This window comes from Syzygium oleosum, unplaced genomic scaffold, assembly GCF_021117445.2.
Source record: "Syzygium oleosum isolate NSW1041296 unplaced genomic scaffold, Sole_v2.1 Sole_v2.27, whole genome shotgun sequence".
NCBI classification, from domain to species: domain Eukaryota; kingdom Viridiplantae; phylum Streptophyta; class Magnoliopsida; order Myrtales; family Myrtaceae; genus Syzygium; species Syzygium oleosum.
In genome coordinates this window covers 866,659-1,010,837 of record NW_026607511.1, presented here as the reverse complement: position 1 = coordinate 1,010,837, position 144,179 = coordinate 866,659, and the positions used below count along the sequence as shown (strand labels likewise).

The 144,179-nt window shown below is 41.8% G+C and overlaps 7 protein-coding genes, 1 long non-coding RNA gene and 2 pseudogenes across 9 annotated transcripts; 4 read left to right on the top strand and 6 right to left on the bottom strand.

Annotated features, from left to right (window-relative positions):
* The first annotated feature begins 9,643 nt into the window (after positions 1-9,643).
* On the top strand, positions 9,644-12,541 carry LOC115665431 (MADS-box transcription factor 27-like). The gene is made up of 6 exons (XM_056303286.1): positions 9,644-9,721; positions 10,627-10,688; positions 11,857-11,956; positions 12,081-12,122; positions 12,204-12,287; positions 12,383-12,541. The coding sequence occupies exons 1-6, from the start codon at positions 9,644-9,646 to the stop codon at positions 12,539-12,541; spliced, it is 525 nt and encodes a 174-aa protein (XP_056159261.1).
* Positions 12,542-15,628: 3,087 nt separating this feature from the next.
* Positions 15,629-19,126, top strand: LOC115665429 (uncharacterized). Of its 2 annotated transcripts, XM_030587315.2 has the most exons (5): positions 15,629-15,806; positions 16,923-17,035; positions 17,551-17,627; positions 18,146-18,299; positions 18,978-19,126. In XM_030587315.2, the coding sequence occupies exons 2-4, from the start codon at positions 16,935-16,937 to the stop codon at positions 18,295-18,297; spliced, it is 330 nt and encodes a 109-aa protein (XP_030443175.1). In that variant the 5' UTR covers positions 15,629-15,806; positions 16,923-16,934; the 3' UTR covers positions 18,298-18,299; positions 18,978-19,126. The 2 variants fall into 2 exon arrangements, with proteins under 2 accessions (XP_030443175.1, XP_056159475.1); XM_056303500.1 differs by lacking the exon at positions 18,978-19,126 and having other exon boundaries at positions 15,630-15,806; positions 18,146-18,526.
* On the bottom strand, positions 19,002-40,289 carry LOC115665430 (magnesium transporter MRS2-3-like; annotated as a pseudogene).
* Positions 40,290-72,012: 31,723 nt separating this feature from the next.
* On the bottom strand, positions 72,013-72,750 carry LOC115684321 (uncharacterized). The gene has a single exon (XM_030609058.1). The coding sequence runs from the start codon at positions 72,748-72,750 to the stop codon at positions 72,013-72,015; it is 738 nt and encodes a 245-aa protein (XP_030464918.1).
* Positions 72,751-93,042: 20,292 nt separating this feature from the next.
* Positions 93,043-93,730, top strand: LOC115684344 (uncharacterized). The gene is made up of 2 exons (XR_004006132.2): positions 93,043-93,113; positions 93,636-93,730. It is a non-coding gene; the product is annotated as an uncharacterized LOC115684344 (long non-coding RNA).
* Positions 93,731-94,466: 736 nt separating this feature from the next.
* Positions 94,467-100,294, bottom strand: LOC115684342 (magnesium transporter MRS2-3-like). Its single transcript, XM_056303285.1, has 6 exons — positions 99,905-100,294; positions 97,600-97,785; positions 97,382-97,510; positions 95,195-95,348; positions 94,919-95,124; positions 94,467-94,774 (listed from the first exon to the last, which is right to left on the bottom strand). Exons 1-6 carry the CDS (start codon positions 100,292-100,294, stop codon positions 94,487-94,489), a joined length of 1,353 nt encoding a protein of 450 aa, XP_056159260.1. The 3' UTR covers positions 94,467-94,486.
* Positions 100,295-103,590: 3,296 nt separating this feature from the next.
* On the bottom strand, positions 103,591-126,383 carry LOC115684343 (magnesium transporter MRS2-3-like). Its single transcript, XM_056303284.1, has 6 exons — positions 125,994-126,383; positions 125,313-125,498; positions 125,095-125,223; positions 107,404-107,554; positions 107,128-107,333; positions 103,591-103,875 (listed from the first exon to the last, which is right to left on the bottom strand). Exons 1-6 carry the CDS (start codon positions 126,381-126,383, stop codon positions 103,591-103,593), a joined length of 1,347 nt encoding a protein of 448 aa, XP_056159259.1.
* On the top strand, positions 103,893-107,152 carry LOC115684322 (uncharacterized). The gene is made up of 5 exons (XM_056303456.1): positions 103,893-103,904; positions 104,183-104,292; positions 104,805-104,881; positions 105,404-105,557; positions 106,673-107,152. Exons 1-4 carry the CDS (start codon positions 103,893-103,895, stop codon positions 105,553-105,555), a joined length of 351 nt encoding a protein of 116 aa, XP_056159431.1. The 3' UTR covers positions 105,556-105,557; positions 106,673-107,152.
* Positions 126,384-129,093: 2,710 nt separating the features above from the next.
* LOC115684341 (magnesium transporter MRS2-3-like) lies at positions 129,094-135,942 on the bottom strand (annotated as a pseudogene).
* A 2,667-nt stretch (positions 135,943-138,609) lies between these two features.
* On the bottom strand, positions 138,610-142,569 carry LOC115684340 (magnesium transporter MRS2-3-like). Its single transcript, XM_030609078.1, has 6 exons — positions 142,174-142,569; positions 140,553-140,741; positions 140,334-140,462; positions 139,326-139,486; positions 138,995-139,226; positions 138,610-138,894 (listed from the first exon to the last, which is right to left on the bottom strand). Exons 1-6 carry the CDS (start codon positions 142,567-142,569, stop codon positions 138,610-138,612), a joined length of 1,392 nt encoding a protein of 463 aa, XP_030464938.1.
* Between the last annotated feature and the right edge of the window lie 1,610 nt (positions 142,570-144,179).

The window sequence follows — 144,179 nt, the reverse complement described above, 5'->3', positions numbered from 1 at the left end:
TCCAGCAACCACATATTCATACAACACCAAATATACAAACATCATATTACAGACATAAATATAGACTAACATCCTCAGTCACCGTTTAAACAAAAGTTCAGGGGTTTGGTTATCTTAACTTCACTATCGGATAACCCAAGTTATACAACCCCTAAAACACCCTAGGGAAAAACCTAAGGGTCGCCCTCCTCCAGTCTGCTTCTGAATCTCTGGCTTGAATCTCTGGAACTCACCTACAGCTCCACTGGGCACCAACAGTAGCTCCCCGGACTTCCAAAAGAAAAGGCGCACTTCCTGGGTTTAGGGCCGGGGGTCTGAAAGTGGCGGTTATACAACCGTGAGACGAATCTCAATAAGTGTACAACCCCAAACCCCACGTAGGCACTCACGTACCGCCAGACGAAAACACACATAACACACAACGATTGGCCAAACTAACAATCACATGCAACCCTACCTAGAATCCATCACGCACGTTCCTGCACGTTAGTCAACCACACAGCCAGTATGCCACAAAAATACATCACAGCCGCGCGCGTGCCCCGATTATAGAGCAAAACCCACTTGGGCACGTCCTATATCATGCCTAGCAGTTTTTACCCCATAATCGAGCATCACATCACGCGATACAAACACATTCGCACGCTACTCACACCATGCGTCACTTTCCACAATCCTCTCGCTTGTCTTTCCAAATCCCACTCATTCTCAACCTTTCCACCACTACCGCGCCCGCGTAAAATGCATCAGGCCAACGGTCTTCTGACCTCGTCAGGCATCGTCACCCCGTCGGGCCGGGCATCGTCACCTCGTCAGGGACGGCATCGTCCCGCGTAAACGTACACGCCTCAGGACGGAATTCTACACACACTTTCCTTCTACCGCGCCCGCGTAAAACGCATCAGGCCAACGGTCTTCTGACCACGTCAGGCATCGACACCCCGTCGGGCCGGGCATCGTCACCTCGTCAGGGACGGCATCGTCCCGCGTAAACGTACACGCCTCAGGACGGACCTTTCCAACCAAACCACATTTTCATATCCTCGTTCCACTCAAACCACACTTACGCACGACCAGTACTCGCACGGCCAAACACAATTCCACATTGCATGCACATTTCACAATTCACATACACTTTGCAAATATACATTCTCACCACGCCAGCACACCACACTTTCATACACATATAACACGCGATCCCGAAGCACTATCACACATTCTTGGCACGCGAACATATTGTGCAATCGTACTGCCACACCATCACACCTCACGGCCACACACACGGCATAGCACCACATCACATTCGGCCCAAGCACAAACTAGAACAAGCCAATGACAACAAACTACACAATTAATCCGATAAACCCAATCAAGCCAATACATTTCCAATTAATCACACCATTCAACCCCGATCGATCCTCAACATCACAGTCCTAACCGAGCCTCCTAAACCTCGAATTTCCCTTGCCAATCAGTCCACAATCATCTAAACAACCAGCCATTAAACACAATTCACACAACCACGCACAAATTTCAATTCAAGGCACAATCCCATCAATTAATCGCACAATTCAGCCGCGACCATTTCGCATCACCTCGGCTCCATCCAAGCCTACCAAACCATGCATTTTCAATCTCCCAAATCAGTCCATAACCTCCGAACAGCCAGCCCCGTTCTTAGCCTAAAACAGCCAAAATTTCGCCTAAATCAAGTCCTAAACGAGCCTAGAAATACCCGAGGTCCTAAATGACATTTGGGGAAAACACTTACCCAAAAAGGCGAGACAGAACGGGGCTGGAACGGGCCGGACACGGCGGCTCAATGAGGCGGCGTCGCCGGCGATGTACGGACGGCGTGAACAGTGATTCCGTACGGCGCGGTGAACGAGTGCACTTTTCGTACGGGACGAAGTGGGGCGGTGGCGGAGAGTGCCGGTGGCGGCCGCAGGCGTCCGACGGTCCGGCATGAACAGTGATCCGTACGGACGGTGAACAACACCCGTGACGGACACTGTATGGACTTGATCTTGGGCGACGCGACGTCTGGCGAGGCCGGTACCGGGTGTCGACGGAGCAGCGATCGGAGCTCCGGCGAAGCTCCGGCGGATCTTGTTTGCGGACGGGAAAGAGAAAAAGAGAGAAACAAGGCTGTTTTGGACAAGAACCGGGCCGTGGTGGCTACACGAAGGTGGAAACGGTTCTTGGTGATGTTGGCTCACGGCGGGCAAGACTCGGCAGTCTTGTTCCGGCGTGAACGATCTCGAAAATGGCGAAACGGGACCGGAACCGAAACGTGAAGAAGAAGAGGAAAAAAAAATGGGAAAATGGCCGAATGGGTCTGCACGAGAGAGAGAGAGAGAAGACTATCTAGTCAAATGGGTCAAAGATAGCTTAGTGGAGTCCAAGTGTCTCAATCTAGTGCCTTAGGACAATTTTGCCCCTAATCCAAGGGCCCAAATTTGATCCAATCCAATAATTTAGGGGTAGAATGGTCCTTTGCTCTTAACCATGGTTGACCAGACCTGGTTTAGCCTTAACTCACCTTGGTTAATCCCCAAATTAAATCCAATTTTCGGAATTAATAAAAAATGGCCTAGGGGCATTTTCGTAATTTTCCGATCCAGAACCGAAATTTCAATTTTCGCACATACGTGTTCCATATGTGCGTGGCCAACATAATATGGCGTCGGAATCGCGAAATTCATCGCGCAAGCCCTCGAAAATCCACGTCAAAGTCTCGGGAATAAAATAATATTATTTTTTCAATTTTTGTCGAAATTCCAATTTTTGGCCAAAACCACTCTGAATGTGCGTGGCCACCCCAAATTGACCTTGGCCGCGAAAAATAACCTCAAACGGCCTCAAAATCCAACATCGGTGTCCACAAGGGCAAAATCGTAATTTTCCCGGCCCCGGATCGAAATCCATTTTTTTGCAGAAATGGATGGCCCCAAGGTTGGCCAAGCCAAAAACGTCATCGGCCGTCCAAAATTGTCACTTTCAAAATTCTCGATTCCCGGGCCCGAATTCCAAGAAATGACTAAAATTGAACAATCGCGACTTTAGCTTATCTCTAGCTAACGGGCGGCTCTCTGGAATTACGCGCTCTCGACCCGTGACTGACACTAAGTCAAATCACGTTTAAGTTTACTCTACCCAGGACAACTTCGGTTGTCATATAATTGCGAGGGTCTGTCGCTAGTTCCCTTTGGACACGATCAATCAAATAGACCGGTCTCGGTTGGCTCAAAACATTCCCTCGTCAATTCATATGGTCGAAGATCGAACCCAGGTCGAGTTCTTTGGTCGTGCGAACTCAATCCCGTAACGGCCCTACCCCTAAGGTTAGCATCCCGAGAATGCGCATTTCCGGGTGAGACCTCACTATAGTGCATTGATCAAATTCATTTCTTAAATCCCGGGAAAAGGATCGAAAATTCAGACTGTTACAAAAGGCGAGACAGAACGGGGCTGGAACGGGCCGGGACAGCAGCAGCAACGGGAGCGGCGTCGCGGCGATGTACGGACGGGCGTGAACAGTGTACCATACGGACGCGGTGAACAGTACTTTCGTACGGACACCCGTACGGACAGGTTGGGACGGTGGCCGGGCGAGGTGCCGGTGATAGCCGCGGCGTCCCGTACGGTCCGGTGTGAACAGTGATTCGTACGGACGGTGAACAGTAACCATACGGACGCTGTACGGATTGCTGCTGGACGGCGACGTACTGGCGAGGCCGGATAGGTGTCGACGGAACGCGATCGGAGCTCCGCGAAGCTCCGGCGTCTGTTTGCAGAGCCGGAAAGAGAAAAAGAGAAAACAAGGCTGTTTTGGACAAAAACCGGGCCGTGATGGCTGCACAGGTGGAAATGGTTGATGGTGGTGCTGGCTTGGTGGGGGCAGCTCTGGTACATGTTCCGGCGTGAACGATCAAATGGCGAAACGGATCGCAGAACCGAAACGTGAAGAAGAAGAGGAAAATTCTGGGGAAAAAATGGCTGAATGCTTCTGTACGTGAGAGAGAGAGAGAGAGAGAGAGAGAGAGAGAGAGAGAGAGAGAGAGAGAGAGAGAGAGAGAAGACTATCTGGTCAAATGGGTCAAAGATAGCTTAGTGGGATCCATGTGTCAAAAATCCAAGGGTTTGGACAACTTTGCCCTTGATCCAAGGGCCACTAATTGATCTTATCTAATAATTTAAGGGCCCATTGGTCATTTGTCCCTAACCCAAGGCTGACCAGACTTGGTTTAGCCTAATTGACCTTGGTTAGTCCCCAAATTTTGGTCAAAATTCGGAATAAAGGAAAATAGGCCTAGGGGCATTTTCGTAATTTTCCGATCCCGAACCGAAATTCCAATTTTCGCACATACGCGTTCCATATGTGCGTGGCCAACATAATATGGCGTCGGAATCGCGAAATTCATCGCGCAAGCCCTCGAAAATCTACGTCAAAATTTCGGGAATAAAATAATATTATTTTTCCAATTTTTGTCGAAATTCCAATTTTTGGCCAAAACCACTCTGAATGTGTGTGGCCACCCCAAAATGACCTTGGCCGCGAAAAATAACCTCAAACGGCCTCCGAATCCAACCTCGGTGCCTACAGGGGCAAAACCGTAATTTTTCCAGCCCCGGACCGAAATCCATTTTTTTGCAGAAATGGGTGGCCCCAAGGTTGGCCAAGCCAAAAACGTCATCGGCTGCTCAAAATTGTCACTTTCAAAATTCTCGATTCCCGGGCCCGAATTCCAAGAAATGACTAAAATTGGACAATTGCAACTTTAGCTTATCTCTGGCTAACGGGTGGCTCATTGGGATTATGCGCTCTCGACCCATGACCGACACTAAGTCAAATCACTTTTAAGTTTACTCCACCTGGGACGACCTCGGTTGTCATATAATTGCGAGGGTCTGTCACTAGTTCCCTTCGGACACGATCAATCAAGTAGACCGGTCTCGGTTGGCTCAAAACATTCCCTCGTCAATCCATATGATCGAAGATCGAACCCAGGTCGAGTTCTTTGGTCGTGCGAACTCAATCCCGTAATAGCCTTACCCCTAAGGTTAGCATCCCGAGAATGCGCGGGTCCTGAGTGAGATCTCACTATAAGTGCATTGATCAAATTCATTTCCTAAATCCTGGGAAAAGGATCGAAAATTCAGACTGTTACAATTCTTCCCTCCTAATAAAATTTCGTCCTCGAAATTTACAACTATACCTGCTATCCAAACAGGCGGGGGAGATGACGTCTTATTATCCTTACTCCCATAATATTCCCACACAACTTCGATCAACGGGACCGTTTTAATCCTTAAAACTGGTTCCTTCCCATTTGCCCCTAAAATCCAATATACATGCCCCCAACATATCCTCTACAGTCCGTATAGTCCTTCCAAACTGGTCATCCAATAAGATCTCTTACTTAAATCCTGTCAACAGCGCAACTATCGAGGTTCCTTCTCGACTCATTACAATCTCAAATCTAAGGTGTCCGGCCAGACTAAACTGAATCACCCTATTGCTGCAATCCATTACAGCATTCTGTTTAACTAACCAATCCAAGCTCGCGATCAAACCGAAATCACACATAACCAACAAAGCCAAATCTATTCCGCTTTCTACACCACCAAACATCATTTCACAGCCTGAACATCCCAACAGCGTGCACATCTTATTCATCAATGGCATAATCACACACGCTGATACTTCTGAAAACCATTCAATCTAGCCCGATAACAAATCAAACAAACGCAACCAAGTGCAACGCCCCCGAATCTATAAAACAAATGCCACATGATTATACAGAGAAACCATACCTGGGGTTACGCCTGGCGCATCCTCAACTCCTTCTCGCGTCAAGGCGTACACACGTCCTTGTGCCGGCGGTCTGCTCGAATTAGCCGGCGGGGCTGCACTAGTCGGATTCCCAATCCGAGGTGCCTGCACTGACGGGGGTGGTCGAACTTGAAGATTCGGGCAATTCCTTATGTGGTGTCCCATTCCACCGCACCCAAAACATGCCCCAGTCACACTTGGGCAGGGACCATTCCCATGGTATTTCCCACACCGTCTATAGGCTGAACTAGATGAATATACCGACTTTCCAATATTCCTTCTTGCCGGAGGGACAAAACGTCGGTTTTCCATCATCGGCCTTTTCCCCAGCTGACGATCGTCCCCGGCTGAGATATGTGGTAATCCAGACGCGACGGTTCTTTCCATCATATCCTGCTCAATAATTTGAGCCTGCCTATACATTTCTCCATAATCCTTAATGTCATGCGATAATATCAGACTCCGAAGATCCGGCTTCAGTCCATCCCGGAATCTTCGCGCTCTATCTCTCGGGTTCTCCACCATGGTCGGTGCAAACTTAGCCAATCTCGCGAACTCGGCCTCATACTGATCCACAGTCATTTGTCCCTGGCGCAAGCGCATAAATTCCATCAACTTCTTCTCTTGCGCATTTTCCGAGAAATATTTTTCATAAAAATTCTCTACAAACATAGCCCAAGTCGGGGCCATTCCTACAGGAAACACTCTACCTTCCACAGCATTCCACCAATCATTTGCACCCTCTTGTAACTGATAAACCGCCAATGTCACTTTCTCCTCCTCGGTGCACCCCAAAACCTTAAAAGTTTTCTCCAGTTCTTCTACCCACCTTGGCGCAGCCTCGGGGTCACCACGACCATGAAATTTAGGCGGCTTCAATTTCATAAATTGCTCTACTAACTGGGGCATTTGCCTAACCCCGGTTGGTTGAACCTGCCCTTGCTGGGCTTGATTCCCTCCAATACTAGCATTTTCATTAACTGCAGCAGCTGCAGCCTCAGCAGCTTGGGAGGTCGCATTATCTCGCTCTTGGGCTTGCCGATCCAACATATTCCCAATCCTTTCTAATACCCTGAGAACTCCTTCTATTCGTGGATCTTCCGCAAGCCTAGCATAAGCTCTGGGGTCTCTTGCAGCTCTAACACCCACTCCAGGATTTCCTACTACCCTAGCATCCATACCCAGATCCTCTACGGCTTTAGCTCTAGCACGACCTCGACCCCGTACTCCTCTTCCTGCACCTCTTCTTGTACCTCTTTCTACTCTTCTTCCTTCGCTGCTCATTATATCAGCTTCCTACTACTCTCTTACCTGCTATAAGTCCACACGGGTATCAGAGGTCTAGGCCAACTACACTAGTCTAAACCCTAGGCACAACACTCGACAACTAGCATTCAACAACCAACAAACCACCATCAAACCGATCACCCAACATCAAACCAACACCACTAAGCACTCAACAGAGTTCTCGTACTCACCTCAAGTCCTGCCGCACCTTCGTCTCAACCATCATTATAACCACAACAAACCACTCAGCAATCACAGGCGCGTACTCACATAACACGCACAATCAACATAAACACACACTTAACGAAGGCTCCCTTACTGACTACCCTCAAGTCGTCGCTCCTTATCACTCCAGGTCTCGACCTTACTGATATCGAGCTAACCTTGCTCTGATACCAATTCAAACGGGGATGTCACGCCCCGAACCCCAACGAGCTCGCGACATCCCCTGCTCCGGTCGAAATGATGCGACGTCCCAGGAACGTCGTCGACCCAACCCAAACATCGAGCCACATGCGGAAGCGAATAACAAAACCCCTGGACAAATAATGACGACAACGGGGTAGAACAACAATAATCCAAGCAACCACATATTCATACAACACCAAATATACATACATCATATTACAGGCATAATTAACAAACTAGCATCCGAAATCACCGTCAACAAAATATCAGGGTCTGGTTAACTTAACTTCCCTATGGGTCAACCCGATTTACACAACCCCCAAAAATCTTAAGGAAAAACCTAAGGATCGCCCTCCTCCAGTCTGCTTCTGAATCTCTGGCTCGAATTTCTGGAACTCACCTGCAGCTCCACTGGGCACCAACAGTAGCTCCCCGGACTTCCAAAAAGAAAAGGCGCACTTCCCGGGTTTAGGGCCGGGGGTCTGAAAAGTGGCGGTTATACAACCGTGAGACGAATCTCAATAAGTGTACAACCCCAAACCCCACGTAGGCACTCACGTACCGCCAGACGAAAACACACATAACACACAACGATTGGCCAAACTAACAATCACATGCGACCCTACCTGGAATCCATCATGCACGTTCCTGCACGTTAGATAATAACACAGCCAACACATCACAGCAAGGAATCACAGACGCGCGCGTGCCTCAATTATAAGACAGAACCCACTTGGGCACGTCCCATACCGTGCCTAGCAGTTTCTACCCCATAATTAAGCATCACATCGCGCGATACAAACACACTCGCACGCTACTCACACCATGCGTCACTTTCTACAATCCTCTCGCTTGTCTTGCCAAATCTCACTCATTTTCAACCTTTCCACCACTACCGCGCCCGCGTAAAACGCATCAGGCCAACGGTCTTCTGACCTCGTCAGGCATCGTCACCCCGTCGGGCCGGGCATCGTCACCTCGTCAGGGACGGCATCGTCCCGCGTAAACGTACACGCCTCAGGACGGATCCTTTCCAACCAATCTCACATTTCCATATCCTCGTTCCACTCAAACCACACTTACACACAACCAGCACACGCACGGCCAAACATACACGCCTCACACATACATAGCCACGCACCAAATTCACATCTCACGTACACTTCACAAACACGCATTCTCATCACACGAACACCACATGATCACCCACACTCGGCACACGAACTCAATGCACATTCACATGTCCACGCCACCACACCTCACGGCCACACACACGGCATAGCACCACATCACATTCGGCCCAAGCACAAACTAGAACAAGCCAATGACAGCAAACTACACAATTAATCCGATAAACCCAATCAAGCCAATACATTTCCAATTAATCGCCCATTTAATTCCCGATCGATCCTTGACATCACAGCCCTAACTCAGCATTCCTAAACCTCGAATTTCGTCGCCCAATCAGCCCACAACCTCCAAACATTCAACCCCTAACTTAGTCCCGAAGACAGCCACAAACAGTCCCTAAAATCACTTAAACCGAACTTCAAACGAGTCTAGAAATACCCGAGGTCCTAAATGACATTTGGGGAAAACACTTACCCAAAAAGGCGAGCCAGAACGGGGCTGGAACGGGCCGGGACAGCAGCAGCAACGGGAGCGGCGTCGCGACGACGTACGGACGGCGTGAACAGTGTACTGTACGGACGCGGTGAACAGTACTTTCGTACGGACACCCGTACGGACAGGTTGGGACGGTGGCCGGGCGAGGTGCCGATGGCAGCCGCGGCGTCCCGTACGGTCCGGTGTGAACAGTGGTTCGTACGGACGGTGAACAGTGCACCGCACGGGGACACTGCATTACGGACTCGGGCGGGACGGCGACGTGCGGCGGTGGGCCGGGATACTGGGTGTCGACGGACAGCGATCGGAGCTCCGGCGAAGCTCCGTGATCTTGTTTGCGGGCCAGGGAAGAAAAAGAGAAAAACAAGGCTGTTTTGGACAAAAACCGGGGCTGTGATGGCTGCATAGAGGTGGAAATGGTTGATGGTGGTGCTGGCTTGGTGGGGGCAGCTCCGACCGGTACTGTTCCGCGTGAACGATGCGGAAATGGCGAAACGGGACTGGCAGAACCGAAACGTGAAGAAGAAGAGGAAAATTCTGGGGAAAAAATGGCTGAATGCTTCTGTACGTGAGAGAGAGAGAGAGAGAGAGAGAGAGAGAGAGAGAGAGAGAGAGAGAGAGAGAGAGAGAGAAGACTATCTGGTCAAATGGGTCAAAGATAGCTTAGTGGGATCCATGTGTCAAAAATCCAAGGGTTTGGACAACTTTGCCCTTGATCCAAGGGCCACTAATTGATCTTATCTAATAATTTAAGGGCCCATTGGTCATTTGTCCCTAACCCAAGGCTGACCAGACCTGGTTTAGCCTAATTGACCTTGGTTAGTCCCCAAATTTTGGTCAAAATTCGGAATAAAGGAAAATAGGCCTAGGGGCATTTTTGTAATTTTCCGATCCCGAACCGAAATTCCAATTTTCGCACATACGCGTTCCATATGTGCGTGGCCAACATAATATGGCGTCGGAATCGCGAAATTCATCGCGCAAGCCCTCGAAAATCTACGTCAAAATTTCGGGAATAAAATAATATTATTTTTCCAATTTTTGTCGAAATTCCAATTTTTGGCCAAAACCACTCTGAATGTGCGTGGCCACCCCAAAATGACCTTGGCCGCGAAAAATAACCTTAAACGGCCTCCGAATCCAACCTCGGTGCCTACAGGGGCAAAACCGTAATTTTTCCGGCCCCGGACCGAAATCCATTTTTTTGCAGAAATGGGTGGCCCCAAGGTTGGCCAAGCCAAAAACGTCATCGGCCGCTCAAAATTGTCACTTTCAAAATTCTCGATTCCCGGGCCCGAATTCCAAGAAATGACTAAAATTGGACAATTGCAACTTTAGCTTATCTCTGGCTAACGGGTGGCTCATTGGGATTATGCGCTCTCGACCCGTGATCGACACTAAGTCAAATCACGTTTAAGTTTACTCCACCTGGGACGACCTCGGTCATGCTACTTCTATGATGTTCCCAGCATTGCCAAAGAGAGGTCGCAAGCTTAAGCCAACAGCTACAGCATCTGCAAGAGTGCCACAGGTACAGTAATTTTCCACTTGGTCATGAGTTTTTGGAGAAATGTACATAAATGTTGTAGAAGTGGACTTCCAAAAGGATTGAGGACTCTTCCAATTGTCTCATTGAATGATATTTAGCATGCTTACCTGAATTAAAATTTCTGTTCCAACTGTTGTGTCTATTAAAATTATCATCTTATAGATTGAGGAATATCAAGAATCAGCCATGGTGTCTAAGAATTCGTATAATTAGCTCCACTTAGTGCGAAAAAAATGTATCTTGTTTGTAATTTATCAGCCAATTAGCCCCACGTGATGTCTAGTCTAGGAAATACATCCAAAACTTATCCATGTCCGAGGAGAGAACAAAATATATATGTCATCTTCTCAATCGTGTACATTGAGACTACTTGCGTAAAGCAGATGAAACCTACGGTAGATAGTGCAACACAGTAATTGTTTCATAACCAAAGAAGGCAACAACTTCTCTTATAATCATTAAGCATAATCACTCAGCCAAGCATATTCTATCTACTTGATATGTCAATATTTCAAAATTGATGTGTCAATATTTCAAGAGAGCTACTAATGTCCAGGCAGAGGTAGCACAAAGTATTATTTTTGCGATTTAATGGATCTCTTAGTCTGTGAAGAACGTGTTTGTGGATTAGGCCCAACAAGTTTTTATTGGGAGAGGGGACAATAAATTCAGGGATTAATTTTGAAACCATCGCATTAGGGGTATACTTCTTCAATTTATTTTGGATGAGCTGCTAGGACAAAGAAATCCAGAAACTATCACATTTTGGGTACACTTTCTCAAATATTTTGGCTGAGCTGCCAGCAAAAAGAAATCCAGAAGGCTTCCTCGAGTTTTAACAATCTTGGGAAGCTAGACAGGGTCAAAAACTTTTAAAATGGCAAATTTCATTTATATAATCAGTAAAGTCGTTCAGAATTGCTAAAGCAACTCGTCATGATAGCTTCTAGATTTGAAAATGTGGCAAATTTTACATTAGAAAAATGTCTATTCACTTAACTAAAGGATTGGAAAGGGTGTTGGATGCCTCGTGATATGACAGCAGAATGTCAAGTATCTAGAGACATAAGAAGGTCTTCAAAATGTGGCAGGAAATTGATAAGTTTTCGAGTCTAGGCATGATATTTTCTCTTCAATCTGATGCATGCAGGCAAGTGATGGGAGAACAACTCACTGGCCTCAGTGCCAAAAATCTGCAAAATCTAGAAAACCAACTGGAGAAGAGCCTAAAGAGTGTTCGGGCCAAAAAGGTATTAGCTGAATATCTTCCTCAAACTGTCGAACTTTGTTTCTGTATTATTACCAGATCCAGCAAAAGACACACCGCTACCTCAATATATGCAAGGAATAATTCTGGTAATTCTTTCTCTGCAGAAGCAAATTTTCTCTGACGAGATAAAAGAGCTGAACTCAAAGGTTTTCACAAAACTGGCGACTTCATTCCAATTGTATGGTTATTAACTATCAAGTGACTCACATAAGCTTAATTCATTCCAGGGAAACGCGATACATCAGGAAAACATAGGGCTGCAAAAGAAGATAAGTCTCCTCCATCAGGAAAATAATGCATTGAGAAAGAAGGTAATCGTTCAGATGACAAGTGCATCTATTACATCTACTTAAACCATAATCAATCACTCATTTGTTATTTTACTGACAAATTTCCTAATCCATAGGTTTATAAAGCAAGGGATGTGAATGAAGCTTACCAATATTCCTATGAACCATCAAATAGGACCATAGTACATGACTTGTTTGCACCTTCAAACCTCCAGCCAAGCCAGCCACAACCTCAAAGTAAAGAAGCCTGTCTAGAAGCAACCAATCTCGGGTAAATATCCAACTCAATTATTTTGAAGAACATATTTTATATCAAGGTCATAATTGTCACACAACAGATCTGAATAAGCACAGTGAACCAGATTGCAACTGCATTAGCACAAGTTGGACAGTGGATGATTATCAACCGTATTGTGTTGAAAGCTTGCAGACAGTTAAAAAAGCTCAAGCTTCTACAAGTGTTGAGTTCTCTTCAGACAACAAATTTGTATATCCAGCGGAAAGACCTCAAGATATGGTATCTCATGTCTAAAACTCAAAACCGTTGTGCAATGGGACACTTTATCTTTGTAAATGAAAACATGTCAATAAATAACAAAAGCAAGACAACATGCCAAAAGGTATTCACCATCATCGGCTAAGTTGTCCTCTTCGTTCTACCAACATCTGTTAAAAGGTTTGCACTGCCAATTCTACTCTAATCATAGTCTTGATCGCTGCTTTTCTTCCAAAAGTGTGACCTCTACAGTTTCTGAACAATTTAAAATTTTGCAAACTATTGCAGATTATAGTTCGAAATCCACGCATTATGTGTATGAGAAAGGGTCTATAAAGATGGACCTCTTTATTGCTATGTGTCATATAAACACGAAGAATGAAGAGATACGAAAAGAAGATCATGCATCGGAGAGATCGTTCAGCTTCCTTTTGTGACAAAGCACACACTATATTCATAGATAAATTTGCAACCATATGTACACAACCGGACAACCTCGCACAGTCGATAAGCATATAGGAAAAGCTGCTTAAAATTGAAAATCCAAGCCAGCACGCTGATTTTGAGTATCCCTTGTGTTGTAATGCAATGGATAGGATGATACATTGTGTAGACATAGAAGATAGACCAATAAACATTGTATCTAATAATGCATGAAGTGACAGGTAGATGGGTCAATCAATTAAGCTTCCTCTAAATCTGGCTAAAGTCGAGCAACATAATTGCATGTCAATAACAAATACATCCAGCTCTTTCAAAGCCATATTAGATACAGAGCAAGCATGTGACCATCCGCATGACCTTCACTTTTTATGTACTGATTGGATTGATATCATAATTCCTTACCCTTTTAGGAGTCTTCATCTAAATTACCTTCCTTTGACATGCACAACAACACTACAGACAGATCATCAATTGGGATGATTACGAATTCATTTTTCATGCAGTTTCATTTCCTAATACGAAGTCATAGCTGGCCTAGCCCGTGAATTATTCCTCTCCTTCAGTTATCCCACCATGTTAACACAGCTCCATCTCCGGGGTATCTGATCGACCTCTTTGCGAACTAAGATGGCAAGACCCAATACATTTTTTTTCCACTATTTTCGGCCACATTAATGCAAGGAATTCTTTTGCGAGAAAAAGAGGGTGATGGGTTATCAGAAAGAGAGCTAACCATCATAGCACTCAGCAACTCGATCAGTCTCTGTGCACAATCTACACTGCAGAGCAATGAAGCAACCCGCTGCGAACTGCACGACAGCAGTCTCGGGAAAGCGATGTTCTACCGACGATGAGAGAAAGCCAGTCGACATAACGAGAGACGAAACTGTTGGACTTACGCTTGAGCGACCCCTTGGGAGCTCGCACAGAACAGTGACCCGACTAGTCTTCGTCTTCCATGAAAATCAACTCGCCCTTGTCCCTCCACGAATCAGTTCTAAGATCATGTACGTGGCTCAACCACTTTTTCTGTTGGCGCTGAATAGGGGGTCATTGGTTCTCGAGTTGGACCAGTTTAGAAGCGGTAATGGATCGGTCCGGTTTAGGATTTTGATAATTTTCTTTTCTTTACTCTTTAAAAGAAAAGAAAATTAAAAAAATATCGGTTCGAGTGGTTCAGTTCTGCACCTAGATTCAGGAACCGGATCAACTATTCCTAATTTCAAAATTTTGAAATTAGATATCGCCACGAACCGGCCGGTTCGGTCTAGTTGCCGTGCACACCCCCTAGAGCAGAGTGAGCTCTCCACACTCAACTGGTTGTGGCACGTGATAAAGATTAATTAGGGCTCAATCCAACCATTTCATAAAAAGAGTGAGATCTTATGACAACATCCAAACGACCGCTAGTGCTGATCTGCCTCCCCACACTTTATTGGGATTTGCGATGGAATGGACTCAAACTCAATGGAAAGTCTATATAGATTTCAAGTAGCACGACGAGTTTGCAGTCGACCGTTAAAAATCCTATAAAATTTATGATGGCTTTGGAAAACTTGATGCTCGAATCCAATATATTTTAACGACTAAAATCATCTTATACCCTTTACATTCTTTAGGTCATTTAGCTTATGAGCATAATTATTACAATCCTACTGGAGCATGGGACTCTTTTAGATTTACAATCCTACTTAAATATGGTTATTTTATTTCTGTAGGTTTTCCTAATTGGAGATTCACAATATGCGGATTTTGGATAAATTGCTCTGCTTGCAAATTTGACATATTTTACTACGTGTTTAGCAAGAGATATATAATTACGAGAAAATTAACATTTTGTGAGTCATGGATACCTAGTGGGAAAGCGACAACTTCATTGAGGCGAGTCCGGGATCTTATATCAAAATCTATAACTCGGCCGTTCCAAATTCATCTCACTTCCATCCCTAAAAATCAATGCATATGAAAATATTTTCCTATTTATTAATGATCATTGTTTACTTTTTATTTTTTTTAGAGAATTTACGGCACATGCATCTTGACATTTTTTGGCGTAAAAAATGCTCGAAATATTACTTGTAAAATTGGCACATAGCTTTCATGGTATTTTTCTTAAATTTAGATAACAATTTGAAATTGAATGGAAGAAAAGCTATTTTTAATTTAAAATAAGACAAAAATAAACGCACTTAAGGCGTTGCTGCACCGGATCATACACCGCTATTAACTTACTACATATATTTTTCATCAGTCAATTAACGATAGAATATTTAGATTACTATTCATATTACTATTTATATATATAAGTATAATACTTTTTTAATTTCTGATTACGTAACGAGAAATATTAACAGAAAAATATAAATAAAAGAATTAAAAAAAACGACATACATCATAAAACCTTTTCCCATATCCGTAACCCGCTCGCCCTCTCCCACTCCTTGTTCGCCTTCGCGCAGCCGCCGCCGCCGCCGCCTTCACGGTCTCGCCTGCTCGCCGCCGTCCACCGCCCCAACCGTGCCGCGCTCGCCGTCGTCCCTTCAAGGCTCCGCCGGCCCGACGGGCAGCTCCGTCGCCGCCGATTACTCGTCGCTTTTCAGGTCGCTTCCCGTCTCGTCCTTGTCTCTCTCTCTCTCTCTCTCTCTCTCGCTAAGGTTGCCTTTCGCGCTGTTTAGCTCCTCAGCCCTCTCAAGCATTGCCGTTTATAGCTCCTCGGGATGGTCTGTCTATTTGTCGGGCGCATCGCCGTTCGTTTGCCGGGAAATCTTGTTGTTTCTTTGTTCGTGCAGCTGGGTTACTCGAATCTTGGTCGGTTGAATTAGGAGTACAGTGAGTAGGTATGAAATTTGTGTGCATCGACTGTGCTGACTTGCTTTGTGAAGGTGACCCTTTCATGGAGTTTTGTTCTTCCTTCTGTTTGTGAGATCGCAAATCTGAATTAGGAATGAATTCGATGATACGTTTTTTTTTTTTCCAATTTTTTCTTGTCTTTTTATTGAAGATTTCATTTTGATTTGGCAAAAAAATTCCGACCCACTTCGTGTTTAATGATAAAACACCACTCAAACTCATGACATTATCTCTCTAAAGCTAGCTCTCTCTGTTTCTCCATATTGATTTCTTAGTGTCCTGATTTTTCGTTGAAGAAGTAGGCCATTTGTGGATGGAAAAAGCGGCCACATATCTTAAGCACTAGGGAAAAATGTAGCTAGAGTGAGGCGGGCGGTTGTCATGGAGATTGAGATCAAAAGATTGGAAGAGGGGACTGCCATTTTGCAGGTTGTGAAAGTGAGAGTTAAGTGTAAGGCTGAGCGGGACGAGTGTGCTTTGCAGCAGGTGAGATGTGTGGAAGGGAGATAAGTGAGTGCTTTGATTGCTGAGTGGGTCAAAAGCGGTGAGTTGTGTCTCTCTGATTGGTTGAGTGTGGTCTTGCGAGTTAAGTTTTTATGGAAGAGTGGGTGAAACAAATCGAATGTTGTATTTGAGTCCATTGTCGAATTCTTATGTTTATTGACTTTTGAAGGATATTAACTTTGGTAAAAAATATCCCTTCGAAGAATTGCTGTCTTGAGGAAAGTAGTATTTTTCTTCTGAATTGTAGAGATGAATCTTTATATGAAGCTAATCTCCTAACCATTAATTATAAAATAACTCTCTCTCCCTCTGTGCTTAGTTAGTGATATTTTCTCAACATTTTGGAATATCTTGCTGTACAGTAATTGTTGCTGATGGAACACGCATCCTTTGGAGATCAACGGAATGCCACATTTTCTCTTACTGAGGAGGATCATACGCTTGCAAATGCCCTCAGATTTACCTTGAATCAAGAGTGAGTACTACATTACTGTACTTGGTGCTATTTGTCAGATCTTTGCATTGTCGGATCATCTATTCATTAATCATTTTGGTCAGTATCAGCATGTAAGTGTTAAACATCAGGAGCAGGGATGCTATTAAGCAGTAAACTTACTGACAGGAAGAATTTTAATTGGATAATTATTACATATTAGTTTTTACCCATCATTATCACATACTAATGTTCTTTTTTCCCTCAAAATGAAGGTTACTTCTTACTTTTGCTTTTCATTGGGTGAAACCAGCGAATGAAGCCTGAGTTATTTGTCTTGTTGGAGAGCAATGAATCTAGAAAAATGTTATGATGAACTACTAACTGGAACATTTTCTGTTATACCTTTCCTTTTCTCCTTGGTATAGAAGTTAGCAGGATCTTCTAGTATACTTCAATCTTTTCCATATTTTCTGTTCTAGCTATTGCACAGTTTGTCTTTATTTGGTAAGTTTAGATCCCATGTAGTTTTAATGCATGTTGTGTCTATTCTGCAGTCCGCGGGTAATATTTTGTGGTTATAGCATTCCTCATCCTTCGGAAGCGCGGGTTAATGTTAGAGTTCAAACGACAGGTATTTTGTGCTCTCATCATTCTCAAGCCTAAGAGATGTGATGTACTTTGGATGCTTTGCTTTGCTTCTATAATCACGTTATAGTGTGAAATTGTAGTTGGTTATGTATTTTTTTTTTTATAGATGGGTAGACCAGGAAATAAGGAGAAAGTGCTGCTGGATTTTGTCAAAAAATGGTTGACGAGCTCATGGAATCCTCACAGCACATCATAAAATCTTAAATACATTTTGCCATACCCAGCACTGTTAAGTCATTCGAAATTGTACCAACTCTCTGTTTTAACTTTGCACTGTAACACCATGAAACTTCTTCCACAGAACAGTGTAGAGGATTGCCCTGGTTAGTAGAGGCCTCCCTTTCCCAGGCATTCGGCCTAGCTTTTGTGTCTCGCATTCATCTTCCCCCACCTTGTGTAAACAATGGAGCTGTTGGTCATCTGGCATTCTTCTCGGGTGATCTCCAGAGTGGCTTTCCATGTATTCTACTCTGTTTGAATCTTTTACGTGGTGTTTCTCAGATGATCCAGCAAGAGAGGTATTGAAAGACGCATGCCAAGATCTGATGCTGATGTGTCAACACATAAGGGGCACATTCGATAAAGCTGTCAACGATTTTAGAACGAAAAATCCTCCTGATAATCATCCTTCTGAGGACATGGACTCGGATTGAAGGTGAAATTATTGTAGCAGATTTCAATATATTAGGCCTCCTCAATCTACGGTCACGCGACCTTTTTGAAGAATGGCCTCTATCAAGTTCTTGTCTGCAGAAGAATGTTGCACTGATATTTTTAAGTAAACTGTTTGTGAGTATTTGGGAAGCCATTGAGCATCATTATATTGATCAGCTATGAAGATCTACTCAGTGTCAATGGCAGAATTAAAGATGAGGTTATCGATGTCGGGGTCATACTTCTTATCTATATGGTGTTTTGGAAGACAAATCATTCTTTTCTACATAACCGTTCCTTTTTCTTTTTTTTTGGCTTCTGCTCATTCTTTTACGACATTTCCATCAACTTGTTTGTCGAGAATACCCATGTAGGGCATGCCAGTGGGGCTCATACTAGCTTCCATGGAACCGGTTCTTTGTCAACATGGATTGGTTCAACCCATTTCCTCATTCTCTGGCCGAAGTCTCTCTCATTTTCCAAACTTGATAATTAATACAGTAGTATTTCTTGATATCCTCTTTTCTTTCATTTTACTGGAATCATCTCTCCTTGTGTCAATATGCTTCAAGATTACATGAGCCACAAGTTCAGAATTACAGTTTTGCAGTAGTCACAGCAAACTATCCATGGAGGGTGTCTACCCAAACCAATCCTAAACATTTCGCTTATTTTGCAGGTGAACTTAAATTTCTATATGCCTTTAATATAGCAATCCTTTGTATTTGTACCATGCAACTATGCCGACATACAATAAGATGGTCATGATGGTGCAAGCGCCGTTGGTCCATAGGAAGTCTTCCTGGGACTGATTTGGGGGATGCCAAAGTGTGATGGTGATGTTCATGCCCATCACGCCGGCGACGACTATGTACAAGCTGATCACCAGAATAGCGGTTGTCATCAGCGCTCCAATCTGCAGTAGATTGTTTTGTTTGTCGTCCAACATTATGTTCATGTAGTCCTCCGTGTCGTCGACGTACTCCCTCAGCTTTAAGATCAGAAAAAACAAGAAGAGGACTAACGAGTTGAGCTATTAATTTTCAGCGAAAAGGTAGTTCAGTGTCTCTTTTTGGGTATGTGCTTTCATAAGGAAATTTAATTTGTCATCATAGAGTAAGTATGAGATTCATACTGTAGAGAGCTTGTTAAGTGTGCCATCAACTTGCACGAAGTATGCCTCTAGGAGCATCTCTAATTCTGCCACGTGGACATGCCTGGCTGGGGCGGCGCTGCGAGAATCGCTGCTCTTGGCCGTTTCTATTTCATTGTTCAGCGAGCCACGCGGAGCAGTCAAACCGTCATCGGGTGAGATATCGGGATCTCCACTGTCATGCCTGTATATATTTGGCGATAAGACAATAGTAACAAAATTGAAGTTAAACAGAAAGCAAGAGATTCAGTATGTGCCCGTCATTGTTGAGTTCACGAGCTTCGTCTTCCTCCTCGACAGCAGCTGAGGAAGAAGAAGAGTTGTCATCTTCTTCTTGAAGCAGTTTGCTGGTCAGGTACATCCCCGCCATGTCTCCATCATCTTGGAGAAGATGCTCGAGCTCATCTGTAACATCCTGAATTTTGACCCGTTACCGGGATCAATGAAGTGTATGTTAATGCTCGTTTGATTTTAGTAAGTCGCACTCTAAACACAATTTTGGACTTCGGGTATCGACGGGCGATTTTGGGCAAAATCAGTATGGAATTAGGTGCGGAATTACGTGAATGGGGAGTGGAAATTTTATGGTGGGCCTTAGGAATTAAATTGGGTAATATTTATTGGAAATTCGGATTAATAGGGGCTGCGAATTACTGTTCATATGCTGCGAATCACTGTTCACAAGCTGTGAAATACTGTTCACGGGCTGTGATGACTGGTTCGGGATGCGAGTTGGGTTTTTGGAACCAGTATTTTATGGCGAGAAAGTTCCGTGAATGATCGGAATTAATCCGACGCCGTTTGGTGGGAGAAAAATGAGAATTTACGGTTTTGCCCCTCCAAACTTTTGGACTGATTTTCGAGGGCTTAAAGGATGAATTTTAAGGATCCGACACCATATTATGTCTACTGTGAATATATAGGACCGGTATGGACAAAAATTGGAATTTCAGTCCGGGATCGGAAAATTACGAAAATGCCCCTGGGCCATTTTTGGACAATTCCGAATTTGGTTAAATTTTGGGGGTTTAACCAAGCTGAGTTTGGCTTAATCCAGGTCTGGTCAGCCTTGGGTTAGTGTCAAATGACCATTTTACCCCTAAATTATTGGGTTAGAACAAATCCTAGCCTTTGGATCAAGGGCAAAATTGTCCAATGGCCCAAGATTTTGACACATGGACTCCACTAACACCATGTTGACCCTTATTTGACCAGATTATTCTCTCTCTTCCTAGACCATTCGGCCATTTTCCCCAAAATTTCTCTCCTTTCCCGTTTTCAATTCTGCCGTGGACAACTCTGCTCATCCTGGTACTGTTCACGCCGGAACAGTCACCGCCGGAGCTGCTGGCCGCCCGTCCTGGTCACCCAAGCCGATCATCACCCTTACCCTTCACTCTCTCTCTCCCGTTCCTCTCTTTCTCTGCCCTGTTTGGTCGCCGGTGCTGCCAAGAACCGGACCATCACCGCCGGCTTGCATCCGGAACGCCGCCGTCGATCCTTACCGCGCGTCGGTGATCGACCGCCCATTCTCGTCGTCCTGAGTCATTAATAGGTGAGTATAAACCCCTAAACCCTTAATTAGTCTAATTGTGTTTCTTAGAGGGTAATTAGGGGTTAATTGAGTTCATTTAGGACCTAATGATGTTTAGTTGTGTGTGGGATGTTTTGTATAGGTCATTAGGACCTAATGAGGTGGTTTAATGGTGGATTAAAGCCTAAACAGCCCCCTGCCTTGATACGGTTCATTGAGTACCGAATTTGTGCATTTTTGTCTAAGAGTTTCACTAATTGGGTTTATTTGTTAATGACTTAGAAATGGACATTTTAGGGGCTAATTAGGCTTATTGGAGACTTAATTAAGTATATTTAGTGTTTGGGTGATTAGGGTTTGAGACTAGAGCCTAATGAGGTGTTTAATGGTGGTTTAGTGGACAAAATGTACCCTGCCCTGGTACTGTTCATGGGGCACCGAATTTGTGTAAAATTGTGTAAGTGTGGCACTAGTTGGATTCATTGGTAAGTGACCTTGATTGGGGCATTGTAAGGATTAATTAAGCTTATTTGAGGCTTAATTATGTATAATTGGTGGTTGAATTATTAGGGTATGTGATTAAGGTTTAATGGAATTGTTTAAGTGTGATATAGTGCATGGTGGACATTCGGTGCTGGTACTGTTCACCAGAACCGAATTGCACATTTTGGACTTAATTTGAGACTTGATTGGTTCATTGGATATCGGTTTGAGTCTTGGGTATTATTGGGGTTTGGTTGGGATCTAAATAAACCCTATTGAATGACCCCGAGATAGTGAGAACAATTATCAAGATCGATTTGCCCAAGGCGGGCCTTAGGCGCGTTAAATTGACTTGTATAATGAATGCGCGGAATGAACTTGAAATGGGTTGGATTAGAATGGAAATGTTTGGGAATGCCGGGAATGAGTGGCATATGTCTAACTTGAACATAGTTATGCTTGGTAAATTTGACATCAGTATTTGGCTTGAATTCCCGAGCATATGTTTTGCACAGCAAGTGGTGATTGGTGGAAATTGAGTGTGACGATATCCATGTCTGAGTTATATTCAAAGGTTGACCTACGGGTTGTTGTAATCACTTGTGACCTTCGGGTCGGGATAAACTGTGGCCTTCGGGTCGGGCCTTTGGGTCGAGAGAAACTGTGGCCTTCGGGTCGGGCCTACGGGTCGATATTATCAAACTGTAGGCCTTCGAGTCGGGATAAATTGTGGCCTTCGGGTCGGGCCTTCGGGTCGGGATAAACTGTGGCCTTCGGGTCGGGCCTTCGGGTCGGGAGAAACTGTGGCATTCGGATCGAGCCTTCGGGTCGGGAGAAACTGTGGCCTTTGGGTCGGGCCTTCGGGTCGAGACAACTGTGACCTTCGGGTCGTGGCCTTCGGGTCGGTTTAACTGTTGTTGGCCTTAGGGTCATGGCCTTCGGGTCGATTTAATTGAATATGTTTTATAAGGATATTAAAAGTCTAACCTGCATGGCGGAATAGTGAATTGGGCTATGGGCCCGGGTGAACTTATGTTGATTGTTATACTGGTTCATTGATTTATGTGTTTTATTTACCCTCTGGAGGTGCACATTAGCCTAGTTTAGGATTAGTGGTTTGTACTTGCTGAGATTTCTCACGGTTGTGGTAAAACCGACATTTCAGAGCCCCCGCTTGAGCCATGATCATATTGAGGCAGATTCGGAGCCATCGGGTGAATAGACAACTGAGGAGGATTCATGTGGTGATGCCGAGGACAGTGAGTCAGTGTGAACGTCTCCGAGAGGGCGTAGGGATTAGTTTTGGGAGCGAGACAATAAATTGAGAAGGCCCCACTGTTGGACAATGCTGATCCTTTTTGTATTTTGGAAGTTAATAATTACTGGTTCGGTGTACTTGTAATAATAATGGATGTTGTATATAAGTGATATAAAGAATGTATATATTGTTTTAATAGTTCGTAATTTGTTATCTCTTGCTATTCATGGTTGCTTTTAAATTGTCTGGGTGTGTATATATCTATTATATATACGTCGTTTCCGCATGTGGCGTGTTTTCTCTGATTTGGGTTTTCGGGTCGGTGACGTAACCTGGGAGCGTCGCACCACATTTTGACCTATACGCAGATGTTCATGCTTCGTAGGGTACGGGGCGTGACATCATCGCTCACCTAGAGAGACATGGAAAAGGCCCATGCTATAAATTGTAGCCACTTGAGACGTCTTTAATGCAAGCAATGTTAATATGTATGGTAAATGCAAACATATGTTAGTGTACTATTGTTTTTTTTTATAACCCATGGGCACGTGCATGGAGACAAAAGGGCTACCTAGAGGCCAATAAATCACAATATCTGGTGAAATATAACGTGAAAGATAATGGATCTTGTAACGCTTAATGCGAGAAGGAGAAAATTATCATATGAATCAATGAGGAACAATAAATAACTTTAGAAATTAACGTGGTTCGATCCGAATTTTGGTAATTACTTCACGAGGTCAGCCAATCGCAAGGATTCCACTATGAATACTGTGACATCCTCAAATTCGACCCTATTCGGAATGTAATGAAATGATGATTTTAATCGATGCATTATTAGTAATTCTCGCTCTGAATTGATCACTCATGAGAGACTAACCGATTGGGAAAGGCTGTTAAGGAATTAAGTACGCACGACCTGAGAACTCGATCAGGGATTGACAATTCGACCATAAGGATTGACGAGGGACAATTTTGAGCCATTATGGACCGATCAAGGGATGGTTATAGAATGATTCGCCAATAGCATACAATCGGATCGCGGGTAATTCCGCTTGACCGTTGTATGTATTGCGAACGATCCTAAACCCATTGACTGATGATCGCGTACTTTGGAACTAACGATTGATCCCTCGCAATTACATGACAATCGAGATCATCCATGGTTTGAGAAAACTTAAACGTGGTTTGATACCGAATCAACCACGGGTCGAATTCGCGTAACTCCTAAAAGCCGCCCGTTAGTTTGAGATATACTAAAGTCGCAATTGATTGATTTTTACCACGAATTAGAATCCGAATTTGGATGTCGAATCTTCGAGGATTTCAAAACTAAATTATGGGACACCGCCTCATTGATTTGCTCGTTTATCGGTTTACTCGAAATTCTCGGAAAAGGATTTAGCGGGCCGAGAATTTGAGCCCACGAGGAAGTGGGCCGGATGAAGGCACATTGGGCCTCAAGCCCAATGTGATTCGGCCACATGGGCCCAAGGCAAACCCAAGTGGCTCAATTTAGCCCATTGAACCCAATTTCAAGCCCAATTTCAATTCAAGCCCAAGTTTGAGCCCATTAGCATTTTCAAGCCCATTCATAATCCGTTTGAGCCCAAATTTGATTATACGAGCCCGTACGAAATTCTAGCTCGTATACGCGTATAAGTATTTTTATACCTTGTGAAATTACCAAAATGCCCTTCTTGCATTTATGACAAAGAAACCAAAGAAAATGATGAAGAAGACTTTGGGGGTTTGGCATTTACGTGGGGGGAATGATGATGAAGACTTATAGGGCATGCATTAAAGGAGAGAAATATCTCTCTTGTTCCCTCTCTTCTCCCTCCCGCGTCCATTCCTCTCTCTCTCCTCTTTCCTCTTCCACGGCAACTTCCCCTTTTCTCTTTTTTGTTGTTCCTTCGGCTGAGCAAACAGAACAGCCCCCTTGCTGCTGTGTTGCTGCTGTGTTGCTGCCGTGGAGCAACCAACAGCCACGCCGTGACTCCCCGCCGCCGTGCGCAACCCGTCCGTGCCGTTTTCCGTCGCCAAATCGCCTCACCGAAGCCAAACCGGTTCGTGGCTGCTGTCCAGCCGAGACCCGGTCGTCGTCGTCTTTCCGTGTCAATTCCGGACCGTGCAAAGCGTAGCCCTCGCCGCCGCCGACGCACCGGTGTCTTCGGAATTTTAAACGGGTGAGTTTTCGCACTAATCCCTTGCTTAGTAGGTTAAACTTCATTAGAGCGGATTAGTTTAAGTTAATTGTTCTTAGTACTAATTGATTAGGGATTAGTGATAATCTATTGGATTAATTATATTATTATTTTATTAATTTTCGGAAATTAAATAATAATATTTTATTAATTTTCGGAATTAAAAATATTATTATTTTATTAATATTTTTGTGGAAATTCCGAAATTAAATTGTGTTTATTTTAGGCTTAAATTATGATGCCTAAGCTAGAATTTGCCTTATATATTGGTTTGTATGCCAAATTGAATTGTTTGATTAATTTTAAGTATAGCATGTCGGGTATTTAATTAATAAACCCTGAGGTGACGGGTTTATTTGTTAAGTTTTATGTGAGAAATATGTTGTGGGTACTTGAATATAGAAGCATGCCAAGTTTGGGAATTTATTGATATGTGCATAATCACGTGTGAATATTTTAGTACATTTTTATGTGTGAAAGTTGGATATTTCAACGTATTAGCACGGATTATAATTGCATCGGCTATTGAAAATTATAATGATGGAACCTGAGTGTTGCTATGTGTGCATGATCACCTAAAGGTTCCTTTCGTGCCCGGTTATATCGGAAAACCGTATACCGGATGACCGCCAACCTAGGGTTTGGCCGTGGCCCTAACGGGTGTCCCCAATTTGGTAATTGGAAGCCGTCGCTGGTAGCAGGGGAGACGTAGTCATTCGCGAATTGGATTCGGAATGAACCCATTTATGGGATATGCCGTCATTGTGGTTGGGTGAGACGATGCCGTGCCCGACGGGGCGGGACGATGCCCGGTTATGCCGGAAGATTGCCAACCTGATGTGAATAACGCGGGTTGTGTCGTAGCCCCTGGTGTGGCTGTAGTAATTGGAATACGCGTGAAAAATTATGGTAGCATTGCGCTTGATTATGGAATGAAATTGTTAGACACGTTATGGGACGGGCCGAAGCGGTTTCACTTTATAATCAGGACACGTGTGAATGCATTGTACTTGAGAAAATTGATGCGTATTCGATTGTATTATATGCTTATTGCATTATTATGGCATACGGTGAATCATAACGTACGGGCGTGTGCATGTGCCCGGGGCAAGGTAAGGTTGCCTGTGATTGTGTTGTGAAGTACCTTATGTTCTATATTGAGTTGTCTGCCATCGATGTATCGTTGCATGTGTTAGGTACATCCGAGATGAGTTGACCTCCTAGTCGAGGCTTAGGTCGTGAACTCGCTGAGATTTATCTCATTCGTTGTTGTTAACCACTTTTCAGGTCATCCGAAATGAGTACACGTACCGTTCCTTGGGAACCGGCTTTTTGAGGGAGAACACCTTTTGAGGTTATCCTCGTAGATAGAGGAGCTAGGTTAACCCCTACCTGTTCTGGTTGTAATCGGGAAGGTTCGCGTGGCGGACTTGTAATATATTAACCCGATGTATTGCTAATGATGTTGTTTAAATTGAGGTGTGTTTTCCTTACTATCCCGTTAATTGATTGTTGTTGGGTGAATTAAGTTCGCTTCTGCATGCGTTTAATGGATAATGAGTCGATTGGGTCGGCGACGTGTCCTGGGACGTTGCATTTATAACGACCGTGGTGGGATGTTAGGGCGCTCGAGGGTCGGGGCGTGACATCCCTGTTTAAGTGGTATCAGAGCATGGTTAGCTTGATCCAAGTTTGGTCGATACCTGGAGTGATAAGGTGCGATGAGTTTTGGGATAGTTAGTTAGGAAAACGTCTTGTGCCTGTGCTTGATTACTTGATTTTATTGTTAGAAGCGGGTTGTTCATGACTTCTAATTCCTTGTTGGAATTGGAAAGCGGGTTTCGTGAGAATCTCTGAGATGAGCAATCCCGAGCAAAGGATTCCTAGGAGAAGGGCAGCTCTAAATCAAATTGGTACTGGAGGAAGGGCTCAAGAGGATCCCAGGTTAGATAGGATTATGCAAGCCCTAGAGACTTTGGTAGGACAGCGAGCTCAGGACCAAGCTGCAGCTCTGCTGTTCTGCCGCCGCACTTGTTGATGTCCCGTTAGCCGGGATCGGGATTGGGGATCGACCAATGCACAAGCTGGTCGAACAGTCGAAGCTAAAGCCGCCGAAGTTCTCCGGGCGTAGGTGATCCAGAAGCAGCAACTCTCTGGGTTAGAGAATTGGAAAAAGGTTTCGCCTTACTCAGGTGTTCTGAAGAAGAAAAGGTGACGTTAGCGGTTTACCAGCTGCAGGGTAACGCTAGCACTTGGTGGGAAGCCACTCAAAGAAGAGTCTTTCCTGAAGGTACGGTTCCAGGGTGGAATGCCTTCGTCGAAGCGTTTAACGGGAAATACTTCTCAGACTGCGCAAGAGAGCGAAAGATGGCTGAGTTCCAACAACTTCGTCAGAATCATCTGTCAGTTGATCAGTACGAGGCGAGGTTTGCCGAGCTGTCAAAGTATGCCCCGAGATTAGTCGAAGAACCGATCGATAAAGCAAGGAGATTCCGAGATGGTCTGAAACCGGAAATCAAGGATCAACTAGTGCCCTTGAACCTGAAGAATTATGATGAATTATATGAACGAGCTCAGCTGATTGAGAGGAACATGGCAGAACGTACAGCCGCATCTGGATCGCGGTTTGTACCTAATCGGGATAATCGTCGGTTCGGGAAGGGACCGATGACTGGAGGAAGGTATCCTATTCCACCCAACAAGAAGAGTGGCGTTGGGAAACCGGCATACAACTCCAATGCCGCGTGTCGATTTTGTGGGAAAAGGCATGGGAACGGCCCTTGCCCAAACAAGACAGTGACAGTGACGTGCTTTAACTGCGGCCAACAAGGCCATTATTCGAGGAACTGTCCCCTTCAGAGGATGCCATCTCAACAAAACCAAGTGGGGCAACAAGCTAGCAACGCTCCGCAAAACAACCTGAATCGGCCACAGGCGCAGGGAAGAGTATATGCTATGGCCAGAAAGGAGGCGGAAGATTCGCCTGGTGTGGTCACAGGTACGGTCTCTCTACAAGATTATGCTGCATATGCACTATTTGACCCAGGAGCTTCGCATTCATTCATCTCTGAACAATTTGTCAGATTAGTGGGGCTTAAACCGAAACCTTTGGATGTAGTTCTTCATGTTACCACTCCACTAAAAGAGGAAATGTTAGTTACAGTAGGATGTCTAGACTGTAAAATAGTTATTTGTGGTAGAGAGGAATTGATAGATTTACCGGTCATAGCGATGTATGACTTTGATGTCATAATCGGAATGGATTGGCTCACTAAGCAACTTGCTATAATGGATTGTTGCCGTAAGGTAATTCAGTTAAATCCATTGAATCGTACCAGTTACGAGTTTGTGGGAAGCAGAGGAGGAACCTCGATCCCTTTGATTTCGTCGGTTGAGGTAACTAGGCTATTGGATGATGGATGCCAAGGTTATCTAGCGACCGTAGTTAATTCATTGGTTGAGGAACCAAGAATGGAGGACATAGTTGTGGTGCGTGATTTTCCAGATGTCTTTCCGAAAGAATTACCGGGATTACCACCTGAAAGAGAGATAGAATTTATAATCGAGTTGGCCCCTGGGACAGAGCCAATTTCTAGAGCACCTTACAGAATGGCATTATCAGAACTGAAGGAATTGAAGGTACAGATGCAAGAGTTGCTAGATAAAGGATTCATTCGCCCTAGTGCATCACCTTGGGGAGCACCTGTATTATTCGTGAGGAAGAAAGATGGTTCGTTACGTTTGTGTATCGACTATCGACAGTTGAATCAGATGACCATCAAGAACAAATATCCGTTGCCAAGGATAGATGACCTATTCGATCAACTGCAAGGGGCGTCGGTATTTTCCAAGATAGACTTGAGGACAGGCTATCATCAATTGAGAATTAAGAAGGAGGATATACCGAAGACAGCATTTCGGACTCGGTATGGTCACTACGAGTTTACGGTGATGCCGTTTGGATTGACTAATGCCCCAGCTATTTTTATGGACTTAATGAACAGGGTGTTCAAAGCATATTTGGATCAATTTGTCATAGTATTCATTGACGACATACTTGTGTATTCAAAGAGCCCTGAGGAGCACGAGCAACACTTGAGGATGATTTTACTAACCTTAAGAGAACACGCACTTTACGCCAAGTTTAGTAAGTGTGAGTTCTGGCTCAGTCGAGTAGCTTTTCTTGGTCATGTGATCTCTGGTGAAGGAATCTCTGTGGATCCAACAAAGATTGAGGCAGTTATGAACTGGCCGAGACCGACAACGGTAACGGAGATTAGGAGTTTTCTAGGTCTGGCTGGCTACTACAGGCGATTCGTAGAAAGGTTCTCTGCGATCGCTACTCCTATGACACATCTATTGAAGAAGGAAGCAAAGTTCGAATGGACGGATAAGTGTGAGAGGAGTTTTCAAGAACTCAAGCACAAGTTAACTACCGCTCCGGTGCTGACGATACCATTCGGTCCTGGAGGGTATGAGATTTACAGTGATGCGTCACTTAAAGGATTAGGATGCGTTTTAATGCAACATGGAAAAGTAGTTGCATACGCGTCCCGACAGTTAAGGCCACATGAGTTAAACTACCCGACTCATGACTTGGAACTAGCGGCGATCATTTTTGCCCTAAAGATTTGGAGACATTATTTATACGGCGAAAAGTTTCAGATTTACACGGATCATCAGAGTTTGAAGTACTTATTTTCTCAAAAGGAATTGAATATGAGACAGCGCCGATGGATGGAACTTCTCAAGGATTATGACTGCGACATCCTGTATCATCCAGGAAAGGCTAACAAAGTAGCGGATGCGCTTAGTCGAAAGTCTGCCATCACGCACCTGATGATTAAGGAATGGACTCTACTTGAGAGAGTACGAGATTCAGAGTTCAAATTTGAAGTGGGTCACCTTTCAAGTCTGTTGGCTACCTTAAGAATCGAGCCAGAGGTTCAAGCTAAGATTAAAGCGTTGCAGTTAATGCATCCTGAAATTCAGAAGATTCTGCAAGGGGATGCAGCTAAAAGAAAACCTGATTTTCAGGTGACTGAGGATGGAACTTTAAGGTTTCGCGGACGACTGTGTGTACCCGACAATATGGAACTCAAAGATGAGATCCTATCAGAAGCACATCGCAGCAAGTACAGCATTCATCCGGGTAGCACCAAGATGTATCAAAATCTACGTCAACACTATTGGTGGAGTGGCATGAAAGTGGATGTAGCCAAGCACGTAGCCAGGTGCTTGACGTGCCAACAAGTGAAAGCGCAGCATTGCAAACCAGGTGGACTGCTACGACCACTTGAGATCCCGGAATGGAAATGGGAACACATCACGATGGATTTCGTGATGGGTCTACCAAGGAGTCAGAGAGGTAATGACTCTATTTGGGTCGTAGTGGATAGACTGACTAAGTCTGCTCATTTCATTGCTGTACGAAAGGACTTTACCATGGACAGATATGCGGAATTGTATGTACGCCATATTGTTCGCCTTCATGGAGTACCAGTGACGATTACTTCGGATCGAGATCCCAAGTTCACCACTACATTTTGGAAAAGTCTTCAAGTTGCCATGGGAACGAAGCTGCAGTATAGTACAGCTTATCATCCGCAGACGGATGGTCAATCCGAGAGAACGATTCAAACTCTCGAGGATATGCTGCGAGCTTGTGTTTTGGATTTCAAGGGCAGTTGGGAGGAACAACTGCATCTCGTTGAGTTCGCTTACAACAATAGCTATCAACAGAGTATTAGAATGGCACCATTTGAAGCGCTGTATGGTAGAGCCTGCAGAACTCCGATATGTTGGGATGAGGTTGGAGAAAGGAGAATAACGGGTCCAGAGTTGGTACAGCAATCAGTTGAGGCAGTTAAGGTCATCAGAGAAAGGCTTAAGACAGCTCAGAGTCGTCAGAAAAGCTATGCAGACAAACGACGAAGACCTTTGGAATTCCAAGTAGGTGATCACGTCTTCCTCAAAGTGTCACCTATGCGAGGAACTTCACGATTCGGCAAGAAAGGAAAGCTAAGCCCAAGATATGTTGGACCGTTTGAGATTTTGGAGAGGATTGGAATCTTAGCTTATCGTCTAGCTTTACCGCCGAAACTGTCTCAAGTACATGACGTCTTTCACGTATCGATGTTAAGAAAGTATGAACCTGATCCGACCCACGTGCTAAATTACGAAGACATAGATGTGGACGATAAAGTGTCGTACGTGGAAAGACCGGTACGGATTGAGGATAGAAAGGAACACGTGCTACGAAACAAGACGATTCCTTTGGTTAAGGTGATTTGGCAACACCACGGAATGGAAGGAGCAACTTGGGAAAGCGAAGAAGTAATGAGGCATCAACACCCCCATCTTTTTGAATAGTATGGTTATTTGTAAATTTCGAGGACGAAATTTCTTTAAGGGGGGAAGAGTTGTGACATCCTCAAATTCGACCCTATTCGGAATGTAATGAAATGATGATTTTAATCGATGCATTATTAGTAATTCTCGCTCTGAATTGATCACTCATGAGAGACTAACCGATTGGGAAAGGCTGTTAAGGAATTAAGTACGCACGACCTGAGAACTCGATCAGGGATTGACAATTCGACCATAAGGATTGACGAGGGACAATTTTGAGCCATTATGGACCGATCAAAGGATGGTTATAGAATGATTCGCCAATAGCATACAATCGGATCGCGGGTAATTCCGCTTGACCGTTGTATGTATTGCGAACGATCCTAAACCCATTGACTGATGATCGCGTACTTTGGAACTAACGATTGATCCCTCGCAATTACATGACAATCGAGATCATCCATGGTTTGAGAAAACTTAAACGTGGTTTGATACCGAATCAACCACGGGTCGAATTCGCGTAACTCCTAAAAGCCGCCCGTTAGTTTGAGATATACTAAAGTCGCAATTGATTGATTTTTACCACGAATTAGAATCCGAATTTGGATGTCGAATCTTTGAGGATTTCAAAACTAAATTATGGGACACCGCCTCATTGATTTGCTCGTTTATCGGTTTACTCGAAATTCTCGGAAAAGGATTTAGCGGGCCGAGAATTTGAGCCCACGAGGAAGTGGGCCGGATGAAGGCACATTGGGCCTCAAGCCCAATGTGATTCGGCCACATGGGCCCAAGGCAAACCCAAGTGGCTCAATTTAGCCCATTGAACCCAATTTCAAGCCCAATTTCAATTCAAGCCCAAGTTTGAGCCCATTAGCATTTTCAAGCCCATTCATAATCCGTTTGAGCCCAAATTTGATTATACGAGCCCGTACGAAATTCTAGCTCGTATACGCGTATAAGTATTTTTATACCTTGTGAAATTACCAAAATGCCCTTCTTGCATTTATGACAAAGAAACCAAAGAAAATGATGAAGAAGACTTTGGGGGTTTGGCATTTACGTGGGGGGAATGATGATGAAGACTTATAGGGCATGCATTAAAGGAGAGAAATATCTCTCTTGTTCCCTCTCTTCTCCCTCCCGCGTCCATTCCTCTCTCTCTCCTCTTTCCTCTTCCACGGCAACTTCCCCTTTTCTCTTTTTTGTTGTTCCTTCGGCTGAGCAAACAGAACAGCCCCCTTGCTGCTGTGTTGCTGCTGTGTTGCTGCCGTGGAGCAACCAACAGCCACGCCGTGACTCCCCGCCGCCGTGCGCAACCCGTCCGTGCCGTTTTCCGTCGCCAAATCGCCTCACCGAAGCCAAACCGGTTCTGTGGCTGCTGTCCAGCCGAGACCCAGTCGTCGTCGTCTTTCCGTGTCAATTCCGGACCGTGCAAAGCGTAGCCCTCGCCGCCGCCGACGCACCGGTGTCTTCGGAATTTTAAACGGGTGAGTTTTCGCACTAATCCCTTGCTTAGTAGGTTAAACTTCATTAGAGCGGATTAGTTTAAGTTAATTGTGCTTAGTACTAATTGATTAGGGATTAGTGATAATCTATTGGATTAATTATATTATTATTTTATTAATTTTCGGAAATTAAATAATAATATTTTATTAATTTTCGGAATTAAAAATATTATTATTTTATTAATATTTTTGTGGAAATTCCGAAATTAAATTGTGTTTATTTTAGGCTTAAATTATGATGCCTAAGCTAGAATTTGCCTTATATATTGGTTTGTATGCCAAATTGAATTGTTTGGTTAATTTTAAGTATAGCATGTCGGGTATTTAATTAATAAACCCTGAGGTGACGGGTTTATTTGTTAAGTTTTATGTGAGAAATATGTTGTGGGTACTTGAATATAGAAGCATGCCAAGTTTGGGAATTTATTGATATGTGCATAATCACGTGTGAATATTTTAGTACATTTTTATGTGTGAAAGTTGGATATTTCAACGTATTAGCACGGATTATAATTGCATCGGCTATTGAAAATTATAATGATGGAACCTGAGTGTTGCTATGTGTGCATGATCACCTAAAGGTTCCTTTCGTGCCCGGTTATATCGGAAAACCGTATACCGGATGACCGCCAACCTAGGGTTTGGCCGTGGCCCTAACGGGTGTCCCCAATTTGGTAATTGGAAGCCGTCGCTGGTAGCAGGGGAGACGTAGTCATTCGCGAATTGGATTCGGAATGAACCCATTTATGGGATATGCCGTCATTGTGGTTGGGTGAGACGATGCCGTGCCCGACGGGGCGGGACGATGCCCGGTTATGCCGGAAGATTGCCAACCTGATGTGAATAACGCAGGTTGTGCCGTAGCCCCTGGTGTGGCTGTAGTAATTGGAATACGCGTGAAAAATTATGGTAGCATTGCGCTTGATTATGGAATGAAATTGTTAGACACGTTATGGGACGGGCCGAAGCGGTTTCACTTTATAATCAGGACACGTGTGAATGCATTGTACTTGAGAAAATTGATGCGTATTCTGATTGTATTATATGCTTATTGCATTATTATGGCATACGGTGAATCATAACGTACAGGGCGTGTGCATGTGCCCAGGGCAAGGTAAGGTTGCCTGTGATTGTGTTGTGAAGTACCTTATGTTCTATATTGAGTTGTCTGCCATCGATGTATCGTTGCATGTGTTAGGTACATCCGAGATGAGTTGACCTCCTAGTCGAGGCTTAGGTCGTGAACTCGCTGAGATTTATCTCATTCGTTGTTGTTAACCACTTTTCAGGTCATCCGAAATGAGTACACGTACCGTTCCTTGGGAACCGGCTTTTTGAGGGAGAACACCTTTTGAGGTTATCCTCGTAGATAGAGGAGCTAGGTTAACCCCTACCTGTTCTGGTTGTAATCGGGAAGGTTCGCGTGGCGGACTTGTAATATATTAACCCGATGTATTGCTAATGATGTTGTTTAAATTGAGGTGTGTTTTCCTTACTATCCCGTTAATTGATTGTTGTTGGGTGAATTAAGTTCGCTTCTGCATGCGTTTAATGGATAATGAGTCGATTGGGTCGGCGACGTGTCCTGGGACGTTGCATTTATAACGACCGTGGTGGGATGTTAGGGCGCTCGAGGGTCGGGGCGTGACAAATACAGAGAATACATGATTTATAATTACCCAAGTATTTCCCAACTCTAAATTACACCCAAAGCAAATTCATAAGTATTATTCCACAATCTTTCACTGAGTAACTCACTCAGAAAACTCACAGAGATGTTTGCTCTGGTGTGTATGATATTGGAGTAGAATTTAATATTATACATATAATATAATATTTATATCCAAAATAGGAAGCTTCATTTAGGCAACCTACTTAGACTAGGAAATCTACTTAAACTCGAGACGTAATATCAACAATCTCCACATTTGATTGACGCTTGAGCCAAATCATAGTGCTTATTATCAATATTGGCTCTTCCAAAGCCTCGACCGGCGCTCAATCATCACAAACGTTTATCAATTTCAAGCTAAGGTTAGGCTTTGTTTAAGAATGAACTCAATCAACAGGTTCGCAAAAATCTCTACCACAAGGAACTTCTTCAAGGTCACATCCTCCCTTCACATTTAGATCTGATGCTGTAATTTTGCTCACAAATGAACTTGATTCTCCAATGGTATCTCTGACTTTCGCAAGGATTCCACTATGAATACAGAGAATACATGATTTACAATTGCCCAAGTATTTCCCAACTCTAAATTACACCTAAAGCAAATTCACAAGTATTATTCCACAATCTTTCACAGAGTAACTCACTCAGAAAACTCACAGAGATGTTTGCTCTGGTGTGTATGATATTGGAGTAGAATTTAATATTATACATATAATATAATATTTATATCCAAAATAGGAAGCTTCATTTAGGCAACCTACTTAGACTAGGAAATCTACTTAAACTCGAGATGTAATATCAACAATCTCCACATTTGATTGACGCTTGAGCCAAATCATAGTGCTTATTATCAATATTGGCTCTTCCAAAGCCTCGACCGGCGCTCAATCATCACAAACGTTTATCAATTTCAAGCTAAGGTTAGGCTTTGTTTAAGAATGAACTCAATCAACAGGTTCGCAAAAATCTCTACCACAAGGAACTTCTTCAAGGTCACATCCTCCCTTCACATTTAGATCTGATGCTGTAATTTTGCTCACAAATGAACTTGATTCTCCAATGGTATCTCTGACTTTCACTGAACACCGCATCAACTCAATGTACCATGTCAACATTACAAACCAAGTCATTAGACCCCACCGCCTCTTTAACTCTTTCCATTGTTACCATGTTTGCAGCCTTAGTCGTCGATGAAATTATTGTCTCTCAACAACGCCTTCCAACTCACAATACAAGTAACAAAAGTAAAGGCACAACTGCTTATAAATCGACCATCCTTCAAAAACCTTGTGTGACCCGAGTTCTCAAACTCAATTATTGACACACTACATGAATTGCATCCTCCGAAACATAACCCAACGTCTATCATCACTAACAAAATCAGGAGGATACATTTCACAACATCACAACACCTGGATTATCCGCATACATTCTCCTAGATGCATGTGATAGGGCAAACCTAGTACAATTAACAATATAAACTCAAATAACCAACAGTACTAGCATGTGAAACATGAGACAAGTGCTCCACCTCCATCCAAGTACAGAGTGGCACACTAGACAATTTATAATATGCAGCAAATGGGGTATTTACAAAATTTCTTAAATGCATGTTGAATCGCCTTGATGCTTTCCCGACATAAGTCCTTTGAGTCACTCGCAACATTTCAGCAGTCTTCACTCTCTACATACAACTATCACTCTATCTCATCCACTTTGTTGACCACCTTGAAATTTCATTAATTATGATCTCAAAACAACTATCAACTACTATAGAGATTGACAAGTCTGCAGGCACTACCACGTATACCACACTTCGAACATCTCTAGGCTCTCCTCGAAGCTCTACCTACTTCTGAACACCGTCTAGATCTTTATCTACAATCAATCCCTTGCTCCTCTTATGAAACATAGTAGATTCCTAAAAGGTAACCTCGTTGCTAAACATAAAACTGGATGAATCTTCATCAATGTACTACAGGTTGTATCCCTTCATCCCACGTGATAGGATAGGAATGTACACTCCCTAGCCCCCTGGCTCCAGCACGCCATCACTCATACGAGCGTAAGCAACACAACCATAAAGTCTAGTCCGATGTAGTCAATAGACTTACCTGACCACATTTTCTCAAGAGTTTTCCAATCAATTTTTGGTGATTGTAATCTATTCACTACTAACAAGAGGCATTCACTGCTTCGATCACGATATCTTCACCTAATCCAGCATTAGATAGTAAAGAGCAAGCTCTCTTCAATATAATTTAGTTAATTAGTTATGCGACTCCGTTCAATTGTAGTGTGTCAGTAATAGTGCGATGTTTTGCTATGCCTTCCTCTGCGCAAAACTGGCTAAGCTCCTTCCAATCTTTGATAGTTCTCGGGCACATGATCTTCCTTCCTATTTGCTTTTTGATTATCATTTTCCACAACTTGAACCGACAAAGCACCTCACTCTTGTGCTTAAGAAAATAAATCCAGACTTTTCTCGAAACATCATCAATAAAGGATAACATATACCTGGCACCACCCTTGAATGGAACTTGAGAGGGTCCCCATAAGTGTGAGTGTACGTAGCCCACAATCTCCGAAGCCCGGTGAATTGTCGTACTGAACTTCACTCTTCACTGACTACCCTTGTTGCAGTTTTCACTGAAGTTCAGCTTCTCAATCGGTGACCTCTGTTAGACTCCTTTGACTCATAATTCATCTCCCTCTCACTCAAGTATCCGAGTCTCATCTGCCACGATTGTGTCGTGTCCTAACTTGAAACCTTATAGAATTTAGCTAAAGAGCTAATCATTATCGCTTCGTGGACGACATACAACCTGCAATCCATCTTCCCCCACATCACAATAAGCACATCTTGAGAGACCGTCAAAGCTCGACCTTTAGCGGAGATTCGGTATCAGAAGCCGTCAAGAGTACTTAGCGAGATAAGGTTCTTCTTCAATTTTGAAAAATGCTTTACATTGGTCAATGTGTTCACCACTCCATTGTGCATCTTAATATGAACTATTTTGATCCCTACTACTTTACAAGTAGCATCGTTTCCCATAAAGCCCTCACCACCATCTGTGTATTGATAGGTAGTAAACTAGTGTCTATGAGAAGTTATAAAATAAGAATATCTAGACTCAAGCATCCAATCATCACCTCATGAATTCATGGTGACTGTTAACACATCATCGACATCACTAGAAGTATAATCTTTTTGTGATAACAATATTACCATCGCCTGCAAACTCAACCTAAACTCATTTACCCTTGTACTTTGGACAATCTCCCTTGTAGCGTCCTACCTCATAGCACTGCTAACATCGATGGTTCCAAACAATGAACCTCGATTTAGAACAACTCTTCCATATGCTATTTCCAAACTCTTTTCAATCGACTCTACCCCCGAATAATCAAATCTTGTGCCATATTCTACACTAAGTTATCTTTTTGTAACTTCTTTCGCCATTCTTTTGAAAACAAGGTAGACTTTATCTCTTTCGAAGTAATCATAGTGTACCTTTATGGTAGCGAATCAGTAAAGTGCTAAAAAAATCCGGAGACGCCAACAACATAATGCCTTGTTTCTCATCATGCAAGGCCTCTTTGACATTCTTCAAGTCCATCATGAGTTTATTAAACTCATCCAAATGGGATTTCATAGATGTACTTTCAACCACCTAGAACTTAAACATCATTTTCAGTATATATAAGTGATTGTTCAAATCCTTCATAAAATCAAGTGCTTGAAGTTTTGCCTATAATAATATGACATCCTTCTCTTTGGCCACTTTAGTTAATACCTCCTCCAATAGATTCAACGAGATTAGGCTTTTCGCATTCTCTATGAACTCTACTTTATTGACCTCTTTCATCGTTTTTAGCAATTTATCCTTGCCATCTAATACCTTCGCCAAAACAAAGGTTGTTAATAGAGCATGCATCTTAATACTCTACAACCCAAAGTCATTCCTCTTGTTGAACTTCTCAATCTCTACTCTCGTTCCAAACATAATTGCAATAATAGAATTTTCAGACAATAATCAAACAAGCAAAAGCCCTAAATGAACTCTAGAAACTCTAACCTTAACTCTAATACCAATTATTGTAATATAACGCATAAGCTAACGGATCTTGCAATTTATGCTTAACGCAAAAAGGAAGAAATATCAAAGAAATACATGAGGAACAATAAATAAAAAAAAACCAGAGAATGTGGTTCAATCTAAGTATCAATACATACTCCACGGATAGAGTCAGCCGCAAAAATTCTACTATGAATTCGGAGAATACAAAGTTTACAATAGCTCAAGTATGTCGCATTCCTGGATTACACCCAAAGCAAAATGCAAGTGATCATGATCCAAAACAATTTGTATGCAGTTGGTGGGATTTGAACAGGTGAGCTCCAATTGTGATAGAAATTCCCCCGTGTCCTAACCAATTGCGCCGACCCTTGGGTATTAATCTGTTCGCGCATTTCAACAAAAACCAACCTATTTGTACAAGCTTATCGAGATTCGTCACCGATTGACTTGACTATTAGATGCCGAACCCAATTTCAAGCACGAGGAAAACATAGATTAAGGATAGATAGAGAAGAAGAGTCTCAAACCTTTTGAACGCGTTGAGTCAATGCAACCAAATGGCCCTTAATTTGACGAACCCTTTCGAGGTAGAAGCTACTAATCTCCGAAGTTAGCTTATCCAAAGCAGGATAAGCCTCTTGCTCTAATGCTTTTGTCTGCAATTTCACATAAGTTGATTAGTTTTATGAGCATTAAGTACTGACTAATTTAGTAAAGAAACACTAATAACATAGAGACTGTGTACCTCGTCGTCCAAACAGGAGCAAGCAACTTCAAGGCATGCCTCTAAAGCAACAAACTCGAAAGGAAGAGTCTGTGATCTGTCTTGTTGTTCCTTCAACATTTGACTGTGTTCCACACTCTCTTGCGAGCCTTGAAAGATTTTTGCTAGCTCCGCCGCAGTTCGCTTATCGCCGCCATTTCGGTGAATCTAATCAGAAAAGCACAAGGCCAATCGTGGGTTCGAACTGTCCTATGTTTGTGGAAAGATGACAAGAACCCACAGAGAGTTATAATGACTGTAAAGATCTAAAGTAGCGCACTCAATCCAGTCTTCGCACGAAAGAAGAGGGGCTCTGAAAGAGCCTCAAATCTGGCTCGCTCAAGCGCTTTGACACTCACGTCAACCGTTAAGGACCCGCATGACAATAAAGTTAGTGAAATATGGGGTGGCATATATATATTTATCACCATCAATAAATACGCCTTAACTATGGAAGGATATGTAGTCAACTATATATTGTAAAACAGTTTCCATTAACGTGATAAATGCGTTCTTCAATCCAAAATGAACACAACACTAATTCAACTAAATACAAAACATCTATTCTGAATCAAGGAAAGATTGAAAACCTTCGCTGCTTTGGCTTCATGATAATGCAAGAACCGTCGCTTGAGCTCCTCCACGAAAGGAACCACCGCCGGGTCCCTGTAGTTCAGCAGCAAAACATTATGTGCGGTGATTATCCCCTTGATGTGCTCCAGCTTGATAACAATGGCTCTCTCGCGGCCTGTGATGGAAGATGGGTACGAGAGAAATGGGTCGAGGATCCGGAGGTCGTGGGCTGAGAGCCCCGTGCGGCGCATGATCGACTGCTTCCCGGCATCTATCTGCTAGATCCGGCCAGTCGAGTCGATGACAAGCCAGGTCTTGACCCGTACCGCCTTCTTCCGGTGCCGATGATCCTTTGTGTTTCCTGTGTCGATCGGGGCCGGGTGCACCGCCGGGTCATCTCGGGGCATCGTCGAAAGATGATCGCTGGACCCGGCCATTGAGTGAAGATTTGTGAGCATACATTAATGGAGCAGGGTCTATTTAACTCTCGGATGAATAAACTATAGAGTATGATTGTTTGGTGTCATGTATGGGGTGGACCGTGCTTAACGAGCCAGGTGATATGCAGTGACGGCCCTCGCAGGGTTATCCATGCACTGTCCTAGGTTGTATCGTGGGGTCACTTTTTTAGGTGCAAAAAAGCACGCATTATCAAGGTCATTCTATAGAATTATTTTACAAGAGATTTGGCAGAAATTACTTATAATTTTGTTTATGAAAATTATTTAAGTAGTCTTAAACTTATCGCACTTTTATCAATTCAAACCTAAATATTTTAATTATACCAACTGAGTTCTAAACCTTTTCACATTTTATCAATTGAGTCCATCCAGCCAATTTTAGTCGGAAATCACTGACGTGGACGAAAGCTATCCTACGTGGCACGATCAACGATAACGTGGATATTTTAAATAAAATTTTAATATTTTTCAATTTTTTTATTTTTCTTTTCTTTTTCATTTTTTTTCTTTTCTTCTCTTTTCATTCTTTACTTTTTTTCTTTTTCCCTCCACCGGCCATCGCTGGGCCTCGTCGATGGCAGGCGGAGGTCATCGACCTTGGGTGAGGGCCGCCCTTGCCTGGGCTAGCAAGAGCTATCCTTGTCGGCCCCTAGCGAGGGCAACTCTTGCCCTGGCGCAATCTGGTGAGGGCGACCCTCGCCCAAGCAAGGGCTGCCCTCACAAGGACAAGCATGGAAATCCCTCACCCGAGGCCGGCGAAGGCGGCCCTTGACTAAGGCCGGCGACCTCCGTGGGCCATCGACGAAGCCCAACAATGGCCGGTGGAGGGAAAAAGTGAAAAAAAGAAGAAGAAAAAAGTAAAGAAGGAAAAGAGAAGAAATTAAAAAATGAAAAAGAAAAGAAATTTGAAAAAAAAAATTCAAAAAAATATTAAAAGTCCACGTTAGCGCCGGCTGTCCTACGCTGGCCGTGCCACGTAGGACGGCCGGCATCCAGGTCATCAACTTCTAGCCAAAATTGACTGGATTGACTCAATTGACAAAACGTGAAAATGTTTAAGACTCAACTGGCAAAAGCATAATAAGTTTAAAACTTTTCGGATAATTTTCCCATTATGTTGTAACAATGCGACAATATTTACATGATACAATATGGATCTCTCGTGGATTGTTAATATGTGATTAATTTGATCAAACCAACTCAAAATGATTCTTCCGTAAATCACGATCTTAGCTTGTTTATTCACTTTCATTTTCTTTTATTTTATTATTGATGCACAACATATTCATTTCATGACCTGAACCGTTCGGGTCGACCCGTGTTAAGCACCATACACACATTAGAATTAAGGCTGGACAAGGAACCTTGGGACAAGGGCTGGTATTGCGGGGTCTAATATATTTTTCTAATACAATAATTAATCAAACTAAGTAAAAACCTGTCTATATAAGAAGAATTATGCCAATTGACAACCTTATATATATTACAAATGGATGATTATACAAATGGATGTCCTTCAATGGCCCGCAGGTTTCAGCTTTTGAGATAACTACAGTCGTGGAAGAAGGGGCACGGCGTGCTTTGACTTCCCTTAAATGCCTGTTCATCAAATTGCTAAAAAATTCATTATCAAAGATTAAAAAAAATGCTAAATAATTCAATCTGAAATGTGTTAAAAAAGAAAGAAAGAAAGAGCCACCCATGTCAGGTAATCACCATAATACAATGGGCAAACATTGCATAAACTAACTTAATAGATCAAGTCAATCATATTTCAAGAATCTATAGAACTCAGATCGGATCCTCGAAAAAAGACAAGTTCCGATTTTTCTTTTCGCCAACTCTTATTTGGCCCGGAACTACCTATTGTTCTAGTGATTTGCCCTCTTAAGTTGAAGTATTACCCCCTTTACATGACAATACCAATTTGAGTTATTAACCAATTTTTTTGTTGATGAAGCCATCGACTAGTTTAACATTACTTGCTTTTATTTGAGCCACTCACTAAATTCTATTTGATCGATTCAAAATTATTATTAACTGCTCTAAAAATTTACCAATTCTTGTTGAAGTGACCAACTTTTGATAAAGTATTAAATATAATTTTATTATGTTGGGTGACTCAAAATAAAGTGGTAATTTCGTAATAAGAGTTGATAAATTCAATAGGAGTTGGTAAAGTATTGAAAAATTGGTAATTCGGAAACAACTTAGTCAACATTGATAAGTGAGTCAAAATCAATAACCTAAAAAGCTAGTAACTGAGAAAAAAAATAGCAATAAATACTTAAATATAGTTGATAGTTTGATATAAGAGTTGGTAAAATCAATACAAGTTAGCACTTATTAGAAAAGTTGTAATTCAACACGAACTAATCAACATCTGCAAGTGGCTCAAATGAGAGTCGTAACTAGTTGATAAGTAACTCACATAAAGTTGATAATTAGATATAAAATTCGGTAACTTCAATAAAATTCTTATATTATTAGAGAAGGTCATAATTCATAATCGATCGAATAAATATTGATACGTGACTCAAATAAGTGTTGGAAATCTAAAGATAAACACATATTGTAGAAGCATAAGCTTTTCTTGTATTTGTGTTTCCACACAAAACATTCTCCAAGCAATGTTGATCTTGACCTGCTAGCTATCTAAACCTTTTATGCTTGTACCATGCTATTGCAATAGCATACAAGACAATCGTCCCGACCGTGCATCTGCCTGCCATCCAGAGGAAATTGTTGATTGTTGAATTTGGAGGGTGGAAGAATGCGATTCTGATGTTCATGCTGAATATTCCGGTCACGACGATGTACATGGTGATGAATAGTGTCACCGTCGATATCACCACTCCCATTTGCAGCAGATTGTTTTGCTTGTCATCCAACATTATGTTCACATAGTCCTCCGTGTCTTGAATGTATTCCCTTAGCTTTCAACAGAGACAAGATGAAAATGTTTGTAAGGAATCAAATGAGATTCGTCGTTGTCGAATTCTTATGTTTATTTACTTTTGAAGGATATTAACTTTGGTAAAAAAATATCCCTTCGAAGAATTGCTGTCGTGAGGAAACTAGTATTTTTCTTCTGGATTGGGGAGATGAATCTTTGTATGAAGCTAATCTACTATCCATCAATTATAAAATAACTCTATTTCTTTCTCTCCGGCACGCCTCTGTGCATGGTTAGTGATATTTTTTCTCAACATTGTTGCGGAAGCTAAACAATCGAACGATAAAATTGACAGAATAAGAAAATAAATCGGGCACCAGATTTATATGGTTCGGTCGTAGTGACCGACGTCCATGAGGAGAGCAGCACGGAATTCCACTAAAGATCAAGCAATACAATGGAGATTACAACTACACTCGAGTCACTCAAATACTCTAAGTGTTTCCCAAGCCCCAATTATACCCAATAACTCACGCAGTGTTTAGCCTCATAATTCCTCACGAAATAATCTCTCAATCTCATGAATGACTTATACACAAATTCTTACCACAAGAATTTAATCTGCTTCAACACTAACTTCATGGATGTAATTCACGAATTCCCTCTGCACGTCTTCGCACACCAAGCACTCGCAAACCAGCGGCGCTTCAAGAAGTCTTCTTCATCAACAATAGCGCACCGAGACCTCTGTGCGGCCAAAAACAGAACAGCCCGTATTTATGCTTAGGTTCCACGGTCAATGTGGACTCCATGCAAATATACTTATTTCCTTTTCCGAATCCAACTTTCTCTGACACACGTGGCAAGAAGTCCACAATTTCCTCTTTCACAGTCAAAGTCTTCTAGGCCAACCTTGGACTCAATCCTACTGATTTCTTCCCGACTTCGATAGATAATCGTTATCTTTTATTTTGCACCCATGTTGACCGAGTCAAAGAAGAGGACTCGCTTGGACTTTCCTTTTCTTGTTTTGTTTGGAATCCTTGAGCAACGAAACTTTTACAACGAAAAGGAAACTCTGGATTTCCATGGCTTATATTTGGACGTCCACAAATACTAATTCATCACGGGTCGGGTTTCGTTCACGTGCTCAAACTCGAGACATATTTTAACAATCTCCACCTTGGCTCGATGTTTGAGCCAAGTCACAATCGCTTTGGTAGAATCCGAATTTCGCTACTACTCTCCCACAGCCCTCGATGGGCTCAACCGCCACAGATGTCTTTCAAGTCCAAATCTCGCTTGAACTTCGCCATAGCCGTGGACCTCATCAGAACACTCACTCTACATGCACCTTTAACCGCTCCACAAGGATTTTCCGATACAATCTCCTTAACCGCAGATAAAGCAAAACCATCGTTGCATCCATATCTGTCAGGAGATTGAATACGCACCTTGTCAATATCACCAGTTACAGCAACTGTTGGCTCAATAGACTCCACCTCGCTACAAGCACCATCCGTGTCGATTATTTCGCTAATACCCGCTACCTCAGGAGTTTCTGGTTGCAACTTTACCTCAAGCTGAACACCGTCCAGATCCGTATGAACACTGCTATTAACACTCCTAGCCAGAAGTACTGAAGACTCATCAAATGTAAATTCTCTGCTGATAATAGGTGAATTTAATTCCGGGCACCACAATCGATAGCCCCGCTCACCTTGTGTATAACCTAGGAACATGCACTTCAAATATTCTAATAACAGAATAATCAGCAACGTTACCTGACCACACTTCTTCGGGAGTCCGACATCTAATCGCAGTCGATGGGGATCTATTCTTCAGGTAGCTTGCCGTACTAAGCGCATCCGCCAGGAATCTCCTAGCTATACCAGTACTAGAGATCGTTTTATGGGCCGTCTCTAGTAATGTTTTGCTCATCAACTCTGCAACATATTGTGGTTCATTGGCACTAGTGCGGTGTTTCACTATGCCTTCCTTCATGCAGAATTCGTTTAATAGCTTCGAGCAAAACTCCATACTACTATCAGTCTGCACTTGCTTGATCATTTTACCAGTCTCCTTTTCGATCAAAGCCTTTAATCGCATGATCCTGACAACAGCATCAAACTTGTGCCTAAGCACAAACACCCACGTCTTCTTCGAGTAGTCATCAATAACTATTAGCATAAATCTAGCACTCTTCCTCGAAGGAAATTACGACAACCTGCGAACATCTAAGTGAATTAATTCTGCAATATCCGTGGTTTCTCTGACAGTCGTCGTACTGAACTACACTTTCCGCCGTTGATCTAAATCACAGCACCTGCATACATTCAGTTCATTAGGCACATAACCACATAGCAAATTCCTTTCACTTAGAACCTTCAGGCTTCTCTCGCTAATATGCCCCAAACGCATATGCCACAATTCAGACTCTCGAACCGATGCATCCGACGTCTCCGCAGCGAATTCCATCATTGTCTCATCTTGAAACTCATACATGCCACTATGCTTGATTCCTTTCATTATCATCATGGCACCTCGAAGAACTTTTAGAACTCCACATTCTGAATAATACCGATACCCAGCTGAATCTAGGACACTCAAGGAAATCAGATTTTTCTTCAACTCTGAAACATGCCTCACTCCAGTCAATGTCCACACAATACCATCATGCATTCTGATTCTGACATCACCAACACCTACAACATCGCATTCAGCGTTGTTCCCCAACTGCACTTTACTACTATCCGTGTACTGATAAGTAGTAAACCAATTCCTGTTTGGTGTAGCATGAAAAGAACAACCATAATCCATAATCCATCCGCCAAACGACGAATTATCAGTGACAGACAAGACATAATCAGCATTATCCGAATTACCATCAGCTATAACTGCAACATCATCCGCAGGATCAACTCTAATTCCCTTACCCTTGTCGTTCTTCAGCTTAAGGCAATCCCTTCTAAGATGCCCCCTCTTGCCACAACTCCAGCAGACAATACCACCAGTCCTAGACTGACTTTGTCTATTCGAGTTCATACTATTCCTGCTAATACGTGTACCAGTTCTTCTTCTATTTTCACCTATTAAAGCAGCAGATACATGTTCGCCAGATTCTCTTCTACGAATGTCTTCACTCAGAATTAAATCTTGAACACCATCAAACGTCAAACTTGTTGACCTAGAGGAATTACTAACAGCAGTAACAGTAGTATTCCAACTATCAGGCAATGAGGATAATAGAATCAAAGCACGTACCTCATCTTCAAAGTCAATCTCAACTGAACTTAATTGATTAACGATCACATTAAATTCATTAATATGATCAGCAACCAATGCACCTTCGCTCATCTTCAAGTTAAACAGACGTCGTATCAAATAGACTTTGTTGATCGTAGAGGGCTTCTCGTACATGTCCGACAGGGCTTTCATTAAACCCGCAGTGGTTGTCTCTTTCACGATGTTAAACGTGACGTTACGTGCCAACGTCAGCCGAATAACACCCAAAGCTCGTCTATCCAGCAATTCCCAATCAGCTTGCTTCATCGTCTCTGGCTTATCCCCAGACAAGGGCAAGTGCAGTTTCATTTGATATAGATGATCCTCAATCTGCATCTTCCAGAAACCAAAGTCCTGCCCATCAAATCTGTCGATTCTCACTTTTCCTTCTTCTGTCGCCATCGATTCTCTTTAACTCAGCCAAGCCAAGCTCTGATACCAATTGTTGCGGAAGCCAAGCGATCGAACAATAAAATTGATAGAATAAGAAAATAAATCGGACACCAGATTTACGTGGTTCGGTCGTAGTGACCTACGTCCACGGGGAGAGCAGCACGGAATTCCACTTTAGATCAAGTGATACGACGGAAATTACAACCACACTCGAGTCACTCAAATACTCTAAGTGTTTCCCAAGCCCCAATTACACCCAATAACTCACGCAGTATTTAGCCTCACAATTCCTCACGAAATAATCTCTCAATCTCATGAATGAATTATACACAAATTCTTACCACAAGAATTTAATCTGCTTCAACACTAACTTCATGGATGTAATTCACGAATTCCCTCTGCACGTCTTCGCACACCAAGCACTCGCAAACCAGCGGCGCTTCAAGAAGTCTTCTTCATCAACAATAGCGCACCAAGACCTCTGTGCGGCCAAAAACAGAACAGCCCGTATTTATGCTTAGGTTCCACGGTCAATGTGGACTCCATGCAAATATACTTATTTCCTTTTCCGAATCCAACTTTCTCTGACACACGTGGCAAGAAGTCCACAATTTCCTCTTTCACAGTCAAAGTCTTCTAGGCCAACCTTGGACTCAATCCTACTGATTTCTTCCCGACTTCGATAGATAATCGTTATCTTTTATTTTGCACCCATGTTGACCGAGTCAAAGAAGAGGACTCGCTTGGACTTTCCTTTTCTTGTTTTGTTTGGAATCCTTGAGCAACGAAACTTTTACACCGAAAAGGAAACTCTGGATTTCCATGGCTTATATTTAGACGTCCACAAATACTAATTCATCACAGGTCGGGTTTCGTTCACGTGCTCAAACTCGAGACATCTCTCTCTCTGTGGCATGCCTTTGTGCATGGTTAGTGATATTTTTTCTCAACATTTCGGAATATCTTGCTTGTACAGTAGTTGTTGCTGATGGAACACGCATCCTTTGGAGATCAATGGAATGCCACATTTTCTCTTGCTGAGGACGATCATACACTTGCAAATGCCCTCAGATTTACCTTGAATCAAGAGTGAGTACTACATTACTGTACTTGGTGCTATTTGTCAGATCTTTACATAGTAGGATCATCCATCCATTAATCGTTTTGGTCTGTATCAGCATGTAAGTGTTAAACATCAGGAGCAGGGATGTTATTAAGCAGTAAACTTTCTAGCGGGAAGAATTTTAATTGGATAGTTATTACGTATGAGTTTTTGCCTATTGTTATTGTCGCGACCTCCCCGAACCAGCCCCGCCGCCTAAGGGGTTAGGCTAATGGATTACTAAGTTAAACCTAGCTCGAGCTCTCCCAAGCCCATACCAATTCGCGACTTAAGTTTAAGTTGTTAACATGCAAATCAATTTCATCTAGGAGTCGCCACTAATCGGTTTGTGGTGGGTCGATTAGGCACCCAAGTAAAGCATGAGAGAAATGCTTCACTTCTACGAACCAGAGATTCAATGGGTATAGGGACTTGGTTACACTAATTGACAAACTAGTGTCATTTCGGTACCTAACCTTATTCAATTACCGCCTAACGTGTTCTCACTAACTGGGAGTCTCAAAATTCCATCCCTAATCAAGCTAAGGGAAGCAACCGTCAATACCTGAACCTAACATGCATGGTCAATCACGTTCGAGGTTAAATTAAACACGCAATTTAAAGTGCGTGAACCAAATAATGTGCAATCAAACATGACACTAATCACACGATAGGGCAAGAAAAGCCAATTTCAAAGCCCAAATAATTTTTTGATTTTTCGAAAAAAAAATTTAAATTTTTTTAAATATTAAAATAATAAAATAATATTAAAATAAAGTAATATAATATAAAGAGGGACCCGGGTTGGATCTTCACATCCGACCTGGATCGGGACTGACCTGGGCACGCCGGCCCGGGTTTCATTTATTAAGCCCGGTCTGGCAAATTAAAAAAAGGAAAAAGGACCCAGCCCGAAAAACTTTTTTTTTTTTTTGTTAAAAGGAACAAAAGCCCAGCCCAACAAGAAATAAAACTACCAAAATCCTAAATACGCCGGCCCACTACCTATTCCAGCCCACTTGAACAAAACCCTAGAGTCAAACCCTACCTGGTTTCGACCCGTTCGCCCGACCCGACCGCGAGCCGCCGACCCGACTTGCTGGAAACCCTAGTGGCCGCAACCCGCTTGTCCGACCCGACTCGCCCGAACGCTGGCCGCCGCTCCGTCATGGAGTGCGTGCTCGGCCTTCATGGCCGGGATTGTAGCTAGCCACCGCCCGCCGGAACCTGGCCTCCACGGTCAGGGTTTCCGGTCCGGCGGCCGAGCATCCACCGAGCTTCAGCCTCCACCCGCCGAGCCTCGGGCTTCGTAGTCGAGAAACTCAGCCCCGCGATCGGGCCCGTGCCCGACCGCCGCCTGCCAACCTGACCAGCCGCATCACCGCCACGGTGACTAGCGATTGACCGAGACCATCCAAACCCCGACGAGGGACTAGCTGGTCACGGACCAGCCAAATCCCGGCGAGGGATCGGCTTTCCATTTCCTCCCACGGTCACGCCCGAACCGCCGCCCAAACCGCGAGCCTCTTTAGCCCGCGACACACACCACCGTGCCTACCTCGACCAGCCCTAACGCCGGCCCAAGGAAAACCACACAAGTCAGTCATTCCAGAAATGCAATCAAACAAAGACGAACTCGGGAAACTCGATTTAGGCATAACGTCAAACAGTTGGAACGCGCGACGAAAACGAGGGATTTTAGGCTTGATCGAGGCTCAAAATAGACCAAAATTAACAACATAAGACACACGGGGAAGCAGGAGCAAGCATGAGGTATCACGAACCGGAACTCGCGCGAACCGGACGGCCAGTGAGCCCAAAAAAATAAGGGATGCAACAGAATAAGGGAAGGAGGGGCGATCGCTGCGGCTCTCCCTATCCGGCTCGGCGGCGACGAACTGGGGCGAATGTGATAGATCGGACTTCGTCCGGTCGCCCCGCACGCCTCTGATGTGACATCCTAAATTTCGACCCACTTGGTATTTATGAAATGCGTAATTTCAATAACGCACTTGTAGTAAATCTCGCCCAGACTTGATCACTCTTGGGACACTAAAAAGTAGGGAAAGGCTAATTAGGAATCTAGATTCGTGCGACCATAGAACCTGACCATGGACTGACTTTAAACCATAAGGATTGTCGAGGTGATATTTTGGGCTAATATAGACCGATCTAAGGATGGTTATGGATCGATTTGCGAATGTCGTATAATTGGATCGTGGGTGATTCCGCCTCGCTAGAATACGAAATTAGCGAACGATCTCAAACCTATTCCAAACGATCGCGTTCTTTAGAACTAGTGATTGATCTTCGCAATTACATGACAATCGAGGTCACCATGGCTCAAGTGAACTTAAACGTGGCTCGATTTAGTATCGACCACGGGTCGAATGTACAAATTTTCCCGAAAGCCACCCGTTAGTTTGAGATAAGCTCAAGTCGTGTTTATTTGAGTTTGGCCATTAAATAGAGACTGAGTTTGGGTATCGAAAATTTTGAAAGTCATGACAGAGTAATTGGACGACATCGATATTAATGTGGTCAGCCTTGGATTTGTCCGGATTCGTCAGAAAACTGAAATTTTGACAGGAAGTGGAAAATGACCGTTTTGCCCTTGGGATTTTGTAAAGACCAAGTGTAAAACGAGTAGGGCATTTTGGTCATTTCATACCAATTTTAAAGATAAAATTTTTTTGAAGATTTTGCCCCTGCACTTTTTGTGAAATTCCAATTTTACCCTTGGATATTTTTGGTGGGGATCGATCTGGGCCGTCGGATGGAAAGTAGAGAGAAAGGCAAGATGGCAATTTCACCTTGGGAAGACTTTGACTAGCCTATTTATTCTCTCTCTCTCTCTCTCTCTCTCTCTCTCTCTCTCTCTCTCTCTCTCTCTCTCATTTTTCTCACGCCTCACCTCTATTCCTCTCTACCTCTCTCGGCCGATTGCCCTTCCCCCTCTCTCCCTCACGTGAAAGTGGCCAGCCGGCGATGCCTTTGGCCGCCGCCGCACGTCCGTCCGCCGTTCGTCCGTCCGTGGTCGCCGTGAGGTCGTCGGCGCCCCTCGCCGCTCGTTGACGCCACCGTTGCTGTTTTTCCCTTGTTCTGACACCCTTGGTTGCTAAATCTAGTTTAGGACTCCGGGTAAGTTATATCCTAAACCTCGCCTAAGATAACGGGTAATTTCGGGTTTGTTCGGGGCTGTTTTAGCGAGTTTTAGGGGTTATTCGTGGAGAAATTGGTGGACTGAGTTGGCTGAGTTGTTTGGGTGGATTTGTGATAATTTTAGAGGTGGAATTGAGGTTAGAATTGATTAAGTTGGTGATCGGGATGACTATGAGTTATTATCGGGACTTATTGCATGAAAAACAGGCTTAAATGTGGCGTTTTAGTGATTTTTCGATGGTGGTTGAATTAATGTGCATATCGTGGATGAATTGTGGCGTGCTTATGTTTGAGTTACTATATGTGGTGAATCAGGATTTGTGGCATGAGTGCGACACCCTTGAATAGTGAAAATTGGCCTAGAATATGAAAATTGTGTTAAATTGAGCTTGTGCAAGTGGAATTGATGAATTTGTGGGTTAATGTGGCTTGTTGGTGATTTGAATACTTTGGGTGTCGTGTACAAGTTGATCGTGTGAGGTTGATATGTGATTGGGTGCCCGAGGTGTTGCTCGACTGTTAAATACCCTAAGGCGTTTTTACGCGGGGTCCAGATAATAAATGGAAAATGTGTGCACGTGTGATAACATAATCTCTAATGCGTGTTACGCGGGTTGTGTTATAAAAAGGGAGATGGTGTTGCGCTTGAGGCGTGTACGTTTACGCGGGCTAGAGACACCGAGCCTGAGGCGTGTTGACGCGGGCTAAAGAAGTGTTGTTTAACCTGATTCATGTTTACGTGGATTGTGTTATAAAAAGGGAGATGGTGTTGCGCCTGAGGCGTGTACGTTAACGGGGGCTAGAGACACCGAGCCTGAGGCGTGTTGACGCGGGCTATAGAAGTGTTGTTGGAACTGAGGCGTGTTTACGCTTGTCAGAAATGAATTGGATGTGTGTGCTCGAGTGAAATGGGAATCGTATGATGTTGTGTTTGTTATGCGAATGTGGGCATGAATATGGTTTGATTGGTTTTATTTAGTGCAACATGGTATCGGTTTCTAGTAATAATGTTTGAATTCGCATGTACGATTTCGTGCGTATCAAGGTGAGCTATTTGTGCCTGCTTTTGTACTGGCTTGATAGTTGTGTGATTTGTGTGCTCGAACATGCCTAGAGATACGTGTTAGCCTAGGTGGGGTTTAGGGTTCGCTTATTGAGACTTGTCTCATAGTTGTATAATTAACATTTTCAGAACCCCGGTCTGGACCATGAATCCTCCATTGCCACCGCCTCAGCGTTTTGGCATATCTATGCATACCGATCATGCAGTAGTAGAGTACCCTATAGATAACAATATGGCTTGGATTAAGCACACCACAGTAGTCTGGGTAGATATAGGACAACCCCTTTGGCAAGCCCATAGTTATACAGCCCAGTGCTTCCGGGAGGGTATGGACGAGTTCGGTCCGGTTCGTGGTTTCGATGTCCCTTTCGATGGATCGGGAGATTGGGATCCATCGGCTATACCTCCTTCTGTTGGTGCGATGACCAACCTCGACACTAGTTTAGCACAGTCAGGTTTTCAACCCGTACTTGCCGAACCCGAACCCACGGTGGAACCTCGACACTAGTTTAGCACAGTCAGGTTTTCAACCCGTACTTGCCGAACCCGAACCCACGGTGGCTGAGTCTGAACCGGAGCCAGAAGAGTCACAAGCAGGGCACGATCCGATGGACATGGATTTAGGAGAAGAGCCTGAGGAGGAACCCGAAGAAGAACCTGAGGAAGAACCCGAGGAGGAATCGAAAGAAGAGCCAGAGGAAGAACCCGAGGACGAACTGGAGGAAAAGCCACCGATTGATGTTCCAGACGATTCTGATGATGAGCCGATAAAGATTGAGGCGGATTCTAAGTCTTCAGAGGAGCAAGTGGATCAGGGGGAGTCAGATTCAGGTTCTGGAGAGACCGACTCAAAGTGGACGCCGTCTAGAGGGCGTAGGGGTTAGTTAGAGGTAAGGTAACCCTTTTTGAAGTGCCCTTTTTGGAGTTAGTATATACCCAGACTACTGGTCCCTTTTGATGTTGGTGGTGTGAACTTTAGAAGCCCGGTATGCGTGTATTGTATGCTTATTGTAAATAGTATGTAATGTTATAAGTTTGACTTGGTAATGAATGTATATTCTCCCTATTACCCCTTTCTAAATATTATCTGGGTGTATGTTTGCTTCCGCTAGTGCTTTATCTCAGTGTGTGTGGGGTCGGCGACATCCTGGGACATCGTGATATTCGACTAAAGAGGGATGTCACGAGCTCGAGGGGGTTTGGGGCGTGACATCCCTGTTGGTTTGGTATCAGAGCAAGGTCAGCTCGATCCAAGTTGGTCGAAGCCTGGAGTGATAAGGAGCGGAGACCCCGGGGTAGTTATTTAGGGAGACTTTAGTGAGTCATAGGTATGTCTAGCGCTACACGTATCTCTGGATTATTTGTTGTGATTGATGGGTGAATTGAGTGCTTTAACGGTTGAGTTGCAGGTGCGTCTGGACCTAAGGTAAGTGCACGAACCCTATTGATTGTGATCACGTGTTGTGGTGGTTGATTGCTTGTTAAGTAAATTATCGAGATAATTCACTGCCTAGGACTATAGACTAGTGTAGTAGACCTAGGTCTCTAATTCCTGAGTGGAATTATAGCAAGTAGATGAGTGATAGAAAACTGTGAGGATGAGTTCGAGAGGTAGAGGGACAAGAGGCCAATCAAGTTCGCAAGCCCAACCTGTGGGAGATCCGAGAATGGATGCGGTCATGAGAACCCTAGAAGAGATTGGAAATCTGATGAGACGGCAGGCTCAGGAATGAGTTGCCATTATTGCTCGAGCTGCTGAGGCTGCTGCAGCCACTGCCATCAATGGTAACAATGAGAATCAAGGGCAAGGGCAGGTGAATGTGAATCGTCAGATGCATCAGTTGGTAGAGCAGTTCTTAAAATTAAAGCCCCCTAAGTTTGATGGTAAAGGCGACCTTGAGGCTGCATCTCTTTGGGTAGAGGAATTAGAAAAGGCCTTTGAGGTACTAGGGTGCACCGAAGAAGAGAAGGTAACCCTAGCGGTGTACCAGTTCTAAGGAAACGCAAGTGATTGGTGGAAAGTCACCAGAGGAAGGGTGTTCCCTGCTGGTGGCGCCCAGACTTGGGCGATGTTTGTGGAAGTCTTTAATGGTAAGTACTTTTCTGAGAGTGCCTGGGAATGAAAATTGGCTGAATTCATGAGATTGCGTCAGGGACAAATGTCTGAGGATCAGTACGAGGCAAAATTTTTTAGATTATCCAAGTTTGCCCCGAGAATGGTGGAAGATCCATAGGATAAGGCCCGAAGGTTTCGAGATGGGTTGAAACCGAACCTTCGTAGTCAGATGGTATCATTGAACTTAAGAGATTATAATGAGATTTATGAGCAGGCCCAGGCGATTAAGCGTGACTTAGCGGATAGAGCCGCTGCTTCTGGATCGAGATATGCTCCGGCTAGGGACAATTGTAATCTCGGGAAGAGACTGATGTCGGGGAATCAGCGTTTTATTCATTCCGTTAAGAGGAACATCGGTAAGCCGAATCGTTTTCAGAATGGCTCGTGTCGTCTGTGTGGACAAAGGCATGGTAATGGACCTTGCCCAAATAGAGGTGGAGCTTGTTTTGAATGTGGCGGAAGGGGCCATCACATAAGAAATTGCCCCAACCTCAGACAGACTCAGCCGCCTGTACAGTTACAGTCGCCCCGGCAAGGAAATCGAATTGGAGCTGCCCCTTCGACTAATCAGAATAGGCCGGCAGCCTAAGGATGAGTATATGCCATGGCGAGAAAGGAAGCTGAGGACGTGCCAGGCGTAGTCACAAGTACGGTCTCTCTCTGTGATCATGCTGCACATGCTTTATTTGATCCAGGGGCGTCACATTCGTTTGTGTCTGAGCAATTCATTAGATTGACTGGGATAGAACCAAGACCGCTTGATGTTGTGCTATATGTTGCTACACCGTTGAATGATAAAGTGCTAGTTTTACTAGGATGTTTGGATTGCAAAATTGTGATTGGTGATGTAGAAGAAAGAATAGATTTGGCTGTTCTACCTATGTTTGATTTCGATGTGATTGTTGGTATGGATTAGTTGACTAGGTAGAAGGCTGTAATGGATTGTAGTAGCAGGGTGATCCAATTAATCCAGTTAGACATCCTAGATTCGAATTTGTGGGAAATCAAGGAGGAACCTCGATTCCCTGGATTTCGTCACTGGAAGTGACTAAGTTGTTGGACGAAGGGTGCGAAGGGTTTTTAGCGACAGTAGTTGATTCGACAATTGAGGAACCAAGGCTAGAGGATATAGCCGGAGTGTGCAACTTTCCCGATGTCGTTCCTCAGGAACTACCAGGATTACCACCAGAAAGAAAAATAGAGTTTGTAATCGAGTTGGCCCCTGGGACAGAGCCAATTTCGAAAGCATCCTATAGGATGTCACTATCTGAGTTAAAAGAATTGAAAGTTCAGATGCAAGAATTGTTGGACAAAGGTTTTATTCGTCCAAGTGCGTCCCCATGGGGAGTGCCGGTGTTGTTTGTAAGGAAGAAAGATGGGTCGTTGAGGTTGTGTATCGATTATAGGCAGTTGAATCAAGTGACCATCAAGAATAAATATCCCCTGCTAAGGATAGATGATATTTTTGATCAGTTACAAGGGGCTTCGGTATTTTCTAAGATTGATTTGAGGACGGGATATCATCAGTTGAGGATTAGGAAGGAGGACATACCGAAAACGACATTCAGAACGAGGTATGAGCATTATGAGTTTACAGTAATGCCGTTCGGATTGACTAACGCCCCTGCTGCCTTTATGGATTTAATGAATTGAGTGTTTAAGGAATTCTTGGATCAATTTGTGATAGTTTTCATAGACGACATACTGGTGTACTCGAAGAGCCCGGAAGAGCATGATATACATTTAAATAAAGTTCTACGTACCTTAAGAGAACATGTATTGTACGTCAAGTTTAGTAAGTGCGAGTTCTGGCTCAATCGAGTAGCATTTCTTGGACACGTAATCTCTGGGGAAGGAATCTCAGTAGATCCAGCAAAGATTGAAGCTGTAATGAAGTGGCCGAGACCAATGACGGTAATAGAGGTTCGAAGCTTTTTGGGTTTGGCAGGAGATTACCGACGTTTCGTGGAAGGGTTTTCAGCAATAGCAACACCGTTGACACATTTGTTGAAAAAGGAAACAAGGTTTGAATGGACCGATAAATGTGAAAGGAGTTTTCAAGAACTAAAGCATAGATTGACAACGGCGCCGGTGTTGACTATTCCATCAGGACCAGGAGGATATGAATATAGTGATGCGTCGTTAAAAGGACTGGGGTGTGTACTCATGCAAAATGGACGAGTAGTGGCCTATGCATCAAGACAGTTAAGACTGCATGAGTTGAACTATCTATTTTCTCAAAAGGAGCTTAACATGAGATAGCGTCGTTGGATGGAGTTACTTAAGGACTACGATTGTGATATTTTGTATCATCTCGGAAAGGCCAATCGGGTAGCTGACGCGTTAAGTCGGAAGTCGAGCATCGCATACTTGTTAGTTAAGGAATGGACCTTGTTGGAAAAGGTGCGAGACTTAGAATTTAGACTCAAAGTAAGTCAAGTCTCGAGTTTACTAGCCACACTAAGGATCGAACCAGAAATTCAAACTAAGATCAAGGCCTTACAATCTATGAATCAAGAAATTCAGAAGATTCTAGATATGGACGCTACTAAGAGGAAAGCAGACTTTCAAGTATCCGAAGACGAGATCTTGAAGTTCCGAGGAAAGTTGTGTGTGCTCGATGACGCAGAACTTAAAGAGGAAATCTTATCGGAAGCACACCGTAGCAAGTATAGCATCCATCCTGGTAGCACAAAAATGTATCAGAACCTTAGACAACACTATTGGTGGAATGGCATGAAAGTGGATGTAGCTAAACACGTAGCTAAGTGTTTAACATGCCTGCAAGTGAAAGTGCAACATTGCAAGCCCGGAGGATTGTTGCGACCGTTGGAAATCCCTGAGTGGAAGTGGGAGCACATCACTATTGATTTTATAATGTGATTACCAAGGAGCCAAAATGGCCATGATTCCATTTAGGTGATAGTGGATAAATTAACCAAGTCGGCACATTTTCTAGCGGTGCGAAAGGATTTTGACTTGGAAAGGTATGTCGAATTGTATGTAAGACAAATAGTTCGTCTACATGGAGTGCCGGTGACGATTACTTCGGATCGTGATCCCATATTTATCGCCAACTTTTGGAAAAGTCTGCAGACGGCATTAGAATCAAAACTGCAGTTTAGTACAGCTTACCATCCACAAACGGATGGCCAGTCTGAGAGGACAATTCAGACTCTAGAAGATATGCTTCGGGCATGTGTATTGTATTTTCAAGGCAAGTGGGAAGAACAATTACTCTTAGTGGAATTCGCATACAATAATAGTTTTTAGCAGAGTATCGAAATGACGCCATTTGAAGCGCTGTATGGCAGAGCATGTAGGATGCCTGTATGTTGGGACGAAGTTGGAGAAAGGAGTATAACCGGGCCAGAATTAGTTCAACAGTCAGTTGAGGCGGTTAAGATCATTCGTGAAAGGTTGAAAACAGCGCAAAGCCGTCAAAAGAGTTATGCAGACAGAAGGCAAAGACCTTTGGAATTTCAAGTAGGGGATCACATATTCCTCAAGGTATCGCCAATGAAAGGATTGTCTCGATTTGGTAAGAAAGGGAAATTAAGTCTATGGTTTGTGGGACCTTTTAAGGTGTTGGAAAGGATTGGAGATTTAGCGTATCAACTCGCCTTACCGCCAAACTTATCTCAAGTGCATAATGTATTCCGTGTGTCGATGTTGAGGAAGTATGAACCGGATCCAGCTCAAGTATTGAATTATGAGAAGATAGAAGTGGATGAAAGAGTGTCGTACGTAGAAAGACCGGTGCGGATCGAGGATAGGAAGGAACAAGTCTTAAGGAGCAAGACAATCCCGCTGGTCAAGGTGATTTGGGAACATCATGGGACCGAAGGTGCTACTTGGGAAAGCGAGGAGCTGACGAAACGTCATTACCCTCAGTTGTTTGAATAGTTTGGTTTTGATTATAAATTTCGAGGACGAAATTTTTATAAGGGGGGAAAAGTTATGACGTCCTAAATTTCGACCCACTTGGTTTTATGAAATGCATAACTTCAATAACGCACTTGTAGTAAATCTCGCCCAGACTTGATCACTCTTGGGATACTAACCAGTAGGGAAAGGCTAATTAGGGATCTAGATTCGTGCGACCATAGAACCTGACCATGGACTAACTTTCGACCATAAGGATTGTCGAGGTGATATTTTGGGCTAATATAGACCGATCTAAGGATGGTCATGGATCGATTTGCGAATGTCGTATAATTGGATCGCGGGTGATTCCGCCTCGCTAGAATACGAAATTAGCGAACGATCTCAAACCTAATCCAAATGATCACGTTCTTTAGAACTAGTGATTGATCCTCGCAATTACATGACAATCGAGGTCACCATGGCTCAAGTGAACTTAAACGTGGCTTGATTTAGTATCGACCACGGGTCGAATATACAAATTTTCCCGAAAACCACCCGTTAGTTTGAGATAAGCTCAAGTCGCGTTTATTTGAGTTTGGCCATTAAATAGAGACTGAGTTTGGGTATCGAAAATTTTGAAAGTCATGACAGAGTAATTGGACGACGTCGATATTAATGTGGTCGGCCTTGGATTTGTCCGGATTCGTCAGAAAACTGAAATTTTGACAGGAAGTGGAAAATGACCGTGTTGCCCCTGGGATTTTGTAAAGACCAAGTGTAAAACGAGAAGGGCATTTTGGTCATTTCATACCAACTTTAGAGATAAAAAATTTTGGACGATTTTGCCCCTGCACTTTTTGTGAAATTCCAATTTTACCCTTGGATATTTTTGGTAGGGATCGTTCTGGCCGTCGATTTTTGGATAAGATTGAATCGTGGCCGTCGGATGGAAAGTAGAGAGAAGGGCACGATGATAATTTCACCTTGGGAAGACTTTGACTAGCCTATTTATTCTCTCTCTCTCTCTCTCTCTCTCTCTCTCTCTCTCTCTCTCTCTCATTTTTCTCACGCCTCACCTCTCTTCCTCTCTACCTCTCTTGGCCGATTGCCCCTCCCCCTCTCTCCCTCACGTGAAAGTGGCTAGCCAGCGACGCCTTTGGCCGCCGCCGCACGTCCGCCCGCCGTCCGTCCGTCCGTGGTCACCGTGAGGCCGTCGGCGCCCCTCGCCCCTCGTTGACGCCACCGTTGCTGTTTTTCCCTTGTTCTGACACCCTTGGTTGCTAAATCTAGTTTAGGACTCCTGGTAAGTTATATCCTAAACCTCGCCTAAGATAACGGGTAATTTCGGGTTTGTTCGGGGCTGTTTTAGCGAGTTTTAGGGGTTATTCGTGGAGAAATTGGTGGACTGAGTTGGCTGAGTTGTTTGGGTGGATTTGTGATAATTTTAGAGGTGGAATTGAGGTTAGAATTGATTAAGTTGGTGATCGGGATGATTACGAGTTATTATCGGGACTTATTGCATAAAAAACGGGCTTAAATGTGGCGTTTTAGTGATTTTTCGGTGGTGGCTGAATTAATGTGCATATCGTGGATGAATTGTGGCGTGCTTATGTTTGAATTACTATATGTGGTGAATCGGGATTTGTGGCATGAGTGCGACACCCTTGAATAGTGAAAATTGGCCTAGAATATGAAAATTGTGTTAAATTGAGCTTGTGCAAGTGGAATTGATGAATTTGTGGGTTAATGTGGCTTGTTGGTGATTTGAATACTTTGGGTGTCGTGTACAAGTTGATCGTGTGAGGTTGATATGTGATTGGGTGCCCGAGGTGTTGCTCGACTGTTAAATACCCTAAGGCGTTTTTATGCGGGGTCCAGATAATAAATGAAAAATTTGTGCACATGTGATAACATAATCCCTAATGTGTGTTACGCGGGTTGTGTTATAAAAAGGGAGATGGTGTTGCGCCTGAGGCGTGTACGTTTATGTGGGCTAGAGACACCGAGCCTGAGGCGTGTTGACGCGAGTTATAGAAGTGTTGTTCAACCTGATGCGTGTTTACGCGGGTTGTGTTATAAAAAGGGAGATGGTGTTGCGACTGAGGCGTGTACGTTAACGGGGGCTAGAGACACCGAGCCTGAGGTGTGTTGACTCGGGCTATAGAAGTGTTGTTGGAACTGAGGCGTGTTTACGCTGGTCAAAAATGAATTGGATGCGTGTGCTCGAGTGAAATGGGAATCGTATGATGTTGTGTTTGTTATGCAAATGTGGGCATGAATATGGTTTGGTTGGTTTTATTTAGTGCGACATGGTGTCGGTTTCTAGTAATAATGTTTGAATTCGCATGTAAGATTTCGTGCGTATCAAGGTGAGCTATTCGTGCCTGCTTTTGCGCTGGCTTGATAGTTGTGTGATTTGTGTGCTCGAACATGCCTAGAGATACGTGTTAGCCTAGGTGGGGTTTAGGGTTTCGCTTATTGAGACTTGTCTCATAGTTGTATAATTAACATTTTTAGAACCCCGACTTAGATCATGAATCCTCTACCGCCACCGCCTCAGCGTTTTGGCATACCTATGCACACCGATCATGCAGTAGTAGAGTACCCTATAGATGACAATATGGCTTGGATTAAGCACACCACAGTAGTCTGGGTAGATATAGGACAACCCCTTAGGCAAACCCATAGTTATACAGCCTGGTGCTTCCGGGAGGGTATGAACGAGTTCGGTCCGGTTCGTGGTTTCGATGTCCCTTTCGATGGAGTGGGAGATTGGGATCCATCGGCTATACCTCCTCCTGACGGTGAGATGACCAGCCTTGACACTAGTTTAGCATAGTCAGGTTTTCAGCCTGTACCTGCCGAACCCGAACCCACGGTGGCTGAGCCTGAACCGGAGCCAGAAGAGTCACAAGTAGGGTATGATCCGATGGACGTGGATTTAGGAGAAGAGCCCGAGGAGGAACTCGAAGAAGAGGAGCCCGAAGAAGAACCCGAGGAGGAATCGGAAGAAGAGCCAGAGAAAGAACCCGAGGAAGAACTGGAGGAAGAGCCGCCGATTGATGTTCCAGACGATTCTGATGATGAGCCGATAGAGGTTGAGGCGGATTATGAGTCTTCATAGGAGCAGTTGGATCAGGGGGAGTCAGATTCAGGTTCTGGGGAGACCGACTCAGAGTGGACGCCGTCTAGAAGGCGTAAGGGTTAGTTAAAGGTAGGGTAACCCTTTTTGAAGTGCCCTTTTTGGAGTTAGTATATACCCAGACTATCGGTCCCTTTTGATGTTGGTGGTGTGAACTTTAGAAGCCCGGTATGCGTGTATTGTATGCTTATTGTAAATAGTATGTAATGTTATAAGTTTGACTTGGTAATGAATGTATATTCTCCCTATTATCCTTTTTAAATATTATCTGAGTGTATGTTTGCTTCCGCTAGTACTTTATCTCTGTGTGTGTGGGGTCGGCGACATCCTGGGACGTCGCGATATTCGACCGAAGAGGGATGTCGTGAGCTCGAGGGGGTTTAGGGCATGACATCCGAGCCGAAATCCTCGGGAAATCGACCCCGAATCAAACCGAACTAAAACCCGACGAAAACTCGACGCCGGGACCTACTGCGTGAAACAGGACGTCAGAGCTTCGCCGGCCACGGCTGAGACGTGGCGGTCACCGATGGAAGGCCCCTAACCCCGGATCTCACTCTTCAATGCTCTCGACCTCACTCTCTCGCTCGGATCTCTCTCTCTCCCTCCCCTCCATGGAACTCCCCGTTCTCTCTCCCTGTCTCGGATTTAAGGACGACCAGTGGCGCGGAGCCGGCCAGCAAGCGCTCATGGCCCCTGCCACCTCGCTGCCGGCCTGGCCTCAACCCGCGGATCACGCCAAGCGATCCGCGGCACTTGTAGCCTCTGTTTTGGCTTTTGCGTTTTGCTTCTGTTCCTCCCTCATACGCTTCAGAAGGTTGACCGGGGGGGAAGATGAACAGACGCGGGCCGGGCCGAGGGAAAGAGGGTCGGCCCGCGTGGGAAAATAAAAACGGAAGAGAAGATAAAAATAAAAATGGGCCGCGCAAAAAATAAAAAGAAGGAGAGAGAAAAAGAATGGGCTGACGGACCTGGCCCGGAAAAACACTTTTTTTTTACCTGAATATGTCCTAATGGCCCTATTAATGCAAATGTGCCTAAATATCTATATGACATGCAATTTAATGAAAATATTTTTTGTTTAGTGGTTAAAAATTAAATCCTAATATTTTATGCGATAAAACCCTAAATGATTGAGCAAATTTTAGATGTCAACAGCTGCTCCTCTTTGAAGGGGAGCTCGAAGAGGTTCCTTTCAAAGATAAGAGACACTTAGATTTTGTTCATAGAGGGCATGGGAAGATGCATGAGAGATGATTGGATTTTTTTTTTTGATTTTTTTTGATTTTTTTAAGGGGACAAAACTAAAATGATGTTTAGGGACTCAAACCCTGTAAACGTCGGGAATTCCACCTAGGGATTAAAACCCTATGAGCAGCTAAGATCTCGTCTAGGGACTAAAACCCTATGAACGGCAATAAAAACAACACCTTGAAGGAACGCCTAGGGACTAAAACCCTATGAACGTCAAAGATTCCGCCTAGGGGCTAAAACCCTATTGAACAGCAAAGGGAATAAAACCCAGAAGGAACGCCTAGGGACTAAAACCCTATAAATGTCGAAGATTCTATTTGGGGACTAAAACACTATGAACAGCTATGATCCCACCTAGGGACTAAAACCTATGAACGGCAATAGGAACAATGCTTTAAAGGAACGCCTAGGGATTACAACCCTATGAACGACGAAGGGACTAAAACCTAGAAAGTACGCCTAGGGACTGAAACCCTATAAATGTCGAAGATTCCGCCTAGAGACTAAAACCCTATGAACGGCAAAGGGGATAAAACCCAAAAGGAACAATATTTCCTATCAAAATGCGAAGAATCTCCACAATGAACAGGTCAAGAGAGATATCACGAGCCATAGTAATGCTTCATGTAGAAAAAGTGTTTCAAGCAACTATTGAAGCTCGATGCATGTCGATTTCACCGGGAGAATTTGCTGTATTGCAATGATTCCGGGCTGTTAAAGCTCACCACACTTGTCGATTCGCAAGCTACTGAAGTGGTCACTGCACAAAATGTATCTTAACAAACTCCCTGATAGTGAAGAACATCATTACTGAGAGAGTGTTGACTGCACGAGCAATTCAAACTGATTTTGATTGTCCAGCAAACATTCGGCATCGTTCAATATCACAAAATTGCCATCAGGCTTGAAAAACGTCGTTAATCATCAAATTTCCTTAGGAGACAAATCTTTGTCAAAAAGGACCTTGGTCCATGAAGAGGGCTCGTTATATGCCAAACAAGAGCTCCTTCGTCGAAAAGGGCTTCTCTCATACTCTCAAGAAAGTTGTTTGATCCCATCCATTGACATGGGAAATAGTCTGATTTCTGATGTATCTCGCATTACCAATGTCGAAGGCTTCGAGAATCATTCGCATAAGTACACATTGACCAATCGGAGAGGTCTTTTAAGGACTGTAATGCAGGTTTGGTCATGATTTTAACAATGGATTAGCACTATCGGCCAAGAAATGAAATAATTATGGATCAGCATCTTCGCCAGGTTTACAAGTCAAGAAACCTTAAGATGAGATAAGATAACCTTGCCCCCACTTCTTCAAGCGGTAGCTTCTTTGGAAGTCCAAATTTCCGTTTGAACCGTCCCAATCAGAAGAGACTTTGGAAAGAGTTATAACATTGGTTCGGGTAAAGGCTCGAGTTTTTCAGAAAAGATTTAAGAGCTGATAATTATCGTGGCATCATTACCATATCATCTCGTCTTTTCAAAAGGCGCATGACTCCTTAACTCGTCTCGAGAGTCCATCGGTAAATCATTTCAACATAAGAGCTTTGCTCTTTTTCTAATGGCTTTCGCTTTTGCAATGATTTTTCTTTCATGCAAGCATTTTTCTTTTGACACATTTTTTTTACGGGCATTGGCCTTGCTTTTACCAAGCACACTGCTTTTTCATGCCCCCTAGCTTTCTTTTGCTCGTTTAAACCTTTTAAGCTCTCAGGACTTTCGAGGTTTTTTTTTTTACGCGTTGTCGCACGAGCGCCAGTTGCTTTGGAAAATCATGTGCCTTGCCCTAGTGTGGGGAAATTGTTACGCCCCGAACCCCCATCGAGCTCGCGACATCCCACTCTGGTCGAATAGATGCGATGTCCCAGGAACATCGCCGACCCAACCCAAACATCAGAAACATATGCGGAAGCGAATACAAACCCTTGACTATAAAGACAACGACGGGGCAGACCAACGAAACAGTCAAATAATAACAACACTCATTCATATACAATACCATTACACCAAGCATACAAACATCGTATTACAGACGTATATAGCAAACTAGCATCCGAAACCACCGAAATAACAAAAAGGATCGGGTGGCTTGGTTAACTTAACTTCACTATAGATCGATCTATTCTGCGCAACCCCTAAAATACCCTAGGGGAAAACTACTGGTCGCCCTCTTCAATCTGCTCCTGAGTCTTCTGGTTTCTGCTCTGGAGGATCACCTGCAGCTCCACTGGGCACCATGGGCGGCTCTTCAAACTCCAAAAAGAGGAGGCAGGCCTCCTGAGTCTAAGGTTGGGAGTCTGAAATTGTGGATTATACAACTATGAGACGAATCTCAATAAGTGTATAACCCCAAACCCCACATAAGCTCTTACGTACCGCCAGACGGAACACGCACAACACATAACAATTAACAAACTAACAATCACATGCGATCCTACCTGGAACCCATCATGCACGTTCCTACACGTCAGATAATAACACAGCCAACATGCCACAATAATGCATCACAGCCGCGCGCATGCCTCGATTATAAGGCAAAACCTACTTGGACACGTCCCATACCATGCCTAGCAGATTTTACCCCATATTCGAGTGCTACGACACACGATACAAACCACACTCGCACACGAACTCACACCACGCGTCAACTTTCACAAGTCTCACATGTCTTGCCAAGTCCAACTCGTTCTCAACCTTTCCACCACTACCGCGCCCGCGTAAAACGCATCAGGCCAACGGTCTTCTGACCTCGTCAGGCATCGCCACCCCGTCAGGCCGAGCATCGTCACCTCGTCAGGAACGACATCGTCTCGCGTAAACGAACATGCCTCAGGACGGAATCCTACCTTCTCACTTCCTTCTCTACCGCGCCCGCGTAAAACGCATCAGGCCAACGGTCTTCTAACCTCATCAGGCATCGTCACCCCGTCGGGCCGGGCATCGTCACCTCGTCAGGGACGGCATCATCCCGCGTAAACGAACACGCCTCAGGATGAAACCTACCCTGCATAAACGAACATGCCTTAGGGTACCACTTTTCCAACCATTCCAATCATCTCGTATAATCATACCACATGAGCCATGCGGCCACACATATCACACCACCACACAATCACATGTCCCACATACATTTCACCATCACACAATCACACCACACGGTCACACATACCCGAACATTAATTCAATGCACCTAATTCAACCATTTCAATTCAGCCCCTAGAACATGCAGATACACATTCAGGTATCAATTCCCATCACGAGGGCAGTTTACACAGTGATCGGAATCCCATCAAAATAAATGATAATCGAACTCCAAAAATTCTAAATTTTGGATATATCATAAAAAACATCTTGATAAATAGTAATCGAATCCCATCAAAATAAATAGTAATCGAACTCCAAAAATTCTAAATTTTGGATATATCATAAAGAACATCTTGATAAACATTTCTTATAAAGAACATGAAATCCGGTTCAATCTGCAACCATGCCTTTTTGTTCCTCGAAATTAGACCAAAATCAGTTCGCTCTAACAGACTGTTTTGTCCTCAAAATACATTTCTTTCAACACCCAAATTACCTTAAAAAGATTTGAAATTTTTATATGTCATAGAAAAGAAAGTCACCAACAACTTTTGTGAAGGAAGTTTATGGAAAATAAATCTGGAAAATTTTATTAAAATTCGGCAAGACAAGAAGATCGGGATGAACAGTGTTCCGGCAGTTTTAAGACGGTCTGAAAATGGGTTTTCATGCAACACAAATAGCCTCCAAAAATTTCAAATTTAAAATATGTTATACTTCAAGATGTTGGGAGAAACTTTCATGAAGAAAACTTCCTCAAATTCGGCCCACAAAATTCTCCACAAAAATAGCAAACCGGACGGGTATAGTAGTCACGAATCCGAGAATCACACCAAATCTCACGGATTCAAACCGTAATCGTTCCATATCATCACGGCCCTATCCGAGCCTCCCAAACCTCATATTTCCACCCCTCGATTCAGTCCACGACTACCGAACATCCAGCTTCACACCAAGTCCCAAAACAACCACACATATCACCTAAACCGAGCCTTAAACACGTCCTATAATACCCGAGGTCCTAGAGAGAGTTTGGGGAAGTCACTTACTTTGAAAAGGTGGACAAATGAGCTGGACAAGGGGCTGGAACAGCCGGCCCAGCAGCCGCAGCAGCAGCAGCGTCGCCGGCGGCCAGGCAGCGAACGGCGGCACGGCGGCGGCATGCTCGGCGATCACGCCCGGACGGAGGAGGGGATGACCGGCGGGAAATGGAGAGGAAAATGAGAGAGAGGGACTTGCTTCGTGAGAAAGAAAAATGTGAAGAGAGAGAGAGAGGTCAAAGGGGTCAAATACTAGTGAGTGGACTCCATGTGTCACCATCTCCATTGCTTTGAACAAAATGCCCTTGATCCAAAGGCTTGGATTTAATCTTATCCAATAATTGAGGGGTATTATGGTCATTAGCCCCAATAATTGAGCTGAAAACATATCTTAATTAATTCCAAATTTCCAGTCCAAAATTCGGAATACCCAGCACAGGGTCCAGGGGCAAAATGGTCATTTTTTCGGTCCCGAATCGAAATCCATTTTTTTGCAGAAATGGGTGGCCCCAAGGTTGGCCAAGCCAAAAACGTCATCGGCCGCTCAAAATTGTCACTTTCAAAATTCTCGATTCCCGGGCTCGAATTCCAAGAAATGACTAGAATCGAACAATCGCGACTTTAGCTTATCTTTGGCTAACGGGTGGCTCATTAGGATTACGCGCTCTCGACCCGTGACCGACACTAAGTCAAATCACATTTAAGTTTGCTCGAACCAGGGCGACCTCGATTGTCATGTAATTGCAAGAGTCTGTCGCTAGTTCCCTTCGGACACAATCAATCAAATAGATCGGTCTCTGTTGGCCCAAAACATTCCCTCGTCAATCCTTATGGCCGAAGGTCGAACCTAGGTCGAGTTCTTTAGTCGTGTGAACTCAATCCCGTGATGGCCTTACCCCTAAGGTTAGCATCCCGAGAATGCGCAGTTCCGGGTGAGATCTCACTATAAGTGCATTGGCCAAATATTCATTTCATAACTCCCAGGAAAATGATCGAAAATTCAGACTGTTATAATTCTTCCCCCCTAATAAAAATTTCGTCCTCGAAAATTGCAACTATACTCAGCCATCCAACAAATGTGGGTGATGACGTTTCTTTCTTCCTTTCTCCCATTTCATCCCACTAATAATGCTATCAAAATTTATGGTATATTTTCGTGCTGTCCAGTGAATACTATAATTGCTTCGATGAACTTCCAATTAAAATCTCTTCTTAAGCTCCAAATGAACGTCAGATAATAACACAGCCAACATGCCACAATAATGCATCACAGCCGTGCGCGTGCCTCGATTATAAGGCAAAACCTACTTGGGCACGTCCCATACCATGCCTAGTAGATTTTACCCCATATTCGAGTGCTACGACACTCGATACAAACCACATTCGCACACGAACTCACACCACGGTCAACTTTCACAAGTCTCACACGTCTTGCCAAGTCCAACCCGTTCTCAATCTTTCCACCACTACCGCACCCGCGTAAAACCCATCAGGCCAACGGTCTTCTGACCTCGTCAGGCATCGCCACCCCGTCGGGCCGGGCATCGTCACCTCGTCAGGGACGGCATCGTCCCGCGTAAATGAACACGCCTCAGGATGGAATCCTACCTTCTCACTTCCTTCTCTATCGCGCCCACGTAAAACGCATCAGGCCAACGGTCTTCTGACCTCATCAGGCATCGCCACCCCGTCGGGCCGGGCATCGTCACCTCGTCAGGGATGGCGTCGTCCCGCGTAAACGAACACGCCTCAGGACAGAACCTACCCCGCGTAAACGAACACGCCTCAGGGTACCACTTTTCCAACCATTCCAATCATCTCGTATCATCGTACCACACGAGCCACGCGGCCACACATATCACACCGCCACACAATCACATGCTCCACATACATTTCACCATCACACAATCACACCACACGGTCACACATACCCGAACATTAATTCAATGCACCCAATTCAACCATTTCAATTCAGCCCCTAGAACATGCAGATACACATTCAGGTATCAATTCCCGTCACGAGGGCAGTTTACACAGTGACCGAAATCCCATCAAAATAAATAGTAATCGAACTCCAAAAATTTTAAATTTTGGATATATCATAAAAAACATCTTGATAAACATTTCTTATGAAGAACATGAAATCCGGTTCAATCTGCAACCATGCCTTTTTGTTCCTCGAAATCAGACCAAAATCAGTTCACTTTAACAGACTGTTTTGTCCTCAAAATACATTTCTTTCAACACCCAAATTACCTTAAAAAGCTTTGAAATTTTTATATGTCGTAGAAAAGAAAGTCACCAACAAATTTTGTGAAGGAATTTTATTGAAAATAAATCTGGAAAATTTTATAAAAATTCGGCAAGACAAGAAGGTCGGGATGAACAGTGTTCCGGCAGTTTTAAGACGGTCTGAAAATGGGTTTTCGTGCGACCCAAATGGCCTCCAAAAATTCCAAATTTAAAATATGTTATACGTCAAGATATTGGGAGAAACTTTCATGAAGTAAACTTCCTAAAATTCGGCCCAAAAAATTCTCCACAAAAATAGCAAACCGGACGGGTACAGTAGTCACGAATCCGAGAATCACACCAAATCTCACGGATTCAAACCGTAATCGTTCCATATCATCACGGGAACCTCCCAAACCTCATATTTCCACCCCTCGATTCAGTCCACGACTACCGAACATCCAGCTTCACACCAAGTCCCAAAACAACCACACATATCACCTAAACCGAGCCCTAAACACATCCTACAATACCCGAGGTCCTAGGGAGAGTTTGGGGAAGTCACTTACTTTGAAAAGGCGGACAAACGGACTGGACAAGGGGCTGGAATAGCCGGCCCAGCAGCAGCAGCGTCGCCGTCGGCCAGGCAGCGAACGACGGCGCGGCGGCGGCGTGCTGGGCGATTGGCGATCACGCCTGGATGGAGGAGGGGATGACCGGCGGGAAATGGAGAGGAAAATGAGAGAGAGGGACTTGCTTCGTGAGAAAGAAAAATGTGAAGAGAGAGAGAGAGGTCAAAGGGGTCAAATACTAGTGAGTGGACTCCATGTGTCACCATCTCCATTGCTTTGAACAAAATGCCCTTGATCCAAAGGCTTGGATTTAATTTTATCCAATAATTGAGGGGTATTATGGTCATTAGCCCCAATAATTGAGCTGAAAACATATCTTAATTAATTCCAAATTTCCAATCCAAAATTCGGAATACCCAACACATGGTCCAGGGGCAAAATGGTCATTTTTCCGGTCCCGAACCAAAATCCATTTTTTTGCAGAAATGGGTGGCCCCAAGGTTGGCCAAGCCAAAAACGTCATCGGCCGCTCAAAATTGTCACTTTCAAAATTCTCGATTCCCGGGCCCAAATTCCAAGAAATGACTAGAATCGAACAATCGCGACTTTAGCTTATCTCTGGCTAACGGGTGGCTCATTAGGATTACGCGCTCTCGACCCGTGACCGACACTAAGTCAAATCACGTTTAAGTTTGCTCAAACCAGGGCGACCTCGATTGTCATGTAATTGCGAGAGTCTGTTGCTAGTTCCCTTCGGACACGATCAATCAAATAGATCGGTTTCTGTTGGCCCAAAACATTCCCTCGTCAATCCTTATGGTCGAAGATCGAACCTAGGTCGAGTTCTTTGGTCGTGCGAACTCAATCCCGTGATGGCCTTACCCCTATGGTTAGCATCCCGAGAATACGCGGTTCCGGGTTAGATCTCACTATAAGTGCATTGGCCAAATATTCATTTCATAAATCTGGGGAAAAGGATCGAAAATTCAGACTGCTATAGAAATAATCGCTACTCGGGCTTTTGAAATGAATGTTCAGGGTTAACTTGGCTAAACAAAGGGTATAAGTGTTTGGGTAGAGGAAGAAATGCTCTTCTTCATTTTGGGACGCTTCGAGCTTCCATAAGGACTCATTTGAAGTTACCACCAAAGATTAATGCAAGTAAGAGCAAAAAAATCTTTATCATCTTTTCCTCCAAAGAATGTCAACCAAAACCTCCAAACTTGCCCCATTGTGGGGTGGTTCTTGATAGGGGTATTTTGTAGAAATTCTTCACATGTGAAGGCTCGAAGGGGCTTAACTATGATTACCTGTAGTGTGTAGGATGGATGAAAGAAATGCCTCTTTTCACTTTGATCCATGTACTATTTGCGAATGAATCTCTCGTCCTAAAACACGATTTTTTTTTTCTGCACTCAACTCACAAAGTGTTTATAGGACGTGTTTGGGAATGGTTCGCCTTTCTTCATTCTAAGTGCTTCTCGCTTGGCATGATTAATATATTTCTTCTTGTTTTGCCAAGATCACCTGAGTAGATTGATCTCCATAGGGAATTTTGATTCAAAATGAATGTTTCCCCAAGCATCAAGACAACTTTGGACAATGATGATATTCAAAATTTTTGTGAAAAGTTTACTTTCACAATTTCTACTTTTATGCTTGTTTTTCTCAAACCAGCCAAGAACCTTTTTTCTTCTTTTTTGTTTTTTTGTTTTTTTTTTTCAAAGCAAATTTTCCATTCGACCTTCTTTTGGCATTAAGAAAAAGGGTACTTACTTGCGGCCTAATGACTTGGTAACCCCCTCCTTCGCATTTGGCTTGTTGGATGCTTGCCAAGACAGTTCAGTAGTTCGTGGATCAATTTGCGGATTGTTTAGGACCTACAAAGTAAACATGTGTGCATGTATGCATGATATGCATGATGTGAATAACCTACAGTGATTCGGATTGCATCGAAAATGGCTCTCGGGCCTTGGATTTCATCCAAGGAAAATACTTTTTCACCGAATCGACGTTTACAGGTTTGGTAACTCTTGGCCATCCATTTCTACAAGAATTAAGGTACCCCTAGGTAGAACCTTTCTAACGACATACGGACCATCATAATTTGGGGCGAACTTTCCATCTAATTCGGGCGTGAGAGACAACACTCTCCTTAGCACGAGATCTCCGGCTTCAAAATATCGAGGTTGGACTTTGCAACTCGCTTTTGGTAGCATTAACCATGGCATAAAGCCTCTAGTCTCTTCTCATCAATCATATTCAACTGATCCCATCTCTGTTGAGTCCACTCTTCCTCAGAGAGCTCAGCTTGTGAGAGAATCCTTAATGAAGGGATTTCGACTTCCACGGGTAAGACCGCTTCCATACCATAAACGAGTGAGAAAGGAGTCGCCCATGTCGAAGTGCGAATCGAAGTTCGATATGCCATCAATGCATAAGGCAGCCGTTCATGCCAGTCTCAATAATTATCGATAGTCTTCGACAGGATCTTCTTTATGTTCTTATTGGCTGCCTCCACGGCTCCATTCATTTGCGGGCGGTAAGGTGAGGAATTCAGGTGACGAATATGAAACTCATCGAGTAAGCCATCTACCACCTTGTTGGTCAGATTCGAGCCATTATCAGTAATGATCGCTTCCGGGACTCCATAACGAGCGATGATGTCACGGCAAATAAACTTGGCTACATTCTTAGCGGTGACATTGGCATATGAGTTCGCCTCGATCCACTTGGTGAAATAATCGATGGCTACCAAGATGAAGTGATGTCCATTGGAAGCCTTAGGATTAATTGGCCCAATCATGTCGATCCCCCACATTGAGAAGGGCCATGACTCAGACATTTGACGCAATTCATTCGGTGGTACGTTGATTTTGTCTGCATGAATTTGGTACCGATGGCAATAACGAACATGCCGAATATAGTCAGCCTCCATAGCCATCCAAAAGTAACACAGTCTCATGATTTTTCTAGCCAAAAGGTGACCATTCATGGGCGGACCGCACTCTCCCTCATGTATTTCTCTCATCAACTGATTAGCCTCTTTGGCATTGACACATTTCAACAAAATAGAGTCAAAAGACCTCTTATAAAGAGCATTGCCACTGATGAACAATTTCAACGTTAGTTTCCTTATGTATTTCTGATCCGCTAGTTCACTTCTAGGAGGGTATTCACCCTTTTGAAGATAGTTCATGATGTCGTGATACCACGGCTTCTCATCAGGTTCATTTGCGATTGCCGAACAGTAAGCTGAACGTGTCAATATTTCGATTTTCAGTGGCTCGATGTCTAACCCCCTCCATGACTTGTAGCATTGATGATAAAGTGGCCAGGGCGTCGGTGAACTGATTCTGCGATCGAGGCAAATAATCAAAAGAAATCTCCTCAAATTCCTTTATTATTTCTAGAAGGAATTCATGGTAAGGGATCAACAGGTGTCTCCTCCGACTCCTTCTCACATAATGAGTCAATAACAGCCGTCAGGGTCGTCATACTATCTTCCTTCATACTATAGATGACTCCCATATCTACCGTCCGAGTGATATATTTCAGTTTTTCTTCCATTGGAATATCCTCCCCATCTTCAAAGTGTCCAGCTGACACTAGTAACTTATAAAGTTCATGAACATCCACATTAAAGGTTTGCTTACTCTCATTGCCTTCTTCTGTAACTACGTTGACATTCTCGGCATGATTAGGCAACGGATTTTGATGGATATTAGGGGGTGGATTCTTGAAGGATAAAATGCCATTGTCAAGTAAATTCTGAACTTTGTTCTTGAGAGTGAAGCAGTTATTTACATCATGACCCTTCTCGCCTCTATGGAACTCGCAAGACTTCGATAAGTCGAACCCAGGGAATTTTGGAGGATTATCCCGAGGTACATCTTTGGCTATCATTCCCCTTCTCAACAACATAGGCAACAACTTGGATAAAGGTCTAGGCAGAGGAGTGAATTGCCTTGGTACCTTCTTTTTGAATTCATAACTCTGATATGCCCTCTCTCGAAACACAGACAGGCCTTGAGAGGACGAGGCAGAGGGCCTTGTCACAACCGGCGCTTATATATACGCGATCTCCACATCCTTTTCTTTTCTATTCGGGACCTTCCGGCTAGTTCCTTCATTCAATCTAGCATCATGCATGGCCCCTTCTACCCTCTCTCCGACATCTACCAATTGAGAGAAGGTCAGGCATCCAGAGTCCACCAACTTTAAATAGAAATCATTAGGCAAGGCCTTGAGGAAGAGATCCAGTAGCTCCTTTTCGTTGAGCGAGGGTCGAACTTGAGTGGCGAGAGTACGCCATCTTTGAGCAAAGGCTCTGAAGGACTCACTTCTTCTCTTTTCTGTTCGAGTCAACACTTCGCACGTGGGGACTATCTTGGTATTGTACTTGTATTGCAGGACGAACGCCTCAGCTAACTCCTCCCACTTCTAAAACTTCTTGAGTTCCAAGAACATGTACCATTGCAATACAGGCCCCATCAAACTTTCTTGGAAGGTCTGAATCATTAATGGGACATTCTGAGCACACCTCGCCATTCGATTCAAATAGTACTTCAAGTAGATCTTTGGGTCTCCAGTCCCATCATACTTAGTAAAGTTGAGAATCTTGAACTTCTCAGGAAAGCTCATTTGTGCGTATTGAGACAGATCCTCGATCACGTGCTCTTCGTATCCTCGTAGTGTACGGAGTTTCTCTTCTATCTTTGCAAATCTCTTGTTGTGCTCTTCCTCCAAACGGGCTATGACGGCTTCCGAAATGCGGTCTAGTTTGACCACTACAGGTGTAGAACCCAATGCCTCCTCAGTAACATTCCTTCTCGCAGGTCTTTCTACGGGCTCGGGGACGGCTTGAGGTTCGACCTGACTAGCATTCTGTACTGTTAGCGCGGTCCTCATATCATTGGTGAACTGAGTGAGCTGGGCCGCAAGATCAATGATCTTGTTGTCGAGAGCGGCGAAACGAGCGTTTTGCTCCTCAATATTCATTTGTGCGGCCCTTAATCGTGTCCGAATTGGCGATTGCCTCGAAGCTATAGCTTTGACTTGGTGGAGGAAGGGAGTGTTGGCGGGCTGTCAGACTCGGCGTGGACACAGTGATTGCTGGAAGGTCTCTTTCTCCGGCCTCTTAGTCTCTCAATTCCTCTCTCCGTGCGTTGAATGAGCTCAATTTGGCGAATACAGACTGTAATATTTGGTTTAAAAAAAAATCAACAAGTCAAAAAGCAGAAAGAAGCTACAGTGGACACTCGGCCAAATTAAAAGGAGGCCTAGAGCTCCTTAGCCGAGACAGAAATGGAAAAGAAAGAAAGAGAAGAAAAGAGAAGAAGAAGAAGAAAGAAGGAAGAGAAAGAGAGGGTTTGGTGCCACGGGGTCTTCCCAAGCCGATTCGAGTTCGTAACGCAATGTACGGTAAGTGCTCACGCCTCTCGTTCGTCTAATCGGAGTATTTTCCGGGTTAGGGCTCATATTTCGGAATTATGTGCTATTTGAGTGGCGAAATCCGATTTTTGAGTCGTTGAGCTGCGTATATATATATAGAATTGATAGTTTAGGGTGTCGTGGAGCCGTGGGATTTTACGGATCTTGATTTGGACCTACGATTTGCCCAATATGAATTTTGAAGTTGGCTGCACAAGGTGAACAGTGCATGACCAGCAGGCTTTAGGTAGATTTTCGTCGGTTTTCGGCTCGATTTTGGGACGGCCAAGTTGGGGCTTTTGTAATACTCGGAACAGGCTTTCTTTTGACTATAAGTTTGCTAGGATCGGAGTTCGATGGAGAAAGTTATGGCGCGATCAAGTTTTGTGCTCAAGCTCCGCGTTGCGGACGGTTTGGATAATCGCTTTGGATAAGCAATTTGTGAGCGCCTTTGAGTTGTCTTGATAGCGTTTAAGCGTCGTTTAGCCGTTTCGTAATTGTCGTAGTATTTTACTTGGTTTTGACGTCGATTTTCGTTTAATTGTTAGGATTATGAGATCGTCAGTTCAGGTGAGCGTCGTTATTTGATTTTTGGGGATTCCAGGTGAGTGGTGATATCTCTTCTTTGGTTTTATAAAAATCATATCTCGAAAGAATTATGATTCGACATAAATATATATGTTGAACTTAAAAGAGCATTTTGTTGCATAAATCGGGATCGAGCATTTACTACTTTTTAGTATTTGAGAATGATTTGAGAATCGTTTTGGAAATGTATTATGAAAGGATACATTTGTATATTGCGTTATGAACTAATTTATGAAATGAGTTCGGAAATTATTCAAGAAATGCTCTACGAAATGTATTTCTGGCGGATGAGCCGTATTGTGAGAAAGTTATTTGTTTCGTTTGTGAAATGTATTATGGATTGGATTTCTGATATTGGATGATGATTGTTTGATGCTCAATATGACTGTGAACCCATTGAGGGGTTTTGGGGGTATGCATACCGAGTTTAGGATATCCTTCTGGGCCGAGCCACCGGCTTTGTAGGTGGAGACCTTGCCAAGGGGGGAATCTTGGTAGCCTTGTCACAAGGCTTTGTGTTGTGACCATGGTTAGATATTGAGCAATAGATTGGTCGATGGAATAGACCATCGACGTTTGATGTGATATGAGATTCATCAATGGAATAGACTATTGATGTGTGATTTGAGATTAGTCAATGGAATGGACCATTGACGTGGTTTTTAATATAGATTGATCAATCGACTTGACCATTGATGTTTATGATGATTTAAATGAGTATTTTCTGAATTGTATAAAACTTGTTGAAATGAAATAACTCTTATGTGACTCGATATGTACTTTATATCTTGAGTTTGGCTCTTGAAATTCTGGTATGGCTTTATGCATAGTGGTTGCTCGATCTGCTTAGAAGAGATACGCACTGTTTACTGAGCTGTGGTCGTTCACCCCTCTTTTTCCCCAATCTTTTCAGGTTCTTTGGTTGATAACCGATAGAGCGAGAGTGATGTCGTGGGGATTTTTGGGTGGTTTGAGGCTGCGTCCTCTGGGTGGAAGGACGGCCGTGTCATCCCCCATCCTGATAGGTTTCGGGGTGTGACATCTTGTGGTATCAGAGCTTATGATATAATTTTTGGGGTACATAGTCTATGGGACACTGTGAGGTAGTGTGTTAGAGCGCATCAAACTTTTGTTAAGTACTGGGATGTATGATTCATTTTGAGTCCAAACGGTTATCGATTCTGATTCAGAGAAGCATACTTCACTTTGTAAAGTAATGACTTCTTAGTTGCGAATCATGTGTTCAAGAAGTGTGTTTCGAATGGATGATAAAGAGTTGCATGGAAATCTGGTGGAGTTGAATATACATGATTTCGATATTATTTAAGGTGATTGATTGGTTATCCTCACATTATGATACTGATGTGATTACCTGGCCAATATGAAAGACACAAGAAAGAATGTTGTGAAGTTGGAAAGTATTGTTGTTATCAGATGTGTTTCTTGAGAATCTACCGGGTTTATCTACTGATAAAGAAATCGATTTCTGTATCGAATGGATATTGGGTGCATCAGTTTCTTTAAGACACCGCATTGCATGACATTTTCTGAACTTGAAAAAGAAAAAGAGACGATGTGCCTAGAATTGTTTTTGGAACAAGATATGGCCATTAGGAATTTCTTATCATTCGTCTTGGATTAATGAATGTGCCTTCTGCTTTCATGTTTTTGATGATCTGAGTATTCACAAGTGTATAAATAGATTTATTGTGGTGTTCACCGAAGATATATTGATGTACTCGAAGAGCGTTTAGGAAGACAAATAGCACTTGAGGATTTGAAGCAGTTGGTCCGTGGAATTACTCTACTAATGTTATAGAAGTGATAAGTCATGATCATTGTTCTGATAAGTTGTGATCTCTAGATAGTAAGTTGAGATTTTGAGAATTACATCGTGACTAGTTGAGATAGATTATTATTTCTTGGTTAGAAAAGGAGAATTTATATTAGAAGTCCTTATACATGTCGATATTTGGTATGATAAGAATTGATCTTAGAAGTTATAAGCTTGAATTGACATTTGAGATGGAGATTTACTTATGGTAAATAAGTGCGATCAGCTTGTGAACTTCTAAATAGCAGGTTATGATCTTACTCTAAAGAATTTTTGTGGAACTAGTGGAGGCTATCAATTTCAGTTGCGGTTTTCGATAAAATGGTAACAAGAGGTGAGTGCTTCAGTCTTTGAATTAAGAAGTAGAAAAGAGGCAACATATTTACGGGCTTAATGAGTTGGAGAAGCACGAGGGTGTGTCGATTTTTATACTAATTTTAGATCAATTCAGTGAAACCTTAGTTGGGAGTTTACTAGTTGCTGCCGTTGTGTCTTTTGTTTTGGCTTGGTTGGATGGTGAGGAAGGTGGAGAGATACAAATAACTACAGTAGTGGAACCCCTTGTGATTTTCTTGATCTTGATTGCGAATGCCATTGTTGGAATTTGGCAAGAGAACAATGCAGAGAAAGCACTAGAAGCATGCTTTGCCTTGTAAGGGATAACAAAAGCAAGCGAGTTGTTGCCTTTGATACCGAGAATGTATCCTAAGATTTTTGAGGAGCGATTTTGACGAGGAGATAAAGAGGGCTATTATGATCTAAATCCTAACTCGCAAGAAGCAGAACAAGTTGGACAAGGAATTATACTATCAAAGATTTTAAATTTGGGATCGAGGCGTGTTCTGTGATGTTTAAGGGTGTAGAAGACCTTGAATCTGCTATGAAGGTCACTTTGGGCTTAAGGAGTCATAATGTGGTGACTGAGTAAAGCTTTGATGCTCTCAAGGTAACAAAGGACAGTGTTACTATGACAAGGGTGTTAGAGTTCAAGGACAGGTCCTAGCCTTGTAAAACATATTGCAAATGCAACCAATGATCCACATGTGCTACAATCCTCATACGAGCAATATTCACTGAGTGATGCAAGTCAATTGTAGCTGGATGAATGCAATAGACCTGAGACATGGCCTCACTAGTAGTTGGTGTAATGGTAACAAATTTAGAAAGCAGAGCACAGACATAAGAGGAGATTGCATGGGTTGGAACAATATCGACTAATGGTGAGAGGGAAATTGGTGAATTGATTGCTAAGGCCATGGAGAAAGGTTGGCGTGGAGGGTGTTACTATAATCTCTTCTCGAGGTGTTAGTAAGGACAGGAAAAGTATTCAAAAGTTTTTGTGCAATAAATAAGAATTGATTTGCACGAATCTTCAAGTGGATGATGTGATATTCTTGGACTATGTACGTAATAGAAGTGAATGGAATGTTGAAAGGAGAATCAACAATGTGTGAAACTTCAGGTTGTGATATGTTTGATTATTTGGATATATTGCGGATTATATTTCAAGTGATGGTGAATGTTAATGAACTTTATGGTACTGGAGAAAATTGTCGTAATGGTATTTTGTTAATTGATGATACTTTGGAGATATTAGAGACTGTAGGAATTGATAAAAAGAAGAAGAAGAGGTGTTTGGATGCTACACTACTTTGGTAGTGTGATCTTTTAGGCATGACAAATTGTAAGTAACAATTTTCGGTGGATTGATTTTAGGATAGTAATGCGAAATGGGAAGACTAAGCAATAGATGTGAAATTAGAAAATGGAATATAATTTTATTATGCTAGCTGACTCAAAATAAAGTGGTAATTTCATATAAGAGTTGATAAATTCAATAGGAGTTGGTAAATTATTTGAAAAATTAGTAATTCAGAAACAACTTAGTCAGCATTAATAAGTGGCTCAAAAAAGATTTAATAACTTGAAACTAATTAGCAATTTTTTTAAAACGCCAATAAATACTTAGATATAGTTGATAATTTGTTATAAGAGTTGGTAATTTCAATAAAAGTTAGTACTTATTACAGAAGTTGTAACTCAAAACGAACTTATCAACATCTGTTAGTGGCTCAAATAAGAGTCGTAACTAGTTGATAAGTAACTCACATAAAGTTAATAATCAGATATAAAATTCGGTAACTTCAATAAAATTCTTATATTATTAGAAAAGGTCGTATTTCATAATCGACCGAATAAATATTGATACATTGCTCAAATAAGTGTTGGAAACCTAGAGATAAACACATATTGTAAAAGCATAAGCTTTTCCTTTAACTATTCCGCGCATACTGTCCGTATCTATGTTTCCACACAAAACATTCTCCGAGCGATGTTGATCTTGACCTACTAGCTATATAAATCGTTTATGCTTGTACCATGCTATTGCAATAGCATACAAGACAATCGTCCCAACCGTGCACCCGCTTGCTGTCCAGAGAAAATTGTTGATTGTTGGATTTGAAGGGTGGAAGAGTGCAATTCTGACGTCCATGCCGAATATTCCGGTCACGATGATGAACATGGTATGAATAGTGTTGCCGTTGATATTGTTAAAATATGTCTTGAGTTTGAACCCGAAACAAAAATCTAAATATTCGGAATTGGATATTTTGCGGCTATCCGAAATCGAGCAAAGCAAAAGAGACGTGAGTTTCCTAATGAAGTTGGAGTCCATGGCTTGAAATAGGAAAGTCCATCAGAAAGGCCAACGTGGACTTTGAGATGGACATTGACCCAGTCAACGATGGATCAAAGAAAAGAAGAACGTATTTCTTTCCCTTTACAAGTTGGACTCGGTGAAGAAAGAAGACAAAATAGGAAAGTCAAAAGGTGGATTTTGGTTGACCGAATTATCTAGGTTTCCAATCCCATGTTGAGTCGGCCATGTTCTCTTCTTGGGCATGCGTATATATATATATATATTATTGTATTACAGGAAGAGAATTTGTGTAGCGCCGCTTGTGCGAGTGCTTGGTGCAGAGAGCTTTCTCGTGAATTCTATCCGGAAGCGCCGTTCTCAACGAGTGCTTGATGCGAGTTTCTCTGCGTGGAATTACATCAACAACTCAAGTGTTGAAGTCGATTAAATTCTTGTGGTTAGAATTTGTGTATAATTCTTTTGCGAGATTGAGAGATTATTGGTTGTAATTGGGGCTTGGGAAACACTTAGAGTGTTTGAGTGACTCGAGTGTAGTTGTAATCTCCGTTGTATCGCTTGATCTATAGTGGAATTCCGTGCTGCTCTCCCCGTGGACGTAGGTCACTACGACCGAACCACGTAAATCTGGTGTCCGATTTATTTTCTTATTCTGTCAATTTTATTGTTCGATCGCTTAGCTTCCGCAATAATTGGTATCAGAGCTAGACTTGACTGAGTCGAAGCGAATCGATGGCGATAGAAGAAGGAAAAGTGAGAATCGACAGATTTGATGGGAAGGATTTTGGTTTCTGGAAGATGCAGATTGAGGATCATCTATATCAGATGAAACTGCACTTGCCCCTGTCTGGGGAGAAGCCAGAGACGATGAAGCAAGCTGATTGGGAATTGCTGGATAGACGAGCTTTGGGTGTTATTCGGCTGACGTTAGCACGTAACGTCGTGTTTAACATCGTGAAAGAGACAACCACTGGGGGTTTGATGAAAGCCCTGTCGGACATGTACGAGAAGCCCTTTGCGATCAACAAAGTCTACTTGATGCGACGTCTGTTTCATTTGAAGATGAGAGAAGGTGCGTCAGTTGCATATCATATCAATGAATTCAACGTGATTGTTAGTCAATTGAGTTCAGTTGATATTGACTTTGAAGATGAGGTACGTGCTTTGATTCTATTATTCTCATTGCCTGATAGTTGGAATACTACTGTTACTGCTGTTAGTAATTCCTCTGGGTCGATAAGTTTGACGTTTGATGGTGTTCAAGATTTAATTCTGAGTGAGGACATCCGTAGAAGAGAATCTGGCGAACATGTATCTGCTGCTTTAATAGGTGAAAATAGAGGAAGAACTGGTACACGTGTTAGTAGAAGTAGTATGAACTCAAATAGACGAAGTTAGTCTAGGACTGGTGGTGTTGTCTGTTGGAGTTGTGGCAAGAGGCGGCATTTTAGAAGGGATTGCCTTAAGCTGAAAAACGTTAAGCGTAAAGGAATTAGAGTTGATCCTACGGATGATGTTGCAGCTATAGCTGATGGTAATTCGGATAATGCTGATTTTGTCTTGTCTGTCACTGATGATTCATCGTTTGATGGATGGATTATGGATTCTGGTTGTTCTTTTCACGCTACATCAAACAGGAACTGGTTTACTACTTATCAGTGCACAGATAGTAGTAAAGTGCAGTTGGGGAACAATTCCGAATGCGATGTTATTAGTGTTGGTGATGTTAGAATCAGAATGCATGATGGTATTGTGAGGACATTGACTGGAGTGAGGCATGTTCCAGAGTTGAAGAAAAATCTGATTTCCTTGAGTGCCCTAGATTCAGCTGGGTGTCGGTATTCTTCAGAATGTGGACTTCTGAAAGTTGTTCGAGGTGCCTTGGTGATAATGAAAGGAATCAAGCATAGTAGCCTGTATGAGCTTCAAGGTGAGACAGCGACGGAATTCGCTGCGGAGATGTTGGATGCATCTATTCGAGAGTCTGAATTGTGGCATATGCGTTTAGGGCACATTAGCGAGAAAAGCCTGAAGGTTTTAAGTGTAAGAAATTTGCTATGTGGTTATGTGGCTAACGAACTAAATGTATGCAGGTGCAGTGATTTAGATCAACAGCGGAAAGTGCAGTTTAGTACGGTTGTCAGAGAAACCACAGAATTTGCAGAATTGATTCACTTAGATGTTCGCAGGTTGTCGCAATTTCCTTCAAGGAAGAGTGCCAGATTTATGCTAACAGTTGTTGATGACTACTCGAGGAAGACTTGGGTGTTTGTGCTAAGGCACAAGTTTGATGCTATTGTCAGGATTAGGCAGTTAAAAGCTTTGATCGAAAAGGAGACTGGTAAAACGATCAAGCAGGTGCGGACTGACAATAGTATGGAGTTTTGCTCGGAGCTGTTAAATGAATTATGCATGAAGGAAGGCATAGTGAAATACCGCACTAGTGCCATTGAACCACGACAGGTTGCAGAGTTGATGAGCAAAACATTACTAGAGACGGCCCATAAAATGCTCTCTAGTGCTGGTATGGCTAGGAGATTCCTGGCGGATGCGCTTAGTACGGCGAGCTACCTGAAGAATAGATCCCCATCGACTGCGATAGAATGTTGGACTCCCGAAGAAGTGTGGTCAGGTAACGTTGCTGATTATTCTGTTCTTAGAATGTTTGGTTGTCCATGTTATGTTCGAGTTAGTGATGGTAAGCTCGATGGAAGGGCAATGAAGTGCATGTTCCTAGGTTATGCACAAGGTGAGCGAGGCTACAAGTTGTGGTGTCCGAAATTAAATTCACCTATTATCAGCAGAGAAGTTACATTTGACGAGTCTCCAGTACTTCTAGCTAGGAGTGTTAGTAGCAGTGTTCATACGGATCTGGACGGTGTTCAGCTTGAGGTGGAGTTGCAACCAGAAACTCCTGAGGTAGCGGATACTAGCAAAATAATCGACACGGATGGTGCTTGTAGCGAGGTGGAGCCTATTGAGCCAACAGTTGCTGTAACTGGTGATATTGACAAGGTGCGTATTCGATCTCCGAACAGATATGGATGCAATGATGGTTTTGCTTTATCTGCGATTGAGGAGGTTGTATCGGAAAATTCTTGTGGAGCGGTTAAAGGTGCATGTGGAGTTGGTATTCTGATGAGGTCCACGGTTATGGCGAAGTTCAAGCGAGGCTTGGACTTGAAAGACATCTGTGGCGGTTGAGCCCATCGAGGGCTGTGGGAGAGTAGTAGCGAAATTCGGATTCTATCAAAGCGATTGTGACTTGACTCAAACGTCGAGCCAAGGTGGAGATTGTTAAAATATATCTCGAGTTTGAGCCCGAAACAAAAATTTAAATATTCGGAATTGGATATTTTGCGGCTATCCAAAATCGAGCAAAGCAAAAGAGACGTGAGTTTCCTAATGAAGTTGGAGTCCATGGCTTGAAATAGGAAAGTCCATCAGAAAGGCCAACGTGGACTTTGAGATGGACAATGACCCAGTCAACGATGGATCAAAGAAAAGAAGAACGTATTTCTTTCCCTTTACAAGTTGGACTCGGTGAAGAAAGAAGACAAAATAGGAAAGTCAAAAGGTGGATTTTGGTTGACCGAATTATCTAGGTTTCCAATCCCATGTTGAGTCGGCCACGTTCTCTTCTTGGGCATGCGTATATATATATATATATATATATATATATATATATATATATATATATTATTGTATTACAGGAAGAGAATTTGTGTAGCGCCGCTTGTGCGAGTGCTTGGTGCAGAGAGCTTTCTCGTGAATTCTGTCCGGAAGCGCCGTTCTCAACGAGTGCTTGATGCGAGTTTCTCTTCGTGGAATTACATCAACAACTCAAGTGTTGAAGTCGATTAAATTCTTGTGGTTAGAATTTGATTATAATTCTTTTGCGAGATTGAGAGATTATTTCGTGAGGAATTGTGGGGCTAAACACTCATGCGTTATTGGGTGTAATTGGGGCTTGGAAAACACTTAGAGTGTTTGAGTGACTCGAGTGTAGTTGTAATCTCCGTTGTATCGCTTGATCTATAGTGGAATTCCGTTCTGCTCTCCCCATGGACGTAGGTCACTACGACCGAACCACGTAAATCTGGTGTCCGATTTATTTTCTTATTCTGTCAATTTTATTGTTCGATCGCTTGGCTTCCGCAACAGATATCACCACTCCCACTTGCAGCAGATTGTTTTGCTTGTCATCCAACATTATGTTCACATCGTCCTCCGTGTCTTGAATGTATTCCCTTAGCTTTCAACAGAGACAATATGAAAATGTTTGTAAGGAATCGAATGAGATTCGACGTTGTCGAGTTCTTATGTTTATTTACTTTTGAAGAATATTAACTTTGGTAAAAAATATCCCTTCGAAGAATTGCTGTCCTGAGGAAAGTAGTATTTTTCTTCTGGATTGGGGAGATGAATCTTTGTATGAAGCTAATCTACGATCCATAAATTATAAAATAACTCTATCTCTCTCTCTCTCTCTCTCTGGCACGCCTCTGTGCATGGTTAGTGATATTTTTTCTCAACATTTCGGAATATCTTGCTTGTACAGTAGTTGTTGCTGATGGAACACGCATCCTTCGGAGATCAACGGAATGCCACATTTTCTCTTGCTGAGGAGGATCATACACTTGCAAATGCCCTCAGATTTACCTTGAATCAAGAGTCAGTACTACATTTCTGTACTTGGTACTATTTGTCAGATCTTTACATAGTAGGATCATCCATCCATTAATCGTTTTGGTCAGTATCAGCATGTAAGTGTTAAACATCAGGAGCAGGGATGTTATTAAGCAGTAAACTTACTAACGGGAAGAATTTTAATTGGATAGTTATTAGGTATGAGTTTTCGCCTATCATTATCACATACTGAATGTTCTTTTTTCCCTCAAAATGAAGGTTTCTTCTTACTTTCGCTTTTCATTGGGTGAAACCATCGAATGAAGCCTGAGTTACTCGTCTTGTTGGAGAGTAATGAATATGGAAAAATGTTACGATGAAATGCTAACTGGAACATTTTCTGTTATACTTTCCCTTTTCTCCTTAGCATAGAAGTTAACCTTCTAGTATACTTCAATCTTCTCCATATTTTCTGTTCTTGCTATTGCACAGTTTGTCTGTTTTTGGTAAGTTTAGATTCCATGGAGTTTTAATGCTTGTTGTGTCTGTTCTGCAGTCCACGGGTAATATTTGTTAAAGCAATGAACTAACAAGATGAGAATGGGTGGCAATTACCAGTAAGTGTTTTGTGTGTCAGTAATAGAATTTTTTGTTACATTCTTCGGCTACGCATTGTGATGTCTTTATATAATACAAGCTAGGGTTACGGAATTAATGAAGAATAAAATCATGATCTCTTCTCTTTGGAAATAATTGATCTTGCTTGATAAGCAAGTGGTGAAGAGATTGTAGCTGAATCAAGACACGTCATCGTGATCTTTTCTCTTTGAAAAGAATTGATCTTGCTTGATGAGCAACTGGTGGAGAGATTGTAGCTGAATCAGGACACGTTATTGTTTCCTTTGACACCCCCTTGCAAGCTGATGTGGCGGAACACACAGTAAGCTTGGACTGTAGAAGTCGAAAGCGAGCCGTGGAGAGCCCTTTGGTGAAGATATCGGCAGGTTGATCGGTAGTGGAGATGTACTGAACATGTAGTTGATTTTTGGTGATCCGTTCTCGCACAAAGTGGTAATCAATTTCCACGTGCTTTGTTCGAGCATGAAAGATAGGATTCCCTGTCAGATAGATGGCTGAGATGTTGTCACACCAAAGAACCGGAGGGCCTTGCCAAGAAACACCGAGATCACGTAAGAGAGCCTCAATCCAAATGAGTTCAGCAGTTGTGTAGGCTAAGCTTTTGAATTCGGCCTCTGTGCTGGATCGAGCGACCGTCCGTTGCTTACGGGAACTCCATGAGATAAGATTTGAGCAAAGGAATATGCCAAAGCCGCCAACTAACCGTCTCGTGTCATGGTCCCCAGCCCAACCTGCATCAGAAAAAGCATGGAGATGGAAATTGCGGCTGCGAGTGAAGAGTATGCCATGGTGCTGCGTGCCGCGAACGAAGCGCAATATGCGTTTGACAAACTGCCAATGGACCTCCGTAAGTGCATGCATGAACTGACAGGCAGTGTTGACAGCGAAGGCAATGTCGGGCCGAGTAAGAGTAAGATACTGCAATGCACCCACAGTACTACGATAAAGTGACGAGTCCGAGAACAGCTCACCACAATGAGAAGATGGAATATCCGAGCCCGCTACACATAGGGTGGTGACAGGCTTCGCATCCTGCATTTTTGCTCGGGCAAGAAGGTCGGCTGTGTATTTTGTCTGGTGAAGAAGAATACCATTTGAAGTGCGTTTTAGTTCGATCCCAAGAAAATAATGAAGTTCACCCAAGTCTTTGATAGCAAATTCCTTTTGTAGAGACTCTAGGAGAGTAGACAATAGCTGTAGGGGATCCTGTAATAATGATGTCGTCGACATAGACGAGTAGGAAGATACTGTATTGGGCTGTATGCAGTATAAATAGTGAGGAGTCAGCAGTAAAAGCTGCAAAACCTATGGAGACGAGAAAATTACTGAGACGTTGGTGCCAGGCACGTGGAGCTTGTTTCAAGCCATAGAGAGATTGTTTTAGGCGGCATATATGATGAGGATGGTGGGGATCAACGAAACCTGGTGGTTGATCCATGAATATTTCTTCGGTGAGATGACCATGGAGAAAAGCATTCTTGACATCTAGTTGTCGGAGTTGCCAACCTCGAGAAAATGCAACTGCGAGGACCGTGCGAACCGTGACATGTTTCACCACCGGACTGAAGGTTTCATTATAGTCGATTCCCTGCTGTTGATGAAAGCCCTTTGTGACTAATCTGGCCTTGTACCGTTCAACAGAGCCATCTACATGAAGTTTGACACGAAAGACCCATTTGCAGCCAATGGGCTTACCGTGCTGAGGAGATAGCACAAGCTCCCATGTCTGATTTTTCAGCAATGCGATGTACTCTTCGGCCATAGCTGCCCGCCAACGCAGGTCTTTTATCGCCTGACTGTAACAAGATGGTGTAGATGGGACGGCTACCGAAGTGGTGAGTGCATAGGTGTGATCCTTTTGCACATGTCGGCGGGGAACGGTGCCGTCTCGAAGTCTGGTCACCATGGGGTGGGCTAGTGGCGCCGGTTGTGGTGGTGGATTGGTAGCCTGCTGGATTGTGGTATGTGTGATAACTTCAGTGGTAGGAGATGGCGCTGCTGGTTGTAGTTGGAGAGATATTGAGCGGGAGGTGGTGGGATTGCCGTGCATAGGTGTCGACATGTGGGATGCATCAGTCCTCGGCTCCTGCATATGTGAATCATCAGGTTGCAAGTGCATCAGTGGGGGAACATAAAGGGGTAACTCCAATGATGCTGGTGGGGACACATTTGATGATACGTCGGTGATGGGAGCAGCAAACGGAAAAACATTCTCATCAAAGATGGCATCTGCAACTGTATAGAACCGTTGTTGTTGTGGAGAATAGCAATGATAGCCCTTGACACCTGAGGGATATCCCAAGAAAATACATCGATGTGACATGGGCTCTAGTTTGTGCTTGGCATAGGTTCGTAGGTTCGGGTACACAGCGTAGCCAAAAATCCGAAGATGCTCAATGGATGGTGCGGTAGAAAAAAGTACTTCCCATGGGCTGCACTGCTGCAGAATGGGAGTAGGTAGTCGGTTGATAATGTGAACTGCACTTTCAAAAGTAAAATCCCAAAAATGAGAGGGAACAAATGCATGGTGCATCATGGCCAGACCCATTTCAACCACATGTCTGTGTTTGCGCTCGGCCGAACCGTATTGAAGGGCCAGGCGAGGACAGGATGTCTGTTTATAAATGCCACGCTCCTGCAATAATTTTTTAAAAGATGCAGAAAGAAATTCTTCGGCACAGTCACTTTGGATGGCTTTAACTCGGGTATTGAGCTGGTTTTCAACAAAGTTTAAAAAGACCACGAAGATATGTAAAAATTGATCACGAAAGTTGAACATATAAAGCCAAGAAAATTTGGAGTAATCGTCAATAAAACAAATATAATATTTATTATTCTGATGAGACGTTACAGGAGCTGGCCCCCAAATGTCAAAATGAACTAATTCTAGGGGAGCCTTGGATCTATGAAAAGTGGGAGGATGAGGATGATGATGACTCTTACTAGAGGCACATGCCGAGCAAGTTGGTTGAACAACTGACGACTTATTTAACATGCGAGAAATAGTAGAATATGCAGCATGGCCTAAACGATGGTGCCAACGGACAAGGGAGCTGGACTGAGATAGGTAATAAGCTGAAGGAGAAAGCTTGGATTGATCCGACAGTTGATAGAGCCCCTGATTAAGGTTCCCTTGGAAGAGAATCTTGCCCGTACGGCGGCACTTCACAGAAAAACAATTAGGTGAGAAAATGAAATCACAATTGTTTTCCTGTGAAAATTGACGAACGGAAAGTAAGTTTTTCTTTATAGAGGGAACAACTAGGACATTAGACAAACGAAAATTTTGAGAAACAAGAGTACCTGTATGGGTTATCGGGAGGCTAGACCCATTACCTATGGTAACGTGTTGGTTGCCTATGTAGTGCTGAAGAGACGACAATTGAGATGGATTATTGATGCACCTAGGGGACCGGCGGACCCGTTATGCGACTGGACGAACCGGCGGGCTTGAAGTCAATGATGTTGGATTCAGCTCAAATTTGGTCGGCTGAAGCGAAACGGCATGCTAATCAATACTCATAGCCTCTAGCTATGACTAACGATGGATTTTCGCGATTCGGGGTCGTTTAGATGTTTTTTTTAATTATTTTAGTAATTTTCGAATTAAGGGTATTTTTGTATTTTTTGCGTTTTTTTTGTCATTAGGGTTAACACCCTTTATAAACTCGTTTTTAGGGTTTTGAGAGGCAGTAGTTTTTGGATGTTTTGAAAACTTATCGATTGTTAATCGATTGAGAGAACAGTTTGTTCCTCGTTATCGTTTCGATTCTTCTGTTCAGCCTATTTTCTATCGCGCTTCGGCATCAATTGGTATCAGAGCACAGGTTGCTTGAATCAATGGCTGAACAGAATCGCGGTCGTGGACGGTGGGCTCGTGGTGGCCAGGGGCGTGGAGGCGTTCCTGAAGCAGACGACCAACCGCGTCTAAGAGATCTGCAAGACGTAGAAATTGAAGAACAGAGAAGACGAATCCAGGATTTGGAGCGACAACTTGCGGAGGCGAGGTTGGGCGTTCAATCCGAAGAAGGGGCGGAATCTGCGGATTCATCCGATGATGAAGAGGAGGACGTAAACCCTTTTGGGATTCTGAACCAGGGGCGGAATCGAGGAGTACGACTTGGAATTCGGCGTTCTTCACAAAATTTCGAAATGAAGATCAAGATTCCCGAGTTTAATGGTAAGGCTGATCCTGATGAGTTTATTGATTGGTTGCATACGGTAGAACGGATTTTTGATCTTAAAGACCTAACTGAGGGGCAAAAAGTGAAGTTAGTGGCTATCAGGCTGCGAAAACATGCTTCGATTTGGTGGGAACACGTAAAAAAGCAACGCGCTAGAGAGGGCAAGCCGAAGGTGGATCGCTGGGAGAAGATGAAAAAGTTATTGCAGAAAATTTTTTTGCCTACCCATTATAGGCAAGAGGCGTTTATCGAGTATCATAACGTCAAGCAAGGTGATAAAACAGTTGAGGAATTTACAGAACAATTTGATCGCTTGCGGATGCGTTGTGATGTGGCGGAGGAAGACGAGCAGACGATTGCACGATATCTGGCGGGGCTGCGATATGAGATATCTAATGTTGTCCAATTACAGCAGTATTGGACATATGGGGATGTGTGCAGACTAGCCCTAAAGGTGGAGGGGCAGTTTAAAAGAAAGAGCAATAATTCTAAGTGGTCAGGCAGCAGTTCCAAGTGGTCAGATAAAGAATCCCAAGGAAAAGCGGGAACATTTGCAGTAAATTCGACACCAATTGCAGTTAAGGATGCGAATTCTAAACATGCATCCAAGGAGGGGCAGAGTAGTGCTGGAACTAGCAGAGGAGGAACTGCAGCCAAGCGGTGTTTCAAGTGTCAGGGATTCGGGCATTTTGCTGCTGATTGTCCGAACCGACAGATTGTGACACTTGTTGATAATCCAATCTTTGATGAAGGTCCAGTTTATGATGAATCTGAAGGTGAAGAAGAGGATGTGGATGCGGAACAGGAAGAGATTATCTATGCTGATTTTGGTGAGTCCCTAGTCGTTAGAAGAATATTAAATGTTGCTGTAGCGAATGATGAATCGTGGCTTAGACATAATATTTTTCATACTAAGTGCACTAGTAGAGGAAAAGTATGCAGCATGATAATAGATGGTGGGAGTTGCGAGAATGTGGTGTCCACGACTATGGTGGAAAAGTTGGGGTTGAAAACAAAAGATCATCCTCAACCATACAAGCTGTCGTGGCTTAGAAAAGGGAACGACGTGAAGGTGAGCAAAAGGTGTCTTGTGCAATTTTCGATTGGAAAAAATTACATTGATGAGGTGTGGTGTGATGTAGTCCCAATGGATGCTTGCCATATTTTATTGGGGAGGCCGTGGCAGTTTGACAAAAAGACACAGCATGATGGATTCAGAAATACCTATACCTTCAAGAAGGATGGCCGAACCATTACCCTAGGTCCTTCAGATTTGAGAAAGGAAGTAAAGAATAATCTGCTGTCCAGATCAGAATTTCAAGAAGAGGCAGTGAACGCGCCTCGGCCTTTTTCCATTGTGGTGATGGAGCGGAATTCTAACAGTCCCGAAATTCCTACCCAAGTTCTGCCCTTGCTTGAGGAGTTTGCTGATGTCGTACCGGAAGAGTTGCCACCTGGGTTGCCGGGTGAGCACAATGTTTTTGAAACTTTTAATGTAGCAGATTTGTCACCTTACTACACTGAAGAGGAAGAAGACCCTGAAGAGATTGACGACAATGAAGACGAAGCAAATTCGAGGACGAATCTTTCTCTAGCAGGGGAGGATGATGCACCTAGGGACCGGCGGACCCGTTATGCGACAAGACGAACCGGCGGGCTTGAAGTTAATGATGTCGGATTCAGCTCAAATTTGGTCGGCTGAAGTGAAACGGCGTGCTAAGGCTATGACTAACAATGGATTTTCGCGATTCGGGGTCGTTTAGATGTTTTTTTTTAATTATTTTAGTAATTTTCGAATTAAGGGTATTTTTGTATTTTTTGCGTTTTTTTTGTCATTAGGGTTAACACCCTTTATAAACTCATTTTTAGGGTTTTGAGAGGCAGTAGTTTTTGGATGTTTTGAAAACTTATCGATTGTTAATCGATTGAGAGAACAGTTTGTTCCTCGTTATCGTTTCGATTCTTCTATTTAGCCTAATTTCTATTGCGCTTCGGCATCAATTATTTTTGACATGGTGTGTGGCACCGGAATCTGGATACCACGGGTCCGAAAAGACCGATGGTTGTGGTGGAATTTCAGCAATGTGGAGCTGTGGTGCCAAGCCTAAAGATTGTGGTGGAGGCCCACGATCACGGCAAACATTGGCTCGGTGGCCAAAGCGATTGCAGAGTTGACATCGAACACTACCCCTCCTTTGATTTCTGTAATTGCCTGCATTTAGAGAGTAATTTGGGGCTGAATTTCGAGGGCCAAAGTGCTGTCCACTTTGCGGAAATTGTTGCCTAGGCCGTGGTGACCTATTCACACGAGAAGGAAGCTGTTGAGGTGCTTGGTGTGCTGTCCGCGTCATGAACACTGCTGAAGGGGAGGTGATGGGCTCAAGCAAATCAAGTCGTGCCTCATGAGCCAAGAGCAGCCTGTGTAGAGACTCACATGTAAGGGATTGGTACTGACTTTGAACGGAGATTGACACTGCTAAATTTTGATATTCCGCTTCGAGTCCCCTGAACAGATGAGTTTGATATTCTTGTGAAGAGATGTTTTCACCAATCGAGGCAAGTTGATCAACCAGGAAGGCTGCTTGCTGTAAATATTCCGTGATTGTTTGATTTCCCTTGCGTAGAGTCTGAAGTTGCATTCGTAGATGTGTGGCGCGAGCACTGTTACGTGCTTCATATGATTGAGCCAAGAAGGACCATATGGCTGCTGAAGAGCCTAAATTGGAGAGCTATGCAATGATGTTGTCAGCTGTGGAATTGAGAATCCACCCCAAGGCAATTTGATCTCGGGTAAACCATGTTTCATATGCTGGATTTGGTGAACTTTTGGTGACACCATTCTCACTAATTTCAGTGATAGTGTGTGGAGGGCATGGTTCGGTTCCGTCCACAATTGACAAGAATCGACTGCCCGGAGAAAGGGGAGGAGGCGTACCTTCCATATGATGTAATTGTGTCCGGTTAATTTGATACCAACCGCAGGACATGTGATTGATCTAGATGAGCCCCATGTGGGAGGGATGAGAGGAAATGGTGGGATAGCATTCTTGATGAGGTCAGTTGGATTAGCAACACTTGGGATTGGGTTACTTATTGTTTGATTGCTAGCTGCTGCGTTTGGGGAAGATGGGGATGAATTTGAATCTGATTGGTTTGCCATTTATGCTTTCGCAAGATATGGCTCCGATACCATGTTAAAGCAATGAACTAACAAGATGAGAATGGGTGGCAATTACCAATAAGTGTTTTGTGTTTTAGTAATAGAATTTTTTGTTACATTCTTCAGCTACGCGTTGTGATGTCTTTATATAATACAAGCTAGGGTTACGGAATTAATGAAGAATAAAATCATGATCTCTTCTCTTTGGAAAGAATTGATCTTGCTTGATAAGCAAGTGGTGAAGAAATTGTAGTTGAATCAAGACACGTCATCGTGATCTTTTCTCTTTGGAAAGAATTGATCTTGCTTGATGAGCGAGTGGTGGAGAGATTGTAGCTAAATCAGGACACGTTATTGTTTCCTTTGACAATATTTTGTGGTTACAGCATTCCTCATCCTTCGGAAGCCTGGGTTAATGTTAGAGTTCAAACGACAGGTATTATATGCTCTCATCAATCTCAAGCCTAAGAGATGTGATGTACTTAGGATGCTTTGCTTTGCCTCTAAACATCATGTTATACTGTGAAATTGTAGTTGGTTATGTTTTTTTTTTTTTATAGATGGGTAGACCAGGAAATACGATCTAAGTGTTGCTGGATTTTGTCAAAAATTGGTTTGACGAGCTCATGAAATCCGCACAGCACATCACGGAATCTTTAATACATGTTGCCATACCCAGCATTGTTAAGTCATTCAAAATTGTACCAACTCTCTGTTTTAACTTTGCACCTTAAGGCCATGAAACTTCTTCCACAGAACATTGGAGAGGATTGCCCTGGCTAGAAGAGGCCTCCCTTTCACAGGAATTAGGCCTAGCTTTCATGTCTCGCATCCATCTTGCCCCACCTTCTGTAACCAATGGAGCTGTTGGTCATCAAGCATTTTCTTCTGTGGTGATCTCCAAAATGGCTTTTCATGTATTCTACTCTGTTTGAATCTTTTACGTGGTGTTTCTCAGATGAGCCAGCAAGAGAGGTATTGAAAGATGCATGCCAAGATCTGATGCTGATGTGTCAACACATAAGGGGCACATTCGATAAAGCTGTTAACGATATTAGAACGGAAAATCCTCCTGATAATCATCCTTCCCAGGACATTGACTCAGATTAACGGTGAAATTATTGTAGCAGCTTTCGATTTATTAGGTCTCAATCTATGGTCATGTGACCTTTTTGAAGAATGGCCTCTATCGAATTCTTGTCTGCAGAAGAATCTTTCAGTGATATTTTAAGTAAATTGTTTGTGAGTAATTGGGAAGCCATTGAGCATCATTATATTGATCATCTATGAAGACCTAATCAGCATCAATGGAAGAATTATAGACAAGGATATCGATGTTGGGGTCATACTTCTTATCTATGTAGTATTTTGATAGATAAATCATTCTTTTCTACGTAACTGTTCTTTTTTTTATTTGGCTTCTGCTCATTCCTTTTACGATATTTCCATCAAGTTGTTCCTCAAGAATACCCATGCAGGGCTTGCCTGTGGGGCTTATGCTAGCTTCCATGGAACCGGTTCTTTGTCAACATGCATTGGTTCAACCCATTTCCTCATTCTCTGCCCGAAGTCTGTCTCATTTTACAAACTTGATAATTAATACAGTAGTATCTCTTTATATCCTCTTTTCTTTCATTTTACTGGAAATCATCTCTCCTTGTGTCCATGTGCTTCAAGATTACATGAGCCACCCGTTCAGAATTACAGTTCTGCAGTAGTCATAGCAAACTATCCATGGAGGGTGTCTAACCTCAACCGATCCTAAACATTTTGCTTATTTTGCAGGTGATCTTGAATTTCTACATGCCCTTAACAGAGCAATCCTTTGTATTTGTACCATGCAACTATGCCGACATACAATAAGATGGTAATGATGGCGCAAGCGACGTTGGTCCATATGAAGTCTTCCTGGGACTGATTTGTGGGATGCCAAAGTGTGATGGCTATGTTAATGCCCATCACGTCACCGAGGACTATGTACAAGCTGATCACCAGAATAGCAGTTGTCATCAGCACTCCAATCTGCAGTAGATTGTTTTGTTTGTCGTCCAACATTATGTTCATGTAGTCCTCCGTGTCGTCGACGTACTCCCTCAGCTTTAAGATCAGAAAAAACAAGAAGAGGACTAACGAGTTGAGCTATTAATTTTCAGCGAAAAGGTAGTTCAGTGTCTCTTTTTGGGTATGTGCTTTCATAAGGAAATTTAATTTGTCATCAGAGAGAAAGTATGAGATTCATACTGTAGAGAGCTTGTTAAGTGTGCCATCAACTTGCACGAAGTATGCCTCTAGGAGCATCTCTAATTCCGCCACGTGGACATGCCTGACTGGGGCGGCGAAGCGAGAATCGCTGCTCTTGGCCGTTTCTATTTCATCGTTCTGCGAGCCACGCGGAGGAGTCAAGCCATCATCGGGTGAGATATCGGGATCTCCACTGTCATGCCTGTATAAATTTGGCGATAAGACAATAGTAACAGGATTGAAGTTAAACAGAAAGCAAGAGATTCAGTATGTGCCCGTCATTGTTGGGTTCATGAACTTCTTCTTCCTCCTCGACGGCAGCTGAGGAAGAAGAAGAGTTGTCATCTTCTTCTTGAAGCAGTTTGCTAGTCAGGTACATACCCGCCATGTCTCCATCATCTTCGAGAATATGCTCGAGCTCATCCCTCACCTATAGATACACAGAAAAGGCCCATGCAATAAAATGTGGCCACTTGAGATATGTCTTTAATGCAAGTAATGTTAATATGTATGGTAAATGCAATCATGTGTTAGCGTAGTGTTGAATTTTTATTTTTTTTTATAACCCATGGGCACGTCATGGAGACAAGGGCTACCTAGAGGCCCATAAAGCACAATATCTAGTGTAATATAATGCGAAAAATAACATATCTTGCAGCGCTTAACGCGTGAAAGGAGAAAATTATCATACAAATCAATGAGAAACAATAAACAACACCATAAATCTACATGGTTCGATCTAAATATCGGTAGAAGAGATTCAGTATTAGAATCCGTCAAGAGCACGTAGCGAGACAAGGTTCTTCCACAACTCCGGAACATGTCTTACGTTAGTCAATATTGTCGCCACTCCATCGTGCATTTTAATCCGAACTGTTCCGATCCCTACTACTTTACAAGTAGCATCGTTTCCCATAAAAACCTTACCACAATCCGTGTGCTGATAGGTAGTAAACTAATGTCAATGAAGAGTTATAAGATAAGAACATTTAGAGTCAAGCACCCAATCATCATCTTATGAACTTGTGGTAATTGTTAACACATCGTTGACATCACTAAAATTATAATCTTTTGTGGTAACAATATTATTATCACCTATAGACTCCACCTAAACTCATTTACCCTTGTACTTTGGACAATCTCTCTTGCAGTATCCTGCCTCATAGCACTGTGAACATTGATGGTTCCGAACATTGAACCTCGATTTAATACAGCTCATCCATATACTATTTCTAGACTCTTTACGATCGGCTCTACCCCAAATAATCAAACCTCATGCCATATTCTACGTTAAGTTATTTTTTGTAACTTCTTTCGTCATTCTTTTAAAACAAGGTAGATTTTATATCTTTCAAGGTAATCGTAGTGTGCTCTTGTAGTAGCGAATCAGTAAAGTGCTCAAAAAAACCCGATAGAGACGTTAACAACGTAATGCCTTGTTTCTCATCATGAAAGGCCTCATTGACATTGTTTAAGTCCATCATGAGTTTATTAAACTCATGCAAATGGGCTTTGATAGATGTACTTTCAACCGCCTGGAACTTAAACATCATTTTCAGCATATATAAGAGATTGTTCAAATCCTTCATAAAATAAAGTGCTTGAAGTTTTGCCCACAATGCTCCGACATCTTTCTCTTTGGTCACTTCAGTCAATATGTCATCCAATAGATTCAATAGAATTATGCTTTTCGCATTCTCTATCAACTCTAATTTATCGGCCTCCTTCATCGTTTCTGGCAATTTATCCTTGTCATTGAATACCTTCGCCAAAACCAAGGTTGTTAATAGAGCACACATTTTAGTGCTCTACAACCCAAATCCGTTCCTCCCATTGAACTTCTCAATCTTCACTTTTGTTCCGGACATAATTTCAGCAGCAGAATTTCCAAATAGTGTTCAAACAAGCAAAAGCCCTAAATCAACTCTAGAAACTTTAACCTTAACTCTAATAACAATTATTGTAATATAATGCAAAAACTAACGGATCTTGCAATTTATGCTTAAGCGAGAAGGAAAAAAATCAGAGAAACCAATGGGGAACAATAAAAAAAAATAATCAAAGAACGTGGTTCGATCTAAGTATCGGTACATATTCCATAGAGAGAGTCAGCCGTAAAAAATCTACCTTGAATTTGGAGATTACAGAGCTTACAATAGCTCAAGTATTTCAGAGACCTAAATTACACCCAAAGCAAAATGCAAGTGATCCTGATTCAAAGTAATTTGCACGCAGTCGGATTTAAATGGGTGAGCTCCAATTGAGCTGGAAATTCTCCAAAGTCCTAAATAACTGCGCCAACCCAAGGGTATTAATCTGTTCGTGCATATGAAAAAAAACCAACCAATTTCTACAAGCTTATTGAGATTCGTCACTGATTGAAGTGACTATTAGATGTCGAACCCAATTTCAAGTATGAGGAAAACATAGATTAAGGATAGATAGAGAAGAGGAGTCTCAAACCTTTTGAACGCGTTGAGTTAATGCACCCAAACGGCCCTTAATTTGATGAACCCTTTCGAGGTAGAAGCTACTAATCTCTGAAGTTAGCTTATCCAAAGCGGGATAAGCCTCTTGCTCTAATGCTTTTGTCTGAATTTTCACGTGAGTTGATTGGTTTTATGAGCATTAAGTACTGACTAATTAAATAAAGAAACACCAACAACATAGAGACTCTGTACCTCGTCGTCCAAACAGGAGCAGGCAGCTTCAAGGCATGCCTCTAAAGCAACAAACTCGAAAGGAAAAGTCTGCAATCTGTCTTGTTGTTCCTTCAACACTTGACTGTGTTCCACACTCTCTTGCGAGCCTTGGAAGATTTTTGCTAGCTCCGCTGCAGTTCGCTCATCGCCGCCATTTCCGCGAATCTAATTAGAAAAGCACAAGGTCAATATTTTCTTACTAGCCAATCGTGGGTTCGAACTGTCCTATGTTTGTGGAAAGATAAAAAGAACCTATGAAGATTTATAGTCGCTGTGAAGATCTACAGTAGCGCACTTAATCCAGTCTTCGCACGAAAGAAGAGGGGCTCTGAAAGAGCCTCGCATCTAGCTCGTTCAAGCGCTTTCACAATCACGTCAACCGTTAAGGACCCGCATGACAATAAAGTTAGCGAAGTATGGGGTGACGTAGTACCCATTCTACACAAGATACAATATATATTTAGCGACAAATCCATAGGTTTTAGCACAATGTATTAATCACCGTGAATAAATATGTCTACCTGTGGAAGGATATGTAGTCAACTATTTATTGTAAAACAGTTTCCATTAACGTAATAAATGCCTTATTCAATCCATGATGAACACAATACTAATTAAGGGTGAGCAGTTTCAGGTTCCTTATAAATTTCACTTGGCACCTAGAATCTATTCTCTAGTACAGGTTCCTCATTTTTTGGAACCTGGAACTTACCCGTTGGAACTTGAAATCAGGTTCTATGGTAGATTCCAGGGTCTAACAAGTTCATTTTTATTTTATTTCATTATGAAAATGAACGTAACAATACTAAACAAATTTGTCATTCATCAAAGAGAATACAAAAGACTAAATTTCCTAACATTACGGTTCAAATAAATACAATTAAAACAAGAAATCATTGCGTGAATCGATATTAGGAGTGAGTGGTTCCATGTTCCGTACAAGTTTCACCTAAAACCTACCCATGATAATAGGTTCCTCATTTTTTAAAACCTGAAACCTATCATATCATTGGTTCGAGGGTCAGTTCTAAGGTCTACCCAAGTTGCCACCTTTATTATTAATTGAACAATTGTAATGAGTCATCACCTTTAATGACCATCACTTGCTACTATGAGTCATTGACCACAACTTATATTTAGGGTGCGTTTGGCAACTATTCTGTGTCCGGGAACTGATTCTGCTCATAAATAATTTTTTTTTATTTCGTGCATAGGAACTGATTCTGCTCAGAAATGATTCTTTTTTAATCCGTTCCCGGGAACAATTTCTAAGCATTAGAATGCGTTTGGTAACTATCTAAAATTTCTTTTTATTAATAATATTTTCAATATTTTAATATTTCTTTTTTTTATTTTTCCTTTTTTTTTCTCTTTTTTGTTCTTCTTCTTCCCCTTCTTAGCGCATGGCGCTGGCGACCGGCCATAAGCCAGGGCCGATGAAGGCTGGACCCTCACCGTCGCCCTCGCCACCGCGACCCATCTCCCTCGCCTGGGTCGCAACAGCGAGGCCGACCTCGCTATCGCGACCTAGGCGACGGCGAGGTCGGCCTCACCCAACCAAGGCGAGGCCAACCTCGCTGTCGTGACCCATCTCCCTCACCTAGGTCGCGACGGCGAGGTTGGCCTCGCCATGGCTGGGCGAGGCCTCGCCGTTGCGGCCACGAGCCGCCCTCGCCCAGGCGGCGAGGACTGCAACACTCTCGCCAGCCCTGGCCTATGGCCGGTCGCTAGTGGCTGGGGGCCGGCCAGGAAGAAGAATACCAAGAAGAATCATAAATTGAAAAATTGTTTCCAAAATCAAGAAGCTACTTTTTTTTGCTTCTTGATTATGTTCCAAAACTGATTCTGAGAACAAAAAAATAAAAATTATCATTATTTGGCAACTTGCCAAACAGGCCCTTAGATACACGAAGAATATGAAATATTAACAAGTCATAAAATGAAAGCTCTGAATAGTGGTTGCAGATTATACACTCATCATCTGATATCAGGAAACACCGCAGAATTACGTAAAGACATAGATCAACAAAAAACACAAAAAAAAAACTCTTTTAGGTTTTAGGTTCTAAGTTCCAGGTTCCACCTACCTAGAACCGACCTATCGAAACAGGTTATCCAATTTTTGGAACCTGGAATCTACCCTGCATACCTTGGAACCCAGAACCTACAGATTCCCACCAGTTAGGTTCTCAGATTTCAGGTCCTACCCTGGAACCATGCTCACCCATAATACTAATTCAACTAAATATAAAACATCTTTTTGAATCAAGGAAAGATTGAAAACCTTCACTGCTTTTGCTTCATGATAATGCAAGAACCGTCGCTTGAGCTCCTCCACAAAAGGAACCACCGCTGGGTCCTTAGAGTTCAGCAGCAAAACATTATGTGCAGTGATTATCCCCTTGATGTGCTCCAGCTTGATCACAATGGCTCTCTCGCGGCCCGTGATGGACGACGGGTACGAGAGAAACGGGTCGAGGATCCGGAGGTCGCGGGCTGAGAGCCCCGTGCGGCGCATGATGGACTGCTTCCCGGCATCGATCTGCTGGATCCGGCCAGTCGAGTCGATGACAAGCCAGGACTTCAGCCGTACCGCCTTCTTCCGGTGTCGATGATCCTTTGTGTTTCCTGTGTCGATTGGGGTCGGGTGCACTGCCGGGTCAACTCGGGGCATCGTCGAAAGATGATCGCTGGACCCGGCCATTGAGTGAAGATTGCTTCGTGAGCATACATTAATGAAGCAGGGTCTATTTAACTCTCGGATGAATAAACTATAGAGCATGATTGTTGGGTGTTATGTATCCGGTGGACTGTGCTTAACGAGCCAGGTGATATGCAGTGACGGCCCTCACCGGGTTATCCAAAAACACTGTCCTAGGTTGTCCTTTTTAATCACTTTTTTTGGTACAGAAAGGACGCACTATCAAGGTCATTCTGTTTTGAACAAAAAAGTAAAGAAAAGGCCATTCTATAGAATTATTTTACAAGAGATTTGGCAGAAATAATTTATCATTTTGTTAGGAAAAATTATCCTAAAAGTCATAAACCTATTACACTTTTATCAATTCAGTCCTAAACATTTTAATTTAACAATCGAGTTATAAACATTTTCACTTTTTGTCAATTTTGACTGGAAATCACTGACATGGACATCGGCCGTACTATCGGCCATGCCAACGCGATATGGACATTTTTAATAATATTTTAATATTTTTAAAAATCATTTATTTCTTTTTTTCTGTTCTTCTCTTTTCCTTCTTCACTTTTTTTCTTTTTTATTTTTAATAATATTTCCGCTGGCCATCACTGAGCCTTGGCAATGGCCGATAATGGTCGCCTAGCTTAGGCGAGGGCCACCCTCACTAGCCTCAGGTGAGGGACGCCTGCACCAAGTCTAGCAAGGGCCACCCTCGCCCTCGCCTGATTTGGCGAGGGCAACCCTCAATGTCGCCAACCCAAGTGTGGGAGTCCCTTGACTAAGGCTGGCAGAAGGAAAATGGGGAAAATGTAAAAAAAGAAAGTAAAAAAAGAAGAGAAAAGGAAAAAAATTAAAAAAAAAGTACAGAAGGAAATGAGAAGAAAAGAAAAAAGAAAAAAATTAAAATATTATTAAAAATGTCAACGTCAGCGCCAGTCATGCCATGTAGGACAGCTATCATTCACGTCAGCAATTTCCGGCCGAAATTGACCAGATTGACTCAATTAGCAAAACGTGAAAAAGTTTAAGACTCAATCAATACAATTAAAAAGTTTATGACTGAATTGGAAAATCGCAATAGATTTATGACTTTTTGGACAATTTTCTCATTCTCTTGTAAACAGTGCGACAATATTTAGATGATACAATATGGATTTCTCGCGGATTGTTAATACGTGATTGATTTGATTGAATTGAATCAAAATGATTCTCGTATAAACCACAATCTTGTTCGTTTATTCACTTTCATTCTCTTCTATTATATGGTTGATGCACAACATTCAATTCATGACCCAAACCCATCAGGTCGATCCGTGTCAAGCACTCTAAGCTACACACATTACAAGCAAGGCTGGACAAGAGCTGGTATTGCAGGGTCAAATATATTTTTTTCTGGTACAATAATAAATCAAACGAAGCAAAACCCTGTCTATACAAGAAGAATTATGCCAATTGACAACCTAATAAATACATATATGATACGAAGTTGACTTGAGGGACTTAACTTGCAAAAAAGGAAGTGAATGCCAGTTTCACATGATGACAATGTCGACGATTGTACAAATGGATGTCCTTCAAAATGGCCCGCAGGTTTCAGCTTTTGACTTCCCTTAATGCCTGTTCATCAAATTGCTAAAATATTCACTATCAAAGATTCCAAAAAAAATGCTAAAATATTCGATCTGAAAGGCGTTGAAAAAAATAAATAAGAGCGAGCCACACATGTCGGGTAAACACCACAATACGCGGAGCAACTATTGCATAAAGTAATTTAATAGATCAAGTCAATCATATTTTAAGAATCTAAGAAATTCATATCGAGTCCACGAAGAAAGACAAGTTCCGATTTTTCTTTTCACCATCTTATTTGGACCGGAAGTAATTTACCATCTTAAGTTGAAGTATACCCCCATTTACATGAAAATACCAATTTGAGTTATTAGCCAATTTTTTTGTTAATGAAGCCATCTACTAGTTAAATATTACTTGCTTTTATTTGAGCCACTCACTAAATTTTATTTAATCCATTCAAAATTATTAACTGCTCTAATAATTTACCAATTATTGTTGAAGTGACCAACTTTTGATAAAGTATTAAATATAATTTTATTATGCTAGCTGACTCAAAATAAAGTGGTAATTTCATATAAGAGTTGATAAATTCAATAGGAGTTGGTAAATTATTTGAAAACTTGGTAATTCAGAAACAACTTAGGGCCTCTTTGGTTCAACTTTGAAAATGCTACTTGGGGAAATGCAAATGGTGTTTGGTAAAAATATTTTGTAAAGCTACTTTGGCCAAAATATAGTGTTTGGTGAATTTTTTTTTTTGCAAATGGACTTTGAGAATTATCTTATTTATTAAAAAAAAAACTAACCTACCCATCGCCGGAGCCGGCTGCTAGCGAGATAGATCTGGCGCCGGCGGCCGTCGCCTGGGTAGCGTGACCCAGGCAATGGCCGCCTGAGGTCGCCCGACCCAGGCGGCGCTACCCAGGCTGGCGGCGCCTGGGTGGTCGCGCGACCTCCGGCGACCGTCACCTGGGTCGTGCGACCTCGCCGACGCGATCCAGGTGCCGGTCGCCCTCCCTCGCCGAAGAAGATGAACAGTGACGCATGAACAGTAGCATTTGGCAAAGGCTGAAAGCCCAAGACTGGTTCGGACCAACCTTGGGCTTTCAGCATTTGGAATGCTAGCATTGGCCAAATGCTAGGCCAAATGCTGAACCAAACACCCCAGCATTTTGGAAATGGGCTTTCAAGACTCAAAGGCCCTTCCCAAAGCTGAACCAAACACCCCCTTAGTCAGCATTAATAAGTGGCTCAAAAAAGATTTAATAACCTGAAACTAATTAGCAACTTTTTAAAAAACGCCAATAAATACTTAGATATAGTTGATAATTTGTTATAAGAGTTGGTAATTTCAATAAAAGTTAGTACTTATTACAAAAGTCGTAACTCAAAACGAACTTATCAACATCTGTTAGTGGCTCAAATAAGAGTCGTAACTAGTCGATAAGTAATTCACATAAAGTTGATAATCAGATATAAAATTCGGTAACTTCAATAAAATTCTTATATTATTAGAAAAGGTCGTAATTCATAATCGACCGAATAAATATTGATACATTGCTCAAATAAGTGTTGGAAACCTAGAGATAAACACATATTGTAAAAGCATAAGCTTTTCCTTTAACTATTCTACGCATACTGTCCGTATCTGTGTTTCCACACAAAACATTCTCCGAGCGATGTTGATCTTGACCTACTAGCTATATAAATCGTTTATGCTTGTACCATGCTATTGCCATAGCATACAAGACAATCGTTCTGACCGTGCATCTGCCTGCCGTCCAGAGGAAATTGTTGATTGTTGGATTTGGAGGGTGGAAGAATGCAATTCTGATGTTCATGCTGAATATTCCGGTTACGACAATGAACATGGTGATGAATAGTGTCACCGTCGATATCACCACTCCCATTTGCAGCAGATTGTTTTGCTTGTCATCCAACATTATGTTCACATAGTCCTCCGTGTCTTGAATGTATTCCCTTAGCTTTCAACAGAGACAAGATGAAAATGTTTGTAAGGAATCGAATGAGATTCGTCGTTGTCGAATTCTTATGTTTATTTACTTTTGAAGGATATTAACTTTGGTAAAAAAAATATCCCTTCGAAGAATTGCTGTCCTGAGGAAACTAGTATTTTTCTTCTGGATTGGGGAGATGAATCTTTGTATGGAGCTAATCTACTATCCATAAATTATAAAATAACCCTATCTCTCTCTCTCTCTGTGGCACGCCTCTGTGCATGGTTAGTGATATTTTTTCTCAACATTTCGGAATATCTTGCTTGTACAGTAGTTGTTGCTGGTGGAACACGCATCCTTTGGAGATCAACGGAATGCCACATTTTCTCTTGCTGAGGAGGATCATACACTTGCAAATGCCCTCAGATTTACCTTGAATCAAGAGTCAGTACTACAATACTGTACTTGGTGCTATTTGTCAGATCTTTACATAGAAGGATCATCCATCCATTAATCGTTTTGGCCAGTATCAGCATGTAAGTGTTAAACATCAGGAGCAGGGATGTTATTAAGCAGTAAACTTACTAACGGGAAGAATTTTAATTGGATAGTTATTCGGTATGAGTTTTCGCCTATCATTATCACATACTGAATGTTCTTTTTTCCCTCAAAATGAAGGTTAATTCTTACTTTCGCTTTTCATTGGGTGAAATCATCGAATGACGCCTGAATTACTCGTCTTGTTGGAGAAATGAATATGGAAAAATGTTATGATGAAATACTAACTGGTGCATTTTCTGTTATACTTTCCCTTTTCTCCTTGGTATAGACCTTGGCAGCACCTTCTAGTATACTTCAATCTTCTCCATATTTTCTGCTCTTGCTATTGCACAGTGTCTGTTTTTGGTAAGTTTAGATTCCATAGAGTTTTAATGCTTGTTGTGTCTATTCTGCAGTCCACGGGTAATATTTTGTGGTTACAGCATTCCTCATCCTTCGGATGCCCGGGTTAATGTTAGAGTTCAAACGACAGGTATTATATGCTCTCATCAATCTCAAGCCTAAGAGATGTGATGTAATTAGGATGCTTTGCTTTGCTTCTAAACGTCATGTTAAAGTGTGAAATTGTAGTTGGTTATTATTATTATTTTTTTTATAGATGGGTAGACCAGGAAATACAATAAAGTGTTGCTGGATTTTGTCAAAAAATGGTTGACGAGCTCATGGAATCCGCACAGCACATCACGGAATCTTTAATACAAGTTGCCATACCCAGCATTGTTAAGTCATTCAAAATTGTACTAACTCTCTGTTTTAACTTTGCACCTTAGAGCCATGAAACTCCTTACACAGAAGATTGGAGAGGATTGCCCTGGTTAGAAGAGGCCTCCCTTTCCCAGGCATTAGGCCTAGCTTTCATGTCTCGCATCCATCTTCCCCCACCTTCTGTAACCAATGGAGCTGTTGGTCATCTAGCATTTTCTTCTCTGCTGATCTCCAAAGTGGCTTTTCATGTATTTTACTCTGTTTAAATTTTTTACGTGGTGTTTCTCAGATGAGCCATCAAGAGAGGTATTGAAAGATGCATGCCAAGATCTGATGCTGATGTGTCAACACATAAGGAGCACATTCGATAATGCGGTCAACGATTTTAGAACGAAAAATGCTCCTGATAATCATCCTTCCGAGGACATGGACTCAGATTGAAGGTGAAATTATTGCAGCAGCTTTCGAATTATTAGGCCTCCTCAATCTACGGTCATGCGACCTTTTTGAAGAATGGCCCCTATCAAGTTATTGTCTGCAGAAGAATGTTGCACTGATATTTTCAAGTAAACCGTTTGTGAGTATTTGGGAAGCCATTGAGCATCATTTTGTTGATTATCTACGAAGACCTACTCAGTTTCAAATGGCAGAATTAAAGACGAGGTTATCGCTGTCGGGGTCATACTTCTTTTCTATATGGTTTTTTGGAAGACAAATCATTCTTTTCCACGTGACTGTTTTTTTTTTGTTAATACCACAAAAAACCCTCAAACCGGTACACATGATAAATTTACTCCAAACTAATTTTTTTATCACCAAAAATCCCAAACTGGTACATTTGTGACAAATTTACTTCAAATTAATTTTTTGATCGTCAAAAACTCCAAACTGGTATTTGTGACAAATTTACCGTTCGTTAATTTCCGCTAAATTAGATTAATAACACGAAAAACCATGAACCGATATACTTGTGACAAACGGAGGGTTAAATTCCAAACCGGTACACCCGTTAATTATCACGTGTCTTCCAACTCACTAATTTAACGGTAAACTTTAACGGAAATTAACAGAGGATAAATTTATCACAAGTGTACCGGTTTGATATTTTTTGTTGTAAAAATATTGGTTTGGGGTAAATTTGTTACAGGTGTACCAATTTGAGATTTTTCATGGTATTGATCCTTCTTCTTTTTTGTTTCTGCTCATTCTTTTACGGCATTTCCATCAAGTTGTTCGTCGAGAATACCCATGTCAGGCATGCCAGTGGGGCTCATACTAGCTTCCATGCAACCGGTTCTTTGTCAACATGCATTGGTTCAACCCATTTCCTCATTCTCTGGCTGAAGTCTCTCATTTCACAAACTTGATAATTAATACAGTAGTATCTCTTTATATCCTCTTTTCTTTATTTTTACTGGGAATCATCTCTCCTTGTGTCCATATGCTTCAAGATTACATGAGCCACAAGTTCAGAATTACAGTTCTGCAGTAGTCATAGCAAACTACCCATGGAGGGTGTCTACCTCAACCGATCCTAAACATTTCGCTTATTTTGCAGGTGATCTTAAATTTCTACATGCACTTAATAGAGCAATCCTTTGTATTTGTACCATGCAATTATGCCGACATACAATAAGATGGTCATGATGGTGCAAGCGACGTTGGTCCATATGAAGTCTTCCTGGGACCGATTTGGGGGATGCCAAAGTGTGATGGATATGTTAATGCCCATCACGCCGGCGAGGACTATGTACCCGCTGATCACCAGAATAGCAGTTGTTATCAGCACTCCCATCTGCAGAAGATTGTTTTGTTTGTCATCCAACATGATGTTAACATAGTCCTCCGTGTCGTCGACGTACTCCCTCAGCTTTAAGATCGGAAAAAATAAGAAAAGGACTAACGAGTTTAGCTATTAATTCACAGCGAAAAGGTTGTTCAGTGTCTCTTTTTGGGTATGTGCTTTCATAAGATATTTAATTTGTCATCAGAGAGAAAGTATGAGATTCATACTGTAGAGAGCTTGTTAAGTGTGCCATCAACTTGCACGAAGTATGCCTCTAGGAGCATCTCTAATTCCGCCACGTGGACATGCCTGGCTGGGGCGGCGCTGCGAGAATCACTGCTCTTGGCCGTTTCTATTTCATTGTTCAGCGAGCCACGCGGAGGAGTCAAACCGTCATCGGGTGAGATATTGGGATCTCCACTGTCATGCCTGTATAAATTTGGCGATAAGACAATAGTAACAGGATTTAAGTTAAACAGAAAGCAAGAGATTCAGTATGTGCCCGTCATTGTTGAGTTCATGAGCTTCGTCTTCCTCTTCGACAGCAGCTGAGGAAGAAGAGTTGTCATCTTCTTCTTGAAGCAGTTTGCTGGTCAGGTACATCCCCGCCATGTCTCCATCATCTTCGAGAAGATGCTCGAGCTCATCCCTCACCTATAGAGACATGGAAAAGGCCCATGCTATAAATTGTAGCCACTTGAGATGTCTTTAATGCAAGCAATGTTAATATGTATGGTAAATGCAAACATATGTTAGTGTAGTATTGTTTTTTTTTATAACCCATGGGCACGTGCATGGAGACAAAAGGGCTACCTAGAGGCCAATAAATCACAATATCCGGTGTAATATAACACAAAAGGTAATGGATCTTGTAATGCTTAACACGAGAAGGAGAAAATTATCATAGAAATCAATGAGGAATAATAAATAACATTATAAATTAATGTGGTTCGATCCAAGTTTCGTTAGTTACTCCACGAGGTCAGCCAACCGCAAAGATTCCTCTATGAATACAGAGAATACATGATTTACAATTGCCGAAGTATTTCTCAACCCTAAATTACACCCAAAGCAAATTCATAAATATTATTTCATAATCTTTCATAGAGTAACTCACTCAAAAAACTCATAGAGATGTTTTCTCCAGTGTGTATGATATTGGAGTAGAATTTAATATTATACTTATAATATAATATTTATTTTCAAAATAGGAAGCTTCAATTAACAACCTACTTAGACTAGGAAATCTACTCATACTCATGACATAATATCAACAATCTCCACATTGGCTAGACATTTGATCCAAATCATAGCGCTTATTATCAATATCGGCTCTTCCAAAGCCTCGACCGGCGCTCAATCATCACAAACGTTTATCAATTTCAAGCTAAGGTTAGGCATTTGTTTAGAAATGAACTCGATTGACATGTTTGCAAAATTCTCCACCACAAGGAGCTTCTTCAAGGTCGCAGCCTCCCTTCACATTTAAATCTGACGCAGTAATTTTGCTCACAAATGAACTTGATTCTCCAATGGTATATTTGACTTTCACTGAACACCGCTTCAACTCAATGTACTATGTCAACATCACAAACCAAGTCCTTAGACCCCATCGCCTCTTTAGCTCTTTTTGTGCCTCAATCATCGACGAAATTATTGTGTCTCTCAACAACGCTTTCCAACTCACAATACAAGTAACAGAAGTAAAGGCACGACTGCTTAGAAATTGACAATCCTTCAAAAAACTTGCGTGACTCGGGTTCTCAAACCCAATACTGCCACACTACATGAATTGCTTCCTCCGAAACATAACCCAACACCTATCATCCCTAACAAAATTAGGAGGATCCATTTTACAACTTCACAACACCTGGATTAACCATATGCATTCTCCTAGATGCATGTGATAGATCAAATCTAGTAATATTAACAACATAAAGTCAAATAACCAACAGTACTAGCATGTGAAGCATGAGACAAGTGCTCCATCTCCATCCAAGTAAAAAGTGGCAAACTAGACAACTTATAATATGCAGCAAGTGGGGTATTTACAAAATTTCTTAAATGCATGTTGAATCGCCTTCATGCTTTCCCGACATAACTCCTTTGAGTCACGCACAACATTTCAGCAGTCTTCACTCTCTACATCTATGTATCCGAAGCTGTCTCTATTGCACCCAAATTATCCACCTCAATATCTATATACTACTGTAGCTCTATCTCATCCATTTTGTTGACCACCTTGAAGTTTCATTAACTATGATCTCAAAACAACTGTCAACTACTATACAAATTGACAAGTCTGCAGGCACTACCACATATACCACACTTCAAACATCTTCGGGCTCTCCTTGAAGCTCTACCTACTTTTGAACATCGTCTAGATCTTTCTGTGCAATCAATACCTCGCTCCTCTTATGAAACATAGCACATTCCGAAAAGGTAATCTCACTGCTGAACAAAAAACCAGGTGAATCTTCATCAATGTACCACAGCTTGTATCTTTCATCCCATGTGATAGCATAGGAATATACACTCCCTAGCCCCCCGGCTCCAACGCACCATCACTCATACGAGCATAAGTAGCATAACCAAAAAGTCTAGTCCGGTGAAATCAATAGACTTACTTGATCACGTTTTTTCTGGAGTTTTCCAATCAATTTTTGGTGATTATGATCTATTCACTACTAACAAGAGGTATTCACTGCTTCGACCACGATATCTTCACCTAATCTAGCATTAGATTGTAAAGAGCAAGCTGTTTTCAATATAATTCCGTTCATTAGTTTTGCGACTCCATTCAATTCTAGTGTGTCGGTAATAGTACAATTGTTCACTATGCCTTTCTCTGTGCAAAACTGGCTAAGCTCCTTCCAACCCTTTAATAGTTCTCAGGCACATCATCTTCTTTCCTATTTGCTTTTTGATTATTGTCTTCCATAACTTGAACCAACCAAGCACCTCACTCTTGTGCTTAAGAAAATAAATCCAGACATTCCTCGAAACGTCATCAATAAAGGATAACACCTACCTGGCACCACACTTGAATGGAACTTGATAGGGTCCCCACAAGTGTGAGTGTACATAGCCTACAATCTCCGAAGTCCGGTGAATTGTTGTACTGAATTTCACTCTGACTACTCTTGTCGCAGTTTTCATAGAAGTTCAGCTTCTCAATTTGATGACCTCTAGTAGACTCCTTTGACTCAAAATTCATCTCCTTCTCACTCAAGTATCCAAGTCTCATCCACCATGATTGTGTCGTGTCTTGACTTAAAACCTCATATAATTTAGCTGAAGAGCTAATCATTATCGCTCCGCAGGGGACATGTAACTCGCAATTCATCTTCCCCCACATCACAATAAGCACATCTTGAGAGACCGTCAAAACTCCACCTTTAGTGGAGATCTAGTATCAAAAGCCGTCAAGAGCATTTAGCGAGATAAGGTTGTTCCTCAACTTCAAAAAATGTCTTACATTAGTTAATGTTCTCACTGTTAAGGAAACCTCTTAATATATCTTGAAGTTGACAAAACTGTCCTTGTGAATTTTGTAAGTATAATGAATACTCTAAAGTATTTTAATCCATGTAGATATATTCTAGAAATGGCAATTCTAATACTTCGAGAGAACTAAACTTTCTGGATATTCAGACTTTACGAGGACCAGAAGGAAGATCTTAGACTTTACGGGAACCAGATCGAGAAATTCAGACTTTCCTGTAAAAGTCAATCAGACTTTATATTAAGCAGATGAAGAATTTCAGACTTTACTTCTAAAAGGTTCAAACCTTACTGAAAACCCATACTAACTTAAGTTCTGGATGTGAAGTAAGAATCAGAAGTTATCCAGATTCTGAAACTATTTAGAACGAACATAACGGCTAGTGATCTGGCGTGGATTTCACAGAAAGAAAGTTTTGATTGACTCAATCTTAAAAAGCTATAATGCAAAATTGATTGATAATCAAATATTAAGGCAAGTATATATCACAATGGATAAAGCTCTACTTATGAAAATCAAGATTCTGGTTGTATGGGCGATCGGATTCAGCGAGATTCAGATTTTGTCAACCAATGGCTACTTAATCGATTTTATATAAATCTTTCCAAGTTGAAGATTGGAAGATGATCCTCTGAAGACTGTCGAATGGCTAGTTTAGAAGTAGATGACTATAAAAGAAGATTAACGAGGAGCAGAAGATAGAGAACGAAGTCAAGAATCAACAAGTCCAAAGCCTGAGCATACTCTGATTCTACTACTTGTCTTTCCTAAGCCAAACACTAAGATCTTGAGGGACATGTTGTAAGAATGATTATATGAGATAGAGAGTTCTATCATTCATAGAGTGATATCACTCAAAACTTGTAATCCTTTTTTATCACATAGTGGAATCCAGCCAGTAGGCTGTCAGCGTGAGAGAGTGGACGTAAGCTTGATCTAAGCCGAACCACTATAATTTCTTGCGTGCAGTTTCTCTATCCCTAAACTCTTATTATATCTTTTATACTGCACACTAACACATTGTCTATAAAGTCTGCTCAGAATCTGAATGTCTTTGAGACTTTAATCTTGATCATTTGTTTCTGCTTTAAAAAATTGATCAAAAGTTTTAGATCACTTATTCACCCCCCCCCCCCCTCTAGGTGATCCTTGCTAGCTACGTCAATTGGTATCAGAGTGAGGTTGCTCGTTTATTGAAGTGTTTTACTTCTGAGCTAACGATCTTTATGGCTAGCATGAGTTCTCTAGGTTTCATTGAAGGACAAAGCAATTCCAGACCACCATATTTCGATGGAAAAGAATACAGGGTCTGGAAAAACAAGATGAAGGCATTCATCAAATCAATTGATCACATGTAGTGGGATGTTGTCATCAGAGGAGTCAATCCAAAACCTTCTGCATCCGCATATGCTTTAAAAGAGAAGCTAGATGAAAGCTAATCAGAAGAAGCTCCATTATCTCAAACTGAGATAACAAAAAGAGAAGCTTTGGATTTAAAAGCAATTTATACATTTTACTGTGCTTTAGCACCTATTGAATATAATAAAATTGCTTATTGTGAATCAACAAAGGATATCTGAGACACCATCTACACCACATATGAAGGAACAAATCGAGCAAAGGAAACCTAGATCAACCAATTGCTTGGGCATTATGAATCCTTCATAATGAAGTCAGGAGAATCAGTTGCTGATATGTATAACAGGTTTATTGATATAATAAATGGTCTTGCATATCAAGGGAAACTAGTCTCAGATGCAATGAAGTGAACAAGCTTCTAAGGGGACTATCGAAGGAGTGGGACAACATAAAAACCTCACTTCGAGAGACTCAAAGGATCATGCCACCATCAATGAATGAACTGATTGGAACTCTTCAGTTATATGAAACGGAACAACTAAATGAGGAAAATGAATCCAGAGGTAAGAAGTTAATTGCTTTAAAATCTAATATTGATTTTGATGATGCAGATTCAGAAGAAGAAGATGTTGATGATGAAGAAATGGCTCTTTTCATAAAGAAGTACAAAAGAATGAAAAAGAAAGGAAGAAACTTCAAAGGGAAGAAGCCATATGAGAAGAAAAAGATACCTGAGGAGAGAGAGAAAGCAAAGGAAGTAATTTGCTTCCATTGCAAGAAGCGTGGACACATCGAACCAAACTGTCCACTTCTAAAGAAAAAGAAGAGCAAATATGAAAAGGCAAAGAAAGCCTTGAAAGCATAAACCTAGAGTGACACAGAATGTGAAGACAATGATGAAGACATTGCAAACTTCTGTTTGATGGCCAGATCAAACTCAGACTCAAACTCTGACACTGAAGTCGAAATCGAGGTAAAGTATCCTGAAATTCCAATTGAAGTGTCAAATTACATTGATGAATTATGTTCTGAATTTAAGGCTACTCTTAAGAGAATCTCCGAACTGAAAAAGGAAAATTCAATGCTAAGGCAACAAGATATTTCTCAAAAAGACAAAATCGAGTTTTTGCAAAAAGAATTTCATCAAATCAAGGAAAATAGAGATTTACTTGTCGAAGAAAATTCTGCTTTAAAAAGGAAGTTTTCTTATATTACTTCCAAATTTTCAAATGGTTCAAAAAAGCTGAAATCTATTCTTTCTATATAAATTCCCTACTATAACAAGTCAAGACTTGGTTTTGTTAAGGAAAGTGATCTTTTAATTGATTTTTCCGAAAGTCAAGGAGAGATTAAGGCAAAAACCTCCTAGACAAGTTTACAAAAATCACTTTCAAAAGATTTTTGTAAGACCTATTGGCCGAAGTGCACTCATGTGCTCAAAATGTGGTCATTCACAGTACTTTGAGAATGAATGTCCCAAGGTCTGGAGATCAATTCAGAGAAATTTTGTAAAAACAGCCTGTACCACTAACTCTCAAGGACCCAAACAAATCTGGGTACCAAAGAAAGCTTGAGTGTATGTGATTTTTGTAGGTTACCAGCAAGAGAAAGAGAAAATAGTACTTTGACAGTGGCTGTTCAAGACATATGACAGGAGATCCAAGCATGTTTATTAAATTTCAAAGTCTGAATGGTAGGAGTGTCTCCTTCAGAGGAAACAACAAAGGAAAATTTGTTGGAAAAGGAACAGTTGAGATTGGAGGACTTACTATCAATGATGTCTCATTAGTAAAATGTCTTAATTATAATCTTATCAGCATAAGCCAATTATGCGATACTGGTTTCAAAATAAGCTTCCAAGAGAATATTTGTTCTGGCTCTAGCAAAGACTGATCTCAAACCTTCACAGGATGAAGACAAGGTAATATCTATCTTCTGGATGTAAATTCTGATTCTATTCAATGCTTAATTTATATCAAAGAAGATGAAGACCTATGGCATAGAAGATTGGGGCACATCAGCATGAAACAAATTTCAAAGATCTCAAACAAAAAACTTGTTCGAGATCTGCCAGATTTAAAGTACAAGAAAACAGAGTTATGTACAGCCTGCACCTTAGGGAAACATGTCAGAAGCTCTTGTAAATCTATACATCATGTTTCTTTTAATCGTGCTCTGCAGCTTCTACATATGGATCTGTTTGAACCAATTAGAACTCAAAGCATTGATGGTAAGAAGTATTATTTAGTTATTGTTGATGATTTTACTAGATTTACTTTGGCGTTCTTTCTTGCTCACAAAAATGAAACTCTTTCATATTTCTCAAAATTTGCAAAAAGAGTTCAAAATGAAAAAGGTTATACTATTTCCAGCATCAAAACTGATTATGGGGGAGAATTTGAAAATCAAAGCTTTTCAGATTTTTGTGAGGAAAATGGTTTTCAACACACTTTTTCTTCTCCTTATACACCAGAACAGAATGGTGTTGTGGAAAAGAAAAATTATTCTTTGCAAGAAATGGCAAGAACTCTTTTGATTGAAAGCAAGATTCCTTATCATTTTTGGCCAAAAGCAGTTTCTATAGCTTGTTATATTATCAATAGAGTTTTTCTAAGACCTATTCTTGATAAAACCAACCTAACCTGATGTTTCGAGGCTTGAGCGCAATAGCTTCCCAAAGCCACATATTCTACTTCTGCTGTAGATAGTGCAACTATGCTTTGTTTCTTTGAGTACCAGGACACCAACATATTCCCAAGTAATTGACAAGTTCCTGTAGTGCTTTTCCTATCCACTGGTTAGCATCAGAATAACCAATAAGTATAAAGTATGGTCCCTTTGAATACCAAAGACCTAACATTGGATATGTTCCAATGTATTTGATTATCCTCTTTATTGCTGTAAGATGTGATTCCTTTGGGTTAGATTAAAATCTAGCACACATGTAGACACTAAATAATATGTCAGGTCGAGATGCAGTAAGATATAGCAATGATCCAATCATGCTTCTATACATCTTTTGATCAACCTATTTACCACTCTCATCCTTGTCCAATTTGGATAAATGAGACATTGGAGTGTCTGTTTTCTTGCTGTTCTACAATCCAAACTTCTTGACAATCTCTTTTGCATACTTTTCTTGGCAAATGAAGATACCATTCTTGGTCTGTTTCACTTGTAGTCCAAGAAAGAATGTCAGTTCTCCCATCATACTCATCTCGAACTCAATATGCATAGACTTTGAAAATTCCTTGCAAAACATTTCATTAGAAGATCGAAATATAATATTATCCATATAAATTTGAATAATTAAAAAATCTTTACATTTTCTTTTAATGAACATGATTGTATCAACTTTACCTTTTATGAAGTCATTCTGCAAAAGGAAATTACTTAACCTCTCATACCAAGCACGGGGTGCTTGTTTCAGACCATAAAATGCCTTTTTAAGCTTGTAAACATGTCAGACTTTCTTGGTTCTTCAAAATTAGGTGCTTGTTCTCCATATACTTCTTCTTTGATGTAGCCATTCAGGAATGCACTTTTCATGTCCATCTGAAATAATTTAAAGTTATGGAAACAAACATAAGCTAAAAGTAGCCTTATGGTTTCTAACTTGGCAACCGATGTATAGGTTTCATTATAGTTTATGCCTTCTTCTTGTGAGTATCCTTTTGCTACAAGTTTTGCTTTATTTCTTGTGATTTTTCCCTTGTCATCCAGCTTGTTTTTTAATACCCATCTTATTCCAATTACTGGATGATTTTTGGGTTTTGGCATAAGTTCCCATACTTCATTGATTATATACTGATGGAGTTCTTCCTGCATTGCTTCTATCTAGCTTTCATATGTAAGTGCTTGTTCTATCTCAGATATCAAGGGCAAGGTATTGATATTTTCCTTGTGTTTGGATCGAGTCTTGATGCCATATTCTACTTCTCCAATGATGAGATCCTTTGGATGACTGGATTTGTGTTTCCAATTTCTATTGAATCTTTCCTTCTAAGCATCACCAGATTATGAAGATTTTGGTTGATTTTGAGTGATCGTTGAATCTTCATTTCTTTCTTCAACATATTTAATAATCTTTGGAGAGTCTTGTTGAGTTTTAGGCATTTTATGAACAGTGTGAGATGGTTCAGATTCATCCTTTTGAGTCTGAACATTCTCATCAAATCTTACATTCATTGTTTTTTTCCACAGTCTGAGAGTTTTTATTGAAAACTCTTTATGCCTTGCTTGTTGTGGAATATCCAAGGAAAAATCATTCATCTACTTTCTCATCAAACTTTCCAGAACGGTCATTTGGATTTTTAAGTATAAAGCACTTACAACCGAAAAAATGAAAATATGAAATGCTGAGTTTTCTACCTTTGTAAAGCTCATAGGGGGCAGATATATTCACAAAATCTTTAGATAAATCTTCTTTTGAATTTATTTGCAATAAGTTATGCATCACTTACCCTTTTGTTTGAAGAATTTTTAGAGGCGGGAATCATCCAGACTCAGATTACCTAAGTTTGATCGCAATATTCAAACACAAAAGGAAGGTAAATCCTTTATTTCAAATTTTGGCGAGCATATTTTAATTCTAGAAGGAAATTAGGTATGTATCCTAACTTGCCAAATATTATTATCTAATTGATTGACTGTGTTTAAAATATTATTGTTTATTTTAAATTTCCTGAAAAATCGAGTTTTAATAGATAACTTCCAAAATCGGTTTTATTTATGAAAAACCATCTACTTTTTTAAAAGACCCTAATAGGAACGTGTCTGTTCACTCCCAATTTCTAAACCTTCTCAGACTTTGTACCTCTTCGTTCACAAAAACCCAACATTTCTCCTCTAAAATTCCCCTGTGAATCACAATGCCATACAAGAGAAGATTATCACGAATTCCAAATAGAGAATCCAAGTCTACAGGCAGTCCAGAATATATGGAGATTACAAACTTATCCGAAACTGAGTCATACAAGCAAATGCTTTCCCAAGCATCTCCACGAGCAACTCAACATTTGTCTCCTCCAAAACCATTTGGTAAAACAAATTTCCATTTCAAAGATTTGAGTCGTGTGTGGAAAACATATGGAAAGTTGAAAATGAGCAATGCGTCTGAATCGCTTTTAAATCAATGCCTACAAGATAATGGTTTTTGTTCTGAGGAAGAACTTGTGCAATGCTATACCTCTGTTCCTTTAGAAACTGTTCATCCTAGAGAGGATCTGACTAGTTCAAAAAAGAAGGAAAGTACGATGAGAAAAGGGAAAGAAAAGGTAGGAGAATCTTCTACTCCTAAATTTGTTCCAAAGAAACCTGCTTTTACGAGCCCTGATTCTAAAAGTGGCTCAGAATCTAAAATGGACAAGAAAAAGAAGGATGATGATGCTAGATTATTCAACAATTTTGAAATAAGGGCAAGTATTGCTTATGGAGTAAAAGGGAATGGACAGCTGTTTAGAAACCAAATGCGCCGTGATTATAATGAGCTTTTATTGTCTAGAGGCATAATGAACAATAGAAGTATCAATTTTGCCTACTTGGACAGTATAGGTATTCTTGTGAAGATAATGATCTTGCAGAAGATCATCGTCAATTGCTTGAGGCCCAAAGTATCTTCAAAGACAGATTTATCCAAATTTGAGGTCAAGCTGATTTGGGCAATCATGAATGAGATTCCATTCTCTCTTCATCATGTTATAATTCTTCATATGTACAAAACATTGCAGAAAAACAAGGGACAACTTTCATATGGTGCACTCATCACCGGGATATTCATTTCTCTCAAAATTGATATCCCTGATGATCTGTGCAAAACATTTGTTCCTCTTATGTTAGTTGGGGAGAAAATGATTGCTAAGATGAAATTCAAGCAAATTGATGTCAGACTGAAAAGGAAGGAAAAGGAGCTTACTAGAATTAAAGATAAGAGTAAGATTGAAGAAAGTCAGAAGCAAAAACTACTGGAAGAATAAAAGAAAGAGAAACAAACCGAAGGGCATAAGGAAAGTCAACAGAGAAGAAGGAGGAACAGAATCTCGCAACAAGTTCTTGTTAGATTTACAGAAAGAGAAGAAGAATCCTCCTTCAAGATGAAGAGGATGAAACAGAGAAGATTGATTAGGGATAGAAAGTTGTTGAGGAGACTACAGAGAAAGAAAAATAAGTTCCAGAACCTATTGAAAGGAAATCAAAACCAGAACCTACTGCAAAGACTTCAAAGCCAGAACCAGAAGAATCAAGTTTGAAGCAAAAAGAACAAAGTAGTGTTCCTATGGAGACAGAAGAAAGCCGATCTCCTCCTCAACATCCTAAATATACAGATGAAGCGAATGATTGTAACAGTCTGAATTTTCGATCCTTTTCCCGGGATTTAAGAAATGAATTTGACCAATGCACTATAGTGAGGTCTCACCCGGAAATGCGCATTCACGGGATGCTAACCTTAGTGGTAGGGCCGTTACGGGATTGAGTTCGCACGACCAAAGAACTCGACCTGGGTTCGATCTTCGACCATATGAATTGACGAGGGAATGTTTTGAGCCAACTGAGACCGGTCTATTTGATTGATCGTGTCCGAAGGGAACTAGTGACAGACCCTCGCAATTATATGACAACCGAGGTCGTCCTGGGTAGAGTAAACTTAAACGTGATTTGACTTAGTGTCGGTCACGGGTCGAGAGCCCGTAATTCCAGAGAGCCACCCGTTAGCCAGAGATAAGCTAAAGTCGCGATTGTTCAATTTTAGTCATTTCTTGGAATACGAGCCCGGGAATCGAGAATTTTGAAAGTGATAATTTTGAGCGGCCGATGACATTTTTGGCTTGGCCAACCTTGGGGCCACCCATTTCTGCAAAAAAATGGATTTCGGTCCGTGGCCGGAAAAATTACGGTTTTGCCCCTGTGGACACCGATGCTGGATTTTGAGGCCGTTTGAAGTTATTTTTCGCGGCCAAGGTCATTTTGGGGTGGCCACGCACATTTAGAGTGGTTTTGGCCAAAAATTGGAATTTCGACAAACATTGGAAAAATAATATTATTTTATTCTCGAAACTTCGCAGTCAGTTTTCGAGGACTTAAAAAGTGAATTTCGCGATTCCGACGCCATATTATGTTGGCCACGCACATATGGAACGCGTATGTGCGAAAATTGGAATTTTGACCCGGGACCGAAAAATTACGAAAATGCCCCTAGGGCTAATTTGGCCAATTCCGAATTTTGGATCTGATTTTTTGGGATTTAATTAAGGTTTATTTTGGGTCAAATATCGTCAGCCCAATAATTGAGGGCAAATGACCATTTTGTCCATACATTATTGGGTAAGAAGGAATTATAGCCATTGGATGAAGGGCAATTTGGTCCAACCCCTTAGATCTTTGACATGTGTCCTCCACTAAGCCAATTTTGACCAACATTTGACCCTCTTCTCTCTCTTCCTTCCCTCACTCGGCCAAGCTTCCCCGTTCCTTCCCCCTTGGACGCCGATTCCTTCTCCTCCGTTTTCCTTCTTCCTTGGCCGTCCTCGCCGGAGCCACGCCGACCGCCGTCGTCGCTGCTGCTGCCTTGTCCAGCCACCACCCACCAGCAGCACCGCCCCATCTTGTCTTTCTCTCCCTCTTTTTCCCCGTTCGGCGAAAGGAAAGCCGAGAACTGCCGCTTGGAGGCCGATCACCGCCGCGCCGGAGCTCGAACGGGCAAGCTGCTGCCACAGGGACATCCAGCCTCGCCGTACGTCGCCGCCCAGCCCGTCCCGTACAGTGTCCGTACGGTACTGTTCACGCGCCGTACGGATCACTGTTCACGCCGGACCGTACGGACGCCGCGGCTGTCACCAGCACCTCGCCGGCCACCGTCCCAGCCTGTCCGTACAGTGTCCGTACGGAGTGTGCTATTCATCGCGTCCGTACGGGATCACTGTTCACGCCGTCCGTACGTCGCCGCGACGCCGCTCCCGCTGCTGCTACTGTCCCGGCCCGTTCCAACCCCGTTCTGTCTCGCCTTTTTGGGTAAGTGTCTTCCCCAAAAACTACCTGGGAGCTCGGGTATTTCTAGGCTCGTTTAAGACCCGGTTTAGGCGATTTTGTGACTGTTTTAGGGGCTGTTCGGGACTAATTTGAGTGACTGATTATTTGGTGGTTGCGGACTGATTAGGCGAAGAATTTTGTGTTTTAGGGAGCTTGGATTAGGGCTGTGATGTTAGGGTTTGATCGGAATTAATTTGTGCGATTAATTAATGGGATTGTGCCTTGAATGGAAATTTGTGCGTGGTTGTGTGATTGTGCTTGTTGGTTGGCTTGGAAATCATTGTGGGCTGATTTGGTTTGTGCATTGGGCTGAATGTGGTGTGGTGGCGTGCCGTGTTTGTGTAGCCGTGAAGTGTGGTGATATGGTGATGTGAATGTGCATTGAATTCGCGTGCCAAGAGCGTGTGGTTAAGTGGTACGTGTTCGTGTGACGAGAATGCGAAATTATGGAATGTGTGTGAAGTGTGTATGTTTGGCAGTGTGTTTGTGTGGTGGCATGGTACGTGTGGAGAGTGTGGAATGAAGGTTTGGAAATGTGGGATTGGTTGGAAAGGATCCGTCCTGAGGCGTGTTCATTTACGCGGGACGATGCCGTCCCTGACGAGGTGACGATGCCCGGCCTGACGAGGTGTCGATGCCTGACGTGGTCAGAAGACCGTTGGCCTGATGCGTTTTACGCGGGCACGGTAGAAGGAAAGTGTGTGTAGGATTCCGTCCTGAGGCGTGTTCGTTTACGCGGGACGATGTCGTCCCTGACAAGGTGACGATGCCCGGCCCGACGGGGTCACGATGCCTGACGAGGTCAGAAGACCGTTGGCCTGATGCGTTTTACGCGGGCGCGGTAGTGGTGGAAAGGTTGAGAATGAGCAAGAATTGGCGGGACAAGTGAAATTAAGAAAGTGAAGTGTCGTGTAGTGTGAGTTGGGGTGCGAGTGTGTTTGTATCGCGTGGTGTGATGCTCGATTATGGGGTAAAAACTGCTAGGCATGATATGGGACGTGCCCAAGTGGATTTTGCTCTATAATCGGGGCACGCGCGCGGCTGTGATGTATTTCTGTGGCATACTGGCTGTGTGGTTGACTAACGTGCAGGGACGTGCATGATGGATTCCAGGTAGGGTCGCGTGTGATTGTTAGTTTAGTTGATAGATTGTGTGTTATGCATGTTTTCGTCTGGCGGTACGTGAGTGCCTACGTGGGGTTTGGGGTTGTACACTTATTGAGATTCGTCTCACGGTTGTATAACCACCACTTTCAGACCCCCAGCCTTAGACCCAGGAGGCCCGCCTCCTCTTTTTGGTGTTTCGAGGAGCCGTCCAGGTTGCCCAATGGAGTTGCAGGCGATGTCTAAGAAGTCTTCCGGAGGATCGAACCAGGCGAAGTAAGAGCCTGAAGAAAGGAGGATGAGCCCTAGGTTTTTCCTAGGGTATTATAGGGGTTGTTCAGACTAGTTTGACCAGTAGTGAAGTTAAGTTAACCAGACCTTGATATTTTGTTTTGACGGTGATTTCGGATATTGGTTTGCTGAATATGTTTGTAATATAATGTTTGTATATTTGGTGCTGTATGAATATGCTGTTGTTTGATTGTAGTGGTGGTGGTCTACCCCGTTGTTGTCATCTTTCTGTCCGGGGTTTTTATATTCGCTTTCGCATGTGACTCTGATGTTTGGGTTGGGTCGGCGACGTTCCTGGGACGTCACTTCATTTTGACCGGAGCAGGGGATGTCGCAAGCTCGATGGGGTTCGGGGCGTGACAATGATGCTACAGAAACTACAATGAATGCAGAAATGCAAGGGAAGATTCTGATCGAAAAAGGGGCAGAGTTTGAACAAACAGAGCATGAAAATGCCCAGGAACAGACCTCACAGGATAGGACCATACTCTCTCTTCTACTAGAAATCAAATAAAAACAATCTTTTTTTGAAGAAGACATGAAGAAGCTTCAGACAATTGTTGAGAAAAACAATCAGAATATTCATCTTCAAGCAGAACAAAACAAAGCAAATATTGAGAAAGCTGTTGGTCAGTATTCATCCAAGATTCGGGAAGCTGTTCAGAATTTGGAAAACTTTCAACTTGTTCGAACCCCTACCAAAAAATAGCTAGCACCAAACTCCCTTCTTGTTTCAAAATTTACGTTTTTCAAACTGAATGTGTAACTTGATCTTTCACTTTGACTTGGCTTGTTATTTCTGTGATTGACTTGGTCAATTATTCAATTTAATGCCTTAATTATCTATTTTTCCTGATGACAAAAAGGGGGAGAATGTAAGCATATTATAAAGATGCAAGTCGATATTACTTGATATGCAGATATAACATGTTTTAATATGCAGGTTATTGGACTTACTCAAAGAAAGAAAAGGACACAGACTTTAAAAGTTTGCACTTACAATTATTCTCTATGCTTTATGTGCTTAATAGATATATCCTTATTTTGTTCTCAAAATTCTTTCAAAACTTTTTAAATCTGAATGGAAGTTTTGTCACTATCAAAAAGGGAGAGATTGTTAAGGAAACCTCATAATAGATTTTGAAGTTGACAAAACCGTCTATGTGAATTTTGTAAGTCTGATAAATACTCTGAAGTATTTTGATCTAGGTAGATATATTCTGGAAATGGCAATTCCAATACTTCGAGAGAACTAAACTTTCTAGACACTCAGACTTGACGAGGACCAAAAGGAAGATTTCAGACTTTACGGAAACCAGATCGAGAAGTTCAGACTTTACTGTAAAAGTCACTTAGACTTTATATTAAGCAGATGAAGAACTTCAGACTTTACTTCTAAAAGGTTTAGACCCCACTGAAGACCCACACTAACTTAAGTTCTGGATGTGAAGCAAGAACCAGAAGTTATCCAGACTCTGAAACTATTCAGAATAAACATAACGGCTAATGATCTGGCGTGGATTCACATAAGGAAAGTTTTGATTGACTCAATCTTAAAAGGCTATAATGCAAAATTGATTGACAATCAAACACTAAGGCAAGTATATATCACAATGGATAAAGATCTACTTATGAAAATCAAGATTCTGGTTGTATGGGCAATCAGATTCAGCGAGATTCAGATTTTGTCAACTAACGGCTACTCAATCGATTTTATACAAATCTTTCTAAGTTGAAGATTGGAAGTTGATCCTCTGAAGACTGTCCAACAGCTAGTTTGGAAGTGGATGAGTATAAAAGAAGATTAACGAGGAGCAGAAGGTAGAGAACGAAGTCAAGAATCAACAAGTCCAAAGCTTGAGCATACTCCGATTCTACTATTTGTCTTTCCTGAGCCAAACGCTGAAATCTTGAGGGACATTTTGTAAGAGTGATTGTGTAAAATAGAGAGTCCTATCATTCACAGAGTGATATCACTCGAAACTTGTAATCTTTTTTGATCACGTAGTGGAATCCAGCTAGTAAGCTGTCAACGTGGAAGAGTGGACGTAGGCTTGATTCAAGCCGAACCATTATAATTTCTTGTGTACAGTTTCTCTATCCCTAAACTCTTATTCTATCTTTTATACTACACATTAGCATATTGTTTATAAAGTCTGCTCAGAATCTGAATGTCTTTCATACTTTAATCTTGATCATTTGTTTCCACTTTAAAAAATTGATCAAAAGTTTTAGATCACCTATTCACCCTCCTCTAGGCGATCCTTGCTAGCTACGTCACTCACCACTCCATCGTGCATCTTAATCTAAACTATTTCGTTCCCTACTACTCTACAAGTAGCATTGTTTCCTATAAACCCCTCACCACCATCTATGTATTGATCGGTAGTAAACCAGTGTTTTTGAGAAGTTATAAGATAAGAATATCTAATGTCAAGCACCCAATCATCACCTCATGAACTCATGGTGACTGTTGACACATTATCGACATCACTATAAGTATAATCTTTTGTGGTAACAATATTACCATCGCCTGCAGACTCTACCTAAACTCGTTTACCCTTGTACTTTGGATAATTTCTCTTGTAGTGTCCTACCTCATAGCAATGCTAACATTTATGGTTCTGAAATTGAACCTCGATTTAGAACAACTCTTCCATATGCTATTTCCAAACTCCTTACGATCGACTCTACCCCCGAATAATCAAATCTCGTGCCATATTCTATGCTAAGTTATCTTTTTGTAACTTCTTTTACCACTCTTTTGAAAATAAGGCACACTTTATGTCTTTTGAGGTAATTGTAGTGTGCCCTTATGGTAGCAAATCAGCAAAGTGCTAAAAAAAATCCGGAGATGCCAACAGCATAATGCCTTGTTTCTCATCATGCAAGGCCTCTTTGACATTCTTCAAGTCCATGAGTTTATTAAACTCATCCAAATGGGCTTTCATAGATGTGCTTTCAACCACCCGGAACTTAAACATCATTTTCAGTAAATGCAAGCGATTATTCAAACCCTTCATAAAATAAAGTGCTTGAAGTTTTACCCACGATATTACGGCATCCTTCTCTTCGACCACTTCAGTTAATACCTCCTCCAATAGATTCAACAAGAATATGCTTTTCGCATTCTCTATCAACTCTACTTTATCGACCTCTTTCATTATTTTTGGCAATTTATCCTTGCCATCTAATACCTTCGTCAAAACCAAGGTTGTTAATAGAGCACCCATCTTAATGCTCTACAACCCAAAGTCGTTCCTCCTGTTGAACTTCTCAATCTCTACTTTCATTCCAAACATAATTGCAATAATAGAATTTTCAGACAGTAATCAAACAAGCAAAAGCCCTCAATGAACTCTAGAAACTCTAACCTTAACTCTAATACCAATTATTGTAATATAACGCAGAAGCTAACGGATCTTGCAATTTATGCTTAATGTAAAAAGGAAAAAATATCAAAGAAATCAATGAGGAACAATAATAAATAAATAAAAAACACCAGAGAATGTGGTTTAATCTAAGTATAGGTACATACTCCACGGAAAGAGTCAGCTGCAAAAAATCTACTATAAATTCGGAGAATATAGAATTTACACTAACTCAAGTATTTCATAGCCCTATATTACACCCAAAGCAAAATGCAAGTGATCATGATTCAAAGCAGTTTGTATGTAATTGGTAGGATTTGAATGGGTGAGCTCCAATTGAGCGAGAAACTCCCCAATGTCCTAACCAACTGCGCTGACCCGGGGGTATTAATCTGTTCACGCATTTCAACAAAGACCAACCAAATTCTACAAGCTTATCGAGATTCATCACCGATTGACTTGACTATTAGATGCCAAACCCAATTTCAAGTACGAGGAAAACATAGATTAAGGATAGATAGAGAAGAAGAGTCTCAAACCTTTTGAACGCGTTGAGTCAATGCAACCAAACGGCCCTTAATTTGACGAACCCTTTCGAGGTAGAAGCTACTAATCTCCGAAGTTAGCTTATCCAAAGCGGGATAAGCCTCTTGCTCTAATGCTTTTGTCTGCAATTTCACATAAGTTGATTAGTTTTATGAGCCTTAAGTACTGATTAATTAAATAAAGAAACACCAATAACATGGACACTGTGTACCTCGTCGTCCAAACAGGAGCAAGCAGCTTCAAGGCATGCCTCTAAAGCAACAAACTCGAAAGGAAGAGTCTGTGATCTGTCTTGTTGTTCCTTCAACAGTTGACTGTGTTCCACACTCTCTTGCGAACCTTGAAAGATTTTTGCTAGCTCCGCCGCAGTTCGCTCATCGCCGCCATTTCCACGAATCTAATCAGAAAAGCACAAGGTCAATCTCTTCTTACTAGACAATCGTGGGTTCGAACTGTCCTATGTTTGTGGAAAGATGACAAGAACCTACAAAGATTTATAATCACTGTAAAGATCCAAAGTAGCGCACTCAATCCAGTCTTCGCACGAAAGAAGAGGGGCTCTGAAAGAGCCTCAAATCTAGCTCGTTCAAGCGCTTTCACACTCGCGTCAACCGTTAAGGACCGCATGACAATAAAGTTAGTAAAGTATGGGGTGACATAGTACCCATTGTACATGAGATACAATATATAGGCGACAAATTCATTGGTTTTAGCACAATATATTTATCACCATGAATAAGTATGCCTTAACTATGGAAGGATATGTAGTCAACTATATATTGTAAAACAGTTTCCATTAACGTGATAAATGCATTATTCAATCCAAAATGAACACAACACTAATTCAACTAAATATAAAACGTCTATTCTGAATCAAGGAAAGATTGAAAACCTTCGCTGCTTTGGCTTCATGATAATGCAAGAACCGTCGCTTGAGCTCCTCCACGAAAGGAACCACCGCTGGGTCTCTGTAGTTCAGCAGCAAAACATTATGTGCGGTGATTATCCCCTTGATGTGCTCCAGCTTGATCACAATGGCTCTCTCGCGGCCCGTGATGGACAACGGGTATGAGAGAAAAGGGTCGAGGATCCGGAGGTCGCGGGCCGAGAGCCCCGTGCGGCGCATGATCGACTGCTTCCCGACATCGATCTGCTGGACCCGGCCAGTCGAGTCAATGACAAGCCAGGTCTTGAGCCGTACCGCCTTCTTCCGGTGCCGATGATCCTTCGTGTTTCCTGTGTCGATCGGGGCCGGGTGCACCGCGGGGTCATCTCGGGGCATCGTCGAAAGATGATCGCTTGACACAGCCATTGAGTGAAGATTGCTTTGTGAGCATACATTAATGGAGCAGGGTCTATTTAACTCTCAGATGAATAAACTATAGACCATGATTGTTTGGTGTTTTGTACGGGGTGGACTGTGCTTAACGAGCCAGGTGAAATGCAGTGACGGCCCTCACTGGGTTATCCATGCACTGTCCTAGGTCGTACTATGGCGTCACTTTTTTAGGTGCAAAAAAGCACGCACTATCAAGGTCATTCAATAGAATTATTTTACAAGAGATTTGGCAGAAATTACTTATAATTTTGTTTATGAAAATTGTTTCAGAAGTCCTAAACTTATTCTACTTTTGTCAATTCAAACATAAATATTTTAATTATACCAATTGAGTCATAACCTTTTTACATTTTATCAATTGAGTTCATCCAACCAATTTTAGCTAGAAATCGCTGACGTGAACGACAGCCGTCCTACGTGGCACGGCCGGCGCTAACGTGGATATTTGTAATAAAATTTTAATATTTTTTTTCTTTTTTCTCTTTTCATTCTTTACTTTTTTTCTTTTTCCCTCCGCCGGCCATCGACAAGCCTCGTCGATGGCAGGCAGAGGTCGCCAACCTTGGGCGAGGGCCGCCCTCGCCTGGGCTAGCAAGAGCTATCCTCGTTGGCCCCTGGCAAGGGCAACTCTTACCCTGGCACAATCTGGTGAGGGCGAGCCTTGCCTAGGCAAAGACTGCCCTCACAAGGCTAGGCGTGGAAATCCCTCACCCGAGGATAGCAAGGGCGGCCCTTGACTGAGGCCGACGACCTCCGCGGGTCATCGATAAAGCCCAGCGATGTCTGGTGGAGGGAAAAGTCAAAAAAAAAAAAAAGGAAAAAAGTAAAGAAGGAAAAGAGAAGAAAAGAAAAAAAGGAAACAAAAAAGAAAATTTTAAAAATAAATAAATATTCAAAAAAATATTAAAAGTCCACGTTAGCGCCGACTGTCCTATGCTGATCGTGCCACGTAGGATAGCCGGTGTCCAGGTCAGTGACTTCTAGCCAAAATTGGCCAGATGGACTTAATTGACAAAACATAAAAATGTTTAGGACTCAATTGACAAAAGTGCAATAGGTTTAGAACTTTTCGAACAATTTTCCCATTATGTTGTAACAATGCGACAATATTTACATGATACACTACGGATCTCTCGCAGATTGTGAATATGCGATTGATTTGATTGAACCGAATCGCAATGATTCATGCGTAAATCACGATCTTAGCCTGTTTATTCACTGTCATTCTCTTTTATTTTATGGTTGATGCACAACATCCATTTCATGACCCGAACCCTTCGGGTCGACCCGTGTCAAGCACCATGCACACATTAGAAGTAAGGCTGGACAAGGAACCTTGGGACAAGGGCTGGTATTACAGGGTCGAATATATCTTTCTAATACAATAATTAATCAAACTAAGTAAAAACCTGTCTATATAAGAAGAATTATGCCAATTGACAACCTATTTTATATATATATTACAAATGGATGATTATACAAATGGATGTCCTTCAATGGCCCGCAGGTTTGAGCTTTTGAGATAACTACAGTCGTGGAAGAAGGGGCGTGGCGTGCTTTGACTTCCCTTAAATGCCTGTTCATCAAATTGCTAAAAAATTCATTATCAAAGATTAAAAAAAATGCTAAAATATTCAATCTGAAATGTGTTAAAAAAGAAAGAAAGAAAGAAAGAGCCACCAATGTCGGGTAATCACCATAATAAAATGGGCAAACATTGCATAAACTAACTTAATAGATAAAGTCAATCATATTTCAAGAATCTATGGAACTTAGATCGGATCCGCGAAAAAAGACAAGTTCCGATTTTTCTTTTCGCCAACTCTTATTGGCCCGGAACTACCGATTGTTCTAGTGATTTGCCCTCTTAAGTTGAAGTATACCCCCGTTTACATGACAATACCAATTTGAGTTATTAACCAATTTTTTGTTAATGAAGCCATCGACTAGTTTAACATTAATTGCTTTTATTTGAGCCACTCACTAAATTCTATTTGATCGATTCGAAATTATTATTAACTGCTCTAATAATTTACCAATTCTAGTTGAAGTGACCAACTTTTGATAAGTAGTAAATATAATTTTATTATGTTGGGTGACTCAAAATAAAGTGGTAATTTCATATAAGAGTTGATAAATTCAACAGGAGTTGGTAAATTATTTGAAAATTTGGTAATTCGGAAACAACTTAGTCAACATTGATAAGAGGCTCAAAATCAATAACCTACAAAGTCAGTAACTTTCAAAAAATAAATACCGATAAATACTTAAATATAGTTGATAGTTTCATATAAGAGTTGGTAAAATCAATAAAAGTTAGCACTTATTAGAAAAGTAGTAATTCCAAACGAACTAATCAACGTCTGCAATTGGCTCAAATGAGAGTTGTAACTAGTTGATAAGTAACTCACATAAAGTTGATAATCAGATATAAAATTCGGTAACTTCAATAAAATTCTTATATTATAAGAGAAGGTTGTAATTCATAATCGATCAAATAAATATTGATACGTGACTCACATAAGTGTTGGAAACCTAAAGATAAACACACTGTAGAAGCATAAGCTTTTCCTGTAACTATACCACACATACTGTCCGTATTTGCGTGTCCACACAAAACATTCTCCGAGCGATGTTGATCTTGACCTGTTAGCTATATAAACCGTTTATGCTTGTAGCATGCTATTGCGATAGCATACAAGACAATCATCCCGACCGTGCACCCGCTCGCTGTCCAGAGGAAATTGTTGATTGTTGGATTTGGAGGGTGGAAGAGTGCAATTCTGACGTTCATGCCGACTATTCCGGTCACGATGATGAACATGGTATGAATAGTGTTGCCGTCGATATCACCACTCCCATTTGCAGCAGATTGTTTTGCTGGTCATCCAACATTATGTTCACATCGTCCTCCGTGTCTTGAATGTATTCCCTTAGCTTTCAACAGAGACAATATGAAAATGTTTGTAAGGAATCGAATGAGATTCGACGTTGTCGAATTCTTATGTTTATTTACTTTTGAAGAATATTAACTTTGGTAAAAAATATCCCTTCGAAGAATTGCTGTCTTGAGGAAAGTAGTATTTTTCTTCTGGATTGGGGAGATGAATCTTTGTGTGAAGCTAATCTACTATCCATAAATTATGAAATAACTCTCTCTCTCTCTCTCTCTGGCACGCCTCTGTGCATGGTTAGTTTCTCAACATTTCGGAATATCTTGCTTGTACAGTAGTTGTTGCTGATGGAACACGCATCCTTTGGAGATCAACGGAATGCCAAATTTTCTCTTGGTGAGGAGGATCATACACATGCAAATGCCCTCAGATTTACCTTGAATCAAGAGTCAGTACTCCATTACTGTACTTCGTGCTATTTCTCAGATTTTTACATAGTAGGATCATCTATCCATTAATCGTTTTGGTCAGTATCAGCATGTAAGTGTTAAACGTCAGGAGCAGGGATGTTATTAAGCAGTAAACTTACTAACGGGAAGAATTTTAATTGGATAGTTATTACGTATGAGTTTTCGCCTATCATTATCACATACTGAATGTTCTTTTTTCCCTCAAAATGAAGGTTACTTCTTACTTTCGCTTTTCATTGGGTGAAACCATCGAATGAAGCCTGAGTTACTCGTCTTATTGGAGAGTAATGAATATGGAAAAATGTTACGATGAAATACTAACTGGAACATTTTCTGTTATACTTTCCCTTTTCTCCTTGGTATAGAAGTTAACCTTCTAGTATACTTCAATCTTCTCCATGCTTTCTGTTCCTGCTATTGCACAGTTTGTCTGTTTTTGGTAAGTTTAGATTCCATAGAGTTTTAATGCTTGTTGTGTCTGTTCTGCAGTCCACGGGTAATATTTTGTGGTTACAGCATTCCTCATCCTTTGGAAGCCCGGGTTAATGTTAGAGTTCAAACGACAGGAATTATATGCTCTCATCAATCTCTAGCCTAAGAGATGTGATGTACTTACGATGCTTTGCTTTGCTTCTAAACATCATGTTATAGTGTGAAATTGTAGTTGGTTATGTTTTTTTTTATATATAGATGGGTAGACCAGGAAATACGATTTAAGTGTTGCTGGATTTTGTCAAAAAATGGTTTGACGAGCTCATGGAATCGGCACAGCACATCACGGAATCTTTAATACATGTTGCCATACCCAGCATTGTTAAGTCATTCAAAATTGTACCAACTCTCTGTTTTAACTTTGCACCTTAATGCCATGAAACTTCTTCCACAGAACATTGGAGAGGATTGCCCTGGTTAGAAGAGGCCTCCCTTTCACAGGCATTAGGCCTAGCTTTCATGTCTCGCATCCATCTTGCCCCACCTTCTGTAACCAATGGTGCTGTTGGTCATAAAGCATTTTCTTCTCTGGTGATCTCCAAAATGGCTTTTCATGTATTCTACTCTGTTTGAATCTTTTACGTGGTGTTTCTCAGATGAGCCAGCAAGAGAGGTATTGAAAGATGCATGCCAAGATCTGATGCTGATGTGTCAACACATAAGGGGCACATTCGATAAAGCTGTCAACGATATTAGAACGGAAACTCCTCCTGATAATCATCCCTCCCAGGACATTGACTCAGATTAACGGTGAAATTATTGTAGCAGCTTTCGATTTATTAGGCCTCAATCTATGGTCATGTGACCTTTTTGAAGAATGGCCTCTATCGAATTCTTGTCTGCAGAAGAATCTTGCACTGATATTTTAAGTAAACTGTTTGTGAGTAATTGGGAAGCCATTGGGCATCATTATATTGATCATCTATGCAGACCTAATCAGCGTCAATGGAGGAATTATAGACAAGGATATCGATGTCGGGGTCATACTTCTTACCTATGTAGTATTTTGATAGATAAATCATTCTTTTCTACGTAACTGTTCTTTTTTTTATTTGGCTTCTGCTCATTCCTTTTACGATATTTCCATCAAATTGTTCCTCAAGAGGACCCATGCAGGCCTTGCCTGTGGGGCTCATGCTAGCTTCCATGGAACCGGTTCTTTGTCAACATGCATTGGTTCAACCCATTTCTATGCATTGGTTCAACCCATTTCCTCATTCTCTGCCCGAAGTCTGTCTCATTTTACAAACTTGATAATTAATACAGTAGTATCTCTTTATATCCTCTTTTCTTTCATTTTACTGGAAATCATCTCTCCTTGTGTCCATGTGCTTCAAGATTACATGAGCCACCCGTTCAGAATTACAGTTCTGCAGTAGTCATAGCAAACTATCCATGGAGGGTGTCCAACCTCAACCGATCCTAAACATTTTGCTTATTTTGCAGGTGATCTTAAATTTCTACATGCCCTTAACAGAGCAATCCTTTGTATTTGTACCATGCAACTATGCCGACATACAATAAGATGGTAATGATGGCGCAAGCGACGTTGGTCCATATGAAGTTTTCCTGGGACTGATTTGTGGGATCCGAAAGTGTGATGGCTATGTTAATGCCCATCACGTCACCGAGGACTATGTACCCGCTGAGCACCAGAATAGTAGTTGTTATCAGCACTCCCATCTGCAGAAGATTGTTTTGTTTGTCATCCAACATGATGTTGACGTAGTTCTCCGTGTCGTCGATGTACTCCCTCAGCTTTAAGATCAGAGAAAATAAGAAGAGATCTAACGAGTTTAGCTATTAATTCACAGCGAAAAGGTTGTTCAGTGTCTCTTTTTGGGTATGCGCTTTCATAAGGAAATTTAATTTGTCATCAGAGAGAAAGTATGAGATTCATACTGTAGAGAGCTTGTTAAGTGTGCCATCAACTTGCACGAAGTATGCCTCTAGGAGCATCTCTAATTCCGTCACGTGGACATGCCTGGCTGGGGCGGCGAAGCGAGAATCGCTGCTCTTCGCCGTTTCTATTTCATCGTTCAGCGAGCCACGCGGAGGAGTCAAGCCATCATCGGGTGAGATATCCGGATCTCCACTGTCATGCCTGTATAAATTTGGCGATAAGACAATAGTAACGGGATTGAAGTTAAACAGAAAGCAAGAGATTCAGTATGTGCCCGTCATTGTTGAGTTCATGAACTTCTTCTTCCTCCTCGACGTCAGCTGAGGAAGAAGAAGAGTTGTCATCTTCTTCTTGAAGCAGTTTGCTGGTCAGGTACATACCCGCCATGTCTCCATCATCTTCGAGAATATGCTCGAGCTCATCCCTCACCTAGAGATACATGGAAAAGGCTCATGCTATAAAATGTGGCCACTTGAGATATGTCTTTAATGCAAGTAATGTTAATATGTATGGTAAATGCAATCATGTGTTAGTGTAGTGTTGAATTTTTTATTTTTTTATTACCCATGGGCACGTCATGGAGACAAGGGCTACCTAGAGGCCCATAAAGCACAATATCTAGTGTAATATAACGCGAAAAATAACGGATCTTGCAATGGTTAACGCATGAAAAGAGAAAATTATCATAGAAATCAATGAGAAACAATAAACAACACCATACATCTACATGGTTCGATCTAAGTATCGGTAGAAGAGATTCGGTATTACAATTCGTCAATAGCACATAGCGAGATAAGGTTCTTCCTCAACTCCGGAACATGTCTTACGTTAGTCAATATTCTCGCCACTCCATCGTCCATTTTCATCCGAACTGTTCCGATCCCTACTACTTCACAAGTAGCTCGTTTCCCATAAAAACCTTACCACAATCCTTGTGCTGATAGGTAGCAAACCAATGTCAATGAAGAGTTATAAGATAAGAACATTTCGAGTCAAGCACCTAGTCATCATCTTATCAACTTGTGGTAATTGTTGACACATCGTCGACATCACTAAAATTATAATCTTTTGTGGTAACAATATTACCATCACCTGTAGACTCCACCTAAACTCATTTACTCTTGTACTTTGGACAATCTCTCTTGCAATATCCTACCTCACAACACTGCGAACATTGATGGTTCCGAACATTGAACCTTGATTTAATACAGCTCTTCCATCTGCTATTTCTAGACTCTTTACGATCGACTCTACCCCAAATAATCAAAGCTCATGCCATATTCTACGTTAAGTTATTTTTTGTAACTTCTTTCGTCATTCTTTTAAAACAAGGCAAATTTAATATCTTTCAAGGTAATCGTAGTGTACCCTTGTAGTAGCAAATTAGTAAAGTGCTTAAAAAACCGATGGAGACGCTAACAACGTAATGCCTTGTTTCTCATCATGAAAGGCCTCATTGACGTTCTTTAAGTCCATCATGAGTTTATTAAACTCATCCAAATGGGCTTTAATAGATGTATTTTCAACCACCTGGAACTTAAATATCATTTTCAGCATATATAAGTGATTGTTCAAATCCTTCATAAAATAAAATGCTTGAAGTTTTGCTCACAATGCTACGACATCTTTCTGGTCACTTCAGTCAATATCTCATCCAATAGATTCAATAGAATTATGCATTTCGCACTCTCTATCAACTCTACTTTATCGGCCTCCTTCATCGTTTCTAGCAATTTATCCTTGTCATCTAATACCTTTGCCAAAACCAAGGTTGTAAATAGAGCACACATCTTAATGCTCTACAACCCAAATCCGTTCCTCCCATTGAACTTCTGAATCTTCACTTTTGTTCCGGACATTTTCCAAATAGTGATCAAACAAGCAAAAGCCTTAAATCAACTCTAGAAACTCTAACCTTAACTCTAATAACAATTATTGTAATATAATGCAAAAACTAACGGATCTTGCAATTTATGCTTAAGCTAGAAGGAAAAATATTAGAGAAACCAATGAGGAACAATAAAAAAACACCAAAGAACGTGGTTCGATCTAAGTATCGATACATACTCCACAGAGATAGTCGGACGTAAAAAATCTACCTTGAATTAAGAGAATACAGAGTTTACAATCGCTCAAGTATTTCACAGCCCAAAATTACACCCAAAGCAAAATGCAAATGATCCTGATTCAAAGTAATTTGCATGCAGTCGGATTTAAATGGGTGAGCTCCAATTGAGCTGGAAATTCTCCAACGCCCTAAACAACTGCGCCAACCCAAGGGTATTAATCCGTTCATGCATATAAAAAAAGACCAACCAATTTCTACAAGCTTATCGAGATTCGTCACTGATTGACGTGACTATTAGATGCCGAACCCAATTTCAAGTACGAGGAAAACATAGTTTAAGGATAGATAGAGAAGAGGAGTCTCAGACCTTTTGAACGCGTTGAGTTAATGCAACCAAACGGCCCTTAATTTGATGAACCCTTTCGAGGTAGAAGCTACTAATCTCTGAAGTTAGCTTATCCAAAGCGGGATAAGCCTCTTGCTCTAATGCTTTTGTCTGAATTTTCACATAAGTTGATTAGCTTTATGAGCATTAAGTACTGACTAATCAAATAAAGAAACACCAACAACATAGAGACTCTGTACCTCGTCGTCCAAACAGGAGCAGGCAGCTTCAAGGCATGCCTCTAAAGCAACAAACTCGAAAGGAAGAGTCTGCAATCTGTCTTGTTGTTCCTTCAACACTTGACTGTGTTCCACACTCTCTTGCGAGCCTTGGATGATTTTTGCTAGCTCCGCTGCAGTTCGCTCATCGCCGCCATTTCCGCGAATCTAATTAGAAAAGCACAAGGCCAATATTTTCTTACTAGCCAATCGGGGGTTCGAACTGTCCTATGTTTGTGGAAAGATAAAAAGAACCTATGAAGATTTATAGTCGCTGTGAAGATCTACAGTAGCGCACTTAATCCAGTCTTCGCACGAAAGAAGAGGGGCTCTGAAAGAGCCTCGCATCTAGCTCGTTCAAGCGCTTTCACAATCACGTCAACCGTTAAGGACCCGCATGACAATAAAGTTAGCGAAGTATGGGGTGACGTAGTACCCATTCTACATAAGATAAAATAATATATATAAATATATATTATAAAGCGACAAATCCACAGGTTTTAGGACAATGTATTTATCACCGTGAATAAATATGTCTACCTATGGAAGGATATGTAGTCAACTATATATTGTAAAACAGTTCCCATTAACGTGAAAAATGCATTCTTCAATCCGAAATGAACACAATACTAATTCAACTAAATATAAAACATCTATTCTGAATCAAGGAAAGATTGAAAACCTTCACTGCTTTGGCTTCATGATAATGCAAGAACCGTCGCTTGAGCTCCTCCACGAAAGGAACCACCGCTGGGTCCCTGTAGTTCAGCAGCAAAACATTATGTGCGGTGATTATCCCCTTGATGTGCTCCAGCTTGATCACAATGGCTCTCTCGCGGCCCGTGATGGACGACGGGTACGAGAGAAAAGGGTCGAGGATCCGGAGGTCGCGGGCCGAGAGCCCCGTGCGGCGCATGATCGACTGCTTCCCGACATCAATCTGCTGGACCCGGCCAGTCGAGTCAATGACAAGCCAGGTCTTGAGCCGTACCGCCTTCTTCTGGTGCCGATGATCCTTCGTGTTTCCTGTGTCGATTGGGGCCGGGTGCACCGCGGGGTCATCTCGGGGCATCGTCGAAAGATGATCGCTCGACACGGCCATTAGTGAAGATTACTTTGTGAGCAGACATTAATGGAGCAGGGTCTATTTGACTCTCCGTTGAATTAACTATAGAGCATGATTGTTGGGTGTTATGTATGGCGTGGACTGTGCTTAACGAGCCAGGTGATATGCAGTGACGGCCCTCACTGGGTGGGTTATCCATAAACATTGTCGTAGGTTGTCCTGTTTAATCACTTTTTTGGTGCAGAAAGCACGCACTATCAAGGTCATTCTATTATGACCCAAAAAAAATAGAGAAGGTCATTCTATAGAATTATTTTACAAGAGATTTGGCAGGAATAATTTATCATTTTGTTAGGAAAATTATCCTAATAGTCCTAAACCTATTACAATTTTACCAATTCAGTCCTAAACCTTTTAATTTAACAACCGAGTCATAAACATTTTCACTTTTTATCAATTTTGGCCGGAAATCGCTGACATGAACGCTAACCGTGCCATCGATCGTGCCAGCGATATAGACATTTTTAATAATATATTTAATATTTTTACAAATTATTTATTTCTTTTTTTCTGTTCTTCTCTTTTCCTTCTTTACTTTTTTTTCTTTTTTCTTTTTAATAATATTTTCGCCGGCTATTACTGAGACTTGGCAATGGCCGATAATGGTCGCCTGGCTTAGGCGAGGGCCGCCCTCGCCAGCCTCGGGCAAGGGACGCCTGCACCTAGCCTAGCAAGGGCCGCCCTCGCCCTCGCCTGATTTGGCAAGGGCAACCCTCACCGTCGCCAATCCAAGTGTGGGAGTCCCTCAACTAAGTCTGGCAAAGGGAAAATGGGGAAAATGTTTAAAAAAAAGAAAAAAAAAGTAAAGAAGGAAAAGAGAAGAAAAGAAAAAAGAAAAAAAATATTATAAAAAATGTCAACGTCAGCGCCGATCGTGTCACGTAGGACAGCTATCGTCTACATCAGCGATTTCTAGCCAAAATTGACCAAATGGACTCAATTGGCAAAGCATGAAAAGGTTTAGGATTCAATCGATACAATTAAAAAGTTTATGACTGAATTGGTAAAAACGCAATAAGTTTATGACTTTTTGGATAATTTTCTCATTCTGCTGTAAACAGTGCAATAATATTTAGATGATACAATATGGATTTCTCGTGGATTGTTAATACGTGATTGATTTGATTGAATTGAATCAAAATGATTCTTGTAGAAACCACGATCTTGGTTCGTTTATTCACTTTCATTCTCGTCTATTACGTGGTTGATGCACAACATTCAATTCATGACCCAAACCCATCGGGTCGATCCATGTCAAGCACTCTGAGCTACACACATTACAAGCAAGGCTCGACAAGGGCTGGTATTGCAGGGTCTAATATATTTTTTTACTGTTACAATAATAAATCAAACTAACCAAAACCCTGTCTATATAAGAAGAATTATGCCAATTGACAACCTAATAAATAGATATATGATACGAAGTTGACTTGAGGGAGTTGTCTTGCAAAAAAGGAAGTGAATGCCAGTTTCACATGATGACAATGTCGATGATTGTACAAATGGATGTCCTTAAAAAATTATTAGGTTTCAGCTTTTGACTTCCCTTAATGCCTGTTCATCAAGTTGCTAAAATATTCACTATCAAAGATTCTAAAAAAAATGCTAAAATATTCGATCTGAAATGCGTTGAAAAAAATAAGAGTGAGCCACACATGTCGGGTAAACACCATAATATGCGGAGCAACTATTGCATAAACTAATTTAATAGATCAAGTCAATCATATTTCAAGAATCTAAGGAATTCATATCGAGTCCACGAAGAAAGACAAGTTCCGATTTTTCTTTTCACCATCTTATTTGGACCGGAAGTAATTTACCCTCTTAAGTTGAAGTATACCCCCGTCTACATGAAAATACCAATTGGAGTTATTAACCAATTTTTTGTTTATGAAGCCCTCGACTAGTTTAGTATTACTTGCTTTTATTTGAGCCGCTCACTAAATTTAATTTGATCGATTCAAAATTATAAACTGCGCCAATAATTTATCAATTCTTGTTGAAGTGACCAACTTTTAATAAAGGATAAAATATAATTTTATTATGCTAGGTGACACAAAATAAAGTGGTAATTTCGTATAAGAGTTGATAAATTCAATAGGAGTTGGTAAATTATTTGAAAATTTGGTAATTCGGAAACAACTTAGTCAACATTAATAAGTGGCTCAAAAAAGATTTAATAACCTAAAACTAGTTAGTAACTTTTTAAAAACGCCAGTAAATACTTAAATATAGTTGATCATTTGACATAAGAGTTGATAATTTCAATAAAAGCTAGTACTTATTAGAAAAGTTGTAACTCAAAATGAACTAATCAACGTCTGTTAGTGGCTCAAATAAGAGTCATACCTAGTTGATAAGTAACTCACATAAAGTTGATAATCAGATATAAAATTCGGTAACTTCAATAAAATTCTTATATCATTAGAAAAGGTCGTAATTCATAATCGACCCAATAAATATTGATACATGGCTCAAGTAAGTGTTGGAAACCTAAAGATAAACACATATTGTAAAAGCATAAGCTTTTCCTTTAACTATACCACGCATACTGTCCGTATCTGTGTTTCCACCCAAAACATTCTCCGAGTGACATTGATCTTGACCTAATAGCTATATAAACCGTTTATGTTTGTACCATGCTATTGCGATAGCATACAAGACGATTATCCCGACCGTGCATCCGCCTGCTGTCCAGAGGAAATTGTTGATTGTTGGATTTGGAGGTTGGAAGAGTGCGATTGTGATGTTCATGCCGAATATTCCGGTCACGATGATGAACATGGTGATGAATAGTGTTGCTGTCGATATCACCACTCCCATTTGCAGCAGATTGTTTTGCTTGTCATCCAACATTATGTTCACATAGTCCTCCGTGTCTTGAATGTATTCCCTTAGCTTTCAACAGAGACAAGATGACAATGTTTGTAAGGAATCAAATGAGATTCGTTGTCATGAGTTCGCGCGCGCATTCGAGTGTAAAGTTCGAGATTTGTACCGTGGATAGCTCGTTGAGTGTGCCATCAAGTTGCACAAAGTAAGCCTCTAGGAGCATTTCCAATTCGGCCACGCCAAGGTGCTTGCCTGGGCCATCAAAGTGCTTGCTCATGCTCAAGCCACCATGAGAGTTACTTTCTTTGATCCCTCCTCCCATTTCATCATCATTCAGCAATCTGCGCGGAGAACTCGAACTCTCATCTGGTGTGATTCTATCGTCTCCTTCGCGATTCCTGCATAATTAAGGGGAAAAAGCTTTGAAGAATAGAAAAAAAATTCGAAATTATTCGGCCAGGATCGAAAACACAATGCTAGAGACGTAGAATGTTTGCCTTTCTTCTTTGTCTGGTTCATGAAGTTCATCTTCCTCCTCGGTGATCGAGGAAGAACAAGATGAAGACTTGTCATTTTCATCTTGGAGTAGTTTGCTGGTCAAGTACATCTCTGCCATGTCTCCATCATCCTCGAGAAGATGCTCGATCTCGTCCTTTATCTAGAGATGAAAAAATCCATGGTGAACCGTTTTTGCTAATTAGTTGTGTCATGGAATATAATATCAAAACAACGTTTTCATCTTACAGTTTAAACTTTTCGATTAGTTGACTGTGGCTCCTTTTGCATTTGTATCATAGAACTTTCTAGGCGGCCTCTATATGCCTCCCCGACCCCAATTTTATATTTTCTTACACTAAGGCCAACTTCTCGAGTGATGAGAAGTGTTATAATATTTAATATTAAATAATACCTTCATTTAACAACTTAAATATTTATCAATTGTGATATCATAAAATCCCAAGAGCTAACTCAGTTACTCATTCACTCACTATTTTTTCTTTAGACGAACTAATACAAGTGTTAACTCGCTTGAAATTTGTTACATGATTTCGGTTGACAATTCCTAAAAAATAGTTACTAGGCAAATGAAATTTGCTAACTCACTAGATTAACTGGTAAATTAAAATAAAACATTAGATGTTAGTAAGTAACTCAAATGAGAGTTGATCATCCAAAACTAAGTGGTAATTTAATCTGACAAACGTTGGTAAGTTAATCTAATTTAGGTTGGTAATTTCGTAAAACAGTTAGTCAATTCGAAGGGCAAGTAAATTTATGCTAATAAAAGTTGGTAAATTAGTACAAAAATGTATTTTACATACTATAAAAAAAGTTAGGTTTTACATAAAAGTGTTGATAAGTTACCAATAAGTTAATTTAGAAAAAAAAAAAAAAGGCACGAGTCATTTTCTCTACCAATAGTTCTTCGACACTTACCAACATTATTGAAGTTAACCAGCATTGAGGAAAATTCTATGGAATTCTGCAGGAATGAAAACTCAAACCTTTTGAACTCTTCCCGTCAGCGCGACCAAGCGAGCTTTAATCTGCCGGACCCGCTCGAGATGACGGGTACTAATCTTCGAAATTAGCTTGTCCAAAGCAGGATTAGCCTCTTGCTCTAATGCTTTTGCCTAAATTTTTCAGCAAACAATTTGAGGAACGATAGTTACAATATACTGCTCTCCAATGCAGATAATGCAGATAAAAACCAGAGTCATTACCTCATCGTCTAAACTAGAGCATGCAGCTTCAAGGCATGCCTCTAAGGCCACAAACTCAAAAGGAAGAGTCTCTGATCTGTCATGTTGTTGCTTAAACTCTCGAGGGTGCAATACGTTCTGTTGTGCAGCTTCAAGAACTTGATGTAAAGCTTCCTCAGATTGCTCTTCATCACCACTGGTTCTGTTGACCTACTACGAGAGAATGACAACCAAGGAAAAATGGCTGCAAAATGAAATCCGGTATCTAGTTTTTTAACAGCTATCGACTACCGTAACTAAGAAAAATAAATTTTCGCGGGCGATATCTGTTATCGGAGCTTTTCATGAGTCAACTAGTTTTAGCTTACCAACATTCATTTTCACGGGCGATATCTGTTCCGATGGTCGGTCAACGGCGATATTGCTGTACAGAAGAGATGGAGACGGTATCTGGGGTACGAATTGTGCGTTGCACCATTTGCACATTGGATAAATAAAACAAACAGAGTACTACTTCACCAGGAATGGCTACCCAGGCTCAGCCCCAAAGAGATGGTGAGAGGACGAATTTTTAATGACAAAATTAATTGAAAATGATAGTTCTCAGGAGATCTTAGGAAGTGATAGATGGCTTTCTAGATTGTAGCTGCACCACTTACCGAAAATTTTTCTTTTTCTAGTTGAAAAAGATGCAGAGTTTGACTTTGAGAGTAAAATTAATACACAGGTGAACTACTTTGCTATGTTGCTGATTTCACGTATTTTAGAGTGGATGTCTGGTTATTTCTGACTTCTTTTTTGTCTTTTCTCAATCACTTCAAATAGGTCAATAAGAACAAGAAAAGTAAACCTTAAATTCTACTAGTAAACTGAGTTGTTTTGTTGTCAAGGCATAGTGAACAATCATCTATCCATTCTAGTTCACACAATCTTGATTCAAAACTTGGGTAAAAATATGACAATAGCTGTATAAGGTTGAGTGATTTTGTCCCGATTTTGGAAGCTTTTCGAAGGATACATTTGTTTCGAGAAAGATGAATGATTTAGAAAATATTTTCCAAAAAATAATCGCTTGTATCAATTATAAAAATGAACGAATGAATGAAAAAAAAAATTCATTGTCCACGAAAATGTTTAGACGTAAATTGTTGTCGACAATGAAACATTTTTCATCGATTGATTATTTCAAATGATGGAAACGATCATGTTTAGAAAAATGTTTCCCAAATCATTCGTTTCCCGCGAAACAAAAGAAGCCTCAAGGTAAAGTTCACATTGGACTTATCAAAATCACTCAAGAACTAAATCAAACCAATTAAAAGTTTAGGAATGGTGTTTCGTGTTGGACAAAAGTTCAACGGTCCAATCGAAACAACTGAAAATTAAGTGTTAAATTCAGATGAGACATTAAGTGTTAAACCAAAGGACAAGGACGTCTAATAGCATAAATAGGAATGCGGTGGTTGACATGAGCAAACGGGGACTTTGTCCTCCAAGAGCAGCTAAATAATTCTCAAACTTCATCATGTAAAGTGGCTAATGCTGACTTTGGACAAATCAATCAGATGCCACGGATGTACAGTCCATGTCTCCTTTAATACAGTTCTATTGTATTGATATGCTCGAAAATAAAACTCCAAACCTTCATGGCGTTGGCCTGATGATGATGCGAGCACCGATTCTTGAGCTCCTCCACGAAAGGAGCCACCGCGGGATCCTTGGAGTTGAGCAGCCAAACGTCCTTGGCCGTGATCACTCCCTTTATGTGCTCCAGTTTGATCACCAGCGCCCTCTCCCGCCCCGTCACGGCCGACGGGTAGGACAGCGACGGATCAAGGATCCGCAGATCCCGCGCCGAGAGCCCCGTCCGCCGTATGATCGTGTGCTTCCCCGCGTCAATGAGCTGGTCCTGGCCTGTCGAGTCGACCACAAGCCAGGTCTTGATCCCGATGCCCTTCTTTCGGTGCCGACGGCCTGTCAAGTGGTGGGCCGCCGGCATCCGAGGCGGGTTCGGGTCAAGCTCCTCTTTCGGGCTCATCGAAGGATGGACCTCCGACATTATGTTCTTCTCTCTTCCCGGTTGGATCAGAGAGATAATGAATTGGAGATGGAAACAATGTTTGATGTTATCTAAACAGAAAAGGGTTTTTATATTAGGGAGAGTAATTTATCGGAGAATGACGCAAAGATGATTGACATTGGAATGCGCGAATTAAGATTAGTTTTTGCTATAATTGCTGAGCCTAATATGCATAGTTTAAGGTGGAACATGCTTGACAAGCCAGGCGATTCGCAGGGACGGCCCTTACTGGGGTTGTTTGTGAGGCGTGGAGAACCATGTTGCATTGGAAGGAGCTCCATACATGACGAACAAATTCATGCACAACAAGCCCTAGGATCGGATTTGCTTTATTACGTATGGGACTAACTTAGATCCTAGCGCCCGGACAAACTTAGTTCATGTGCGCCTTGTGCGTCCAATAACCTCTACTAATCGGATGGCTAGATGCCCAAAATTATCTTCTCAAATATAATCAGGAAATGTGTATTTTGTGAAAATTCGGTCTGTTGGGAGGCGCAGGAGAAGTTCGATACTTTCATCCGGAAAGATCATCAATAGTGAGTCCAAATCCAAGTCTATTAACTTGAAAACCTCCTGTTTGCCGATAGAAATGTTGGCCTACTTCCACACCCTATATATCGTAAAACCCTTTTAGTGTGTTGGTGGAACACAACAAAACATTCATATTGCCCTCTGATAGAAATAGAACTTTAAAGGGAATTATTTTGATTCAACCATCTCTTTTTCGACCTGCTTAGTTGAATTTTCTATTTTGGATACGAACTAATCACATAATATCCCCACTAATTTGGATCATATTCAGTTAAATTCGCTTTCACTCAAAGGTATGGGATATAGTCTAATTGTAATATATTAACGACTTCACCATGCATCACATCCACGATGTGAGATATGTTTGTCCTAACGCCCTCACACATATGCCTCAATAAATCTCCCACTAACATGTAACCTTCTAGCATTAGGCCCGCTCGTGCGTAATTCATAAGTTAATTTACTTTAACATAATCGCAATTCAAATCTCCACCTTGACCCAGCAAAGTTTGGCAAATGTAGTAACTATCCCAGGTAAGAGTTGGTAGAACAAAACTAATTGGTAACTTCATAAGAGAAAAGTCGCTAATCACTCCAATCGAGGTTGTTAATTATAAATATATAAAAAAAGGAGTTATACATTGAAAAAAGTTGGGAAGGCAAGTAAAATTTGCAAGTTAACAGAAAAGTCACCAAACATAAGAAAAAACTAATAAATGTTGGAAAGCATCTCAAATATGAGCTAATTGGAGAAAAGTTTGTAAGTCACACAAATGAAAGTTGATAAGTTCATATAATAGTTGGTAAATTTAAGCTGTCGGTAAAAAAGATAAATAAAGGTTGATAAAAGACGAAAGAAAAGCTTTTTTTGGTTCTCAGAAAAGAGAATTTAATATTTTAAAAAACCAAATAAATATCTTCAATTAACTGAAACAACTGTTTGTGATGCCAGATAATTAGTAATTTAATCAGAGAAAGTTGGTCAATTACTCCAATAGCGATTGGCGATGTCCAAAAAGAGTTGATAAAATTAA

Excerpts from the sequence above, each read along its gene's own strand:
- LOC115665431 (XM_056303286.1), top strand. The coding sequence starts at position 9,644 with ATGGCGAAACGGGACTGGCAGAACCGAAACGTGAAGAAGAAGAGGAAA. Across the intron at positions 9,722-10,626 it reads AAAAATGGCTGAATGCTTCT|CATTGCCAAAGAGAGGTCGC; the intron begins GTACGTGAGAGA and ends TGATGTTCCCAG. Across the intron at positions 12,123-12,203 it reads TAAAAGAGCTGAACTCAAAG|GGAAACGCGATACATCAGGA; the intron begins GTTTTCACAAAA and ends AATTCATTCCAG.
- LOC115665429 (XM_030587315.2), top strand. The coding sequence starts at position 16,935 with ATGGAACACGCATCCTTTGGAGATCAACGGAATGCCACATTTTCTCTT. Across the intron at positions 17,036-17,550 it reads AGATTTACCTTGAATCAAGA|TCCGCGGGTAATATTTTGTG; the intron begins GTGAGTACTACA and ends TCTATTCTGCAG. Across the intron at positions 17,628-18,145 it reads TGTTAGAGTTCAAACGACAG|ATGATCCAGCAAGAGAGGTA; the intron begins GTATTTTGTGCT and ends GGTGTTTCTCAG.
- LOC115684321 (XM_030609058.1), bottom strand. The coding sequence starts at position 72,750 with ATGAACTATCTTCAAAAGGGTGAATACCCTCCTAGAAGTGAACTAGCG.
- LOC115684342 (XM_056303285.1), bottom strand. The coding sequence starts at position 100,294 with ATGCCCCGAGTTGACCCGGCAGTGCACCCGACCCCAATCGACACAGGA. Across the intron at positions 95,349-97,381 it reads TAACTCAACGCGTTCAAAAG|GTGAGGGATGAGCTCGAGCA; the intron begins GTTTGAGACTCC and ends GTGTATCTATAG. Across the intron at positions 95,125-95,194 it reads TCATGAACCCAACAATGACG|ACAGGCATGACAGTGGAGAT; the intron begins GGCACATACTGA and ends CGCCAAATTTAT.
- LOC115684322 (XM_056303456.1), top strand. Across the intron at positions 104,293-104,804 it reads AGATTTACCTTGAATCAAGA|TCCACGGGTAATATTTTGTG; the intron begins GTCAGTACTACA and ends TCTATTCTGCAG. Across the intron at positions 104,882-105,403 it reads TGTTAGAGTTCAAACGACAG|ATGAGCCATCAAGAGAGGTA; the intron begins GTATTATATGCT and ends GGTGTTTCTCAG.
- LOC115684343 (XM_056303284.1), bottom strand. The coding sequence starts at position 126,383 with ATGCCCCGAGATGACCCCGCGGTGCACCCGGCCCCGATCGACACAGGA. Across the intron at positions 125,499-125,993 it reads ATGAAGCCAAAGCAGCGAAG|ATTCGTGGAAATGGCGGCGA; the intron begins GTTTTCAATCTT and ends TTTTCTGATTAG. Across the intron at positions 103,876-107,127 it reads CACTTAACAAGCTCTCTACA|CTAAGGGAATACATTCAAGA; the intron begins GTATGAATCTCA and ends CTCTGTTGAAAG.
- LOC115684340 (XM_030609078.1), bottom strand. The coding sequence starts at position 142,569 with ATGAGCCCGAAAGAGGAGCTTGACCCGAACCCGCCTCGGATGCCGGCG. Across the intron at positions 140,742-142,173 it reads ATCAGGCCAACGCCATGAAG|GTCAACAGAACCAGTGGTGA; the intron begins GTTTGGAGTTTT and ends CTCTCGTAGTAG. Across the intron at positions 139,487-140,333 it reads TGACGGGAAGAGTTCAAAAG|ATAAAGGACGAGATCGAGCA; the intron begins GTTTGAGTTTTC and ends TTTCATCTCTAG.